At 41.2% G+C, this 131,717-nt stretch overlaps 2 protein-coding genes across 5 annotated transcripts; one reads left to right on the top strand and one right to left on the bottom strand.

Moving 5' to 3' along the window:
• Positions 1 to 20,633: 20,633 nt before the first annotated feature.
• On the bottom strand, positions 20,634 to 121,330 carry LOC135488165 (unconventional myosin-XV-like). Of its 4 annotated transcripts, XM_064772645.1 has the most exons (51): positions 121,302 to 121,330; positions 115,084 to 115,173; positions 90,560 to 90,670; positions 85,644 to 85,732; positions 81,930 to 81,993; positions 72,642 to 72,826; positions 71,803 to 72,003; positions 71,052 to 71,115; positions 70,210 to 70,485; positions 69,291 to 69,404; positions 68,488 to 68,670; positions 67,362 to 67,589; positions 66,560 to 66,763; positions 65,407 to 65,561; positions 64,417 to 64,587; positions 63,592 to 63,973; positions 62,603 to 62,674; positions 60,334 to 60,415; positions 59,725 to 59,963; positions 59,195 to 59,430; positions 58,329 to 58,498; positions 57,824 to 57,899; positions 57,370 to 57,576; positions 56,111 to 57,029; positions 54,553 to 54,646; positions 54,008 to 54,171; positions 52,832 to 53,668; positions 50,296 to 50,584; positions 49,794 to 49,975; positions 49,129 to 49,264; positions 47,428 to 47,549; positions 46,643 to 46,849; positions 45,923 to 45,973; positions 44,192 to 44,306; positions 42,868 to 42,974; positions 42,385 to 42,432; positions 41,487 to 41,759; positions 40,829 to 40,901; positions 40,474 to 40,550; positions 39,708 to 39,921; positions 39,068 to 39,162; positions 38,463 to 38,637; positions 37,065 to 37,228; positions 36,648 to 36,716; positions 35,807 to 35,871; positions 34,616 to 34,639; positions 30,948 to 31,087; positions 28,364 to 28,413; positions 28,027 to 28,110; positions 26,962 to 27,096; positions 20,634 to 25,775 (listed from the first exon to the last, which is right to left on the bottom strand). In XM_064772645.1, the coding sequence occupies exons 2-51, from the start codon at positions 115,108 to 115,110 to the stop codon at positions 25,683 to 25,685; spliced, it is 8,538 nt and encodes a 2,845-aa protein (XP_064628715.1). In that variant the 5' UTR covers positions 115,111 to 115,173; positions 121,302 to 121,330; the 3' UTR covers positions 20,634 to 25,682. The 4 variants fall into 4 exon arrangements, with proteins under 4 accessions (XP_064628715.1, XP_064628723.1, XP_064628732.1 ...); XM_064772653.1 differs by lacking the exon at positions 34,616 to 34,639 and having other exon boundaries at positions 121,302 to 121,329; XM_064772662.1 differs by lacking the exons at positions 115,084 to 115,173; positions 121,302 to 121,330 and adding an exon at positions 107,159 to 107,220.
• A 6,068-nt stretch (positions 121,331 to 127,398) lies between these two features.
• LOC135497105 (uncharacterized) lies at positions 127,399 to 131,169 on the top strand. The gene has a single exon (XM_064786826.1). The coding sequence runs from the start codon at positions 127,399 to 127,401 to the stop codon at positions 131,167 to 131,169; it is 3,771 nt and encodes a 1,256-aa protein (XP_064642896.1).
• Positions 131,170 to 131,717: the final 548 nt, after the last annotated feature.

Raw genomic sequence — 131,717 nt, 5'->3', positions numbered from 1 at the left:
TGAGTTATATACAAAAATCTAAAAACACGACAATCTATATAATAATACTGGAAGGGGGACGAATAAAGTCACACTTAGAGGCGTTGGATTGCCTTGAAATTTTGCATGAATTGTGGTGACACCTTACCCTGATGCAACGTCTTGGTTTTGTTCAAAAATATACTTCAGCGGAGCAGTAATGAGGGATTTTTAATCGGACACTGTCAATTCTCCTTACCACTTACAGCTGCTGTTAAATTATGCAGGGGCTTAATCAATTATCTGCACTCCCTCTGGGGTGAATAACATTACCTTTTGAACAGCTGGCTGTAGGGGGATGATTGGAACAGCCGGTATACCTGCTGACCTGCTGCACTCCCTCTGGGGTGAATAACATTACCTTTTGAACAGCTGGCTGTAGGGGGATGATTGGAACAGCCGGTATACCTGCTGACCTGCTGAACCCAGGTTAATGTTATTTTCAATCCACGATTTCGCGGGAAATGAAATTGTAAACAAACGCATGTGTGCAGTTCAAATGTAAACAAAAATGTATTTTTGGTACTTTGGTTGCTGGACTTGGGTTTTCCCGCAGTTAGGAGCTGGGTCAAATTGATGGTCTATTGTTTATGGGTGCTGTTTTAATTGGAGCTAGCCCTTGATTATGAAGGAATTTTCAAATGAAGGTGACCATGGTCTGTTTATGTGCTCACCACAGCTTTCAATACTTGATGTATCTGAAGAGGCACTCTGAACTTGGCATGGCCTTATCAAGGAGCTGCTCACGATGCTGAACTTCTAGCTTGCCTTTCGACTAAGTGCCTTGCCCGAGACATTTGGAAGCCGACGCATGTGAAGGCCTATCTGAGTTCTCCTTCTTCTCCGTATAAAAAGGGGCATATTGCTGACTGAGGAACGAGGCATATTGACATTGCCTCATCTATCGGACCAATTGATACACTTTTTATGCACACATACAGCACGCCACAGCTAGGTCCGAGTCTGTGGACAAATGGTTGGTTTAATTTGCCTCTTCAATATTGCTCCTTTGATATTGCATTAGATTTTCATTGCAATTCAATCTAATCAAGATATAGCCCATTTGAACCTGCCTGCGCCACGGGTATAATGCTAGTAGAGAAATAATTGTCATTCATCAGATAAATTTTATCAGATAATCATTGAGTTGCATGTGGAATAATCATGGAATACAGTGGAACCTCCCTTAGCGGACACCTCTGTAAGTGGGACATTCTCCCTGTCAAGAACAGTGAGTTTGGTCCCAAATACATCATTGACTATACAATTGGACCTCTGTAATGATGTCACCTCCCTTTTATGGACAGCACTTGTCAGTCCCAATTGTTTCCTTAATAGAGAGGTTCTGCCTGGGTAGTTGTTATTCAGAAATCACACAACAAAAAGACAATTGAAAATAAAGAGATTACAATTTAGTTTCTCAGGCAAGAAGTGTTTTGTGCTTGGTGTAGCAGGGAGCAGGCGTTTCACTTTCATTGATGTCTGTGGATGATTGACTTTAATAATTCCTGTACTACACTGTTTGTGTATCGACCTCATACACAATAGTCAACTCCTCAGAACAATTGGGTTTACAACAGATTATGTATTCGTGTCAATAAAACTGACCGGTTATTGTGAGCTTGCCATCAAGCCTGCACACTGCTCTAGGCTTGATTGGGACGCTATGAGATATAAAGCAACTATGTTAATTGTGGGCTATTTTTGGAGCACTTTTTCGACGGGAAATAAAACTGTCTGGCTTAATATGCACTATAAGAGGCAGCTGAATATCATGTCTGGGGTTGTTTAGGGTATTGTCAAATCATGTTAGAGTCAATACCATAGCAAGGACTTGACATAGAAACGCAAGGTCTTTGAGACTCTCTCTCAAACACTCCTCCATAACAAGTGCACTTACAGCATTGTGTCTTACCAGTTATCTCAGCCACCAGTCAATACCATGAACGTTAGTCACAGCAAACCCCTTTAAGGAGGGTGGGAGTTGCAATCATCATATTTTCTTGTATATGTTTATTTGAGATACGAGCGCCACCAAACGTCTATTTGAGTGTATGTCTATTTGAAAAGCGCCACCAAACGTCTATTTGAGTCATTACACGACATAAAATGTCTATTTGAGACAACCTCTATTTATGCGGAAATAACCGCCCATAGATCTACGTTCGTCATCAGAGTTTTGATCAAAAATAGACACGTCAAGGACTATTAAGAGAACCATAATGCCAGTGTTCGCAAGTTTTTTGTGATCTGGATGTCCGTCGAAAATAGAGTAGGCTTTAGCCTTTACTCACTATAATCTAATGCATATGACACATTTAAGATACTGTGCTTTCTTTTTCGTCGGCAAGATGTAACAACCAATGAACATGCGAATTTTGGCTATCGTTAAGGAATGAAATCAGCCACCTCTAGTGTCAAGATCAAGTTTGGCTGCAGCGTTGATGAAATTTAAAAAAATCAGATGCAGCTGACGCTCTGACCATTGGCGCTATTGCCTTAATTGCGCTAGAACTTCAGCATATGCGGGGGAATGCCGAAGGGGTTTGTATACAAGGCCGAAGAAGTGTCTCAAGTTTTATGCTATATACATTGTATAGTGACAAATTTGGTGAAATTCTACGAAAAAAGTCTACGGGCACAAAAGGGAGGCTTGTCCGCAAGATAATCAGACCACCTTATACTGCAATATTTCTGTAACTTTCAGAAGAGTGTGCTCCGGTATGCCTGGAAGGAATTCTAGAAGTTGTTATATTTGCTCTTTCCCGAAAACTATAACACCAGAGAAAGTCACTAGTCCCACCTTAACGGTGAATATTCATGACCCCAGCAAAAGCCTCGTATAGAGCATGGCTTATCAGTCATACCTGGTCAAACAGTAAAAGTTGAGGTCTACGACGACTGCGGATGGTAAGTGTTGATTACGACAGCCTTCTTACGTTTTATTTCATGCATCTGCCAACAAGAAATAAGCAGGCATGGTGAATATGAATTGACTGGTTCTGGGTGGAGTTATCTAGTGTTATAGTTCCGGAGAATATACAAATATTGGTCCGAAATTCATGTACATTTCTATAAAATCAATCTAAAGATTAATGACCACCTGCATGTTAGTAATGACCACCATTGGAAATGTACAATTCTAGTAGCCAATGGAACATAGAATTGGGCTGTGTTACCTGTCAATCATGTTTTCTAAACACTCTTGGGACTGATATCTTTTATGTGTAAAAGAGAGTATATCAAGTTAGAAAGCCAAATACTTACACACGACCTGTTTTTGGTCATACTTCAATTTCCGTTCATAAATAATGCGAGGTTTTGTTTCATTTTTAGCTCACCTCTTAGCAGAGGTGAGCTTATCCCATACCGTGGCGTCCGTCGTCCGTCGTCGTCGTCCGTCGTCCGTCGTCCGTTAGCAGGGCACGTTTCGTAACTGTTAGAGCTATTGAGTTGAAACTTGGTACACATGTACCCTTATGTAATGACACCTTGGAGACCAAGTTTCGGTCCGATTCGTTTCATGGTTTGGCCACCAGGGGGCCAAACGTTAAAAATGAAAATATGCAATATCTCCCTTAATAGTAGTCGGGAAATTTTGAAAAAAATATGGTAGGTACTTCTAGCAAAGGTGCATCATATATCCTCCGGGTTTTTGATTTGACCTCCTTTTCAAGGTCACAGAGGTCAAATGGTGTAAATTGGCCGTTAGGATGTAACGATGGCACGTTTCTAAACTGCAATGACTATTGATACCAAATTTGGTACACATTTACCCCTTAGTCAGGTGATCTCAGGGACCGAAGTTTGGTCCAATATGATTCACCACTTGACCACCAGGGGGAAAAATCCAAAAACCTTAAAAATGTGATTATTCCTTAACTTCTTGCCCGATTGCCACCAATTTGATATCATGGGTACATCTAACCACCATACAGTATATGTCACACAGGTTTTTAATTTGACCTTCTTGTCAAGGTCACAGAGGTCAAATGGCGTAAATTCGCCGTCAGGCCGTAACTATGGCACGTTTCTTAACTGCAATGACTATTGATCACAAATTAAGTACACATGTACCCCTTGGTCAGGTGATCTCAGGTACCGAAGTTTGGTGCGATCTGATTTGCCGTTTGGCCTCCAGGGAGGGGGCCAAATCCTAAATTCTTCAAAATGCCATTATTCCTAATAATGACTTGCCCGATTGGCACCAATTTTATATCATAGGTACATCTAATTCTAACAACCATTCAATGTGTCACCCGGGTCTTCTTTGATTTGACCTACTTTTCAAGGTCACAGAGGTCGAATGTACTGTAAATTGGCCATTTTGGGGAAATTGTAATTGGTTGGACCTACATCAAACCTAACACTACATGACACAATACCATGCTCTTTATCCATCTTTCCTCCACATGAGGTGAGCACAATGGCCCTGGCCACTTCATTATTCATAATGGCATCTATATGCCTCAAAATCTCAACTGGAAGTACGAGCTTCAGTGTAATATTTGCACCACTTTCAAATAACGCTGAGATCGGATTTGTATACAAACATAACGATGTTTTGTTAGACTTAAGGTCCCGGTTGCACTGCTCTATTAGCTGTTCACATCACGATTTAGTTGTCGGGTTCAGGTTTAAGATCCAAGGCGAAACTAAAATTTGCTACTTTCTGGGTCAGTCTTGTCAGTTTAAACGAACGAATAAATCAATGGATACAATCATGAGGAAAAAGGTAAGTTTTTTTCTTCATTTTTCAGCTACATTTATTACATTTACTGATCCCGAAACGTTAGAGCTAACTACATATAGGCAGAAACATTGAACTCCATTTTGAAGAAAAAACCCGAACACAAAGTATTTTGGGGATATCCCAACATAGAATTCGTGTTTGCGCTACACATAATTTACGTCCGCCCAACATACATTTTACGCTGAACATCTAACAAAAAATCTATGTTTGGAGCAATAACATAAAATCAACATTGCACTCAAGATAAAAAAAATCTATGTTGTTCATGACATGAATGTACGGTGGCTGGGAAAGGACATCGAAAAAAAAAAATTCTCGGCGGGACGACTTATTATCTCGGGGGGACGACTTACTAAGTCGGGGGACGACTTGGTAAGTCGGGGGGACGACTTATTATCTCGGGGGGGACGACTTACTAAGTCGGGGGGACGACTTAGTAAGTCGGGGGGACGACTTAGTAAGTCGGGGGGGACGACTTAGTAAGTCGGGGGGACGACTTATTATCTCGGGGGGACGACTTATTAAGTCGGGGGGACGACTTATTATGTCGGGGGGACGACTTATTATCTCGGGGGGACGACTTAGTAAGTCGGGGGGACGACTTATTATCTCGGGGGGACGACTTAGTAAGTCGGGGGGACGACTTTAGTAAGTCGGGGGAACGACTTATTAAGTCGGGGGGACGACTTATGAAAGCGAGGGCGAGGCCTGGCTGTGACTGTCTCATCTCTCTCGCCATATCAATAACTAGGCAGTGCGGCGAAGACTGATGCGGCCTGGCTGTGACTGTCTCATCACTCTCATCATGTTGTCAACACGGTGGAGCAGCCAGGACTGATTCGGCCTGGCTGTGACTGTGAGAGATGAGACAGTCACAGCCAGGCCGAATCAGTCCTGGCTTCTCCACCGTGTTGACAACATGATGAGAGAGATGAGACAGTCACAGCCAGGCCAAATCAGTCTTGGCTGCTCTGCCAAGTTGTCAACATGGTGAGAGAGATGAGGAAGTCACAGCCAGGCCGAATCGGCCCTGGCTGCTCCACCGTGTTGACAACATGGTGAGAGAGATGAGACAGTCACAGCCAGGCCTCGCCCTCGTTTTCATAAGTCGTCCCCCCGACTTTATAAGTCGTCCCCCCGAGATAATAAGTCGTCCCCCCGACTTACTAAGTCGTCCCCCCGAGATAATAAGTCGTCCCCCCGACATAATAAGTCGTCCCCCCGACTTAATAAGTCGTTCCCCCGAGATAATAAGTCGTCCCCCCCGACTTACTAAGTCGTCCCCCCGACTTACTAAGTCGTCCCCCCGACTTACTAAGTCGTCCCCCCGAGATAATAAGTCGTCCCCCCCGACTTACTAAGTCGTCGTCCCGACTTACTAAGTCGTCCCCCCGACTTACTAAGTCGTCCCCCCGACTTAGTAAGTCGTCCCCCCGAGATAATAAGTCGTCCCGCCGAGAATTTTTTTTTTTCGATGTCCATTCCCAGCCACCGTATGAATGTCATGGTTAGGAGACAATGTCACCAATGAATATTTAAATGACGTGGCAATGACGTATACTTACCTTGGGAACATGAAATCCACAGGTGTGGGTGCACTGATGAAAGCTTCATGGAGCTGAAGCTCATTAATAATGCACTCTGAAGTGAGTGCGGGGGCCTAGGCCCAAATGGTTGCGACAAAAATCGACCACTTACGAAGATGGGAGAGTGTGAGACTTCGTCATCACAGGCACTACAGATGTGCAGTGCCAAAGCCAGAACGCCCTGGGGTGTTCCCAGACAGTGGACACCAAGGAAATAATAACAAATGATGTTGACGTGGCAATTTGGTGTCCACTGCGCCTGCATGACCGCAACTGAATGAAGAGATCATTCAGGGACTGTCTGACAGCTGTGATTGTTGACCCGACGTCATGACATCATTATGACGACATGGCACCCTTGTGACGTCATCAGTGACATCATAGCCTGAGCCTGCATGCTCTGTTGCTCATGGCAACAAGAGAGGACCAAAATGAAGGATTTTGGCTACTGGGCACCGTGCTCTGATGGTATGAAGCAACCATGTGTGCCTGATAGGTCATGACGGTGCAGGAAATGCGGTTTCGTCAAGAGAGACTCATCAGATGCGTGTGGCGACAAAGAAATACGGTTGGATATACAGAGGTATCCTGATAGCGGGACCGCAAGGTGTCAATTTCTCCCCTTGATTGACCTAGAGTAGATCTTGGTCAGTCCATCCAGGCAGTATGGCCTGCTGAAGGGCGGTCTGAGCCAAGCAGTTGGCAAAAGGTGGGTCTAGATGGTTAAAAGTTTAACCTGTGTGCCTAAAGAAGCCACGCGAAACCGAAGAGGTTGAAACAGCTGGACAGTAAAGGAAATAAGTATACGGAGGGAAAATAGTATTTAAATGACGTGGCAATGTACGTATACTTACCTTGGGAACATGAAATCCATAGGGGCTGGGTGCACTGATGAAAGCTTCATGGAGCTGAAGCTCATTAATAATGCACTCTGAAGTGAGTGCGGGGCCCTAGGCCCAAATGGTTGCGACAAAAATCGACCACTTACGAAGATGGGAGAGTGTGACACTTCCTCATCACAGGCACTACAGATGTGCAGTGCCGAAGCCAGAGCGCCCTGGGGTGTTGTCAGACATTGGACACCAAGGAAATAATAACAAATGATGTTGACGTGGCAATTTGTCACCAATGAATATTCAGATCTGTCAATTAGACGCTGGTACATGTATGTTTTTAACTGTCAAGTCCATATTTGGAGAAGTATTCAAAAGATATTTGGTGGCAAGCCTACGGATATAAAGACATTTTCTCATGAAAAAAATTGATTTAGATGCTTGCTAATGAGGAACCGGCGTTAAGATAAATGCCAGTGGCGGCGCCACAATCGATCGTACCTTCTGACGCCATGACGTCATTTTCTGGTCTGTTGACGTCGCATGAGGTCAATCACGGGAAACCATTGCGTACATTTTTGCACAGGATTTCAACAACAGAAAACGTGCCCAATAACTGGCATCACGCATATTTTCCGCAAAATTATCTTAAGAAACTGATAGCTCAATAGATTTAAAACAGGAAGATGCAAACGTCGCCGAAATCGGTCGAAAACAAGCGATCGTTTTCGGGCTCAGAAATAACATGATAATGCATTGGAAATGGAGAGTTTTGGTATGATCGATTGCAGCGCCACGCGGCGGATAAATCGCGCCGGTTCCTCATTGGCAACAGTATTTTAAGATGTAAAAATAGTATTTAAAGATCTGCCCGTTGCCTGAAACGGGTCAAAATATCAATGTCTCTCCAACATGTCCCGTCACCTAAAGTATCTCCGTGGATAACTACCAGTTTAAATTTCACATGTTACTTTCCCGACTGTTCTGAATATCATATCCAAATTTCAGATTCATAGCTGCAAGCAGTAATTGATGCGACGCGATCAAACATTAACCATTTAACTGCTAAACGGTCTTGCCTCTAAACACAATTGTCTGTGCACCCAGTCATATAAAAGCCCATTCGCGGGTCCAAATTTTAAAGAAATTAGCAAAAATGATCCCCAAAAACTTCAGACCAACCAGACTGAGGTTATCATGGTCTGTAGTGTTCATTGTTGATAAAGATGTGTTTAAACCTCCCAAAAAAGTTTGAATTTTATTTCTTTTTGAATTTTCTCAAAAATGTCAATATTTCAATGTTTAATAAAAAAAAAACACGAAATACAATGTACAGGATAGTTCTGATATATAATTTTTCGAACAATTTTTCAGAAAATAACTATAAAAGAAGGACATGCAGGTGAACATGATTCTTTTGTTGTGTATTGAATATTTTCGTTAAAGTTTTGTTGGTTATATTTGCCCGAACAGATTTCGCCTGATTAACTGGTCAATTCCATTAACAGACATTGTGACAATTGTGTTTAAAGAGGACGACACTGACAATATAGTGATATCCAGTTTAACGAATCAGTTTTCTGGCTGCAAACTGTTTCATCAGCCACGGATACCATGGTCGTGTTGGAATTCTGCTAAAAGGTGCCATAATGTTCAAAAGCAAATCCTTGATCAATGAATTCATTCAGGAGTTCGCATAACTGCTGGAACATGTTGTGTCCACTACCGAGTACCTACTGATAGCGGGAGACTTCAGCATTCACATGGAATCGTTTGACATCATCCAACACATCAAGGAGCCAACGCATCAAGGGGCATGTCCTTGATCTAGTTATCACTCGCAGTGCTTTGATGGACTCGTTAAGGATGTCTTGGTGGATCCTTCACTTCCAACGGATCATTTCGCATTGCATGGTGGCATTCGGATCGCAAAACGACCGCAACCTCGGAAATTGGACACCTCAAGGAGGATAAAGGACATGGCTGTGAAGCGTTCTCTGCTGATATTGTGAACTCTGGTCTGGTCTTGAATCCTGAGGATGACTGGGATGCACTAGTCAACCAATATGACCCTGTTCTCAGAGACATCCTCAACAAACATACGCCTGAGATCACACGTTCGGTGGTAGTGAAACCAAATATTCCGTGGTTCACAGAGGAATTTCGCGAGGCATGAGCAACTCGGCGCAAGCTTGAGCGTAGATGGAGGAAAGAACGTACCAAGATAAATCGTCAACTGTTTCGTACTCAGGTTGTCTGCGATCTTGTTGACAAAGCAAAATTGCCTTTCTACAAGTCAATGTATGCCGCTGTATGGTTACCAGTTGCTAGATTGTTCAAAACCATACATGGAAGAATTGTATATTGCATGGCGTAAATGTATTCGTCAGATTTTGTGTTTGCCATATCGCACTCATAATGACCTGTTACCAGCCATTATAAAGGACTGTAGCGTTCAAACTCAATTGGAGAAAAGGTTCGTAAAATTCATCAAAGGACTGCGGAAATCAGGAAATACACTCGTAAAGGTTACAGTTGGATTATTATTTGCCGGGAGCGTCTCATCAGTGGGGAAAAGTCTAACTATGGTGTTACAAAAGTACAACTGGAATAGGGATCAGCTGCCTGATGAATGTATAATGCTAAGGGACATCAATAGGGAATTTTGGGGATTGGGGCATAATAGGGTTGCCATCCAAGTTAGGGAATTGCTTGAAATGCGGGAGGCAGGGAATCATATTCTCACAAAAGAGGAAATAGACATGATAATTAACTTTTTGTGTACAGGTTGATTTGATGGAGTATTGTTTTTGGTGTTAGTTTTATTGTGATAGTTCAAGATACTAATGTAACTTATTCAGGATCATCTCCAAGAATGAGAGGTTTTCGGGTTCGACTCTCAGTCTTACCTTTTACTTTGTTTGCCTTATCGTAAACTTGTATTTGCACCCAACTCTGTATTGTCTTATTGCACCTTATTTTTTGTTATCTGTACAACGGAAAGTAGTACGAATAAACATATATATAAAGGTCGAGAACAGTAGCAGCAAAGACACTGTTTATAATAATGTGGGGATTCGGACAGTGTCAGCAAGTCACTATCCACTATGGTTACAACAGACGACAGTAAATTTTAAAACTCGGGCAGATTCAACAGCGAATAATTCCTGTTCTATGGCACTCGACGAGGCTTTGCTGGTGGACATTTCTAGATGATAACTTAAAGACCCCTGTTAGTAGGTTTATAATAGGAAGGTTAACAACTCGGACGATAAGCGACAACGACAATGACAATGACGTCATCCTCAAAATCGTCTACCGTTTCAATGATGAACAAATGTCGTTCGGTTCAGTTACAGGCCTATGATACACCTTCTGTGAGCGCAGTGCATTATTATGATAATGAATTGTGCTTTCACACACATTGATGATGTAATCCATAGAATAACACAAGTTTTTACTCCATGTGAGGTAATCGTAGCGAAGGTGAAACCCTGTAGACCCGGGCCGATTGATCATTCACTTCTGTACAGTCACTCAAGTGGAACATGCCGCCAAAGTTTCGTTTCTCTCAAGAGCAGGATGTGCTGCTGCTGAGAGAAGTTGTCGCTGTGAACCCTTTTCAATACGACCCGAACAATCACCGGAATCAGTGAGAAGTAATCGCGAAAAATCTAAATGATGCAAAAAAGGATTTAGAGTGAATCACCAACATTAATTGTATCTTAAAGTGTCATGCACATCTACACGTCTTAAGTTGATGAGGTAATTCATTGAATAGCCGTGTACAGCAGGCTTTGGAGGGCCAAGAAATGCTCGCGCAGGGATTCGATTGGCATTACAAGTCACATTAAAACATTATATAAGTTAGTTAAAAGGCCTATAGTACTGGTCTTTCCTGACTCGGATCAGTGTTTTACGTTTACCGGAAATTCAATGTGTGCTTCTTAATCCAACCAACGTTATTTCTTCACGTTAAACGTAATGACGCCATTGTCGTTACCGTTGTCGTTTCGAGTTCGAGTTCTTAACCTCCCTGTTAACAGATGTGTTGAAGTTATCAACTAGAAATATCTCCCAAATAGTCCACGTCGAGTGCCATAGAAAAGGAAATATTCGCCGTTAAACCAGCCTGAGTTTTCGAATTAGTTATGGTCGTCTGCTAGCGCTGTGGTAACCATAGTAGTGAACAGTGACTTGCGGACACTGTCCGAATCCCCACATCGGATAAGCTTCTTGGTAAAGTGTCTTCGTCATCATTTCCAGTTCACGAGAATCCCAAGGAATTGGCAGATAATTTCTTAGTTTCTTCATGAATAAGATATCCAGAATTCGGGAGAGATTGGACTTAGGCAACCCTCCTGAATGAATGCCTTAGTTCAATTCTACCTGTCCAGTTCTCGTTACCAGTATTAACAAGTCTCTCAAGCAAGGCCATCTGCCTGCTTCTCTTAAATTTGCCCTTATGAAGTCGCTACTGAAGAAACTAGTACAGGGACGAGCTCGGGAATTACAGGTCGTTTTCTAACCTCTCTTACTTGTCCAAGCTTGTTGAGAGGATCAGTGCGCCTACGGGATCACATGTTATCAAACCAGTTGTTTGATCCAAATCAGTCCGCATACCGGCAAGGAAACTGTCCTACTGAAAGAACGAATGACATTCTTACATCACTGGATGTCGGGCGCTCGGTGCTTTTGGTACTCCTTGATCTTTCTGCCACATTTGATACGGTGGGCCACGCTCTACTTTTGAATCAACTGCAGACCTGAATCGGATTATCTGCATCTAAATTAGAGAAAGCAGGAGTGCGTTGCACTGGTTGTTGGCACGGAGGAAAGTATTTCGAATATTCAGTCATGGCTGACCAATAATATGCTTGCCGTGAATGCACCTAAGACCAGACATGGCAATCTTTGTTACTACCAGGAGCTCTGGATCTATAAATGGGCTCACCATTGATGGGGTCAGTATTCAAATTCGAGTTGTGTTAAGGATTTGGGAGTAATGATTGGACGAGAACTTGAACATGAACATGCATATCAAAATGACCTGCAAGGTTGCTTTTGGATGCCTTTATAAGATCGGACACATCAGAAAGATCCTGGACAAACATAGTAAAGAGAGATTAGGCCATGCTTTGTAATGTCGAGGCTTGACTCAAATAATGGAGTTCTATATGGTTTAATTGCCAGATAAGACCCTGGTACATTTGCAAAGAGTGCAGAATATGTCGAGCAAGTTAGCAGAATATGTCGAGCAAGTTAGCGTGTCGTCGTGGCAAATTTGATCACGTTACACCGTTACAAAGGGAGCTTCATTCAAAGCCATGATAGAATTCAAGATTCTGTAAATGGTTCATCAGTCAGTTAGTGGTGTTGGACCAGGGTACCTGCGTTGCCTTCTTAAGAAAACTGAAGGTCGTACTCGGTCAGTGGCGAACAAGAACCTCAGCAGCACTTTGGGGAGGTGGCGCTTTGGGTTCTATAAGTATTACATGGATTGATTGATTGATTGATACTACGCGATATATGTCGTTCTTGAATGAATTAAGGAACTGATACCGAACTGTAAGTAGGCTCTATTAGTTGTCTCACCTAAACCCCGAGGGTGGAGCTAAAATGAAGACCAAAACCGAGTCGTAGCCGAGGTTTTGGCTAATATTTTATTTCCATCCGAGTGGTTTGGTGAGACAATCAATACTGACAGTCAGGTATCAATTTCTATTCTAAAACATTTCAAATTAGGTAACGAATAATTTGGTTGGAAATGCTTTTGAAATGCTTCCACATTTTGCACCAACCCAAGCGGTTATGGTTGCCTGACCGTAACCGCTGAATTCAAAACGAGGCTTCATTGGCGCATAGTGCATTTACACTGTAATGTGTGGTTCATTCTAAACCAAGATTTAGAATAACCAGAGTCTTTCAAATAAATTTATTTGAAAGACTCTGGAATAAATTTATTTGAAAGACTGTGGAATAACTAACTAATCGAAGTTGTCCTTTTCGCAGTTAATCGCGTTAATAGAAGTTTTGACGGGTGATTACATAATAAACTGTCACACCTTCTATTTTCCTAAATGACTGCAAAAGTAGTCAAACTTATTGATGAGGCACGTCGAGTAAATTCGCCGCAAAAATCATTCAAGGTTTTAACTGAGAACCGCGATATTAAGCATCTGCAAATGTGTGCTCTTGTTTGCGGTATATACCACAAATCCACGTCTCAATGCTTTTCAGCAGTTCATCAGAGGATTTATGGAACTGGCCAAACTCCTTTCTGGTAGCTTTCAGACGCCTCAATTTCTTGTTTAAATAATATAATCGAAAAGAAAAAAACACGATATCTTGAAATCAACGACTTAAATTTAAAAATATTACTTAGTTTTAAGAAATATTATTGATCCAAACAAAAATATAAAGCGAGTGAAAATATGTCATCGAACAAAAAAAGACAGCGAACAAAAAAGAGTAATCGAACATTCAAAAAATGTCATCCAACAAAAAAAGACATCGAACAAAAAAAGTAATCAAACATTTAAAACATGAGTCTTGCCATGATAGAGCTTAGGCTAATCCAGTGGGTGGGTGGAAATAAGGAAATTAGTAATAATAGCTTACAGCGTTTTAAAATAGAATCTACTTTGATTAGTTTCCTTTTGTACTTCTCAACAACAATGTTACAAGTAACACATGTGAAAACTTTCTAGTGTGTGCATGAGTTTATAATTGATCATGACCGTGATCTATCTGTCATGTAATCATTCCAGGCCAGGTAACCACTGAAGTGTGATGTTGGTTGGAACAGTGACAGAACATTTCCTTCTAGTGAATTGGTAGAACTGTCCAAAGTCTATCGGCACAGTTCAACAGTTCTAGAACTGTTCCATTCCACAACAACCCCAATGGCTGGGAGGGATGATCGAATGACGTTCGAAGGGATCACGGGGTCCTTCTTGATGAGATTGATGCCCTTATCCCGCACGCATGGCGAATTTACGCGGGGGAATTAACACCAAATAACACCCGACTTAAAGGCGTCGGACGCCATATTGCCCTGGTCGGGATGTGATTGAAGGGCAGATGATTCATCCACTCTAAATGTCCCAAACTGAACGTCCCAAACAATGAGAGCAGCAGTTACAATTATCACGTCGGATGACTGCGCAGCCCGTGGCCAACAAAATTGAGATATTCATTTTGCCAAACTGCAGACAAACTCGACCAAAATTTATATTTTTCCTACAATATTAGTAATAATTGTTTTCCTCGGCAATGTTTAAATTGCCCTGTTCGGCTGTAAGGGGAGAGCATTAGCCTCATTTTGATACCCTAACCATTACAATCCTCCAAAAACTGCGACCGCCAAGTAGGGGTTGAAAAATAGCAATTTCATTAAAAAATTGGGGAAATCCAAGTTCGAGATTTTTTGAACTAATCTGTTTTTGCTACAGTTCATATGATCATGTTCAATCGTAGAATCATTTATTATCTCTTCAATGGATAATGTTTGAAGGGAAAGCGACAGAGAAATCACTAATACAAAAACATTTCCCTTTCATCGCGTTTCTGGATGTCGTCGCCCGGGAAAGGTACCTCCAATGGCTTCGTGGCCTGTTTTGATGCATTCTCAAATTTGTACGTAGTAGAGTGCAGACCAAGCAGAAGTCTGGTTTATATTTTCCGCAGAAGATGGCATCATTATGAGAGGAAGCTGCTGTTCACCACAGAACAGTTGGGGCACGATAAGGTTAAATTTATTCAGGGAAATTTAGTGCTATTTAAATTCAGATCAAAAAAGGGCCACATCATAAATATTAAAAATGGGCATTACGCTGGCTCATATACCTTAGAATTGCAACGTAAAGATGACGAGTTGCTCTCTTTAAATGAGATAACAGTCGAGGGCAATAAAAAAAGAAGCATTCGTATTGTGCCACATACAGCGAAATGGGAGGCAGCTTTTGATAATCGTTATAATAAAACACAAACATGACAATGTGAATTCATCTGACCATTTGCTGAAAAACGGAACAGAGTTGAAAGTCATCAATGCTGATAACAAAATACAGAGAAGAGAATTTGTAAACTTTTATTTCACTATTCACAGAACCAGTAATAGTGATATTATTGTTAGGAATGCGAAATGTATATTTCTGTTTACAATGAGGAGCAATTACGAAGAAAGTTCGGTAGTTCGAGGGATGATATGGCTACAAGAGCTGAAATCACAAGTTTTATGTTTTGCTCGTGACAATGCGTGGGATGGGAAAAGCATGTTATCTATTTGTAGACGGAGGAAGAAAACACACCTGGTCATATCTATTCGAATACCAAGATTACATAACACTTGGCACGATGAGGAAATGTCCGTTAGTGTTCTGAGGGAAGTTTATCAAAGTCGTGGTTCGATTGCCGCTGGGCGTAATGGTGCATTTGTGATATATAACTGGTATGGGCAAAGTCCCTTCATAATTTATAGACCGAGCTGGCACAGGTGAATTTGTTCTTCATTTCACAGCCATAAGACATCACTGCCAATGAGACCAACACACAATAGGCCTGATTTTTTATCACGTATAATAAACAAAGTGATAAGAGCATATGGGAGAGGCTAGATCATCAACGATCCGAGTCGATGTAAAGGCGGGAATTCTAGAAGCACTTGTATTAGTCCTACGTCATTGGTGGGTAAAATACATGGCGTTGTCGAAGTCTGAGCCATATCGTAAATGATCTATTGGCTGTTGAGAATATAATATCCCGCTATGAGATAGATACCCCTACAAAGTATGTTGAGTACGCAAAGTATAAAGACTATGAAAAGTCTTAAGAAGCTAGATAAAGTCAAAATTCCCGGGAACGCGCGTCTTTCGAAACAAGCGGTGGCTTTGATGTTGAAACCATACGTTCCCCAGTTTCCTGACTCTTTATTTGAAAGACTCTGGTAGGACCAGTGTCATTCAAACCCACAATCCCACCAGACAGCGATAGTCTTACTGGATATAGTGTTGCTATTCTCGCTGGCCTTTCTCGTGGTTCTCACAACAATCTTACCAGTCAGTGACAGCCTTAATTATTGATATAGTGTTGCTATTCTCGCCCGCCTTATCATGGTTCTCACAACAATCCTACCAGTCAGTGATAGTCTTAATTGATATAGAGTTGCCAAGTTTTTGAATTATTCTTTTCGAAAAATTCTCAAATTCATGATAATAATGTAGATGTGCGGATATGCATCAGTAAGGAATCCTCCATTATTACAGCGTATACAGGGATTGTCACCAGTGTGTAATAATGGCACTGGCACGCAAATTGTGTGTCTCTTTTCTCCTATTTATGTCAATCATCATGTTATAAGAAATACCACGTAGAAACTGCTGCCAGCTCTCAGTTTGTCACCCCCGGCACGTACGTTTGACTTTAGTAATTGACTCGCCACTGAAATTCCATCATGTATTACAGTGCGCAGATACTCTACTTCAAGATGGCGACACCGACGACACTCACTGCGTGCGGCGCCCGGCGTGAATAAACTACTTCGGCTGCGTACATGCGCTTTAGGATAGACCCCCTCCCCTGGCTCTATGCTCTGGCACCCCCCCCCCCCCTCGCTATGTACAGCTCATATTAATATCAACAACTTCTTCAAACGATATCTCCCACACTAATGCACGAAATGCAGTGCGGTTTTTAGCATATTGTTAGAAATTTTGTTTTCTGATAATCCATTTATGACAGAAATGTAATGACGTACAGGTTTTTCATTAATGTAGTCGGTCATTTTAAAAACCCTCACAAAAACTTTTTTTTGAAAAAATCTCCTTAAAATGACAGCGCACACATTTCTAAGATATTTAGTTTTTATTTCATTAAAATCGAACAAGCAATGTTGTAGCTATAACAATAAATGCTTTTGTCATTCCAACAATAGAACACACTTATTCACACTTACTGTTTTGATCTAAGTGCGCTTCTGATTGGTCGATTTTAATGAACTGAAGACCAAAAACTTTGTGTTTCATCATTCAAAAGAAAAATACTTTAAAATGAAACGGTCAGGGGCCATTGTGCTCACCCTATAGATATTTGATGCTTTGGAATTCATCCTGATTAAGAAACATTGTACATGTATAGTACTTTTGTGTATATAGGTCAAACCAAAGTCGGTATGACATGTTATGTATCCTTGCTTGGAGTAAGTACCATAAGAATATCATCAGAAACAAGTCGCTAATAAACGAGATATTGCACTTTTTACCTATTTTTAGCTTTGGCCTCCTGGTGGCAAAGTTGAGAACCAGATCAGATCGAAATTCGGTGTCCAAGGTAACATGACGTAGGGAGTCATGTGTACCAAATTTCAAGTTCATAGCTTTAGTGGTTAAGAAACGTGCCATAGTTACACTCAAACGACCAATATGCCCCATTTGACCTCTGTGACCTTGAAAAGCAGGTCAAATAAAAAAGTCATGATATGTAATGTATCCTTGCTAGAGAAAGCTACCATAAAATGTTATTGAAAACAAATCACTAGTAAGCGAGATATCACACTTTCTAGGTTTTCACTTTTGGCCCCCTGGTTGCAAAGTCGAGAATCAGACCGGACTGAAACTCAGGTCTCATTAGGGAGTTTTTTTTTTATTCATGCGCCCCCCCCCCCCCCACTCACCGTAGTTCCTAAAATCATTGATTTCTCGGTCCTTACAGTATGTCAGTGTTGATTCAGCAGTTGTTTTGGCAAAGACATGTTTTTTTTGGAGTTTCTGAAACTCAATAGGCGGCTAACAAGAAACTACGCATTTATACTGTTGTTGCCGACGTATGTGGTATGTGTACACTGAACTTGGGATGTGCGTCGGCCCCGTGTTGAAATGCCGTCCAGTGCCAGTTGGTGCGTTTTTCGCTGATTTGTGCAAAATTCAACATCTCAAAAGTTCAATGGTTGACCCTCGATTTTTTTTTGATTTTTGTGTAGCGTAAGCAACTGTCTTTCATGGGAGAATGGTCTCTGTAAGAATTATTCAGGAAGAAATGTATAATATTTGGGGTTTTTCGTGATTGTCCGGCCCAATTGGTAATATTGCCATTTGGGATGGTGAACAGAGCTAGGAGCAAATGTGACGCTTATGATTTATTTAAAGAAATAAAATGCCCGATTTAACATCCTGCAGAATCAGGGGAATCGGGCGTTTCCAGTGACATACGACACAAATGGGTTGTCCTCATGCATTCACTTTGGAAACGCATTTTAAAATAGATGTTACGTCCTGTTAATGGGGCACGTCATCATCGCGTACATTTGGGAAAAATTCCCTGACGAGACCTCAGGGTCAGAGGTCACCTGACTTTGTACAAAGTCTCAAGTTCATAGCCTTAGGGGTTGAGAAACGTGCCACAGTTACGCTCTAATGGCCAATTTACGCCATTTGACCTCTGTGACCTTGACAAGTAGGCTACGTCAAATCAAAAACCCGTATCATATTTGATGCATCCTTGCTAAGAGTAGGCCTACCTACCATAAAATGTTTACCAAAAACGAATCAGTTATAAGCGAGATACGGCACTATTAAAATTTTTGGCTTTGGCCCCCTCGTGGCCAAGTTAAAAATCAGACCGGGCCGATAATCAGTGTCACAGGTCATCTGACCTAGGGGGTCATGTGTACCAAGTTTAAGTTCATAGCTTTAGTGGTGAAGAAACGTGCCTTAGTTACACACAAACAGCCAATTCACACCATTTGACCTCTGTGACCTTAAAAATCAGGTCAAATCAAAAACCTGCAGGATATGTGATGTATCCTTGCTCTGAGTACCTACCATAAAAATAAAATTGAAAACAAGTCATTATTAAGCGAGATATTGCACTTTTTACCTTTTTTAGTTTTGGCCCCCTGGTGGCCAAGTCGAGAATCAGATCAGACCGAAATTAGGTGTCAGAGGTTATATGATGTAGGGAGTCATGAGTACTACATTTCAAGTTCATAGCTTTATCGGGTAAGAAACGTGCCATAGTTACACTCAGAAGGACAATTTCACCATTTGACCTCTGTGACCTTGAAAATTAGGTCAAATCAAAAACCCATATGATATGTGATGTAGCCTGAATAGGAAAACCTACCATAAAAATTTTATCGAAAACGAGTCACTCATAAGAAGAATATAACACTTCTTAGGTTTCCACTTCTGGCCCCCTGGTGACCAAGTCAAGCATCAGATTGGACCGAAATTTATTGTCAGAGGTCACCTGATTGGGGGGGGGGGGGGGGGGGGTCCTGTGTTCAAAGTTTCAAGTTCATAGCCCCAGTGGTTAAGAAACGTGCCATTGTTTTTGAAACAGGATACGATGACGGACAGAGCGGTGTTGTATAGACTCCCCTACGGTGAGCCAAAAAATTTGAAATAAAAAAGTTTTTTGTAAGGGTTTTTTAAATGGCTGATTTCATAATGAAAATCTTATGCAATCACATACCTGCTATAAGGTATGATAAGAAACAACATTTCTGAAAATAAGCTAAAAACCGCATTGAATTTGGTCCATTAAGGCCTGTGTACACTAGTAAAATATTAGCAACATTTTTACATCATATCCAGTTGCAACAAATGTTGCAAAAATGTTGCGTAGTGTGTACAGAGCAAAACGCGTCTTACAACATGTTGTAAAATTGTTGTAAAATCGTTGCAAATTAAATGCAATGTTATTCTTTGTTGCATGTTGTAAAAATGTTGCAAACTCTTCAGCCAATCAGAAATAGGATTTGCGTCATGTGATCTACCTGAGGTCAAGTGACTTGAACAAGAAGCAGGTATAGCAACTCTCAAGTGAGTGTCTTGCTTCGTAGGGTGATGAAACCTTTTCTAGAAGTTTCATCCATTCGCAGGAAGTTTTTGTATGACGGCTTGTCAGTCAGCCGCAACTCCTTTAACAGGCAGTGATATGCCCCATGATCCATCCTCATTTTGATCCAGGGCCTGGTCCATATTCTCTTTGGTTATTTCGCCGCCTCTTCCGTCTCTCAACAATGACAGCTAAAATTGCTGCAGAAGCACTCAAAACACATCTTCTCTCCTTGGAATCATCCATTTTCCCTCCAAAATACCTATTTCCCTTTGTTCCCAGTAAAAAGTTTGCAACAATTTATCAACATGTTGTAAAAATGTTGCTAATTTGTTGCAATTTTGTTGCTAGTGTACACAGGGCCTTGAAGCGTTTGTTGCAAAATTGTTGTAAAAATGTTGGTTAAATAAATGTTGGTAAAATGTTGCCAATATTTTACTAGTGTACACCCTGCTTTAGTTGGCGAAATATCGTATCAAGTAGGTATTGATATTAATATGAGCTAGACTGTACCTGAATGGATGGCTCCTGCTACAAATGTACCTTAGTTAATCTTCATAATTCAGCGATGAAATTGTTTCTGACAAAGGAATAGGACACATGATGTTTGTTATAAATCATTTATTCAAGTTTTCCCAATAAGAAAATAATAGACATGTCTGTCTCACATGCCGCTGATTGTAACAGTTGCACCCTTCAGATATTGTTACACAAATGTTTCCTAATAAATGTGAAAAGAATGATGTTTAGAATACAATCACTGATGAATGGGAATTGCCTTGTCTTCCAAAATACTTTGCACAGTGCAGAGATGGGAGAACATGAACTACATGTACATACTATTTATGGTGGCTGGATCTACTTTTTTGCAGAACTAAAATAGAGCAACATTTTCCGTGGGGAGAATCTTCAGAATCTTGCTGTCAAAAATATGATACGTACGTACATACATACATACGCACACACATACATACCACATATAATCTCATCCCTACATGTACTGTATGTAGATTTCACCAATTTAATCAGGACACCTAACTTTCATTAAGGCAGCTTTTGTCAGTAACAAGGATGTCCATAATAGGGAGGTTCTACTGTATTATCAAAGTATCCATTGAGAATTCAGGTGGATATGAAGTGTACATTGCAACATGAAATTAAAAACATCTGTAAGAACTACTCCCCACTGAAATCACAAATTATTAAAATATATTATCAGAAAATGTGCTGCATTAAACTATCTGTAAGATGTTGGTAACTTCTCTATATCTGATCACATAGTTATCTGGTCTCATCCAGGACGGCTTATAAATTTTAATCAGCAAACAAATTCAGTTGGAATGCATGAAAATCTGTCAAATGGAAAATTACTTGATATGGAAAGTTAGAGAGAACAACTACTTTTCTACAGTTCATACAAGAGGCAGTTAGATAAATGTTATCTATATTGAATTATATTATGTGACAGATCACACCTATCTCATCTCATGACTCTCCCTGGTGAAAATAGATACTCCATATAAAATTATGGCTATAAACTTGACTCAGAGGCAAGACAAAACTTAAAATCCCTATTTTCAATTTCCAACTATCCGTTAGGCAGATGTCATTAGAGGAGACTAGCTAGACTGACTAACAAGAATAATTTATAAACAGATCATATAAATTATTAACATATGACATCACAGCCTGTTGTTAGCCTATAGATACAAAATTATTAACATTTATACACGAGAGCACAAGTTTTTTGCCAGAGGGCAAGAAAAACCCATGCTTACGCAGGAGGGACCAACTTATGGAATGTTTTGAAATATGTAGATATCACAACAGCAAAAACAGCAAACCAAATTTCATTATCCCATTCAAACCCGTCCAAAAAAGGAAAAGAAAAGAGAAGTCAACATCAAGAATGAGCATGGTTAATCATAGTTCTCAAACAAAGAGAACGGTTCATTCTTATAGTATCCCAAGAAAGAGCAGGTTTCATTACAATAGTTTTCTGAGAAAGATCATGGTTCATTGATAAAGTTTTCTCAGAAAGATCATGTTTCATTATCCTAGTTCTCCAGGAAAGAGCATGGTTAATTGTTACATTACTCTAAGAAAGAGCATGGTTCATAGTTCTCCAATAATACTTTCTAGATGTGAGATTCGGCTTCTAAAATAAATTACTGTTTTTCCAAAAAGATTAAAAAATTAGATTAATTACTTTTTGGAATACAATAAACTCATTTATCATGGGCAAAAGTATGCTTTCATACTAGAACATTGAAAATGTCAATACAAAACAGACTTCATATATCAATTTTAAGAGCATTAATTGATATAATTGATATTTGTCCTCCCAAGTAGGGCAATAGCCTGATCTACATCACAACTTTTGGTGAACCCGCCGCCTGGCTCTAACAAGCCAGTTGCTAGCCTGATTAGGTAATCTAGTTGTCAAACAAATAAATGGCTAATCTTCAAAATGGATGTAGCAAATTGCATGGGGTTTTCTGTATTGTATAGATTGTTAGGTGCAATTTTGCAATCGTCTTACAGCAGGAAATGGCAAAATACCTGGAGTCATGGCCTTTAAAAGGTGATCAATATTGCCAAGATAGTCTCAACTTTTTCGTAACATGCCCATAACACAAAGATCAGCTGATTGATTTATTCAGTAATGTTGGAAATAAGGAATGCACCTACAAGCTGAAACAAGAAATCAGGCTATATTCCCCAACAAAAAACATGTCAGGGTGAACAGTCTCAAGATATCATCAGAGAAAGTTTCAGTAAAAGCCGCAGCAGTCAGGAAATGTGCATGCTCCGCTAACGGTCGATGACAGAAGTCTCAACCCATGAAAAAGAAGAAAAAACACCTTTTACACAACCAACTTCATCAAGTCCTATAGAAAACGTTGAGCTGAGCCCAAAAAAGTGCAAAGCGATTTTAGGAGAAATGTATATAAGACAAATCAATGCAGCATTTAAATTCGAATTTCGATGGGAAAATCATAGCGATGCTTCTTCACTTCCCAGAAATGTTATTTTGAAGACCCCCCCCATGGGTTTTGAATATTTTCACCTTCCTCAATAAAAACAAATCAGCATTAACAATGTAGTAATCAAGTATTAACATGTTAAGAAATTCTACTTTGATAATTAACAGCCAAATTATATACACATACACGCCTATAAGTTTTCATACACACATAATCATGATTAAGTCACATCCCAATGTGTATTGTTATTACTCATTTTTTTACTTTTATATAAAGATATATAGTTAATATTTTGGCATAAATACCCCCCTGCATTGGTATACTTTCCCAGGGATCTAGCAGTGCCCAGAGCAAAACACTTTTCATGCAAAAATGCTGTCCTTGAAACAGCACTTACTTGCAAAAGATGCCTATAAATTCTTATTTTTTGTCTACTCTACAGTAGGCTGAGGTACACAAAAACTGCTGTCAAAGTACATGCAAGCCCTTTTGAGGAGGAAGAAACTGAAAATCTGCCAAATACATTATCCCTGCTTCTCAAACGTCACATACTCCCTTACCAACTTTGTTCATTTAAAGTCATCAACACTGAGCCTGGTACTCCCTGGTTCAGTTTTAGTAAACAAACAATGACATAGGCAAAGAGATCAACATTTGCAGTTGATCATATAAAAGTGAAAAGGACGCTTTATATTGGAGTTAGTCAGGAAAATATATCCCGTCCTTTAAATTCTTTATTGAAGAGATGATCAAACAGAAAGTATCCAAAATTCATAGATGTCTGGGATAAAAACACCACTTTTGATGCAGACGTTTTTGACAAATCTTACAAGTTTCTCCGAAAAGTCAAAGTCCAAAACCATTGAGCTGTAGTTTACACGAAACATTCATATATTTGCCCTTGATGTGCATCAGTTTCTTAGAATTACAACTTTAAAAACAGGATGGTTTTTCTCCCAGTATGTGCTAAATACATGTGAGCGCTATTGCAATTCTACAGGAAATACATGTACAGTAGAACCTCTCTTAACAGACACCTCTCTATCAAGGACACCCTCTCTATTAAGGACACTAGTTTTGGTCCCAAATTGGGTGTTTCCATCCAATTTGACCTCTTTAATCAGGACACCTCTGTAATATGGCATACTTGTCAGTCCCAAGGGTGTCATTAATAGAGAGGTTCTTCTGTACCTATAAAACCTCATTCACTGATATATTTTGAGTAAGTCACCTGAGAATATTTCCTCAATTCACACAATTAAAGCTGGGGCCCACATCATCATGAACAATCATGGTACCCACTCATTCAAGGAAAAGGATGCTGGTATAATGGTAGTGTTCACATGGCAATGTAAAACCACCCTCATGGCCAGATTTCATTAAAGTATTTCATAATTTTGCTTCAATTGTTTCTGCAATATGCCCATATACTCTGGGGAGGGGGTCACCACAATGAAATGTGTAGAGCATCCTTGTACCAAAAATGTGTGACAGTTTGTTTGTTTTTGGTTGGCAAAGGTTGACCCATGCTAGGCCAATGGACCCCCATTTTTCAGTCAAGCCCTGCAATAAACCTAGAAGCACATTTCAAAAGATACCTGCCATCTGCTCTTTATTTTCAACTCTTTTACTCAGATACTAAGCTTCTGTAAAAATTCCCGAAATCGAGAGTTGGAGGAAGCACTTGAATAACAATGTAAGGGGTTGTGTTTGCAAATGTATACCAGCAATAAGGGTTGGGGATGAAAAACATGCCAGTAAATGAAGGGGTCTACCAAAAACGCTAGGTACAGGGATGCTTAACACATGTATCTGAGAGTGACTGCCCATGGTCTGTATTGCCCATAAATCTTCTCATGAACTCTGCTCAAACAGCAAAGGCACCACAAAAAGGTGCAATCCCATGGCAAGCCCAAGTTGTCCCTCAAAACTTAATGCTTGGGTGACACATCTAAGGGGTAGGTAAAGACGTACTTATTTGATGATGCATATTCCAAGCACAAAGCCCCAATCTCATTGTGAGTGTCGGGTGTTCAGCTGTTTAAAGCCAGGTCAGATCTAAGAAGAGTAACAGCGTAATAACAATAATGTGCAATGTACAAAGCAACACTCTAATAATCACCCTGAGATATACTAAAGAAGGTCTGTGCATTGAAATAATGTTCTGAAATCGACACAATATCATGCACCCATTGCATCAGAAATTGTCACTATCACACCCTAATTCTCAATATGACCATGCAGACTTGGCCAATTTTCAGAATATTGAGATGTAAATATATCTTGGATAACTTGATCAACATCACCATCCTTAATCACAACAACTGCTATAAAATCCTGGAACCATGTTCCCCTAAAAGCTTCCAAATAATGTCATACTGTAAACCCATTTATTTTCGCGCCCTATGTGTTAGCGAAATTATCATTTTTAGATTTGCAACCATTTATTTCTGCTAATAGGCTAATTTTCCAATTATAAAACATTAAGTTAAACATTTTCGTGCCATAAAATTTTGTGACAGTACTTCTGCTGAAGTCTTGTAAATACTAGGCTTGCAAAAATAAAGGAGTTTACAGTGACCTCATCGGTCCATGTCTCATGAGTCCTGAGCGGAATGCACTTGAAAAAGCCCCATAACAATATTTCTCTCAAGCTTCAAGTCACTCATTATCGAGCTGGACTCCAGATCTGATTTCCTATTTGCTTGTCCTTGTTCAAGACCTGAATGTACAGTCCAATAATCCGGGATATGTCAGCCCCCTGTAAATTGAAAAAAGAAAGTTATTTTTGCTTTGGATTATACGGTTTACACAGACAAGGTTTCCGTCAAAGAGTCTGTGATCAACGTGGTTAATCATCATGGATTCTATGTTGGCCGGGTATCTGGTACTGAATCCCCCTTTGGAAGTACTTAGGTGTTCATCAGAATAAACGAATACCTCTTTAAAGGTCCTGCCAACCATGGCCCAAGAAATCACCTACGAGATGAAAAGCTACAGCAATAGTGAGAAAACAACATCAATCGCTTTTCACTGCCTTTTTTTTCAACACTGAACATATTATACGTCTTAATTAGGGTTTGAGTTTTTTATATGTTTTAGTTATCACCAACTAGATTTTGGGCCTTATTATGATGAAAATCAAGGATTTTAATTTTATCAATGCAAAACATGTCAAGTGACACTGACCCCCCTCCCAGTAAGAATTATTCACTTTTTTCCCACCCAACTATTCATATTCAGACACTGACCTACAGATATGCTCCCAAGAGTTTCTCGTCAAACAAGCCAAAACAAAATACCCACACCAAAAATGATTGTCCCTCTAACAATCATGAAATATCCAAATAATGGTGTTATCTCATAAGCCGCACGTACACCACCTGAAAATGGACCACCAATCTTGGTTCGCGAACCAATGCCGCACCATCGAAAATCCACCAAGCGCGTACACCAGCGCTGCAGCTAGTTATAAAATCCGGCAACAGATGGCGCGCAAACAATAAGCAGAAAGCGCCATTTCGAAAACGCCGCCTGGAGCCGAACCATCTAACTAGCCAATTGCCGATCCATTTGCGCGTACACAACGACAAAGCCGAGCTTTTAACAAGCCGGGCGAATTTGGACCATCAATCTTGGTGGGACAAATTCGCCCCGCAATTTGTATCGGCAATGGATTGCCGAACCAATTTGTCGCGGCAATGTGGTGGTGTACGTGCAATTGGTCCACCAATATTTCGTGGTGTAAGCGCAGCTATAGAGACAAAGCGGCAGGGCCTCGATAATTACAGAAACTAACTAAGGTCAGATCTGAACTTCCCCCAACTGTTACAGCAGTATCGAAACTGGCCTATCACATCATGTTAGGCATCACAACCCAGACTTGGGTCATTGCCAGGTACTGAATAAAACATTCAAAGAGTTGAAACAGCCATCCCGATTCCTACCTGATCCGTTTCAATCCTCGTGATCTTCTGTAGCAGTAGATTTCCACATTTGAGATCCAAGTAATTGACCTTGTTGTCGGCACGGTAACGCCTCGTACTTATAATCTCACTGAAGGGCCATGATACCAAAGTATTCTGAAAAAAAACATATTAGGTGAATAAAGAATAAAAGAGCACTGCTGCATTCCAGTATGAAATGCGTCAATGCATGATTTGCACTCTTCCCTCCGAACACTGATGACACAATGATGTCTTAAAGCTGTTAGGGGTAATTTGTTAGCCACTGGTGTCACGCGTGACATGCCTTCGGTGTCACAAGTGATATGCCTTGTGTCATGATACAAGTGATGATTGTTTTACACAACTGAGAGGGTTAAAGTCATCATCTGTATTCTTGCATTGTCATTGCATCAGAATCGTCATCATCATTATGTTATTACATTGTTTCTGCATCAAGAAAACTTCCTAAATTAAAGTTTCAATTAAGTTTTCAATTGACATTCCTGACAGGTTACATAACACCTTTGGATGATTTTATAACTTTGAGATGTGTTCAATTATCATGAAATGATCATTCGAGATTCAGATGAGGGTTGGCTGTTATCGTGAGAGATTCAATAAAAGTTTGTGTCTGGAAAAACACGTTGTCTCTTGTCCTGACTGAAGGTGTCTATAAAGTCCTGCCAGAAGATCCCTAAAAGTGATGTCGGGTCCATCACACCTGTCAAGGTGATACAGACTCGACGCAGACATCCATGTCTTGGTTATATTGTGAGATATAACAAGAGGTGATGTATAACTTCGGATGTCTAATAACCTTTCCAAAAGATTAAGAGGTCTTTTAATTCTCAACTATTGAGAGCTTACCCCTGAATAAGTTCACTGAATAAATTCTCAACTATCAAGAACTTAAGTTACTCATAAGTTTTTATTTGGAAGACAATTTGGGAGATCAGGATCTGTCACTGAATGATGACCTCGGTTATTGATTCAATTCTTTCTGTGTTTTTTCTTTAAAATGTACACGTATGACTGTTTCAATTGACAATATTCTTTCCTACTCACATGAGACGTCTCATCTAACAACATGACACCACGCACATTGATAGCCATCAAGCAGCTACCCTTTATTCGTGGATCTGCAATGCTCTGAAAACAAACATGGGCATGTATTAACAAATTATCACAGTATTCGGTATTAATGTTGAACTGAATCTTATCGCATGATATCATTGTGTTTAAAATCATGGTTTATCCACTAACATGCATACATCATAAATGCTTAAGTCGTTCCTTCTAATACTTGGTACCTAGTACCTAGTTTTGAAATATCCATTAAGTATCTTGGGCACCATCTTTGAGTCTGAGCCACAAGACGACATCGAATATATACGAGACTTACCTTAATCCTGAAGAACTTTGATCCAAATAATGGCCAAGTTATCAACATTTCTGAAAGAAATGAGACGACGTTCAAGATATTGACTGACTATACCCCACCGAACTAGACGCAAAATCACATTAATAAGTGTTAAACAAGGATGATAATAACAATGGAACAGCCAGGGGCTATTGTGTTCACCATCTATATATTTAGTGGATAATTTGTACTGGTTAAGAAACATTCTACAGTATATGTGACCCGTCACAGCAAAACCAGGTACATGTCGCACAGAAGATGAGCCTAAATGACACCAGGAGATAATGGAAGAAATTGACGTGCTCATATTTCACAAAAGGCAGACAACAGAGAAATGAACAAACAGTCCGTCTCAACCTGCCAAGCTCAGAGCAACATGCGTCTGCTTTTGCTGTGATGGGTCAAATATAGCCAAATGGAAATTTTATGCCATTTAACCTCTGTGACCTTGAAAAGTAGGTCAAATAAAATAAAAATAGCTTCGCAAAGCGAGCATAACCCCTCAGCTGATGAAGGTCGAGGGGAGGAGAATGGTGAAGTGGGCTTAAGGGCCAACCCGGGAATAAGTGCATGTAGTGTTATGAGTGCTGTCTGTCCTCAGTAAAAAAATCATGATTTTAGCTAGCATAATTCCTGAGATATAGCCAAAAGTAGTTTTTCGCATGAAGCGCCCCCTGGGGCCAAGTGTAGGTCGAAAACCGTCGAAACTGCCAAAAGGCACAATGGTACCATAAGACCTTCAAACCACCCAGAGATGAAATGCCTAGCATTTATGGTTACGGATATATGCTCCGGAAACCACTGATGGTCAATTTACGCTATTTGACCGCTGTGACCTTGAAAAGTAGGTCAAATCAAAAATCCGGGTATTATGTGATGTAGTCTCATGAGTACTGTCCTCAGTAAAAATATCATGATTCTAGCTAGCATAATTCATGAGATATAGCCAAAAGTAGGTTTTTGGCATGAAGCGCCCCCTGGGGCCAAGTGTAGGTCGAAAACCGTCAAAACTGCCAAAAGGCACAATGGTACCATAAGACCTTCAAACCACCCAGAGATGAAATGCCCAGCATTTATGGTTACGGATATATGTTCCGGAAACCACTGATGGTCAATTTACACTACTTGACCCCTGTGACCTTGAAAAGTAGGTCAAATGAAAAACCTGGGTATTATGTGATGTAGTCTCATGAGTACTGTCCTCAGTAAAAATATCATGATTCTAGCTAGCATAATTCATGAGATATAGCCAAAAGTAGTTTTTTGCATGAAGCGCCCCCCTGGGGCCAAGTGTAGGTCGAAAACCGTCAAAACTACCAAAAGGCACAATGGTACCATAAGACCTTCAAACCACCCAGTACTGTCCTCAGTAAAAATATCATGATTCTAGCTAGCATAATTCATGAGATATAGCCAAAAATAGTTTTTCGCATAAAGCGCCCCCTGGGGCCAAGTGTAGGTCGAAAACCGTCAAAACTGCCAAAAGGCACAATGGTACCATAAGACCTTCAAACCACCCAGAGATGAAATGCCCAGCATTTATGGTTACAGATATATGTTCCGGAAACCACTGATGGTCAATTTACGCTACTTGACCCCTGTGACCTTGAAAAGTAGGTTAAATGAAAAACCTGGGTATTATGTGATGTAGTCTCATGAGTACTGTCCTCAGTAAAAATATCATGATTCTAGCTAGCATAATTCATGAGATATAGCCAAAAGTAGTTTTTTGCATGAAGCGCCCCCCTTGGGCCAAGTGTAGGTCGAAAACCGTCAAAACTACCAAGAGGCACAATGGTACCATAAGACCTTCAAACCACCCAGAGATGAAATGCCCAGCATTTATGGTTACGGATATATGCTCCGGAAACGAGATCAACGGACAGACGGACAGACCCTCAGACAGACGGCGAACGCCTCGACAATACCCCTCTAGCCTTTATGGGCTGAGGGGTAAAAACCATCTGACATATACCATACGGTGGTTAGATGTACCCATGATATCAGATTGGTGGCAATCGGGCAAGTAGTTAAGTAATAATCGCATTATTAAGGTTTTTGAATTTGGACCCTTGGTGGCCAAGTGGTGAATCAGATCTACTGAACTGTGGTGAGATCCATGCTTTCTAACAATACCTTTCCTCTTGTCACGGGGTGTGTTTATTATGCCCTCATATACAATGTACCTTTCTCCTTTGCGGGTCACATATATCTCCTCTCGGAAATCGGACGAGAAGTTTAATTAACATTGTACTGTACCGATAAGCCAGAACAACTGTTGAAACAGGTGTCTATTCTAGTCACCTTAATGATCATTCTGCTGGCCTATTCATCATAACCATGATATTACTATTTTTTGGAATTGAAAGCAACTGGGTGCCCCTCTAATTAAGGCCTACAAAAAGGGACCATTTCCAATTTCTGAGATAGAGGCCTTGTCCTAGTCCAAGGAGAGTCCAGGTAGTCAGTCTCGGATGGGTGGGTGAAAGCTAGGCTAGTTCAGGAGGGTTTGTGTGTAAAACAAAGCGGCAAGAGGCTAAAAATGCTATGAAATACGGACACTCACCCAAGAACATAACCTTGCATTCCACTGGCGTCATCTGGTTGATTTCTTTGAGTCTCTCATGAACAGCGTTGACCCATGCCTGGGATGAGAGTTCGGTGATTTTATCTATGCCCCGTGGGAGAAGATCCTGCACTTCTTGCCTGCAAAATGATTGAGAAAATGAAAATCCAACCTCCAGCAGAGCTGTTCAACAACACTGGGACTAAAAGGATTTGAAGTGTGGTCCTAGCATATATAGGAGGGCTTTTGTGCTTGTCTGCTGCTGGACGTATAAGCTAGCACCCCACATTGGCTTGTGACACAAAACTAACGATCATATGTGACCCACCACGACAAAACGAGTCACATGTCGCACAGAAGATGAGCCTAAAATGACACCAGGATATAATAGAAGAAATTGATGTTCTCAACACACATATGTGGTCATTGTCAATCCAAAAGTTGAAAGGGGAGGGGGCAGGTGATAATCATGCAGCTTGATGATTTTTGGATCATACATACAGATTGCCATCAGACATCTTTGTCTGATCAAGAAAGAAGTTTGTACTTCCAAGTTTTGGGTAACTCACAGTGAGGTAGCCAACCCAAAGCATCAAGTAGGCTATTTTCGGTGACCCCACCTCAAGCAGCCATATTAGACACATGGATTTGGACAAATTTTGTTTTATGGGTTCTTCTAATGCTGATTCACCACAAAGCAATTTTTAGCACCTGCACTATTCATTTATTCATGAGAATGGAGTCGCGGTTTTCATTTTACATTTGTTGCGATTTCTTTTTCGCCACCTGACAATCTTGCTGGATGACTCATGTTCGATTACTTATTAACCTGTGATTGCTGGAAGCAAACGGATCTTATACAACTTTATATTTAGCTCCACATCAGATCCACCACCAATACTCCATGAGGACATTCAATCAACACCACGGAGGCAGAGAATTTCCATATTTTTTATCTGGTTATATACACATGCACATTGATGAGGTAACCAAGCAGTAAAGGTATAATTCGTGCACAGTCATAACCAGATATAAATCTGGATTTTGTTCAAACTCCTGCCAACTGTGCTGCTGAATCCTGCCAACTGTGCTGCTAAGTCCTCAAAGCAGTATTATAGCAGTTATTTCAGTTACAACATTCATCATATCCCTGAACAGAGACCGAGGGTAAATCTTTTGAAGAACGCTCTGAGATAGGGACACCTGAGCTTTAACAAGACAACATGATACCACAGGTAGAGAAATTGAAAATGTTATTGTTGAGCTTTTTTTGAGAAGTGAAAAGTATAATAACTGTTTGAAGGGTACAGCAAACATAGTAAAAATGCTACCGAAATAGTGTGGTCCAATTTCATCCACAAGTAGAAAGAGCACTTGTGCAGTTCGAGTTAACCAGCACGGCACAGGTCCATCAAAGGGTACGGCAAAATTGAGCAAGTATATTTGCAGAGTATATGCATGATGTCAGAATGAACCTTGCAAAATAGGTCGAATTACACACCCGTGTATTCTGGTGCGTATCTTCATGAGATCTACTAGTGATATAAATAATGGAACAAACCAAAAGTTAGGGTGCAAACTTTCATATTTTTCAGGCTTGGTCCTTCTGTGACCAAAACAGAAACTCCATAGTCAAGGATGAGCCGCAGAGCAATAACTTTTATGCACTTTGACAACACCCTGTGCTGGGGTGAGGGACGATGTGATTACGTCATTGACTTGTTCCTGATTACCCGGAGACTTTGACCCAACAGCAATGACGAAGCACCATGCTATCAGGGTGATGTAAAGCCTAAGCCGAATGCACTCAGGGGGCGCAAATTGTTTACCGTGCCAGGAGCAAGACTTTACATACATAGCATCCCCCTACTCCTTTACTAAAAACCGGAAAGAGTTAGTATGGAAATGAATATGAGTATTTGTTAGAAATGTTAGAAACACACTCAACTCATGTTAAAGCCCTACTAAAAAAGATTTACTCTTGGCTAAGGTACTATAAGGTATTGTAGGGTAAATGAGGGGGTAATTTGGCCTGGGCAAGATACACTCCCTCATTTACCCTACAATTACAACTACAACTACAAATTCCTTACAGTGCCTTAGCCAAGGGTTAATTTTTTAGTAGGGAGTTAAAGCAGCAATACTGGTGGATGAGCCACAAAGCTATATTACCTGTCAATTGGGGTTATTTCAAAATCAGCCATAGAGCTGACATTATACAACTGGGATGCACTTGAATTAGATCCTGTGTCACGCCTGGGAGGTTTCGAAAGAGCAAACAGTAGATGAAGCAAAAGCACAGCAAGGGTGACTAGTGTTATAAGCACTCAATATTGCACAGAAATTGTGCCGGAATTAGAAAACACACAAAAGGGGACAAAATGTGAAGCACGGTTCAATCAAACCTATATCTTCCCCAAACAATTCCTGCTCTGTCATTTTTGTCTCAAACATTCATAGTCCAACAACGGTTTGGATTTAATAACAGCCGGTGTTATAATAAAACATTTTTATAGCACATTCCCATGGTTGAATACCTTGCCTAAAGCGCTTTAGGATTATCATCATCATCCAAGTCTCCACAGGAAGAATTCTGGGGTTCAAAGAGCAGTTAAACCCAGGACGCCTTCATCATAAGCCTGACGCGCTTCCACTTCCCCTAAACTTGCACTTTATAAAACAGCAGCAACTGATCATTCGTTTTTGTTCACATGGTATGCATTAGCATCTTCTCCCAAATACATCAATTGACAATCGGCCCATATTATTTACACAGCTTATAATTTTGTAGTTGACACTCAGCTCTCAACTCAATATCTTACACCAATCGGCCCCAGTAAATTGGATGCATTGGTCATTCTCTGCCAATGGCTGATTTGAAAGTAAGCTAGCTTCTTGGGTCATGATCATAGTTCTTCTTTTACATAAAAAATCCAACTGTTATCCCTATCATCAAAAACACATTAAATTGAAGGAATGTGCTTTTGCTGTTATATTTAAAAGGGAACAATAGGACTTGGTGAGGTGCAACTAAGAATGCATGCAGGTATAAAGTGCATTGGTGACTTAAAATATGCTCTATAATTGTCCACTGAACATCCTGAGTTCCCCAGCTGCATTTCAGCAGAAGTGTGTTTCTCAATATATTATTCATCAGTGTTGGGCAAGGCGTGAAACATTGTATGAGCACGAATAGCATGGTGATATCCCACGTACCATGAGCATGATGAGGAGGAAAAAGGGGGAACCAGTCCTGTCCTCCTTTTATGGCAATATGTAGTTCCCCAAAAACAATTTTGACCAAATCCAGAATCACGCTAAAATGCACTTGCTGATGAACTCTTCTTAAAATGTGCCTATAATTTTAAACTCCATCCTGAATCCCGGCAAATAGTCAGATTTAGGCAATCCCGCTGAACTGACAAAGACCACCCCCTCTGCTATAGATTTACAATGTAGTGCTGACTAAATTTTTTAAATGAAACTTGAAAATTTTTCGTAAATTAAACTTGAATTTTGGAAAGGGGAATAAAAGTCTGTGAGGGAAAAAGTCAATGAAACCATATTTAGAAAAATTTGTTCTGGGCTTTTTGCACTGGGGTTATAAATCAAATGTGCATTATAAAATGTCAAACTTAAATATCACTGCAACCAATGCTAAAATGTACCTGGTCATAACACTCATGTGTCGCCTATGAATAAGAAAATATCATATCTAACATGTTATGTACACATTTTCAGAAATCTTGTTATCATATAACTTAATGAATATGATGATTTGAATGATATCACCAAACACAGTCATGCAATTTTGGTAACATTAGGTCAGCTTTCTCAGCTTTGGTACCATCATTTCACATAAGAATTACAGCATCAGGGAGCTTTTCTCCAAAGGCTCACTCTTAATTAATTTTAGGCCTGGAGTATGTGTAAAGGCAATGACTAAAGGGAGCATAAAGAAAAAACTGAATTGTCTCAAGGAGTATTTGATTTTGCATAGAACTCAGGTGGTGCTACACCAGTTTTTGACGTTACAGGACTTCATTACAGCACCAATTTTTACTCTGTACAAGTTTTCTCGGGTGATTTAAACCCTTTCTTCTGAGGACAAAGGCATGAAATTTTCATGGCTGAATAAATGTTACATAAACTATAATTGGGACCAACGATTCCTTTTGTCTTCATTAAATGAGCGGTCCTGTAATACAATGTAGATTGTGTACATTCAAGCACAGCGTGTAGCCAACTATCACCACATGAACTGAAACCTCTCACAGGTTCACAATAGGCCCTTTGCAGATACACTGGTACCACCTAGGGTCAGCCCAACAAACCATCTTTACAATAGATCTTCACGGTAAAAGACGTCAGACAATGGCTCGAGAGGAATAGTCTGGCGTCATTGACCGTAAAAACCTATTGTGAAGGTAGTTTGTTGGGCCGACCCTAGGTGGTACTGGTGTATCTGGCAAAGGGCGTATGACAACACTTTAAACTCAAAACTGAAAATTTGTTCCAAACCCTAGCTTACCAGAGGTGAGTTATGCTCCCTTTAGGTTGACTAGCTCAGCAAAAAGCAAGTGACAACTGTAAACCTCTTTATTTTTGCTCACCTAATAATATTTTTGCGAGGGGGTAAAATTGTAAAAGTTTAGGGGCAAAAAAATGTTTCACATCATGGTTTTATCATTGGTAACTGTATCCATTTGCAGAAATAACTGGAAACAAAATTTGTTTGAATGGATGCAAAAATAAAGTTGTTTACAGTACATGTTCAGTCTGATTTCAAGCAAGGTAAAGCCAAAGTGAAACAAGACAGACAGATGTCAAACTGACTGACATGATTTAAGAACACTTACATTGTTGGCATATTGACATTGTCCTTGGCCTTATGTTGTAAGGCAGCGAGCTTGGCTATCTCAATCTGAAAAACAAACAAGTTAAAATCGGGTATAAATACCAAAACATTTGCCATTACATTTTAAAAAAATGTTCAGTTATAACTATAATGTGCAAGACACCTCACAGGAGGATTAGCTTTTACTGAGGAAAATATAATTTTAAGCTACGTACATACACAGCTTAAAGTTATATTTTTCTCAATAAAAGCTAAACATTTTTGTAAATTCTTTGCTGAGTAACACACTCAGCAAAGAATTTACAAAAATTTAATTGCCAACTGATACACCAATGGAGAAGATTGAGTGGCAGTATAAAATATGCTCCTTCAAGGGACTGAGAAGAGCATGAAAGACCGGCATGCTGTGAAAGGGATACATCTCAAAGTGTACGCCTTCACAGAAGGTAGAATGTTAGTGCACATTTTCCTGTGCATCCTAGACTATCCCTTAACAAAATATATCAAACACATGTACTGTGAGTACTTTGTTAAACGATTGTTGGTCAAAACGTTGGTGATAGCCACTTTCATGGTAAAGTAATGAAGCATATTGTCAACGCCACTCATGAATCACATAATTGCCCCTCAAGGAGAGCATGCATGACTGGCACCTACAGATTCTTCATTTGTATATGGTAACGGACCCATACATGCCTTCACATAAGTTAGAATGTTACTGCACATTTTCTTCTGCATCCAAGACCATCCTCTCGACAAAATATTTCAAACAAATATATATTTACATATTTCAAAATAAGGCACTATAAGCCACTAAATATACATGTATGTAGCCCACTTACTGTTTGTTGATTTGAGAGTGAGGATCCCTTACAAACAATCAAGTTTCCATTGAGATAGCTGGGTAAGCTCTGGAAAGTAATACATCAATATCATGTGAAACTCAAATAGCCAAAATACAACACTCATGAAACAGTCAGTTTACAGCACTCGGGCATCAGTATTTTATTGTCCTTTAGTTTTCAGAGTGAGGATCTAATTTTACAATGAATTTTTACAATTCAATGACAAAATCCAATTTTTTTTAATGAACAGCGCAAGCCTTAAAGTGTTTAAAGCCCCCTTAAGCTGTCTAAACAAAATGCTTAACCTCTAATGGTAACACAATGATATCTGTGTCACAAGACTTGGAAAGCAATTTCACTAGCAGTCTTTACTGAAAATGTGAATGAAACAAGTAAAGTATACAACTTAGTTACCTGATGGTAGATTACATCAATGAACATTTCACCATACTCAAACTTGATGTCAAAGAACCACGTTGTCCTCTGGAACAGTAGATGGAAATCCTTCTTTTGATTTGACAGCTCAGTTGTCACATCAAATATGTATTCTGTAGGTTTGAGCGGTGCGTGGAATTGTTCTGAAAAAACAGCAAAGAGTGTTTTAATCTATGAAAAACAACTGCACGAAAAAACAGCTCTCAAGAGTACACTGACAGACCAGTGCTGTTCTAAGTCCTAAATCCTGACAAACAATTGGTTTGCTATCATATTTGTGTTTTCTACAGAATGATGGCTTGCAATATTTGGGGCCAGACTCAGTGACTGAAAATAAATTAAGTTTTCGGGAAAAGAGAGATAGGAACAGTAGGGGGCAATGTGGTGTAGTCAGGTTCCAAAACACTTTGGGTTCAAATCCATTGAGCCCTGCAAAAGAGGTTGATCACAGAACTGGACTGGATCTATCGATTATGCACACCAGCTCCTTTTGGTCTAAATTTACTGGACTAATTAGTCACCTGGTTTGTGATACCTATAACCTCGTCCCAATACACTTCAAATCCATTGAGAGTCACTGAGTCCTTTCATGTTGGTGGATTAAATAAGCAAATAGCAGCAGCTCCTTAACATCCCTTGATAGATTTTCGGTTGACAATGCACGTAAAACAAGGATCTGTTATTAGAAAGCACTATTTAAGGCGAACTTTAACTTTTTAAAGGGATCCAATCATAGTAAATCTCATTTGGACAAGTTGACCATACACGTGGTAACAATAATGATCAGTTTGGGGATTATCTTAATTTATTGCCCTGTAGTCCATGTTGTTATGAAATGTTAGCCCAATTGTCATCTGCAAGTTGCACGCCTAGTTGTGCGCCAGTGACGTGATTACCTCTCCATATTCCGCATATATTACGCTCGATCTACGCGCGATGCGTCAATGATGTGCCATTGACCTGATTTACGGGATGTCATTTGTGATGAGGATTGTACACGTGGGGTACTGCATGGTCACTTAGACGGCTAAAATTAATCAACAAAGGTTTTTCCAACTGTCGTCCATTTTCACCAGCACTTCTTGACAGGTTTCTTTTAAAGGGCTACGCCACTGGTAATTTATACTGGTGGGCCAGGAAAATAGAAATGCAGTTTCCACATTGCCGTCGTGCAGTCACTATACAAATTTGCTGAAACTTGTTATTTATAGTAGCTGTATATCTGTCTACAAAACATTAATACTGATATTCTTATTTAGTATGTACTTACACAATTGGATATTTTCAAAATCAATTACAAATTTCCAATTTTTAACGACCAGTGTAGGCCTTTAACTTAATTCTATCTGGCAGTTAGAGAGATTAAACGGGGCCCACCTTTTTCCACAACATAGTAGAGTGTGTACTCATTCCTCTCGAGGGGGTTGGTGATGTTGAGGTGGTTACAGATTTCCTCTATTACATCCTCGGCCACAGAACACGACTTGAGATTCAACATCAGGGGCAGACCACCAGGGAGGAGGAACATCTGCCGCTTGGTCAACCGCCCTTTCTGAAATGAACAATCAAAGAAAGTGTCAGCCATCAAATATTCCTGCTCCTGGCCACAACAATCGAATCCAGCCAGTCCCTGCTGTTCAAATATTTTTTATTTCTTTCCCGTAGTTCTGTCATGAAGCACTTTGAAAACTTCCGTTTCTCTAGAGATATGTCTTTGATAAAAACGATAGGACTGATATCAAATACTGTTTTTGTTCCCGACAATATATTCAGCGGATGTCACTAAAATACCAGAAGCCATAATACTGCTATACCGTGCCTTAGCGATTGACAACAGGGATAACATCATATACTGCAATATGACATCAATTCCAATAATTCATAAAATAACATATAAATTCCCCTCCCCACAAAATTTTCTTGAAAATGCAAGAAATGAAAAACCTTTTGATAATTTCATATGGAATTAACACTATACTCACCGAAAGAGCCTCAAGTTCTGTCCAACTTGGCACATTTTTCCTACCACCATATTTCAGTGTCTTCCTAAAGTTTTGTAATGCAACTGAAGCAATCGCTGGAATTGAGAAAAAAAAGTCACATACAGTCCTTCAATATACTATACAAGTAGGCCTCTTAAGCATCAATGGCTTTAAGGAGCTGCATGTCATACAGTGCTCATTTGAACCTGTGAATGACAAAGCAGCTCAAAGGCCGGGGGGAGGGGTCCAATCCAAAATCCACAGATTGCGAGTTGGACACCTCAACTAAAGCCACCTTACTGCACATAAAAGCCCTTCATGTCCAGTGTTGAAGTGTCAAACATCATCTTCTTTGAATGGAAAAAGAAATCGTTTAATGAGATTTATTCAAAGCATTGATATTTCGACTGAAGTACGTTGAGAAGTTTGTCTTTGAACATGCCGAAGGAAAACCTCTTTGGATAGTCTGGCTACTCACTCTCTGAGAAATCTGACCGCTGCAACAAAATATTAACAAAATAAGAAAACCTTTTTTTAAAGATATCATCTTTCCTGTGAAGGATCAAACTGTCTGCTGAGACCGAGATGCAAAAATTCAACCCTTCACATCCATAAAAGAAAGCATGTAAGTATTACAAACCATGATTGACCCTGTTGGTGTCAAAAGCTGCTTGCTGAAGGAACTTGAGGATGTAAGGTCGGAGGATCTCGCTGGTGTCAAAGTAGGCCGCAACAATCGTGAACAGACGCCATCCCTTGACTGAGCTGTCTGCTTTGGTGCTCTTGTTACTGGTGCTTTGCTTACATAACTGGCAGTAGACTTCGTCGCGAAGTGGAGGGTTGTTGTGGCAGGCCTGTAAAAGAAGATACACTTTCACCAGTTGAATCAAAGATGGTCCGTGCCATCACAAATGTGACTGGTCACAGCCAAACCAGGCACATGTTGCTCTTGGCTTGGCAAGTTCAGACGAACTGGTTGTTCATTTCAATGTTGTCTACCTTTTGTCAAATCTGATTACATCAATTTCTCCCATTATCTCCTGGTGTCATTTAGGCTCATCTTCTGTGTGACATGTGCCTGGTTTTGCTGTGACAAGTCACAAATGGTTTCCTTCTGTGTGCCGATGAAAAAGTAACCAGTACTGGGTAGCTGGCCCAGTCAGATGAACAGACATAAGGAGTCCTGACAAGAGGGCTCCCAAGTCGCTTTTATTACAGAATAAGCTCTGGCCTGGTGTACTGTTAAAGTTGTGTGATAAGCGTAGCAAACTTTTTTTTAGCCAAAACATAATTACACTGCAGTAGTTTACATACCCACTGAGCAGTACAATACATAATTGCAAAGCGATAGTTCGCATACCCACTGACGAGTGGTATAACATAACTAGCAATTCAAGGCTACTCACCATCAATATGACGTAGATACAGTCAATTTCCTTCTGGTTTTTAGCCACAGGGTAGTCTCCCATATACTTCATAATGGCTGGAAAAACAAAGTAGACATTTGATACATTTATAACCCATAGCATAAAACTTACTGATGTTCATGATTACAACTTTACATGAACTTCATATGCAAATTGTAAGAACCGATTTGGCTTATAGAACTGTTGTGTGAACATCAGTACAGTTCCACCCAAGATTGCCAGTCTTTGCAATGTTTGCCATCTGCTGTCAGGAACAATTAGATCATTGAGAAGCCATAATCATCTGATCTTACAGATTGAAAAGGATGAATGGAGTGATCTTTTGTCAACTTACCGATGAATGACTCCAGCGCTAGTTTATTCATAGCAGACGACTGCCACTTGAGCAAAGATGCTTGGATTGGTGACTGAAAACAACAATATTTCATTTCAAACGTAAATGTTTTTGAAACAGTATATCTGAGTGGATTTACAGACAACAGCAGTCAGATTAGACTGACATAAGAAGATTTTTTATTGCCTGCCTTTTGACCTGACATACCAAAACTACGTCACCATCGAACCATTGCACTAGTAAACAGTCTTCTTTTCAGCATTTCCTCCTTGCTATTAGTGCGTATTACTGCAGTCTTGAGTATGGCACTATAATAGCGAAGTAATTCTTTTGCTGGCTTAGAATCCTTGGTAAAATATACTGGTACAATTTATACCTAATGGCAACAGTGCAACCAGTCAACGTTGTCTTTAACCATGTTGCTAGAATCACAAGCGACATACTGGTACAATTTATATCTAATGGCAACAGTGCAACCAGTCAAAGTTGTCTTTAACCATGTTGCTAGAATCACAAGCGACATACTGGTACAATTTATATCTAATGGCAACAGTGCAACCAGTCAAAGTTGGGGGTGATTAGGGTGATTGTGGGTGTATGATATATCAGCAAGATCCCAGTATTCAGGTGCTTAGGCTGGTCACAACCCCCTGCCTACCTTGCTCCACTTGACCATCTCAGCCTGTTCTTTCCAAGTCCAATTCTGAGCCTTCTTGCCCTTCTTCTTGTTCAAACTACTGATCTTAATCCTCTCCAGCAGTTTAAACGTGCCCCGTATGGACCCGTCTTCCTTCCTCAACATCTCGTACTTGCTGAGTGACTCCCTGAAGTGGAGGATGGCAAACTCCATCATGGAGTATTTACCGTCTGGAGGAATACTGCTGGTGTTGCTGCGAATACTCATGTCGTCGCGTACGCTGCCATCTAACGACTAGAAAAGAAGAAGTAGAAGAACCTGAACATGAATCTGCTAGCAAGTGAACAATTTGTTAAATATTCTAACAAACCTTGACTTAAGCATGTTGCTCTGATTTGCATGTATTACAAACATCTTCAGCCTCATTTCGCATTAGGAGGGTGCAATCAAGTTGCATGTGCTCTGTTGGGTTTGACAGATTGGAACTAGGCTAAGGCCAAAGATACTTTTCAGTATGTTTTGTACGTACAACTCATTAAATCATAGGTGTGATAGAATTGAAACTGGTATCTGAACTAAAATCGAGACCTTCAGGTGGAGCTGAAACTCTGTCTCAAACCTTCAGCCAAAGAAAGTATTACAGGTTTTGGCTTGAATCCTAAATTTTAGCGCCACCCCCTGGTCTCGATTTTAGTACAGACCCGCCAGTGCAGTGTTATCATCAAACTAGCTGCTGAATATTGAATAGATCCCTGATCTTTGTTTTTTCATTTGCTGCATGGTGACCGGGCAGACAGATTAGGGACTTGCATTTCACTGGTTTCATTCTGAGTTGGTACATAATGTACTCAGAATCAACATTGCTTCTGAAAGTCACTCCTCGATCCCATGTTTTTTTTGAATAAACTGTTCAACTTACTCTTGCTTTTGTAAGCACCTGTGTTGGTATATTTGGAGTAGAAATGGCCTGAAATATACAAGTTTAAAGTCAGATGCCAAATATTAGATGACTGATACATCATGTCAGAGCATCAACTCGCAAATTTGGGCACTCAGAAATATAGTAGAACCTCTTTATTAAGGACACTATCGGGACTGACAAGTTCTGTCCGTAATAGAGAGGAATCCTGATAAAAGTGGTCAAATTGAATGGAAACAACCAATTTGGGACCAAACTTTGTGTCCTTACTTGAGAGGTTGTCCTTTATAGAGAGGTATCCGCTAAGGGAGATGCCACTCTGGGAGCAGAACATACTGACCCTTTTTTGTACAGGTGCTCCTTTTGTAAAAGCTAATAACCAGCTCTTTTTGAAGAGTCAATAAATTTTGGCATGTCTGGTGGCTTTAGATGACACGAAACTATATAAGTGCCTCTCACAGTTGCTTATCACCATTTTCTTACCTTGCTCAAGAAGCTGTTTGACCTTGACACTTCATGGCGGGCCATATTCACGACATATTCAGTGGGGAACATGCCCGCACGGCCATTGTGAGAACCAAACAGCCAACCTAGGAAAAGCACAACACACGTGAGAGTAACACGAAAGTGAAGAACACACGCAGAAAATTATTTTTCCAAACAAAGAATATTTTTGAAGAAGCCGCTATCTTCTGTTTAATTTAAGAACCTCACATTCTTTTCTTATGGATGCAGCCAGAACAATCAGGGACTTGTTAAAATTGAGTTGAGAGCTGAGCGTCATAGCTCTATAAACAATATTTGGGATTGTACTGTAAGTAGGATGAAACCGGAGACCCCGGAGAAAACCTATGCTGCCCGGGAGAGTCACCCACTGTCACATTAGTGTACTGGGAGTCATGATTGACATCCCTTCTGCTTCGCCTCAGTATCGTGCAACATACGCGCCATAGTGACGAGATGTCAATTGTGATTTTGACTGTACCAGAGGCCTATCAAGCATAAGGTAATGTAATTTTAAGAATATCTTTTGGAAGTTTTCAGGCTAGATTTAAGTTAAAGCTCTGTTTGATAACCTATGTATCCTGATTGGCAATATGCCAATGTTGAGGCTCTCGTGCACCAGGGTTTTGGCCATTTTGGGGCAATAATCATAATACAGTTTTTTGTTGGCCTTGACAAGACTATCACATTTTTCTTTTTACATAAAAAATTCTTCCGAAGAAAAAGGACATAGTAGAAAATTCAGAGACTTGGTGTGGTAGCATAACTGACTATCATGGTGTGGCATAAGTTAGAAACCGTTGTCCTGCACATTGTTCGGGTACTATTATTAACCATGGTTTTAGGAACAAAAATCAATATTTTTCTGCTCAAATATGAAACCAATGCAATTCATGAAATAACAAAAACTCCATTAAGTGAGTTGAGAAACTTAGGGCTGGTGAATGAAGAATCTTCAAAAGAATCTTCAAATCATGTTCAAATACTGTAACCCTCAAAATATACACGCCTAGTTATTTTTGCGAGTTGCAAAAATTCCTAAATTTTCATTATTTTGATTAAGGCTTTTCCGGATTTTTTTTCAGTTTTTTTTATAAAAAAATAATTTTGTAGTAATGTTTATTTGTTTTCATGAACTGATGTAATTCGCAAAATCTGCGAAACTTGGTGGGTTAAGAGTCGACCATACGTTTGGCCAACCTCTTATTTTGAAATCATAGAATGGAATGAATAAAACGTAAGCAAACAGATCTTTGTGGGACTGAATCTGGACTAAGGCACAATATTTTCATAACATACTCACCTCTATCTAAATGCATATCCTTGTTGGTCACTTTGATGATGTCACCCCTCTTGAAGCTCAGCAGAGTTGATTCTCGTGTAACGTAATCCTTTATTGCTCGAACATACACGGTTCCCTGCGGAGGAAAGGTATAGTTTATAGGCCACGTATGAGGCATGGTCACAAGCTTTCGAAGTGTCAGTTGAAGGTAAGACTATTTCATGGTCACACAGAATCAGTCTTTCTGTTTTATGAATTATGATTTGGACATATCTTTCAACAGACATAACAACTTTGCACCAACACAATGTCCTGAAGCTTTAACTTAACAGATTTTGGCTGTCCATCAATATGAACATTTCACAACCATGCAATTACCCTCACAGGTATACAAGTGTAGTTGAAATAGAGAGACTCAGTACACACTCTTTCATTGACAATGCTTTTCATCATAGAGCTTAGCACCATACAAGTGATAGCCTTTGGGTATCATTTGTTTTGAACAGAAGTCTAAACAAGTATGGGATTATGTAGATCACCAGATTTATCAGTGCCTTCCAGACGAAATGAAAAATAGATGCGACTGCATGAATTCATCTACATCCCAAATAAATTCCTCATAAGTCTCATAAATCATTAGACTCTGGGCAGCGATATATTTGAGATGAAACGCATGACTGCATGGTCAAATCAAGTAATATGTATGCTAGTTCTGTTGGGACATTCAATAAACAAATTCCTTTCAACCTCAGAGGTCAAGGCCATTGCGAAACTGACATATCATAGCACCTTAGATTGATGATTGCAAATATCTAAACTTGTGGGAGAGGTAGAAACATATGAAACCAAATGACATGCATGTTTGTACTGTTGGGTCATTCAATGAACAAATCAATTTCAAGGTCAGAGATCAAGGTCATTGTGAAACGGATTTATCACTCATACCCTGGACAGCAAATACATTGTCAGCCCATGCTTTTTCATGTTCAGGTCAATCAATATACCTGTATTACCTGCTTATTACAACCCGAATTTCTGAGCCAATGATGATATGGTGTCAGTGAAACCAACACAGGCCATTTCATGTCAACTACGAGTTGTCCGAGTACACACAGTATATTCCTTAGAGTTGACCATAGGTACCGCCATTTTGGCTAGACCTCCAAATCCTAAAGCAATTAGAACTCCTTCAAAACGTAGTGAATGCTCATTTCAAGGGCTGGAGTCTGTTCTTTGTTTTCCAGAGTATAGCCTCCCGGTTTTTAAATGAGCAATCAATTCATTTTGAATGAGTTTTAATTACTTGAGATTTTGAGGACTGGCCAAAATGGCGGTAGCTATGGTCAACCCTTAAATCCTCGACTCATATAGCAGGACCATGAACCTGACAAAGATTCAGGGATACACTGTGAAAGCGCACTTCCCATACTCATGGATACAGGGACGGGTTGGGCCTAAGCTAGTTTTGGTGATATGTGACCCGTCACAGCAAAACCAGGCGCATGTCGCTCTGAGCTTGGCAGCTTGAGACGGACTGTTTGATCAATTCTCTATTGTCTGCCTTTTGTGAAATATGAGCACATCAATTTCTTCCATTATCTCCTGGTGTCACTTTGGCTCATCTTCTGTGCGACATGCGCCTGGTTTTGCTGTGACGGGTCACATATCATATATTCACAAGGGAACCATAAGACATTCAAAATATTTTCTTGCATTTCATCCGATTTCAGAACGCCAATTTTCTCAACCTACCTTTTCCATGTCAATACAGAATGCATCCACCATACGTTTGATTTGGTTAGCCTGAAAAATATGGGGGCAAAGATATCACAGACCATGCTAAGCATGAAGTTTGGTTTCTCACTTAGCACTTTTACAGTGACAGGTCTTTCCTGAAAGTCCTCAGCATCCCAGGCTGTGCCAGGGATGAAAAAGAGCTTGGCTACTGTAAAGTGCATCACTTCACCTTCAAATCTGAAAAGGATAAAATGGCTTGGAAGGGATTCTTAATCCAACCCATGATGTCTCAAATGGCTATGATTTTTGTCTGGGAGGTTGTATCACGTCTCAACAAGCATCATTATTAAGCAACATCTATATTCCACCTTTGCTTCTTAATATCATTCCCTGTTTAGGTGTTGGCCTTTAAATTTGGGCTTTTTAAAAGGACTAAAAAACCAGTGGTTTTTTTTTGTAAAATTGAAGTACTTTATCTCCCTTGCACCGAGAAGTGTCATTTTAGATGGCAGTAACTGCATGCACACTACAGGTGCAGGTGAATTTTGAAATGTGTCCCTGGCTATTTTGGACAACTTCGTGTCTGGCGACAGCATTTCTATGGAAACGACGTAGTAATCTAGATGCAAATTAATTAAATCTGCACTTTCACACAGCTGCACATCCAAATGCTCTGCAATATTGGCAATCTTGAGTACAAATGAGAAATAGAAATTTATATTAAACAGAACCTACCCTATGTGAATATAATGTATATGACTTCCACTTCGACTGAAGAATAAGTGTGCTTGCCCTTGGCACAGCAACATCCATAATTTCTTCAAATCTGATGTGTTCGAGGACTTGGATGTTCTCATCGATGTAATCCTTCTGCCGAGTCACAAATCTCACTCCAGTGTGACTGATACCCAGCATCTGTGCTTCAGGTACCTGGTTACCGCCCTGTAAATAAGCCAATGAGACATAGCTCTAAATCTATGTTGGCTCTCAAATGGTGTTCCCTCGCAGTACATAAAGTCGTGGAACCTCGATAGCTGAATTGGTAGTGCAGTGGACTGCATGGCAATCCAAAAATCTGTGGTTCGAATCCCAGACAAGGCAACTCAATTTTCCTGTACTTTTTTCATTCTTTCTTTATATTAGCCGGGCTTAGCAACCTGAAACTATGGTCACTGACACATTGGTAGTAAAATGACACAAAATGTGAAATGGAACTTGATCGCATCATGCAATATCTTACAGTTATCTCAATCATACTCCATTTCTGGCAAAACTGGCACTGCATGCAAAAACAAGCCTACAATGAATGGGTGGGAAAATTTGTCAATAATTAACTTCAAATGACTTGTTTTTGGTCATACTTTGTAAAATTCTAGTAAATAAAAAAGTCAATATTTTTGAATAGGATTTTGAACTTTCAGATGAAATAAAACATTTTGTTCAAATGCCTTATTTTCTGTGTGAAATCACCAGAAAAAAACAGAGTACCATTTTTTTGGTGAAAGCATCTTTTTACTTACGTCAAGTGGGTAAAATCGAGAGAAATAGTTTGGCCAATCCCTGGCAAGTTCTATGACCATCTTCTTCACTTGATTCTTGTGCACGGAGGACGTGTAATTGAGGGGTGTCACACCATGACTCTCTGCAAGAAGAAAACCATACAGCATTAACACTTTGCCTACCTCCATGTATCCCGTACCCCATATAAAATAAATCTCTACCCCGAGACAGATATACAATGTATGGAACAAAATTTGTCACCAAAACTGTGTGCTGAAGAGTATGGAGGTCAAACGCTGTCAGCCGAAGAAATAAATTCAGCACTTTTTCATGTCCTAAAAGTGTGCGTGCAGTGGACCTATGACTTCAAGAAAAGTACAAAATGCAAGTATTCTTTATATTTAAACAGAGAATCCATCCTTGATCTTTATCTGGTACCTTCGTTGGTTGACATTCAAAGGAAGGAAACTAGCTGCAACCTGCACGAGGGCTCATTTGGCATGTTTGGATGGCCTACTAATGCATAATACTACAATGTAAACGGTAGATGCACTATGATAACCAGTCACCTGTGGTCATGGTGCAAATCTTGGAGTGAATGTCAGGCTAACTATCCCTACTAAAAAAAATTACCCTTGGCTAGGTTATTGTAAGGTATTTGTTGGGTATTCTAAGGCAAATGAGGGGGTAATTAGGCCCAGACCAAATTATCCCATCATTTCCCCTACAATACCCTACATTATAAATACTCTACAGTACATGTACCTTAGCCAAGGGTAAATTTTTCTAGTAAGGATAGTTGAACCTGGAGTCTTATGGTGTGTTCACACTGGATGCGAATTGAAACCGAATTCCGTAGAGCGCTCTCCGGAATACGAATTGATTAATCCAGTTTCAGAACATCGCGTCACACTGGCCCGAATACCCATTCAAATTGGTTTAAAACGCGCCACACTCAATGCATACTAATGACGCACCATCTATTATTATTATTATTATTATTTATTAACCTCCCATATGGGAGAATAAAATTTACGAGTACAAAACATATAAGTATATAATATCACAGTATCACACAGTCATTATTAACAAGTTAAAATCGCGTAAGGTGCTTGACCATTTCCATCCCCCGGCCATGCCTATTGCCAAAGTTCGGGTCAAAGAGGAGTGTCCTCAGCGAGTCAACACCACCGTCGCTATTAGCGGAGAATCCCGGCCTCGCCCTCGAAAACGAGGCCAAAACCGGGGAAAACCCCGCCGCGACGATGTTGCTGACCAGCGTACCTTTGACCAACGAACCGGCGGCAACATACCTTGCCAGGAAATGGAAATGCAAGTCACGTGCAAGGGAGTTGATTTTTCCCTATTCTATGGCATAACGAAAAACGATTTGAGTTAATGAGATCATTTAAATACATCAGTTAACTAGTTCGGAGCACTAGTTCCCGCGGTCAAAGGTCACTTTCCATGCGCCGGGCGCATGCGCAGTGCGATCGAAAACCTTAATTCGTATCAAGCCCGTCACACTTGAAATCTCAATACGGTTTCGTTGATTCGGATTAGCTGATTCGCATTCAATTCGGTTTAAGAACCGTGTTGGTTAAAGCGGATTGAGATCGGTATGAACCGAATTGAGTGTGACGCCCCAATACGTATCAACGTTTTAATTCGAATTCAATTCGTGTTAAAACCCCAGTGTGACCACGGCATTAGTGACTCACCGAGTAAGCTTTTCATCCGTACTCTCTCATCCTTGCTGATCCGAACACAAGGATGAACAAAGATATCTTGGACAATTTGGCAGAAGACAAGAGTCAAGGCAACAGGGTTGTCAAGCCTCTCAGCAGGAGAGAAAAACTGAAAAAAGTTGAAGAACTGCTTTGAAAAACAAGTAAAAAAATGCATTATACCATTCATAACCTTTTACTTTCAGTTCATTCAGCATCATTTGAACATGTTTAAAACAACCCTTTCAGTGCAAGGGTGTTTAGATACTTTAAAGGGGTACGTCGTTCGTAATTACTCGTGGTCCAGTTAAATAGAAATCCACTAATACACAATGCCGTAGTGCAGTTATCATGAATACAAATTTGTTCAAACTTGGTATTCATAGTATTTGTATATCAGTCTACACAACGGCAGTGTTGAAATTTATATTTAGTATGTATTTTTGAAATTGGACATTTTTAAATTCAATTACAAATTCAAAATTTTTAACGAATTGCGATTTCACTTTCCTTTCTGTATGCAGGTGACAGCCAGGACCATAATTTGGGACCGTCGCCAACCATTTTTGTCGAGAATAAAATCTGAGTTTGATTTATAACCATCCTCTTTTAGACTGATTTTACCGTTTAGTACTGTAGGATCCCCAAGAGACACTTACCTCTTTTCGAATATACAGCTGCCATGGTACTCTTGTGTACATGAAGTAAGGGGCAGCATTGGGCGCATGGAGCTCAGTTTTGATTCTTTCAATAACTTCCAGACTCTCAAAGTGGGGACCAGGGGGTGTCGGTGACAATGGGCTGGCTAACTTTGGATACGGTGCATCAACCTCATCAAGCTCTGAAGAACATAATTCAAAAATTCAACAAATTCAATTGATTTAAACAAGCATTACAAATGGTAGACCTACATGTGTATGCTCTACCCAAGGAAATAATCAAATGGGCACCCCATTCTCCAGTAAAGTTTCAGTACTTCTTCTTTGATGACTTTGAATCAGTACAACTTTGAATCCTTTTACAATTGGCTGAAGACGGAACAGTTCCAGATTTTGTATCATGTTACGCATATACACATACCACACACTACTCACGGTACTCGATCACTCGACTTTATTGTCCAAGGCATGATTATGAAAATATACAAAATGACAATCTCACCTTTTTTGATGGCGCTGATCTTGAGCTTGCCAGGTAACGGAGCTGGAGCAGGAGGTGGGAGGGCTGGTGGCGCTGAGAAAGCATGCTTTTTCTGCGGTGGCGACATTGGTAGTGGGGTTAATTTCTTCGGTTCTGATACCGCAGGTTGACCGGGTAAACTGATCGAAGAAAGCTGCTTTGCCAGTATTGCTTTCCGTTTTGACATGTCAATCTTCGTGCCGACGTCAACTTTTTTCTCAGGTGAGCTCGCACGTACAACTTTGGGTGACTTGACCCCATCAATTGAATCCTATAAAAACCAATTCATCATAATTTCCTATGATTCACATAACAATCAATGGCATACAGGCCAATCAAATCTGTCAGGAGGCGCAGTGAGTCATGTAACCTTTCAGGTGTCATACTAAGGCATGTTTTTACACCAGAAAAACAACAAACGCAAGATTTATTCTGATGTCGTGAAGTCATTTCGTCATGTGACGGGACATTATCTCTGTGATTAGCTTTTGGCACAGAAATGGCACATGACTCATTGTGCCATTTACAAGGGTTTATGAAAAGTCAACCTCTGCATCAGCCAAAAATCTTTGTAAGGAGTAAGGAGTGCTACAGAATACATCTTATGAAACGGCCAGGGGCCATTGTGCTCACCGTATAGATATTTGGTGCTTTGGAATTCATCCAGGTTAAGAAACATTGTACATGTAAAGTATATAGGTCAAACCAAAGTCGATATGACATGTGATGTATCGTTGCTTGGAGTAAGTACCATAAGAATATCATCAATAAACGAGATATTGCCCTTTTTACCTATTTTAGTTTTGGCCTCCTGGTGGCCAAGTTGAGTACAAGATCAGATCGAAATTCGGTGTTCGAGGTTACATGACGTAGGGAGTCATGTGTACCAAATTTCAAGTTCATAGCTTTAGTGGTTAAGAAACGTGCCATAGTTACAATCAAATGACCAATTTACGCCATTTGACCTCTGTGACCTTGAAAAGCAGGTCAGATCAAAAACTCATATGATATGTGATGTATCCTTGCTAGGAGAACCTACCATAAAAATGTTATTGAAAACGAATCACTAATAAGCGAGATATCACACTTTCTAGGTTTTAACTTTTGGCCCCCTGGTGGCCCAGTCGAGAATCAGACCGGACTGAAATTCAGGGTCACAGGTCAGCTGACCTAGGGGGTCCTTTGTACAAAGTCTCAAGTTCATAGCCTTAGGGGTTAACAAACGTTCCACAGTAACGCTCAAATGGCCAATTTACGCCATTTGACCTCTGTGACCTTGACAAGTACGCCAAATCAAAAACCCTATAATATGTGATGTATCCTTGCTAAGAGTATCTACCATGAAATTTTTACCAAAAAATAATCAGTAATAAGCGAGATATGGCACTCTTCAAGTTTTTGGTTTTGGCCCCCTGGTGGCCAAGTTAAGAATCAGACCAGACCGAAAATCAGTGTCACAGGTCATCTGACCTAGTTGTACCCAAGTTAAGAATCAGACCGGACCGAAAATCAGTGTCACAGGTCATCTGACCTAGGTGTACCAAGTTTAAAGTTCATAGCTTTAGCGGTTAAGAAACGTGCCATATTTACACACAAACGGCCAATTCACACCATTTGACCTCTGTGACCTTGAAAAGTACGCCACATCGACCTGATTTTTTGTCAACATGTATTGCTACGTATCAGGTGTCTACATACCAAATTTAAGGACTATAGGACGAATAAAGACAAAACGTGCCACTATCGGTGAAATTTTAGAGTTTGACCTCTTTGACCTTGACAAGTACGTCAAATCAAAAACCCGTATGATATGTGATGTATCCTTGCTAGGGGTACCCACCATAAAAATTTTAGCAAAAACAAATCAGTAATAAACGATTTATCACACTTTTTAAGTTTTGGGTTTTAGCCCCCTGGTGGCCAGGTGAAGAATCAGACCGGACCGAAATTCGCTGCCAGAGGTCATTTGACCTAGGTCATAATGTGTACAAAGTTTCAAGTTCATAGCACAAGCAGTTAAGAAACGTGCCACACAGGATACGGACGACGACGGACACAGGGCTATCGTATAGACTCCCCTGACGGTAAGCCAAAAAGTGCAACGAAAAGATTGGTCAGATGAGTGTCATCCGTGCGTGGGAGGGTGATATCCAAAGGTGAAATCCACTTTTTCTACAAATGAATTTGGACGTCATTGACATCGCCGCATCGCAATGGCACACTCTCTGTTCGACTCATCATCGCAACGTCACTGATGTCACTGATGTCGTCATGATGGTCTGTAAATGTTCAGTCAATGGCCAAAAACGCCAATCGATAAAAGTTTTTGGCATAATATTAAACGTCAAACCATCCTCGTAGGATTTCTGAGTAAGCAGGTCACGTGATTGGTCTTTGGCCAAAGAAACCCCCTGGTCCTGCAGACTCTTAGGCTTCCAGACCAAAGACAAATTACTTGTGTGATTTGCAAGCTCGGAAATCATACTCTTTACAATATATCAGAGTCTGTGTAACCTACCTCTTCTTTCATCACCGGTCTCTTGACCTCCTTATTTCCTTTCAAGTCCTTGATTTGGTTTAACAGCATATCGTGAAGCTGCGGCCGAGATTTCACTGCCACCCCCAACGGCTTTTTATGAGCCTCATTAATCATCAGTTTCCCGACTACAGGCTCTTCCCTTGCCTCCATCCGGAGCGGTGGTGGCCACTGGATTTTGCCAACTCGCACCGTGTTATCTCGTCCATCCATAGTAGATGCATACGAAACTTTGAAATCAGATCTATCTTCAGATTCAGCGCTACTAGGTGCTACGTGCTTGACTGAAATATGATCATCGCCGAGATCCAGTGACATGTCATCAGCATGAACAACGCCATTCTCAACATGACCGTTACTGATCGGCGACAGCTCCACACTGTTAAACTGTGGTGAAGTGGGTGCACTTGCTGGATCAGGAGACAGGCCTGCCTCCTCATTTCGTGGTATCGTAGTCACCTCCTCCACGAATGAAACTCGCGATGATAAATTGACTTGTTTCTTCTTCAGGCTGCTCAAGGCTGGTTTTTGATCCGGTTCTTTTGGAAGAGGAATGGGCGGTGGCCTGTCCGAGCCATACTTCCTAGTCGGGGAGGTCTGCTGTTGGGAGAAACTCCTCACAGGCGTAGACGTGGTAGGTAAAGGCTCAGGGACAATGCCACGAACTTGTTTCCCAGTTTGAAGCTGTTGCAGTTGGGCTTTCAGCATTTCTGTTTGCAGCGTCTCCTGCAATAGCCTATTTTGGAGCGCCTGCTGTTGAACAGCCTGCATTGTCTGCTGCAAACTGGCTTGTTCCTGTTGTTGCTGCTGTTGGCGGCTCTGCAAAGGAATATTTTGCAATTGTTGAAATATTCAAAGCAAGGAATTTTCAGTCATATATTATGCACGACATTCTCAATTACTTGGTTTAAAGCACAAGCTATGAATCGTACCTCGAAATCATAGTCTTAGACGGCATCTTATCGGCGCTATAAGTACTAAATTCTGACAATAGGGGACTTTTAAAGATAAGTTGACTCCAATCCAATGGCGATTGCTTTTTTAAAGAAATTTTGTAATCCGCCAACAGGTAAAATCAGAAAATTATCTTTTTTAGAAATTTGTGAATTGCAATAATAAATAGGCACAGAAATTATGCGGTCCACAGTGGCAGCTTACCGCTTGTGTATATAGAGCTTGTTGAGCTTGCTGTTGGGCAGCAAGTTGTTGAGCAGCCAGTTGCTGAGCCTGCTGTTGAGCAGCAAACTGCTGGGCTTGCTGTTGGGCTATCAGCTGTTGTAATGCCAGAGGATCGATACTGGTTGAAGGCATCATCGGCGTAACTGAAATGACAATTGATTTGGAAGTTTATGAATTGGCTTTGGAGGCATTTCTGGTCTATGCTGTTTGCCCACATCCTGTTGGACACACCACCAATTTAATCACACACTTAAATATTTAAGACATGAACTGCTGGGTGCAACCGAGGTATTGATTATAAGAACTATCACTAATGCTAATTGATCTTCACACTGCTTTTGTTGTGATGGGCTAAGAAAATGTTTCTAAGTAAGTGACGCTTCTAATTTTTTAATGAAGGGAGTTTTTCACGATAAAATTTAGCTCTACTGTTAATTGCATTTGATGAGAGCGACGATTCCATTTGAGTGATTTACATGAATATGCATCCCATTATTTTCACAAGAAAACAAGATGAAACTTACCATAAGGAAGCCCAGTAAGGTTTGGAGCGACGGGGAAGGATGGATTATACCCCAAGGCACCAAAACCAGTCACCCCAGTAGAATTTTGAGCATTCTGAAAAAAAGACGGATGACAAAGCGTAATTCACTGGGGTTGGTGAATAGGAACTTGGATGCAAGTGTATGTACATGCCAAATTGCCAGCACTGGTGATCTGTCGCTAAGTCTCTGCTCCCACTGCATCCGGACACATGACTACCATTTCTATGTGAGATCCTGCCACTATAACGAGGCAGCCAATCGGATTGGTCACAGTGGTTCAACTGGTCACTGACCATACCGAACTATCACTCAAGCCCGGGACCCCCACTCCCCAGATTTAGGGTAGGCGACTGCTTGTTCCTACATTTTCGAAAAGACCCACCTAAGCTAGGGGAAACTTGAAGCTCAAGAACCCCCTAAGCTAGGGGAAATCAATGCTCAATACCCCCTAAGCTAGGGGAAACCAAAGTTTGTGACACCAAAGCTAGGGGAGAAAACATAACGAATTGAGCAAGAATAAATTCTGAGAATGATTGCGCCCATGATTGTGGTGCAGTTATCCCTCGAAGCATGTGGAGAGCATGCCGGCCACGCGCTTATCTGTCTCGGGAATTTCTTGATCCTCCCTCGGGGGAATTAGGACAATTTTTTCTCTGGAATTTCTCTCAGAATTCTCAAAAAAACAACCCCTAAGCTAGTATTTCTCGGGGGATTTTCCCCGAGTTTTCCCCGAGTCGGCAGACCAAAAAGGACCCCTTTCCCCGAGGAAAGTTGAACCTCCCAACCCAGAGAGTGGGGGGTCTCGAACACTCAAGCATCGCCTCAGATTATTATTTGGGGAATGCTATCTACTGCTGCACCACTGGACCTTCAACCATGAACCATGTTACTCGGCCCTTTGAGTTGTTTATTACCAATTGTCCAATCAAGATTTAGGCACTTCCTTTATATGGAAATGAACAGGTATGCTCAGGGCACTTGCCATGAGCACTGATTCACACAAACACTTCGTCGATGTTTCCTTTGTCCATGGTCCTGGCCATGTTTGCGGTATGCCTGATATTCAGTCAAACTGTAGTGTATGTCAGCATAGTTAGATTTGATCATGGGCAATCATAATTGCACTCATGATAACTGAACCTCTGGTCCGGGCTACACCTCTAAAATAAACTTGCTATCACATGTGGCGTACCAGTTGTACAGTAGAATCTCTCTATTAAGGACACCCTCGGGACAGACAAGTGATGTCCTTAATAGAGAGGTGTCCTGACAAGAGAGGTCAAATTGAATGGAAACAACCAATTTGGGACCAAAACTAGTGTCCTTAATAGAGAGGGTGTCCCTAATAAAGAGGTGTCCGCTAAGGGAGGTTCCACTGTACTACTAAAGGCTGCCTCAACCTGGGGGCGACGTCAGAACGGCTGGTTAAAATTGAGTTGAACCTTTAAAACTTTGGCTTAATGTGCGGCACATTCCCATTTGCCCCAAAACTGTTGTAACAAATGACCAGCCTCTAACTGGTTCAGAAATTACTCACCTGCATAGGACCATCGCCACCACCCTGAATGCTAGGCACCAGTTTAGATGTTGACGTTAAGGTATCCACATTTTCATCCACTAGAATGTCTTTGAATACACCATCTACAAATTTCGACAGCTCACTTTCTGAACTCACAGACGGCACCCTGTCACCCTTGCCCTTAATGACAGGCACCATGGACGAATGATCTGTCAACTCGTCAAAGTCATCATTGAGAACATTGTCGAAAACATCGTCCACAAATTTACTCAGTTCTGATGCCGTCGACCGAATGGATGAATCCGAATCACGTCTCCGTCTCTCTTTTGTGAATTTGCGCAGGATCTTATCCTTAGCTGTGTTATCAGTCGGCCGATTGTATAATCCAGAGTTGTACCTTTCGAACTTTGGCTTCATGTGCGGCACATTCCCATTCGGTATTCCATTTGTTTTTGGCGTTGGTGATGATGGTGACGTCGGCGACTTAGGACCATTCTGGTAACGTTGGTTCAGTTTCGAATTGGACAAGTCTCCATGACTACCGTACCGTTTATTTAGTTGCGATTTGGACAGACCAATGTCGCCGTTAACTAGGAGACTCTGAGGTCTCTCTGGCCGTGTAGGAGACTCGGACGAAGGTACCGTACGTTTACTGTATCGAGCATTTAACTTTGAATCAGCAAGACCAACGTCTCGCTTCGTATTCATCACAGATTTGGGTCTCTGATTGAGCCGGCTCATTTGGGAGAGCACCAGTCCTTCATTTTCCAAGCTCCCTGTCCGTCTCCGTGGTACATAGACTGCGTTCGAGTGCTGTGATTTCTGCACGTGTGATCTTTGGTTGTCTTCAGAACGTCTGTTGGGTTTTTGGCGGGGCGGAGACATCAATCTCTCGTCTTTGTACTTGAACACTCTTGCTAATTCGGGATTGTGCGGCCTGGAATGGATTGCATGAATTGTTAAATCACCTTAGGGTGCCTAAATGAATGATCTAAATCAAGTTTTGCCCAAACCAGTATCATGAACATGTTAATGGGCTTGTGTCAACATTGCTATGCCTTCACTTTCTCACTCCAGCAATCTTAGAAAGTGCGTCAGAGCAACATGAGACAGAAAGTGTTTGATCGAATTTGAGACTTCACCTGAATATCAAGGTAACATAAATCTGAAAATCTTTTCAGCCTAAATGTGGTAAGTCCAACTTGCAGTGGAGTCTGTTCTACTTTATTCAGAGACCCCAGTTTATAAAAACTTCACTATGATTATCTGCGACTTACGTGTTTGCATAGACTGCCATCTTTCCTTGCGACCTATCCCTGCCTCCCCCTCTGGAGACAAGTAGGTAGCATTGTCCAGCCGGGAAGTGGGTCATAATCTCCATTTCACTCATAAGGTCAAGCACGTAGTCGTGACCACCAAGCTCATATACATTATTCTCCTCGATTAACGCCACTGTCCAACCATTGGTTCCCTCTGACATATTCCTAGAAAGCGATTAAAAAAAAATTACAAATAATGAGTCAATTTTATCACTAAAATTGAAAATTTAAAGAGCTACTACAAAATCTTTATTTGGACTCGACCTTATTGCAACTTATCTTACATTTTGACAACCCTCTTTTTAAAAAAAAAATTGCTCATCACAAAAAAATTATTCAAAACTCAAACAAAAATTCCCGGTTTAATTACAATGATCTGTGTTAAGTTTTGAAGAATACTAAGAACACTTACTTATGCTGTGAAAGGATGTTCGACGTGAATTCTTCACCAGTTGTCCACGAGTCAACAGCACTGCTGGTTTGTGAGCCTGTTGAGATAAAAAGTGACGTGGTTTAAAATATATCCGATATTTTAAGGAGCAACTACTGCTCATATGAACCCAACCTGTAGGGGAACCATGCAGTGACTTGTCCAGTTGAGGATACTGCACCCCACGAATATAATCAAGGGAATTCAGGTAAATCTGATGTAGGGCCTACTGGAAAGCTGCTGAAATTCTAAAACATGCTTGACATCCTCGGTTTGGGATTTCGTAAAACACGGCCGACACTAAAAGGGTAAGATGAGGACATGCTACTTGTTACAGAACACTATCCTGTGGATTTGAAAGACTCGCCACAAAACTCATGGACTCTGTGCTGGAAACTCTGTAGGACAGCCTACTTCATTATCGAAAACAAAGTGACTGTCTAGCGTGCATCTAAAAAAATTCAAACGCAGAAGAAGAAAGACTCACCATCTGCAAATTTGACTTCGACAGCCATATGTGCCCGGCGCTTGTTTGCCCTCCATTCCAGCATACTTGGTGGATACGTGCGAGAAAGGAGAGGCTCAATGCCCATCGACTGGAGTAGCTTGTGCTGACACAGTGACTTGTACCCATTGAACGCACAATCTGAGGCATACCTGAAGAATCACAAGATTTATCACAATATTGAGGGTCTAAAAGGCCTAAAGGTGAGCGCCTTGAAAAATTTCGGAGCTCAAAAAAGTGAGCACCTTCATTTTCTGAAAAAGAAAGCCTGCTCAGCAGACATAAATGAAACCAACTGCAAATAATATATTTACAACGTGATTAATTGTAAAAAGCACTTTTTCATTTCGCTTCTCTAACCGGTTTCACAACTTTGCCCACTTAGTTTTGTAAATCTAAGCGCTTGCGCCGCAAGCACTCTGCTTTCAAAGTATGCTCATGCAGATTTGTGTGGTTTTGATCATGTAGAGTCAGTTCAGTTCGCATTCAAGGCAAATTCGCAATGAATCACACAACAGTGTATACAGTTCTCAGATGACTTCAGTCTCTTTTTCTCTCTTCCCACCATAAAGGAAGTGGGCAGGAGTATTGCAATCCACCATTCTTGTCTCAAGTAACTCTAAACCCTCACACCACATATCACCAAAAACTTGTAACTTGAAAAGTTCACCCATAGACCAGGTAAAGAATCAGCACACGGTGTAATAGTTTCGGCACTTTTTACAAATAGTGACTCTGATTTCTGTGATTTTGTTTCCAAAAAGGTAGATAATTGCAGGCTCTAGTCAACTGGTAAAAAATCCCGAAGAGGACAGATTAAAATTAGAATCAGAATATAATTGTCTTACTTGAGCAAGTATCTGTGAAGTCTTGGGCTGGGTTGGAAACAACTAAGGCAGTTAGAGATGAGGAGCCAGCCTCGCTCTAAGTTGGATTCACTTGGATTGTGCCACGTCTGGTTCATCAGTTGGCAGAAAATCTCATCTCGCAGCTTTACATTTGTGAGCCCCTTCTGAACGATGTAATCCCCAAGCAGGGCTTCTCGCTTGCCAGCAAGGTTGGGATCATTCATGAAACGTAATATCTAGAACGAATGTAGAAGATACACTAGAGAGTTCTTTCTCAGAAACATCATCAAATTTGATAATTTTCAAAAGGTATGGATATGCTCTTGTTTCACCGATCTAAGATCGCTTCATTAATTACTATAAAATCGGCAAAAAGGCCAAGACAAACAAATTTTGTGGCAAATAATATCAACTATTTCCAATGCGTTTTCAGATAAAATCCAAACTTTGAAGCAACTCTTTTCAAAATGGATCTCGTTTTTTGGTTAAACTCTTCATATATAATCTATACACAACAAAGCGTCACATACCAGTTTGAATATTGTGACGGCCTCCACAGTATCCTCCTCCCTCTCCATGGGGATGGTCAGGGGGCGCTTAATCGGTTCGCTCTTCATACCCCAATCCTGCGGCGCTTTGAGGAAAACGTTTCGGAATTTGGACAGAGAATGTGCATTGATGTCATCTGGTAGGATGTAGTCATCATTTCTCATCTGGACATGTCCGACAACGTTGACAATGTTACGATCATTGTAGAGTGGCTGCCATTCTGAAATTGCAAACATGAAGGAGTGCTGAATGTGAAACGAGAAACCACAAAAAAACACCCAACCAATATTGGGCTGATTTGCCAAACTAGTTTTCAGATTTTGCCAAATAGAAATAAACCAATTCTTTCAGTACACCTCTCCCTAATATATCAAGGGTTTCATCGCAAAACATACTTTCAAAATCCAGTATTACGAAGTTAACCCATGGTATTTCCAGAATAGACTTGTATAGCAATTCTGATGACCATGACCATTTTGTTAACAGATTAGAACATTTTTAATTTGTTGAGACTCGCGTATAAATAAATACCCCCCCCCCCCCAGGTTGAACAACAAGGCCCACGCCAGTGATGAAGTGGATCAACTCACCTTCAAGTTTACTGTACAGCATCGCAAGCTCTGCTGTTATCTCCAAGTGAGCAACTCCAGGCATGACTCTTGATGCCCGCTCCTGAAAAGAAAACATCAAGTAAATAACTTTCTTCCATAAAATGACCATCAAGTGTAAGAACACTTTTGTCCAATCAACTGCAGCTCAGTTCGACAGCCATAGTTTCGATTGAGTGTCCCAGTGATATCATGATCACATGTGACAACAAAAGACAGTGACGAATGGACGATTTTCAAACTCTCGTGTCTCAAGTTTTCCGAATGATTTTTAAAGATGAGGCAATCTGAATGCACTTTTGGCCACTGTGACCATGAAAAGTAGGTCTAGCTCCATGTTTTTTATGACAGTGAAAATCCTACGAAACTGAATCTATGTCATACATACCGATATTTGCTGATAAAAAGAAATAAATAGATATTTGCTGAGATTGTGAAAGGAACGGTCATTGCTGACAATGAGAATGAGAAAGGAATTGATATTTTGCTGACGGAGAGAGAGATTTGCTGGCTAAGAGAGAGGAATGGATATTTTGCTGACTGAGAGAGAGATTTGCTGGCTGAGAGAGAGGAATGGATATTTTGCTGACAGAAAGAGATAGATTTGCTGGCTAAGAGAGAGGAATGGATATTTGATGAAAACCGAAGATTAATGGCAAAGTGGTTAGAGTGCCACGCTCTTTAATCAGGAGGTCATGGGTTGGACCCTCAGGGGGAAAATCTCTGTTAATCTCTGTGTAATTCGAGCAAGAACTAGCTTCTTTTTACCCTGGAGTAAATTGGTACTTAGTTGGCAGAGAAGGCAAATGGGAATGTCGAGAGCTTTGATTTTTAGCTGCAGCAAGGGCCTGAAGTACTGCCCAAGTGGAGCTTGAATCATGAATGGATTGGCCAATAGCTAGGGGGTAATAATGTGAAGTTCTTGACTGTAACAAGTAGGATTTAGTGCTGTTTTAGTCTAAGCATCATTATTGCTATAAAAAAGTTTCCCATGCGATGGATGGGATAATTGACGTTCATAGTTCTTTTGCAGTAGATAATTTGCTGACCAAGAGAAAGGAATGAATATTTTGCAGACAGGAGAGTTAAAAATTAAATGGGTATTTTCCTAACAAAGAGAAAGGAAAGGTTGTGGTGCTGAGGGAAAGGAATGAGTGCTTTGCTTACAAAGAGAAAGGAATGAACATTTTGCTGATAAAGCGAAAGTAATGTCCATGGGTGTTTTGCTGACAAAGAGAAAGGAATGAATATTTCACTGATAAAGAGAAAGTAATGGTTGTTTTGCTGACAAAGAGAAAGGAATGGGTAATGTATTTTCCAGACAAAGAGAAAGCAATGGTTCAGACTGCTGGTGGGAAGGAATGTATCATTTGCTGACAAAAACAAAATAAAGGTATGGATATTTTGCTGACAGAATAATCATTCGACAACAAAGGAATGAATATTTACAGATTATAACATGAATAAGATAATAATCAATATTTGGCTGAAGAGTGGATATTTTGCTTGCGTATAACTAAAAATAAGCTCATGTATTATGTAAGACACACAGATGAAAAAGATCACCTTTACAAATTGTCTCTGTTCTTCAAGCAAAGACACTATTCGCCGGACCTTTGTATTTTTGACAGGTCGTGATCGTGGGTCCTCCGAAGCAAGCAGCTAATAGACATGTTTAGACTTAGATGAATTCACAAAAGGTGATTTTGCTACTATAAAAGTACCCTGAATGATCAGCAATGGCAGCTCAACTTTTTGTTCCTCAAAATCCCTCCACTTTTTCTCGAAGTGGTACGTTTTTTTCCAAATTGCGACGAAAAAGTGGTTGAGGACACTGCTTCAATAAATGTTCTGGAGAGAGTAACCACTGCATCCCTTCTCCAAACATTAAAGCGCCATTGAGGCTTCAGGTCTGCCTACCACATGACTGATATAAGGACAAACCTGAAGTAGGCTGACCACCATAACTGTTTTCAATGATGTACACCTGCACATCTCCTTGCCTACACATAGTGATACTCAAATTACATCATAAAAACATCGCAATAATAACTTCTTTTAATGTTTTTGAAGACTCAAAGGTTTCTTCCGAACGCCATCAAGAAAACCGACCTAAAAGATATTTCGAATCGAGCCGGATATTTCTACTACCATCAAAAGTTAACACATATCTAAAAGTATCGCAATCATCTGTAATCACAGAAAACGATTCTTGTGATAGCTAAATGTTTTTTCCAAAATTGCTACTAACCTGAGCCTGTTTTGTGATCAGATCTCGATGCCTCTGCTCCTCTGTTCGGCGTCTTCGCATATCATCCCGCATCTGGAAACAAATAAATACTATAGATCCTCCCCACAAGGAGCACTGTTTGGATATCTCAATTGTTGGAAGTATTGTTGAATCTTCCACCCAGCAAACTGCACATGCAGATTACCCCAATCAACAGATCAAAAGGAGGCTAGTGAAAAGAATCTATAGATTTGCCAAAGCAGCATGGCCACGTCACTTTTGACCTCTGCTGAAATGGTGTGTCAGGAAATGTTACAGACTCATGTCGCTTTTAACGTCTGGTGGAATATTGCATCAGGAAACACAATAGAGCAATGTCACTTGTGACATCTAGCAGTGTGAGAGAGCCATGCTGCTTGTGACACCTTGGGAATGCCACCCAATGCCACAAGTGAGCCATGGTGGAGTTATCACAATAGACGAATTTGAAGAAGTTTGTTTTGGCACTGGCCAGTCATGCGTTTCACCTAGAACAAAATATCACCATGTCTCAAGCCATTGTCCGAAGTCGGCTTAGGCCTTCTGACGTGTTCTGAGTGTCCGCCATTTGATTTGTTTTGGCGCAGATTCGTCTTCTTCAAATTTGTCTATTACTTGATTCCAGAGGCTTGGGTTTGAAATCGACTCGCAGGTCAGTCTGCGATGACCACCACAAATGAACAATTATCTTTGCATGCAATTTTATTTGCAGGTCGTGGAGATTTGTAACATCGCTCATTTCTTGTGCGCTTGAGATATTGGCTCAGAAAGAGACGCAATCAACCGAAACACCTTCTTGATGTAACAGAGGAAAAACACCAAGGCCCTGCTGGAGATTGAACCCAGGACCTCTGGCATATGAGGTCATCACTCCACCGACTGAGCTAAAGGGAATTTCCCTCTAGCCTGGGCTGGTCAGGGAATGATGCCACCACCACATGACATATCACTTAACCACAAAAGCAACTTACATGAATGTATTTTGCCCTCTGCCTTCTCATCCTAAACAAGGCCTTGACTGCAGTGACAGCCCTCCTCGCCTTGATGTACCTCAGCCTCTGCCGATAAGCCATAAAGTTCTTCTGAATGACAATAACGGCCCGTCTCTTGCGGAGAAACTGCTGACGCACAAGGTGACCTTTAAGCGACTTCTGTATCATCACAGCGGCCCTGTTCATCACCTGGCGGGCTTGCAGTTCAAGCCATTGGTTGAATGACTCTTTCATGAAGACCTTCGTCAAGCCGATTTGGTACTGTTCAGTCAACCTTCCGCCAATCTTGGACAAGATAAGGTCACAGTAGCTCTTGTCTGAAAGGCCCTTGGCCTTGTACTTGCGCAATAAGTAGTGGAATCTGAAGAATGAAAATATTCAGAAAAATTGTACATAGCTTGGCAGGTTGAGACAGACTAGTGACAACTTCAATGCTGTCTGCCTTTTGTGAAATCTGAGCGCATCAATTTCTTCCATTTACCTCAATTGTCATTAAGGCTCATCTTCTGCACGACATGTGCCTTGTTTCACTGTGACGAGTCAGATATGACCTACTTGAGTGTAGACATCTGATACCTCGCTGATTTCTGCAGATATCTGGTTCTCAAGTGGCCCAATGGATAGAGGGACAGACAGACGGAGGGTACGTTCATGCCCACCTTTCGTTCTGCAGAGCGACAGGGATTTTGTTGTCATTTGAAGTTTGGTAGTGATGGTTCATGAAAAATCTGGTGAGTTTTCGTTCTGCAACAATTTTGGTACCTTAAGCGCTTGCAAAATTGAGACAAAAGGATTAATGCTCACCTCTCAATGAATGTACTAAACCTCAGTCGTATTGGGAAACCCATCTTACGAATCTTGATTGTCTCCAACATGCCTGTGTACCGCAGCTGCTCCAGGACTACCTTCATCTCAAACAACATCGGGGCTTTCTGGTTGTTTGGTTTGATACACCGCACAAAGTATGGGTTGCACCTAGAAAAGAGTGTTCAGTTTTATAACAAGCCTTCACCTTGACACTAGACACTGGTGTACAAAGTGATGGCACCTTCAGTGTGGTAAACCACAGAAAAGTTGCCGTAGACACCATAGAAATAATATGTGTACAATTTTTTTCATGGAATTCACCTGCGTAACACCACTTCATTTTGCCTTCTTTGATTTCTCTAAGGCATACAAAACAGTCAGGGTTGTCATCAAACAGAAACTTGTCATGTGACCCCCTTTGTGGCCAGTGTGAATTGTTGCGAGTTGAACACACAGGGAGTAAAAGTATAGAAATAGTCTCCCTAAATACAGTCCAAATCAGGACATCTCTTCTTCAATGTGTGAGTTATGTGCAACTTACACATCACCTGCGCATTGCAAGTTGTGCGCCATGCTTGCGGTAGTGACCAGCTGGAGATGTAAGTTTAAGCGCCGCATATGCGAAAACGGGTCATTGGAGATTATTTGATGTAACCTACCCTCAGGAAGTACCATTTAAACAGCTCAGCGAAAGCAATGACTACATTTCAATCAATCTGGCTTAGGTTATTCGTAATCAGCTCTACTTTCAAACCTTTTCCCTACAGAATTTGGGTATAATATATGAGCCATATGGTGATGTGATCTCAAGACTCATTATCAGGAATACGCCAAACGGGTGAAAATTCACACAAAGTCACATTGCACACAACTTACACCCTGGGTAGCGATAAGTTGCACCATCTGACGCAAATTCAGGAATGACACTTGTGATTAGGACTGCACTACAGCCTGATATTCTTCCATAAGAAATACCCTCAAACCTACTTGGACATCTGTTCAATGAGGCTGGACAAGGACTCCTGGAAGTGTGACACTACAGTCAATGCCCTCGGTTTAACCATCACGAATGTGCCTGTCCTCTTGTTGACAGTCTTCCTTAGGGCTTTGTCCCTCATTTCTTCAAACATCGACGAGATCATCTGAATACATACAAATGAAACAGGGAGTTTAACACTTCCAGCAAATGATATCGGTCAATACAAGCAATAAAACACTCATCTTTTTGCTCACATACAAGAAGGACTTTTGGGTTTTATCAATGGTAGAGAAGATAATATATTGAAAGAAATCGATAACATGAAATGATCACAAAAAGTGTCAAATTTTGCTAATCTGGAATTAAGGAACTGATGCTGAACTAGATCTGTGTATTGGTTTTCTCCCCAAACACTGCTAGGGTGGAATTTAAAAGTGGGTGAAAACAAATGTGGCAGTTGAGGTATCAGGCGAAATGACAGCTCCATCCACAATTTCTATTCTAAAACACCTCAAATGAAACATCAAAATGTAATTTGACTGTTATCATATTTTGCGCCAAAACAAGTGGTTATGGTTATTATGGAACCACAGCACCTTTTACTCTCTCGGTACATTGCAACTAAAGTCTTTGAGAATGCCAAACCAAAGTTCTAAGCCAACAAAAACAAACTATAAGCCCGTGAGTAGACATGAGCACAATCAGACACACATGATAATTTAGTTAGATTTTCCATTTTCTGTGCAATTTGGTGAGGTAAACTACACTACTGTACGTTGGAAAGTGACTGGGCAGCCTACAACTTGGTTATAATGCCCCTAATTATGCTGTACATCTTAATCCTTTAGCTGTAACTTGAAAACGATTAAGCCTGCTGGCTTGCGTTATCAGACTGGCATGAACCAGCATGAGGGCCTGATTGGTCAAAAACATTTTCACTAGCTTGGTGTTCTCTCCTTACAAGTTTAGGTAACACAGTAACACAGTGTTACTACACAGTAACACAGTGTTACTACAAAGTAACTCAGTGTTACTACACAGTAACACAGTGTTACTACACAGTAACTCAGTGTTACTACACAGTAACACAGTGTTACTGAAAAAAAATTGTTTTAAATAACCAGTCCCATTTGCGGCTGGGCTGTGTATTGTTGTACTTACAGTATTCTTGCTCTGTGACAGAAGGTCCAGTACATCTGCTCTCAATGTATCCTTATTCTTCTCCAGGAAGTCTGAGACGGTGTAGGTCAGCTTGCCAGCGTAATGTCGTATCATGAACGTAGGAGCTGACATCCTTGGTTTACCGTAGAGTGGGCTGTTGGCATGGTTGTAGTGACACTTATCCAGGAACGTGAAGTCTGTACCCTGGAAAAGAAGTTCATTATTTAAAGAAAATGAGAACTGAACAGACAATATAGGCTTATCTGGATAGGTAAATTGGGTTTGTATGGAGTAGGAGGCTGTAAAAATTCGATCAAAATCTGTCGAAAAATAAAGAGTGCAAGCCAGTAAATATATAACAAATCAGACTGGTCTCATACAACAGGGTAGCCCAGGAAGGTTTTCCCTTGCACAATAGATTTCTACTGTTCCACTGTGTGAGGGAAAATAATTCTTGGCCACCCTGCAGAACTACCTTATTTCAAGAAAAAAACTTAAAAAAGTAAAATTATGTTTAATAGTTTGCGCTCAGGAGCCCAAAAAACTATGTGAATATTTACCTCTGAAGCAACTATAGATTTATTTCACATGACGTCATCACCAGCCATGTTGGAGGGACGGAAAAAAGGAGGCAAGCCCAAAAGACCACGACAGCATTTGATTCAGTAAAGTCAGGCACGACAATTCATTATTCTGCCCTCCAACATGGCTGACGGTGAAAACACTCTGTACAAAAGTAGTCTAGTCTAAATAGAATGTAACAATTAAAACAAAGCCAAAAAGAAGCTGGTAGTTAAAATACCTGAGGGAAGTTGCTCTCATCGTCCAAGAGATGGATGATGCCGATGGGCTTCCTCGAGATAAGGTCAATCACAGGCTGATTATCCGAATACGAGATGAACGACCAGGCAATCTTCTCTTTGCTGTACTCCTGCTGCTCAAGCTTGAAGATGTGCTTGTTGAAGTAGAACTGCAACGTCTCGTTAGCATAGTTGATGCACAACTGCTCGAAGCCGTTCACTTTGAAGTCCTATAATGAAATAGATAACAATTTAATCAACTTTTTATTTGTTCCTGTTTAAAACATGTGATTGCATTTTTATTTCATGTCCATTGCTTTTAACTGATCGAACCCCAGCCTTTCTTTTGTTAAACATTTCAAATCATCGTATTCCATCTCTTCCATTCCCCCTTTCCAATAGTTCTGTTTGGATCATTCTAATGAGCACGCCGGGATGTAGAATTCAGTATTTTTGACAGGACAATCCACTGGCATTAAGCCCACCTTTTACAGGAAATCCCTGAATACTGGTTCCTGTCTTATCGCTTCTCTGTACAACTTTATCGAGATTTGTTGCCCATTATGTTGTTGCTTATTTTACAAACATGGTTTTCCTTCTGAGCAAGTTACCACCAAATCCTCTTGAAAAGAACAACTAAGTCATTCTTTTAATTTCCATATGTACTCTTTTCATTGTTCTTGACAAACACATCTTCCTCTTCTACAGAATCCAAAGACCTGTGGTTCAAATCCCCAGTCAAGGCAATTTTTTTTCTGTACTCAATGTTCTTCATTCTATATATACACAAGAATCTTTTTGTCTCCCCTGTCTTTTTGTTTCCTTATCCATACAGGTACCCTTCTTGTTGCTCATCGGCTATCGTTTTCCTGCTCAACACTAGAGCAAATATCCTAGGGTCATCACTAGAGCAAATTATTCCAGGCTCACCATAAGAGCAAATCATCCAGTCATCCATTTGGATCTTTACTTCTCTCTCATTTACAAATTCAGGTACAGATATCATCTTGATAAATTGTCAGACAAGCATACTTAACATAACCATTTCAAAGAGAATGACTGAAGAAAATAAAGTTAATTTTTTTATCTTTCAACAAAAAATGCACCTTATGAAGTAGAAAGACTTACCTCAAATCCAAATATATCCAGAATGGCAATGGAGTTGACCTTCTCGCCTTTACATACGATGGTATTGATGCGAGACACAAGCCATGAGAACAGCTGAGAGTATAAACTTTTTGATATTGCATCCCTTGCATCCATGGCTTGGTCTAATGTGAAGGGCGAGAGAACACGCTCTTGCCGGGCTTCCTGGAATCGACAGAAAAATGGATGAAGAGGCTGTATTTAAAGGTTAACTGACAATTTCAAAGTTTTGTAATTTGATATCATCCTGATGATAAACAGCACGATAAAAAATGTCACTGTGGAAAACACGTAATTCTTGGAAGCCGCCCAACATGATGTCATCACCGAGAATTTTTTTGCGGCATTTCTCCTAGATAAATATTTGTAGTTTGTTACAAAGGAGCCTTTCCGAGGAAATACTTTGAATTTCTTCCACAAGACTGATCTGTCAGTGTTTGATATGTTGCTAATCATTACATCTCTCACTGCGACATACCGGGCGGCTTGCATGAATTATGAATTCTGCGTTTTCTGTACCAACATTTTTTTACTGAACAGTGTATTATTATCATTATGACATCAAATCTCAACATTCATTTTCATTATCTAGGAGTTTTTATACTGTAAACAAGGAAAAATAAATAAACTGATTGCACTTTTTTAATGAAAAGCACCCCTTTTGTTTCCTCAGGATTTGCTACCCTAGTCATTTTTAACCCAATATAATGCCCCTTCCCTTAAGAAATTGGAAAGCCTATGCTTCCCCTAAGCTATCTGACTGGGGGGCCGGGGAGTTGACTCACCGTGACTTTCATTGTGACTGCCCTATGAAGCCAATGCTCATCTAACTCGAGCAAGTGCGACACCCACTTGATTTCAGCATCATTTCCAATGTCGACATAATGATCATCAGGGGGCTGCAAGGTAATGCCAAGTCATCAGTTCATAATATGGTTATGTGAACTATTCAAGCAATACTGTTTCTACTACAAGTACCGGCATGACAATAAAGAAATATACAGTTGATTCTTCTGTTTCCAAATACTGATTCTTCTGTTTCAAAATATTACACTGTGATCTAATGCAAATGGTTGATTGTCCTGCAAAGTCGTGAGTAACTCATTGAATATCATCTGAGCATACATGTTAAGCTACTATGGCAATAGATTCATGAATTTTGCTGCTACATGTATCGCTCTTGATGTTTGAAATACACAACTATACAGGTGATAGCTTCACCTGAGTACACTGTTTAGGTCAATTCCATTGACTTGTTATCTAATTCTAGACCAAAATGTGTGTCAGAATACTGTGTTGCACATCAAACACTTCAAGGGTGACCATCATGATATTGGTTTTACAAAACAAACATCTTGAATTATGACATGAGCCTAAAAAACTCATAGTTCACTCAAGTGAAATAAAATATACTCCTGTCGTTCAGTCCTGCAAACTGAGTGGACCACTATCGATAGGCCTTATTCAAGCTAATCCCTTTTATTCATGCTGATCCCATTGATATTACGCTTGGCGGTGCACATATTTCAAAATAGAGTCAAGCGGTCTCTTGTTGCCAATAACACACAAATAAAACTTGGCCAGTTGTGGATAATACTGAGTGGAAGTTGTGCCATTTTGCGCTTACCAAAAGATGAGTGTCGACCTTAAACACGTTGACACAATACATCATAACCCGAATGCCTGTAAATCATCACTGTTTACCTTTTTCTTCACGAAGAAGACATTACCCATGTGGAGAACTGCAGCCAGAATCTTGAATATCGTGTCCTGCTCGCCCCGCGTGAAACTGAGTATCTCCATCGATGACACCAACGCATGGAAGTCCTCTGTATCCATCTTGGACCCGATCTGTGAATTGCCGCCTCGGTTCATGTAATAGTAGTTACTAGCTGCCTGCAGCCCATATTTCTTCTTTTGCTCCGGATCCATCCCTGCGAGCATTTCATAGAACACGTGATATGTACGCTCGTCTTGAGCCTGCAAGCAAGACGCCATGCATTGTTTATAAAGGGATACCATTCTGAGGCATCATGACTTTGCATTTTCGTACAGGCTTAGGCAATCTTATATCAATAAAAAAGATGTTTTTTAATTTAAGACCTCAGTAATTAATTATAGCTAGGTTTGTTCAGTGGATTTGCGTCATATACTAAACCGATGAAAATGATTTCTGACACTGGTTACCAGCGTCATCTGCAGGTGGTGACGTATGAGAATGTGCCAACCTTGTAGCGCCCTGAAGCATGCATGTATGGCAGTTTGATATAACGGAGATGTTATTCAAAAGATCTCGCAATATTGAGCTTGCAACAGAAAAAATGGTTGAAATCATTAGTAACTGCACCAGAATAACAGGAATAACCATGAATCGTACCCCCTAGCATCAAGGAGTGGTGTAATCAAACAGGCCATTTACCTACTCATTCCAAAAGAGGTGCCCTGAAAAAAGTGATGTCTCCAACAACAAGGGGAGGGGGGCAAAGCCTCATGCACTCCCCTAAAATCTGCCTCGATTGCTTGTGATACAAGATCAGGTTACTTACATGTGTCACCACTCTTGACTTTTCCAGCAGGTATTCTGAAATTTTGGCACCAGATATTGCACCCCTGGAATCAAGACAATATAAATGGTGATTACTTGCTCACTGCCATAAGAAAAACAACTACTGCTAGTATCAATGTGCGTCTTGCACTTTCCCTCCTCAAGTTGCAACATCATTATGGCAAAAAAGTGGAAGCTTTAAGGGTAATTTCTCAGTCACTTGGTGAAATCTTGTCTAAGCACACATAACAGAGTGGCTGCAATAAGACTTCAGAGCCCCATTACTTGTAGTACAGCTTGTCTTGTGACACAATCTTGTTACGTACACAGTGAAATGGGGTGGTACGCTTTGACATGTCTTTGGTAAGGGGTGATAACTTGCTGATTCTATTACTGACTGACTTGATTGGATGTTGTAGCTTCATTTCATGATTTAGAGGTTTTGTTATACATCGTACATCGAACAGTACCAGAGTGGAACTCCTGCAATGTATTGCTCTCTTGTTCTGGACTTTGTGAACCCAAACCAGAGACGAAGACTGAATGTCAACTACCGACAATCTCACCTGATTCTTTACTTCATTCTACATTCTTTACTTCTTTACTTACTTCAGCCACTGATGTCTCAACATTCAGATTAAAACGGCCCAGCCGAGACTTATGTGCCGAGACACATATGTATAAAATATACTCAACAAGCATACAACACATTCAAACCCTCTTAGAATTGTTTTGACCTAATTGACACTTACTTATTGAAATGAACTTCCACATATTTTCCAAACCTACTGGAGTTATCGTTTCGTATCGTTTTGGCATTCCCAAATGATTCGAGGAGTGGGCTCGCCTCCAAGATCTGTTCGGTGATGATGTTGTTGTTGGTCTTGTTCACAGCAGCCAAGTACCGCAGTAGCAGTTTCGTACTCTCAGTTTTACCAGCACCACTTTCTCCACTGAAAAATAATACAATTATTTTAAGTGGTCATTCTTGTGATGTTATAGCCTACATGTTATTGGATGAGATTCGTTGGTACCCGTTTATGTTTTACCGTACAACTGACAAAGTCAAGCAACTTCGTCAACCTTCAAAACCATCATCGGATTAATATGAGATGAATTAATGAGGGTCTGTCAAATGAGGCCAAAATTTCTCATCATGAGAAAATCAGGGCTATAATGTTCGCTTCTCCGGTCCTGCAAACAAACCCCTGCCACATTTCCCCTCATTGGCTGAAGTACAGGCGTACATCACCTTTAAGTCAACATCCGAGATTAAACTGTAAGCCTCGGTTCCAGTACTCCTGATTATTTTCATTATGGAAGTTAAGTAATTACGAGTTGTAGTGTGGACGTCGGACTCTGAGAAAACAGTGATTTCTTTTTCGTTGGTATGATAACAACCAATGGAAATACGAGTTAGGATATCGCTGCCACAGTGTAAATAAAATTCCTAGAATCCGATGCTGGGGACGCTAATGTACCAACCAATAAATCTTGGCAACAAACCCAGATTTTAGCCTACTGCCAAATGAAATAGACCATACACGCCAACTTTAAGCTTTATAAAGCTTTCACCATTGATACTACTCACCTGATGACCACCACCTGATTCTCTCCATTCCTCTGCATCTGAGTGAAGCTCTCATTTCCAATTGCAAACAAATGCGGAGGTAGGTTCCCGAGGATTGATCCTTCATATTTCTTGACCATATCCAACCCATAGATCTTGAAGAATGTGTATGGGTTGACAGCCACCAATATACTGCCCGTGTATGTCTAAAATTAAAAGAACAAGAGAAGCTGTTAAAACGTATTCTATGTCCAATTCCCTATCTCAAAGGTCATAGGTTCTAACCCCCACCACGAGTGCTTCACTTTCAGTGGCGTCCATAACTGACTAGGGAGGGGGTTCCAAAGCTGAGGGGCTAATAGCCTGAAGTTACAATTGCCATAAACTCCATTTGAACATGGAATGGCCAGTAGCCAGGTCGCAGGGGTCAACTGACAACAGTACTGACAGTACTGACAGTGCAGAGTGGGAACAACAATCTGGAAATCTGTGAATAAAATGAAATGGCCAGGGCCATTGTGCTCACCTCATGTGGAGGAAAGATGGATAAAGAGCATGGTATTGTGTCATGTAGTGTTAGGTTTGATGTAGGTCCAAGCAATTACAATTTCCCCAAAATGGCCAATTTACAGTACATTGAACTCTGTGACCTTGAAAAGCAGGTCAAATCAAAGAAGTCCCGGGTGACACATTGAATGGTTGTTAGAATTAGATGTACCTATGATATAAAATTGGTGCCAATCGGGCAAGTCATTACTAGGAATAATGGCATTTTGAAGAATTTAGGATTTGGCCCCCTCCCTGGAGGCCAAACGGCAAATCAGATTGCACCAAACTTCGGTACCTGAGATCACCTGACCAAGGGGTACATGTGTACTTAATTTGTGATCAATAGTCATTGCAGTTAAGAAACGTGCCATAGTTACGGCCTGACGGCGAATTTACGCCATTTGACCTCTGTGACCTTGACAAGAAGGTCAAATTAAAAACCTGTGTGACAAATACTGTATGGTGGTTAGATGTACCCATGATATCAAAATGGTGGCAATCGGGCAAGAAGTTAAGGAATAATCACATTTTTAAGGTTTTTGGATTTTGCCCCCTGGTGGTCAAGTGGTGAATCATATTGGACCAAACGTCGGTCCCTGAGATCACCTGACTAAGGGGTAAATGTGTACCAAATTGGTATCAATAGTCATTGCAGTTTAGAAACGTGCCATCGTTACATCCTAACGGCCAATTTACACCATTTGACCTCTGTGACCTTGAAAAGGAGGTCAAATCAAAAACCCGGAGGATATATGATGCACCTTTGCTAGAAGTACCTACCATATTTTTTTCAAAATTTCCCGACTACTATTAAGGGAGATATTGCATATTTTCACTTTTAACGTTTGGCCCCCTGGTGGCCAAACCATGAAACGAATCGGACCGAAACTTGGTCTCCAAGGTGTCATTACATAAGGGTACATGTGTCCCAAGTTTCAACTCAATAGCTCTAACAGTTACGAAACGTGCCCTGCTAACGGACGACGGACGACGACGACGACGGACGACGGACGACGGACGCCACGGTATGGGATAAGCTCACCTCTGCTAAGAGGTGAGCTAATGAGCTATTATTCAGATCAGAGTACTCCACACAAGCACACAGCTTATGTGCTCATATTTCCTTTTGAGACAAAATCAGGCGCACTAAAGCTCGAACTTCACAGTGAGGGTGGTCGACAAACTATTTTGATTGTCTCTTTTATTTTTCCAAATTTTGCAATAAACTTCACTTGGTAAAAAGAAAAGTGCAAGAATATTTACAAGAAATGTAGTTGATTGCAATCCATAATCCGCAAAAATAAAAAATCAGAAATGTTCGTGAATCGCGAAAAACAAAGAGGCCCAAAAATTTAGTGGTTTACCGTACATGTCACTGAGCAATATTCATGGGCATATTATATGCAACCCATTTTCTAGCAACAATCCCACGGTACACTGAGAATGTACTTCAAAATGAAATATTGAAAATTTGAATCCGAGACAAATTACCCCAGGCTATTGCACTTGCCATCTAAATACGGAAGCAAACTTTTGTGTGTACACAATGTAAATCAGGTTAAGTTTTTTTTTCAGCTCTAAGTTTTTTCGGCCAATACAAATATGCATCCCATAGAGGTTTTTCAAACCCTCAGGGGTTTTTCACAATCTCATAAACCATCTGGAGGTTTTTATTTTACCAAAAAACCTCTACTGGGCGGGGGGGGGGGGGGGATATTTGTGTTGGCTGAAAAACCTTCAATGGTGTTTTAGAAGCTCAAAATCCTTTAAGTTTATGAGTGTGCTGATGGATTTGGGAGGTTTTGTGCAAGACAACATCTGCACTTTTTGGGTCACCCAATGACAGGACACCATATCTCAAACTCAGGGAACTGTATAATGTGACCTATCTATAGATGCTAGAACTGCTAAAGCATGACATGATAAGAATTGACACAATAAACAAAGCAAATATAAGTACAAAGTTGCGTTTACTGTACTGAGATCATGTTTCATCAATTTATGATGGACAACATGTCCTCAGCGGGACACATTCAATCCACTGATACACACCCACAGTGCTTCAGCAGAATTACATCCAGAAGTATTAAGGTAGCAGGAAGGGTTGGGCGTTTGTGGTTTCTGAGTCTGAGGGGGTTGGTGTCTGTTGACTGTGCTTTAAGAGACACTAGGCATGGCGCCAGTCTCTCTTAAAGCACAGTCAACAGGCATGGTCTCAGTATTTGGGTAAGTACAGAATCAAGGCAGCTCAGAGAGCAATGATTGAACGATGCTGTGGACTAGTCCAAGGATACTGCATCAGTCACGACCAACTTCTCATCAGAAAGCGTCACCACGAGCATATTCAATGTTCAGTTCCAACCTGTACCAGTCCAATGCACGCCTGTCATGGTCAGCAGTGGTCAGCTTAGCGCGATATGGAACATTCTTCCGAAACTCAAGCGAGGGAAGTCTGCTCATTAGTATCTCGCGCACTGCTCCTTCTTGTCAAACATCGTAGTGAAATCGTAATGGAAAACGTCTGGCTTTGCGCCAGACATTGAGACTAATAAGTGAAGAACTAATAGGTAAAGAACTTCTACTTGCGCGAGACTGCTGTGATAAAATTATCATTGCAGAGACTCCGGTGACGTACACATATATTTTTTACAATCAAAAATGCCCTCAAAAGACGACATGGAATGATTATTTTATTGATATTTCCTACTCTATACCTTCCAATTATCACTTTATACAAATAGATAGGCGTTAGGTCGCATGCTTTTCTTTCCTGGTGACACTATAAAGCAAAATAGTTGCAACCCCGTAAATGCGCTATAAGTCCAATAATAAGTGACGGTGACCCGTTATAAATGTTTCGCCAGCTTCGCTTTTTTGCCGCTACGCGGCGCATAGGGCCCTTGCGTCTAGGCCAAAACCATAAAGGAATAAGCATAAAGGTATTACTTTAGACAATGAATGCAATTTGCAATCTTTTAGGAAAACTGCAAAGCAATTGAAAAACAGCCACTGATCATTGCTGTTTTTGCCTCCAAAGAAATACACAGAGTTTCTCTTTAGAATGATATATCTTTTGTTTCTGTTTCTCTCCTACTTCTCAAGAAATTCGATCTTTTAATCCTTTAGTTCCTGCGGGTCTACAAATTTTTTTCCCGCATCTCCCTGACGATTTCCAGGTATTCCTATAGTGTATAGACTTTTGGCAAAAGAGATACAAAAAGTTGAAAACGAAGTACTACAAGTGATATTCATTTTGACGCTAACAATCATACCTACAATATGATGTCATTAATTTTTTCATTTTAACCCCCTGGTATCGACAGCATTAACCCTCTCAGCAATTTAGTGAAAATTTATAAAAATGCCCTGTAGTAAATAACAGAATCATAAGAAGTTCCTACTAATCAAACATCCATAAAGAAACCCTAATGTACGATAATCCAACCTAATATCGATCGAAAAACACAACCCGACAGTCTCCTGTACATGAATACATGAATGGGGTCAGGAGGCTGACTCACCAACTCGCTATAGCCCTGTATTACTCAGTAAAATGTACAGCAACTCACCTAGGAACAAGTTTTATTATGAAGATTACACTCCAAGCGTCGCCCTGTGGTGTTACTTTACTTCTCGGCCGCTTACGATATCGTAGGGCGGGAGTTTTAAACACGGGCGGCAACTGGCAGTATAATGAGATCCGGCTCGGGCAGCTATGGGCGGTACAGGAGCTGAAGGGTTAAAGGAGGTGTGCCTCCAAAAAATGCCTGGCCAGCACTTATTATATTCACCAAATTCATGCATAGAGGGTGCTAAACACATACATCGGTAAATGGCACAATGAGTTAGCATGGTCAGTGAACATTAACGCTTATCTTCAGATGCAACCCAGAATTTCGTAAGTCTGTGCCGGCTTAGCATTACCTAGAGACACTCTTTCCTGTAAAAAGTCGAGACGATGCTACTAGTAACAGCCATAAATTTCCTAAATGTCTGGATGTCACAATCATGCAATTATATGTAACATCGACATTATGTGCAAAAAGCTTTGACAATCAGTTAGCTATCAAAGTGTACATTATGAAATTTGAATAAGTTTGATTTATAACAAAATGTACACAATAAGATGAGCATTTGGTCATAACATGGATTACTTCAACTTTCTGAAAGTAATTTTTTAGGTTAGGAGTGTGTCATCAAAAGAAGCCTACTTCATGGAATTCAGATTTTTTCCAAGTCACATCGAGGTCTAGCATCCGTTTCTGCTCAAATTCTAAATGTTTTGGCCAAAATTTTATTCATAATGTTAAAAACTCGAAATCAAGATTCAAACTGTCAAAAGAGTTTATTGGCGCCAGTGATGTTAAAAAGGTGCTTTCCACTATGTAGACACAAGGGCAACACTGATATGACTTGTGCTACAATAACAACATGACAAAGGCATTGCCAAGCAGTCCCATATACACGCCACCGGCCAAGCAGTTTGGAGAAAGCTGAGGAGCCTGGGGTGACAGGGAAACCTGGGGGTCATACTCTCCAGTGACCACATGAGGCTGTGAGTCTACTAATTGACATTCATTTTTGAGAAAAATGGGTTAGGTCTGGATAATCAACTTCTGATTTTTCATGGAAAATGAAAGTGGAGTGCGGCCAACTCTGAGTTAAAGGATTAAGCTACATCATTTAGCCTCGCCCTCTGTCAGAAAATAATATTCAGTGTCCAAGGTTGCTAAAATTAAAGTGAAGCCAATTGAAACGAAATATTTTAGTTTCTCCTCCCCCTCAGAAACTAAAAAATATTTGGCTTCACTTTCCATAGCCTTGTGCTGCACCTCCTTTGACCTTTGCCACTTAGGGATATACTTCAAGGCGGGATCCTTATCTGCTTGAGGGCAAGTGATTAAACAGGGGATTTGAAAGTTCTGATAGTAACAGGCTACCAGGGAAAAGTAGGAGGCTACAAGGCATTTAGGAGCAGATTTGGGCATTTTGAAGGCCAGGAAATGCTTCAGGAAGGGTTATAAATATATACCCCTAAAAAAAGTTGGGGGGAATTTTTTTTGTTGAGGCTTTTTTTGGGGAAAAAAATGTAATGACTGCCTGACCTCTCTCCAAATGAAAATTTTTCGTTTCTGTTGGCTTCACTTTAATTTTGCTACAGCCCCTAAATGCACTTACTAGACGCAAGGGCCCTATGCGCCGCGTAGCGGCAAAAAAGCGAAGCTGGCGAAACATTTATAACGGGTCACCGTCACTTATTATTGGACTTATAGCGCATTTACGGGGTTGCAACTATTTTGCTTTATAGTGTCACCAGGAAAGAAAAGCATGCGACCTAACGCTGATCTATTTGTATAAAGTGATAATTGGAAGGTATATAGTAGGAAATATCAATAAAATAATCATTCCATGTCGTCTTTTGAGGGCATTTTTTATTGTAAAAAATATATGTGTACGTCACCGGAGTCTCTGCAATGATCATTTTATCACAGCAGTCTCGCGCAAGTAGAAGTTCTTTACCTATTAGTTCTTCACTTATTAGTCTGGTGTCAAGCCAGACGTTTTCCATTACGATTTCACTACGATGTTTGACCAGAAGGAGCAGTGTGCGAGATATGCTAATGAGCAGACTTCCCTCGCTTGAGTTTCGGAAGAATGTTCCATATCGCGCTAAGCTGACCACTGCCATGACTGCTGACCATGACAGGCGTGCATTGGACTGGTACAGGTTGGAACTGAACATTGAATATGCTGGTGGTGACGCTTTCTGATGAGAAGTTGGTCGTGACTGATGCAGTATCCTTGGACTTGTCCACAGCATCGTTCAATCATTGCTCTCTGAGCTGCCTTGATTCTGTACTTACCCAAATACTGACACCAAATGCCTGTTGACTGTGCTTTAAGAGAGACTGGCACCATGCCTAGTCTCTCTTAAAGCACAGTCAACAGACACCAACCCCCTCAGACTCAGAAACCACAAACGCCCAACCCTTCCTGCAACCTTAATACTTCTGGGTAACCTTGCATTATAATTACATCGTGAAGCTATCACTTCTAAAATGATACTGCAGTTTTGTGGAGCAGATAACTTTGGGGGAGTTTGTACGGTTCATGCCCATTTCGCCTTGTCTTTTTTCGCCTTTTCCCATTTTGCCTTTAAAAAATATACATTTCGCCTTCTCCTATTTCGCCTTTTCCAATTTTGCCTCTTCCCAATCCGCATTATTCTATCTCGCCTTTGTCTTTTTTCGCCTTTTCATTTTTCACCTTATGCTATTTTGCCTCTGTTTTATCTTGCCTTATCACAAGTTGCCTTATCCATTCTTGCCTTCGTCTCAGTTTGCCATTGTCTTATCTGCCTTCTCCTATTTCACCTTGTCCTAATTTACCTTTGTCCTAATTCGCCTTCATCCTATCTCGCCTTTACCTGCCCCGCCTTTGTATTATTTCGCCTTCTTCCCATTTCGCCTTCTTCCTACTTTGCAACAAACTTGGTGTCTTTACCCATGTTTGTTGAGTCAATCTTTCATATGAAAGTGTCTTCAACAGTGTTGAAGGGCTTCTAGGGTCCATTCGGGGGTACCCGCAACCAAAACCCGGTGGACATTGCCAAAATTACAAGTGTAGATAACTTCTCAGCCATTATAGTCATATTACATTACATACCATATTACAAAAGACTTTTGTCTCTTTTACCCATGTTTTACCCATGTTTGTGGGGCCAATCTTATATATATAAGAGTGTTTCCACGAATTATGTTTTGGTACCTTACCCAAGGCTGTTGCTTAATTACCAATATTTTCAAATCTTCATAACTTCTGAACCATCTACATGTAAGCTTACATGTATCTCCAAAACCAACTTTTGGATTGATAAAAGGCGAGGTGAGATATGGCGAAACGGGAGAAAGCAAAATGGGAAGAAGGCGAATTGACATAAAGGTCAATCAAGAAAAGGCAAGATGAGATAAGGCAGGATGGAACCAAGGCAGAATAGGACAAAGGCGAAATAAGAAAAGGCAAACTAGGATGAGGCAAGATGAGAGGAAGGCGAGTTAGGAAGAAGGCCAATTGGAACAAAGGCGAGATAAGACGATGGCGAAATCGTAGAAGGCGAATTGAGAAAAGGCAAGTTAGGTCTGGTCAGGAGGCAGCTGACAGTTGATGCCACCAATAATCTTGCTCAAGCCCTCGTGCTGTCCAGACTTGATTATTGCAACAGCAGCCTGGCTGGAATTTCGGAACAATCGCTACGCATGCTCCAGCTAGTGCAAAACCGTGCAGCACGCCTTGTTACTAGAACCAATCGTCGGGCACACATCACTCCAGTTCTTGCCGAGCTGCACTGGCTGCCTGTGCGCGAGCGCATACAGTTCAAGTTAATTCTTCTCACTTATAAAGTATACCATCATTTGGCACCCAATTACCTCAACGATCTCCTCGAACATTACACACCCCCTCGCTCCCTTCGCTCTGGATCTATGGACCTTCTAAAGGAAAACAAATACAGACTAAAAACTTTCGGAGGACGATCCTTTTCCATTCTTGCGCCTCAGGTGTGGAACTCACTACCGTCCACCCTGAGAGCTGCACAGGACGTCAATACTTTCCGCAGAGACTTAAAAACATATTTGTTTGTGCAAGCTTATGAGCGCCTGTGAACATTGTTCCAGTGATACGGGCGCTATATAAATGACAATTTCATTCATTCATTCAAGTTAGGAGAAGGCTAAATGGGAGAAGGCAAAATTGGATCAGGCGAATAAGGTTAAGGCGGAATGGGCAGATACCGTTCGTACTGACAAAGCTTCTTTTATTTTATGTGTTAATTATTGATAAAGTTATTGTTACATTCTAAAAGATGACTTCCCAGTGCAGAGCATATAAAATACACACATTTAGCAATGCGATGATCAAAGCCAATGTTCAAACCAGGCCAATGTCAAGATGGAATGTCAGATTAAGGACATCTCCACAAGTTGTGGTAGGCTTGTTGCTATATCCACATGTTTCACATAATCAAATGTTTTTGTATCAGACACAACAAAAGCACAATATCTCTCGGTTATTTTTCTACATAGGGTGGCATCAAAATATCAACAGACAATGCATACATTCATCTACAAGGAAGGAACACCCCAGGCATGATCGAGACATACAATATCAAATTGGGCCATTTTTCTCAATGGCAATCACCAGATTTCAATCAAGCATCATAAACAGTTATTGAAGAGGACAAATTCAATCAAAGTCAATTGAACACAGCTAAACAATGCTTTCATACACTTTTATAATGGGACCATCCTACCACACCCATCTTTTTTGGAAAATCAGTCGAGTCAACGACAGAATGTCGACCTTGATTGCCACTGTGTTATCTATTTTCAAATATCATTCAACCATTATAAAACCAAATGCTAGTTTGTTTTAGATGAACTTCAACCTGGCTCCAGGATAACGGAGTGACGCAGTTGGAACATCAGCACCTGTCACCTCCGATGTCACAGGTTTGATTCCCTGTATACTCATGTCAGACAGTGTTTCCTCGGACAGCACAAACCGCTTAAACATTACCTAAAGTCACATTAGACCTCAATCAAAAGTGCTCTTGACTCAATATTTTATAGAAAACATGCCTCTTTCATAATTATATTTTGGCAATTTTCTAGTTTCTTGATTGAAATCGCTTCTAATGATTCGCACGCTGTCATTATGGGATGCCCTGTATATCGGACAACACAGCTCATGATATATACTTACATAGATGTTTTCCTTTTCATATCTTGTTCTGAGATTCCATAGTAATGATGCTTCATTCAGGTCACTGGAAGTATAAAGATGTCCATGTGTCAATAAATCAGTAACATAAGACGCAAAACCTCCCATGTGTTGGGTTATTCAGAAAAGCCTCTCACAGAGTCTCACAGAAAGTATTAAAATTTGTCCACTTCTAAGTTTTTCAAGATTCACACTTTTCCTATAATTTTACCTGTTGTAGATATAGTTGTTGTCCAATCATTTTATTTTCTTTCCAGGTTCCAAATTTATCCCTTGCCTCAATTCCTACTTAAAGGGGAACTATAGGCAGGAGCAGAGAGGCAAATTTTGTCATCTTTAAGTGACTAGTATACATTCAGGGCCCTTGGTCATGTCAGACTCAGCACTAAATATAGTTGCACGTACAGCACGAAATATTGGTGGACCAATTGCAGGTACACCACCACATTGCCGCGACAAATTTGTTCGGCAATCCATTGCCGGTACAAATTGCCGGGCGAATTTGTCCCATCCGCCCGGCTTGTTAAAAGCTCTGCTTTGTCGTGGTGTACGCGCTAATGGATCGGCAATTAGCTAGTTAGATGATTTGGTGACAGGCGGCGCTTTCGAAATGGCGCTTTCTGCGCATGCTCAGAAAATGTAAACGAACTAAAGTTGCCGCGGAAATCTCGACATAAATTTTGACATTCAACTGCGTTCGGAAACAATCGAAAATGGGTCCCAAAACTTTTTTTTGTCGAAATAACATTTTATCAATGAGTGTGCAGTGTTGTGGGAGCTATTAAAATAGCGCAAGTGCACGATATTTCTACCTCCAATGCAGGGAGCGTGGAGAGCAATTTATTGTTTGCGCGCCATCTGTTGCCGGATTTTATAACTAGCTGCAGCGGTGGTGTACGCGCTTGGTGGATTTTCGATGGTGCGGCATTGGTTCATGAACCAAGATTGGTGGTCCATTTTCAGGTGGTGTACGCGCGGCTTATATTCCTCGTACAAACGTGAATCATTTTGACGTACTCTGAGATATGAGAGACCCCTATTGGCAACTTTGTGTAACTTTATCTTGCCTATCAGCTGCTGCCTATATTGTCCCTTTAAAACCCATCAGGCGCTGATTTGTGGTCTTCCTGGGAACACATTAATTGCAGGTTGCTTTTGCATACAATGCATGGTCATGTGAAATTATTTCACAAATTTCACGATAAAATTTCATGGCTGAGGTGCTTGCAGAATAACACTTTATAATTTCCACTTAGATGGCAGAGAATCTAGTTTGTTGTGTTTAATGGAAGAATTATGGACCTGGCTTAATGTTTCAATTAAGTTTGGGGTCATAGGTCCTGTTTACAACTGGCATGGCCGAGGGGACAGGGATGAAATTGGGGGGGGGGGGGGGGGTTAGGGGTTAGGGGTTAGGGGTTAGGCTTCGAGGGGTTGATTTGCTTCCCCTATGCAACGTTTTGCTGTTTTTATCACTGTATCATGTAGAGGACATAAGGAAGCATTGATGTAAATATGACTTCTAATACACTTTCTTAACTTTTTCTATCTCTTTGTAAGAACATATGAAATTCCAGGAAAATACTAAGACAGAGGAGATAAAAGCTGGACTGATTATAATATGTTTTGCGCCTAAAGGGTTTTAGGCTCAATATACCTTTTTGATGCTGCTGCTAGGACATTTCAGATGATGTCATATTTATCAGAAGCCAATAAGGTATCCGCACCAATTACTTCCCAAATCAGTCCTTCATTAAGCAACAATCAGACAGCCATAAGCTGCCATCATTGAGGTAAATTCTCAATATACTTCATTTCTGGTAATAAATCAAAGGCATTGAATATAATATTTTTAGTCACTTTAGAAAGAAAACAGAAATTTCTGAGTGACAATTTTAGTTCAAAGGCAGATCTTTACCATGTGAAACAAGAATCACCTCAAGACATATAAAAGCTTTCTCATGTTTAAGCAGAGGATTTCACCTGTTCTAATTTGTTTTAAGGAATAGTCATTGAAGATATTTTTACTTTTGGGTGTCATAAGCACTGCCCTTGCATGCAAAGCCTCACATTCTTCCTCATTGTATGTACATACATACTTGACAGGCCTAGAACTTGGCGGATTTGTATTATTGGCACATTTCTAAATAAGCAGATCAGTTCCAATTCAGTGAAAGAATTGAAAGCAGGAGATGATTTCAAAGATAGAATAATTTGATCAAATGAATTTGTCTGACAGGTTTTGTGGCCAGACAAGTATTTTGTGTGTTGTTGACCTGTTCTTCATTTTGGGTGACTTCTGCGATTTTTAGTAATTGTATGTTTCTTTAGTACTGAATCCTTGACACAGTATGACAACGCCATTGGGGCTCATGACCTGCTCCATAGTGTGAAAGTAGTGGTTTAAAGCTGAACTGTACACACCTGCAGCCAAGTTAGAGAGTAAAGTTGACACAGAAGGTTCTTTGTTTTGGATGACTTTTCTGTGATTTTTAATAATTGTATACTTATTTCCTTGAGACAGAGGGATAACTCCATTTGGGGCTATGCCCTCCTCTCAAGTATGAAAGATCCAAGAGATGTGCCTTAAAGCTGAACTGTACACACGAAACCCCATGTGTGCAAGTTAGGCAGTACAGCCGACACAGACCTCACACCACCAACATGACAAACCCAGGATGCGCAGCAACACCAGGTCTAGCTAAAAAAAACGTTTTTCCTTTTCAAACTCTTTGGTGAAGTTTAAAGGGGGACTATAGGCAGGAGAAAAGGGGCTATTTTGGCCATCTTCAAGTGACTAGTATTACACAGTAAGGGCCCTTATGTCAGAGTAGCACTATATATATCCCTCGTACAAGCGGGAATCATTTCGACCTACTGTGCGAAGTGAGAGACCCCTATTGGCAGCTTTCTGTAACTTTATCTTGCCTGCCTAGCGGCTGCCTATATTGACCCTTTAAACTTCGTCAGCTTTCCCAAAATCGGAAGATATTTGTAATGGCTGAAAACATCAGGCCTGTCATTTTATGAAGATCTACACATCCTGTATGTTTTTACCTGCTGTTTTGCACCAATCTAGCAGGGAAACGCGAAATTGGACTCGCTGACGACCGAAAAACTATTTGTTTGGTTTTTTTTAAAATGATAAGTGGATTTCTTTTGTGAAGTCTGTATTATTGTTGTAAACATTCTTACGTTTTTTTCTACAACTGAATGTATTATTGGCACCAAAATCTAATTTGGGCACACTTTTTTTAGTGCCATGTTTGGGCACATGCCCATTTCTATACAGGGTTAACACATATTGCGGGGAGGAATTACCTGCTGTCTCATAAATCTGGAGTGTGATTTGCAGGATTGGGGGTCTGGGACTATGGGCCCAGTGTAAATCATACTCACTAAGCCTTTCGCTGCAGCAGCTGTTTTTGGCCGGCGCCACCATGTGCCGACAGTTGACACCAAAAATTAACAGTGGAGCTCACTTTTATCGGAAGGGTCAAATTTATTCAAAAGCATCGCCATCTATACCCTTAGGTAAAACTAATTATCCCTGTGGGGGTTTGGTGTGTTTAGAGAGGGTGTGACCAGGTGCTCCTGGATTGATATTTAAGAATAGACGAGTTAAGCACGTCACCCACACGATATGGGACCATGTACATGTCACTCGCAGCGAAAGGGTTAATATGAGGCACTTACCTGAGGTTGACCATATCCTCAATGCCATCCTTGCCCAAACTCTCCCTTTGCTTGATGTTCGTCATGTTGTCAAGACGGTAGATCTCAAACTAAAAAAGAATATGATGGAAAAAAGATTTGAGCAGATGTATTTCTAAAGGCATTAAGGTTTATGGCAAATTTAACATAAACATCTGTGTGCTGACCAAAAGAGTCTGCTATTTAGGGAACATTTCTGTATCCTCTTATCATTTATTACTTTATCAGAACAATTTCCAGGAAATAGAATATTCCATCAATAATGTGCTCCATCTCAAATCACACTATTCCTCCTGATGATGTCATAGGCTACTCTCTGTATGATACAGAGGTCAGAGGCAAAACAAGTTTACCGGAAAGTTGAAACCCAATAGTTCTTGACCAGACTGCTGAGACATTTCAAACTAATTCATTAAATTTCAACAACCATTGCTAAACTTTTATTGATAATATTTGTCACTCTGCCAAAGCTTCCAACAAAGGGAATGATAATGACCTTATTCCCTTGAAAGCGACCTTTCACGTACTTTTCATATGAACGACTTCACATTCAGAACTCTAATTGATATGGTGGCCGTAGCAGAGTAAAAGATTACTACATCAAATGCCAGTCCTAATAAAAAGAACTCTGGTCCAGTAACTCGATCTATCCCAATTATTTCATCATGCATAAAAATATAAACTCTAGTTTCATTAATCTAAGACCGATTCTGATACAGGACACTGGTGAAATTATGCACATGGTCGTTCGATCCCATCCAACATGTTAAATTTGGATGGATATTCTGAAATGGTAGTTGATAAAGCTTGGAATCAGTGAAACCATGTAACCAGTGATAAACCTTGGAATAGTCAGTACTAATCCGTGGAATCACTATGCAAGTACCGCGTGAAATCGGGCGCGTTCCTTCCACGATTTATACACTCCCAACTGCCAATCTCGTCCCAGCTGACTTTATTGATAGCAATTTGCCAGTAGTTCCAGAATCAACCTTTTTGTGGAGGATGACGTCATCATTGAATGCATTGGAAATGTGTTGTTGTCGTTAAAAAATAAACTTATATTCATGACGGGCCGCCGATGAAAGCAAAAGTAAGCTTTTGTGATTGTTTTGTATTCCATATACTAAAATAAAACGTTTTTATTAGAAGAATCATTTGTATATATAATGCTCTGATAAAGCTCAGTAGATATGACAAACATGCACACGGGAATCACTAAATGAAATGGCCAGGGCCATTGTGCTCACCTCATGTGGAGGAAAGATGGATAAAGAGCATGGTATTGTGTCATGTAGTGTTAGGTTTGATGTAGGTCCAAGCAATTACAATTTCCCCAAAATGGCCAATTTACAGTACATTCGACTTTTGTGACCTTGAAAAGTAGGTCAAATCAAAGAAGACCCGGGTGACACATTGAATGGTTGTTAGAATTAGATGTACCTATGATATAAAATTGGTGCCAATCGGGCAAGTCATTACTAGGAATAATGGCATTTTGAAGAATTTAGGATTTGGCCCCCTCCCTGGAGGCCAAACGGCAAATCAGATCGCACCAAACTTCGGTACCTGAGATCACCTGACCAAGGGGTACATGTGTACTTAATTTGTGATCAATAGTCATTGCAGTTAAGAAATGTGCCCTAGTTACGGCCTGACGGCGAATTTACGCCATTTGACCTCTGTGACCTTGACAAGAAGGTCAAATTAAAAACCTGTGTGACATATACTGTATGAAGGTTAGATGTACCCATGATATCAAATTGGTGGCAATCGGGCAAGAAGTTAAGGAATAATCACATTTTTAAGGTTTTTGGATTTTGCCCCCTGGTGGTCAAGTGGTGAATCATATTGGACCAAACTTCGGTCCCTGAGATCACCTGACTAAGGGGTAAATGTGTACCAAATTTGGTATCAATAGTCATTGCAGTTTAGAAACGTGCCATCGTTACATCCTAACGGCCAATTTACACCATTCGACCTCTGTGACCTTGAAAAGGAGGTCAAATCAAAAACCCGGAGGATATATGATGCACCTTTGCTAGAAGTACCTACCATATTTTTTTCAAAATTTCCCGACTACTATTAAGGGAGATATTGCATATTTTCACTTTTAACGTTTGGCCCCCTGGTGGCCAAACCATGAAACGAATCGGACCGAAACTTGGTCTCCAAGGTGTCATTACATAAGGGTACATGTGTACCAAGTTTCAACTCAATAGCTCTAACAGTTACGAAACGTGCCCTGCTAACGGACGAGGGACGACGACGACGACGACGACGACGACGACAACGGACGACGGACGCCACGGTATGGGATAAGCTCACCTCTGCTAAGAGGTGAGCTAAAAATGTGTCCGCTTAGAACTGGTTACATCACGAAAATATCTCTACATCCCTCGATGTGTACATGAATATGTACGAAATCGCTGCGAAGGAATTTATTCACATTTTTCATCTCCAAACCCGGCTAAAACCTTCGGTAATAAACCTTCATCTACGTTTCTACGGATAAGTGCCAGCCGGTACTGCATGATGTAGTCAATTTTCTCTGTATCACCCTGTATGATCACACCGCTCCGTAGTTCAAATAGGCCCCGTGTGGTGGCGTGGTAAGCGGAGCGCTGATTGGTCCATATTATGGGTGTGTGGTGGGCGTGTCGTGACGTGCATGCCTATATTTGGGAGATCAGTAATGTACACTGAAGGCGAGGTATGACTGGGTTGTTCTAAAATATAGATTATTGAATCGGATATGCGACTGATTTCTAAACTATCGTCAAATTCCGATCTGATCATGTAAAAATAAGCTCCAAATATTGATTCGTAACCACCTTAGGTTCAAATGGCATTATTTCATGTTTTTATGCATTTTTAGGACTGATTCCAAGGTTTATCACTGGTTTCAAGGTTTCACTGGTTCCAAGCTTTATCACCTACCATTCTGAAATACCTAGATTTAGAATGAATTGCACTTTACAGTGTAAATGCACTATGCGCAAATGAAGCCTCATTTTTAATTCAGCGGTTATGGTTAGGCAACCATAACCGCTTGGGTTGGTGCGAAATATAGAAGCTGTCAAAGAGCATTTAAACCACATTTTTCCTTGATTAATTTGAGATGTTTTAGAATAGAAATTGATACCTCATTGTCGGTATTGAATGTCTCACCAAAACCGCTCAGGTGGATCTGATGGCCAAAACCTCGGCTATGCCTAGGTTTTGGTCTACAGTTTAGCTCCACCCGAGCTGTTTTGATGAGACAATTCCTCAATTCCTTTAAAATGGATTGGGGACACCAGGTTGTCTGATGGTCATGATGTCATGTTCCAGCTTAGCTTTTGTGTCGCTTTTTTTGGAAATAAAGAAACAGTCTTAGAGCAGTAAAACTTGAGTAATTTCAATGTGATTGAAAACATGATTTACAATGGTTATAAAAGACTGCCATGATTCTGGCAGTCTGCTTGTAAAAGGTTAATATCATGGAAACCGTTTTATAGATTTTAATAAACAGCCTTGATTAATAATAGCACAATAAAAAATATGCAAATAAGGTAAAAGAATTTAAGTGTAATGAAATGGCCAGGGCCATTGTGCTCACCTCATGTGGAGGAAAGATGGATAAAGAGCATGGTATTGTGTCATGTAGTGTCAGGTTTGATGTAGGTCCAAGCAATTACAATTTCCCCAAAATGGCCAGTTTACAGTACATTCGCCCTCTGTGACCTTGAAAAGTAGGTCAAATCAAAGAAGACCCGGGTGACACATTGAATGGTTGTTAGAATTAGATGTACCTATGATATAAAATTGGTGCCAATCGGGCAAGTAATACTAGGAATAATGGCATTTTGAAGAATTTAGGATTTGGCAAATCAGCACGGCAAATCAGATCGCACCAAACTTCGGTACCTGAGACCACCTGACCAAGGGGTACATGTGTACTTAATTTGTGATCAATAGTCATTGCAGTTAAGAAACGTGCCATAGTTACGGCCTGACGGCCAATTTACGCCACTTGACCTCTGTGACCTTGACAAGAAGGTCAAATTAAAAACCTGTGTGACATATACTGTATGGTGGTAAGATGTACCCATGATATCAAATTGGTGGCAATCGGGCAAGAAGTTAAGGAATAATCACATTTTTAAGGTTTTTGGATTTTGCCCCCTGGTGGTCAAGTGGTGAATCATATTGGACCAAACTTCGGTCCCTGAGATTACCTGACTAAGGGGTAAATGTGTACCAAATTTGGGATCAATAGTCATTGCAGTTTAGAAACAAGCCATCGTTACATCCTAACGGCCAATTTACACTATTTGACCTCTGTGACCTTGAAAAGGAGGGCAAATCAAAACCCCGGAGGATATATGATGCACCTTTGCTAGAAGTACCTACCATATTTTTTTCAAAATTTCCCGACTATTATTAAGGGAGATATTGCATATTTTCACTTTTAACGTTTGGCCCCCTGGTGGCCAAACCATGACACGAATCGGACCGAAACTTGGTCTCCAAGGTGTCATTACATAAGGGTACATGTGTACCAAGTTTCAACTCAATAGCTCTAACAGTTACGAAACGTGCCCTGCTAACGGACGACGGACGACGACGGACGACGACGACGACGGACGACGGACGCCACGGTATGGGATAAGCTCACCTCTGCTAAGAGGTGAGCTAAAAAGGAATTAAATTTTTTTTTTATCATTTGATCACACTCTAAGGTTGCATTTAAGCTCACAACTTTGTCTCATGCAAACAAATTCTACTTTAATCCTTTTTATTGAAGAAAAGTGCTTCTCAACAATTTCTGAGACAGCGCATCTAGGTACCAGCACAACGTCTGAATTTCGCACAAAAAATCCTGGCTAAAACCCTGCATACATGTATATACTTACGCTATCTTCCAGGTCAGTTTTGATACTGATGTAATTGTGGTAGCGGGAGAAATCAACCACCTCTCCCGGTACAGGGTACCCTACCCCTGTGTCAAACCATACCAGCTGGCCCTGAAAGACACAAGGGAAGACCTCAATAAAAATGTGAACAATTATGACAAAGACATAAGGTGTACGCTGTTCGTAAATAACTGGTGGTCCAGGAAAATAGAAATGCAGTTAATACACAATGTAGTGCAAATCACTGATGCATTTTTGCTGAAACTTAGTATTTATAGTATTAGTACATGTAGGCCTATATATCTGTCTACACAATAGCAATACTGAAATTTATATCTGGGCCGTGTTTACGAAATAGATGGATATCTGCTGACGTCACCGCTAATTTGTAAACATCATGCGCGCAAACTCTCGTATCTCTTCAACATGGTTTTCATGAAGAAAAGTTGCGACAAACCGTCATCCTGTTGTGGTTTCCCTTGATAACATGACGATGCTTAACCGATGATGTACGGCTGTAATTGTAACAAAATCGCATCTGCAAGTTTTATTCTAAAATATAATGCAAGTCAGAAAATCTCCTTGTATCCAAGTGGAACCAACAACGATCATGGACGTTGATATTGTTACGTCACGCAATCCCCTCTGTTGAGATACGAGTACCGTATTTTGCTGCGTATAAAACGCACCGGGGTATAAAGCGCACCCATTGAGTCCGTAGACAAAATCCAGACATAAGGCGCACCTACGTATAACACGCAGTACATTTTACATACTACAGGTATACACAATGTAACTTCTGAGATGTCCCCTGCCTATCTTTCCTTCGTAAAAGCCTCGCTTTGATGTTAAATCATGGCGGCACTCGATCAGCTGATTTATCGATTTGGATTTATCTCGCATCTATGCTCTGAATATTGCCGCTAAGGACCCTCAAAAACATTTATAGAAGTAACTGAAATGATAATGAGGATACTATTAATATGTATTGCGTACAGAACAGGCGAGTTAGCATCGGTGAACTATGCAAAGTGCATCGATATTCCCGATTTTTCTTTCGTGCAAAAATATAAAATGCGCGGACTTGGTTGCGAGCTAAATGAAATGGCCAGGGCCATTGTGCTCACCTCATGTGGAGGAAAGATGGATAAAGAGCATGGTATTGTGTCATGTAGTGTTAGGTTTGATGTAGGTCCAAGCAATTACAATTTCCCCAAAATGGCCAATTTACAGTACATTCGACCTCTGTGACCTTGAAAAGTAGGTCAAATCAAAGAAGACCCGGGTGACACATTGAATGGTTGTTAGAATTAGATGTACCTATGATATAAAATTAGTGCCAATCGGGCAAGTCATTACTAGGAATAATGGGTTTTTTGAAGAATTTAGGATTTGGCCCCCTCCCTGGAGGCCAAACGGCAAATCAGATCGCACCAAACTTCGGTACCTGAGATCACCTGACCAAGGGGTACATGTGTACTTAATTTGTGATCAATAGTCATTGCAGTTAAGAAACGTGCCATAGTTACGGCCTGACGGCGAATTTACGCCATTTGACCTCTGTGACCTTGACAAGAAGGTGAAATTAAAAACCTGTGTGACATATACTGTATGGTGGTTAGATGTACCCATGATATCAAATTGGTGGCAATCGGGCAAGAAGTTAAGGAATGATCCCATTTTTAAGGTTTTTGGACTTTGCCCCCTGGTGGTCAAGTGGTGAATCATATTGGACCAAACTTCGGTCCCTGAGATCACCTGACTAAGGGGTAAATGTGTACCAAATTTGGTATCAATAGTCATTGCAGTTTAGAAACGTGCCATCGTTACATCCTAACGACCAATTTACACCATTTGACCTCTGTGACCTTGAAAAGGAGGTCAAATCAAAAACCCGGACGATATATGATGCACCTTTGCTAGAAGTACCTACCATATTTTTTTCAAAATTTCCCGACTACTATTAAGGGAGATATTGCATATTTTCACTTTTAACGTTTGGCCCCCTGGTGGCCAAACCATGAAACGAATCGGACCGAAACTTGGTCTCCAAGGTGTCATTACATAAGGGTACATGTGTACCAAGTTTCAACTCAATAGCTCCAACAGTTACGAAACGTGCCCTGCTAACGGACGACGGACGACGACGGACGACGACGACGACGACGACGACGACGACGACGACGACGACGACGACGACGGACGACGGACGCCACGGTATGGGATAAGCTCACCTCTGCTAAGAGGTGAGCTAAAAAGCTGTCAAAAGAAATGAGTTGATGGAAAAAATCTTGTGATCATTCGGTGGCTTCCTAGGGCTAGGCCATAGATAACACGCACCTTCGTATAACACGCAACCCCGATTTTAGGGCTTTCTTGGGTCCTTATACGCAGCAAAATACGGTAAGCGCGCAGCCAACAGCAATGACCTCAGAATGACGTCCTTTTGTAAACAAAGACATCAATCTATTGGACATTTTCGCATTCAATTACAAATTTCAATATTTTTACAAACGGTACTTTGATAATTCTAAGGTGTAAGGTCAACCAGCAGTTAAACTGAATTAAAGGGAGACAAAGTATACAACCTCCCATCAGTGGCAAGATGTTTGGGCAAATAAACAAGCTAAATGACCATATATCAATATGACTGTGACCTGCTCATCAGGTTAAAGACGGACATTGAAAATTGAGCTATTTGCATGAGCTGGTTGTGTACAAAATTAATTTCTTCTTCTTCTTCTGCTTCTGTGTTCGGAATTTTTGAAGATTAACTTGTCAAAATGATTGATGTCCACCACTGACAGTCATTATTTTTAGCACCACAACTAATGGCATTAAAATATTTTGCGCCACGTATTAAAGGGGAACTATATAGGCAGGAGCAGAGGGGCTAATTTGGCCGGGTCATATCAGATTCAGCACTAAACGTATTCTTTGTACAAGCATGAATCATTTTGACGTACTGTGAGATGTGAGAGATACCTATTGGCGACTTCGTGTAACTTTTATCTTTCCTGCCTAGCTGCTGCCTGTAGAGTCCCTTTAAAGAGCAGGCTGACTTCGTTCTTTATGTCTTGATGCTTTTCAAAATCACAGTAAGTATTGATATCATGCCACAACATTGAAAATACGGTGGAATATGACAGCAGATGCATATTGAATAACTGAAAACAATGAAGGGTGTGGCTAAATAAAGCAGCCCATAGTGTGGTTTACATAAGTCAAATACAAAACTTGATGTTTAATGTTGTGGCTGACCCAGACACTTGGGACAGTCCTGTATATTGCTGACAATGCAAAATCATTGTTTTACTGCCTCCAACAACAACAGAGTTGCAGATGCACCAATTATTAACACAACTTTCAGTTAATATCCCCTCTGACATATGTCTGACCTATTTATCTCAACAGCAAATATTCGAAGCGAATGAAACTTGCTGGAAAACTGAGAACAAATTGTCATGCCTTTTGGCTTGTGCATAGTGACCACTTCTAATGATAATAATATTCATCCCGTGACCAAAATGACCAAATTCTCTGAATTCTCAGACAGTCAATCCAATTGGTCGATTGACCATACTGGTAAGTCAAGATGATCAAGCTAATTGGTCAAGTTGACCAATTTGCTCGTCAAAACAAAGAAAAGTTGGATCAAGATAGACCAAGACGAGACAAGACCACAATTGATTTTTTAAGCCTTTTAGCAGTTAAATTGTCAATGTTTGACCGCGACGCATCAAATACTGCGTGGGGTTGTGAATCTGAAATTTTGATATGATATTCCGGACAGTCGGGCAAGTAAATGGTGAAAAATAAACTGGTAGTTGGCGACGGAAATTTTTTGATAATCGACAAATTAGACAGACATTGATATTTCCACTCTTTTCAGCCAACTGGCAGAAAAATCTCAAAACACGCCCCCTATTTAATACCCAATTAGCAAAATTCGAAATTAATTTTTTCATCAAATAATTTCTTTATATCTGTAGACTTGCCACAACAAATATTTTTTCAATACCTCTCCAAATATGTACTTGAGAGTTAAAAACATGCACTCGTCTAATTGATAGGCCTCGACCCTCCAACCTATGAATATTCATTAGTGGTCTTGTCTCAATGAAGGTAGATTTCAGGGTTAGCATTTTGAGAATTTTTTCAAACTAATGTAGATGACATCCCACAACTCTCCAACAAAGGAAAGGGATATCTGGACATTTTTGGAGAAATGAGAGACATTTCCAAGAGTGGTACAACTGTGCCAAAAGCGATGAAAGAGGACAAAATCGACAAAAAGTCATGATTTTGCAGCCAACAACACCAAATTCAAAGACCAGCCCTGGCCAGAAAGAGGAAGCTATGGAGCTGAAAATTTAGGATGTGATTTAGAAATATCTTTGCTGCTTAGGGCACAACTTTCAGAATCAAGGCCTAAGTAGTTTCAAAGAAATTACAAAATGAATGGCAAAACAACAAGACTTGTAAAAATGAAACCGAACTTAGACCGGGGCTAGGTTGGCTCATATTGGGGTCAAATTAAGTTTTTTTCTCATTATTTTAGCTTGTTTTGACCTTAAATCATCAGCAATACAATATTCTAAATGAATTAGAGTGATTTGAGCACATTCAAATTTTTCACTAAATTGACCCAAAATGTAGTGTAAAATGGAGACAAGACCACAATTGATTTTTTAAGCCTTTTAGCAGTTCAATTGTCAATGTTTGACCGCGACGCATCAAATACTGCGTGGGGTTGTGAATCTGAAATTTTGATATGATATTCCGGACAGTCGGGCAAGTAAATGGTGAAAAATAAACTGGTGGTTGACCACGGAAATTTTTTGATAATCGACAAATTAGACAGACATTGATATTTCCACTCTTTTCAGCCAACTGGCAGAAAAATCTCAAAACACGCCCCCTATTTAATACCCAATTAGCAAAATTCGAAATTAATTTTTTCATCAAATAATTTCTTTATATCTGTAAACTTGCCACAACAAATATTTTTTCAATACCTCTCCAAATATGCACTTGAGAGTTAAAAACATGCACTCGTCTAATTGATAGGCCTCAACCCTCCAACCTATGAATATTCATTAGTCCGCTAAATTAGTGGTCTTGTCTCAGACTAGACATTACGCGATCGTGACCATCTTGGATTTTGCTCATGGGAACCTTTGACACACTACGCATTCTTGTCACAATCGCAAGTCCATCAGATGAGCAGCTCTTGAATTTTTGAGGGGAATGGGACGCAGAATAGGAGGCAGATGTGAAAATGTGCTCAGAACATAATGGAGCATCCATTAAGTATGTACGCGCTGAGGGGGAGGAGGTCTATGAAGAACCGTACACTATAGCTGCGCTTACACCACGAAATATTGGTGGACCAATTGCACTTACATCACCACATTGCCGCGACAAATTGGTTCGGCAATCCATTGCCGATACAAATTGCCGAGCGAATTTGTCCCACCAAGCTTGATGGTTCAAATTCGCCCGGCTTGTTAAAAGCTCAGCTTTGTCGTGGTGTACGCGCAAATGGATCGGCAATTAGCTAGTTAGATGGTTCGAAATGGCGCTCTCTGCGCATGCAATTTATTGTTTGCGCGCCATCTGTAGCCGGATTTTATAACTAGCTGCAGCGCTGGTGTAAGCGCTTGGTGGATTTTCGATGGTGCGGCATTGGTTCCCGAACCAAGATTGGTGGTCCATTTTCAGGTGGTGTAAGTGTGGCTTATTTGTACAGGGGGGGGGGTATATAGTCTTATGTACATACGCAACCCAAGATGCCCCTGTTCGTTGAGCAGCTGGGCATAATAAGTTGGTCAAATTGACCACAGTGAATATAGTCACAGTAATTGCCCTAAATACATTGAGACAGATGTTAGTTTCAAATGCGCAAACAGAAAAACTGGTCTAAAAGGTTATCATTATTTAAGCATTGTATCTTCTCTCACAATAATATACCACCTTCATTAACCATGTCCAACAAGTAAAACCAGGCTGACAACTTTAATTTTTAATTTTCAGAAGTCACCAGAAATGTTGGCAATTACCTCCAGGCCATTCATTGCAATCACAGGATTCAACTCAACCGTGTGTTGGTGCACCTTGTTAAACTTTTAGCTGGCAAGATTATTGATAGACATTGGACATGCATCGATGATTCTCTGCGCTAGATATTTGTAATGGTTTTCAACTTGGCCCGATAATATTACCAGTTCAAAATAGGATAGGTTCACTGAATGGACTCTCAACTAGTTTAAAGCTGAACTGTCTCCATAAGATAGGAAAGAATGAAATTAGTTCAGAAAAATCAAGTTGCCTTGACTGGGACTCGAAACACAGATCTTTGGATTGCCGGTCCACTGCTCTACCAATTGAGCTACATGTATCAAGGTTCCCTGAATTTCTGTACAGTGTGACACCATTTTAGACCCAACTGAGATTTTGACATCCATTTAACTCATCATAGTTGGGCCAAAAGGGTCATTGTCGTCCTGGGTGATGCACAATATCACCCAGCCTCTATCTGGGTGATGCATAACATCACCCTGGGTGACATTGTGCATGCACAACATCACCCAGGGTGATGTTATGCATTCGTTTCGCTATTGGTGACGGGGTTGTCGAATCGGCGGACGTGGAAATGTTCAAGGCCAAAAAAAAAATGGCGGCCGTTCATCTGGTTCACCAGCATGACTTGAAACATCATTTGGCAGCCTCCCGAGTCGAAAGGGCATCTTTAGTTGCCAAAGGATGGGAAATCAAACAAAAATATGTGCGTTTAACAAATAAACATGAGAAAGGTGCCGAGGATTTATTCGCCGTGCGCGGTCGTCTACGGTATATAGCAGAAGTACCATGCTACGATTTGACAACCTCGTCACCAATCGCGAAACGAATGCACAATATCACCGAGGGTGATGTTATGCATCGCCAGATAGAGCCTGGGTGATATTGTGCATCACCCAGGACGACAATAACCCCTTCAGCCATAGTTGGCCACAGACAATTTTAATGTGTGAGTTGGACGAGTATCAATTGGCATTTTGTGGAGCCTGATACACCATTGCCAGGTTTTATAAAATCTTGGCGGTCATCAGCCATGTTTTAAAGGACCATCAGCCATGTTTTAAACACCCACAATAGACTAGCAGCCTCATTTTACAGTAAACTGTTACTCTAGATCTTTTACATTAGGCGTTTTTACACGGTGCGGGTTCAAGCCGGATCGAGACTAGTTCAGGTACCAGCCGGTTCATTTTCCCTCGTGTAAAAGCGAACCTACCGTCCTGAACCCTCCTGGTCCGAGGCGGGTTCCGATCGCCGGTCTCGGGTCGGTGCAGGCCGGTGTAGGCCGGTGGAGGAGGGTTTATTTATGCGTGTAAAAGCGAACCGGCTCCGAGCCGGTTTGCACACGGTACTCGCGTGACGTCATTCGCGGGAATAGCTGCCGTGTTCCTGGCATGAAATTTTCCGCGGAAAGAAACTGCTGTGAAATCTTCAATTTATCGAGAGCAAGAGCTTTCTTTCCATACAAATGCTGTGTACCAAAGCAAAAACTCTGCATCTCACCGGCGCCATCGTGAACCATTTTGTATTATTTGTTGAAGGTTGTGATATTTTCGTTCAGGGACCTCTTGACTGCCCATCAGAGATCTGAGCCACTACACCACCGCAACTCCACAGGGCATGCCTTTTTGCTGTTGTCCTTTTCACCCAGATTCAATGGCAGTGGTGTTGGTAGGTGGGTGTAGCCAAATAAAACTATGTACTCTCCCTTGTCTAAAGGAAATATGTTACATTAACATGCATATTACATGTACATGCTCAGAGTAAGAATATCAATATATTCTTCATGTTTGACCTGTTATTGATTCCACTGCCTTTGATTGTTTAGTAATTCTTGTTATTCTTATTTGATTTAGGTACCAGCTTGTCTGAAGTAATCTTATTCTTTATTGATACACTGCCCAAACAATATAGGTTATTGTCATAAATAAGTGCTTACAGTATTGAGAGGATTTGTATTTTGTGTTTCAGCAGCGATTGCCATTAATAATAGCTGCGCTCACACCACGAACTATTGGTGGACCAATTGCACGTACACCACCACATTGCCGCGACAAATTGGTTCGGCAATCCATTGCCGATACAAATTGCCGGGCGAATTTGTCCCACCAAGCTTGATGGTCCAAATTCGCCCGGCTTGTTAAAAGCTCGGCTTTGTCGTGGTGTACGCGCAAATGGATCGGCAATTAGCTAGTTAGATGGTTCGGCTCCAGGCGGCGTTTTCGAAATGGCGCTTTCTGCTTATTGTTTGTGCGCCATTTGTAGCCGGATTTTATAACTAGCTGCAGCGCTGGTGTACGCGCTTGGTGGATTTTCATTGGTTCGCGAACCAAGATTGGTGGTCCATTTTCAGGTGGTGTACATGCGGCTATTGATTAGGCCTACCTTTATTCTCATCAGCAGCCGGGTTGATTTTTGGTGGCGGTCGAATGTTAGTTTGATATAAAAGATATGTACATTCCAAAGTTAGATTCAGTAAATGAGATTTTAAAGTATAAAACAGTTTCAATCAAAAAGTTTGGACTATTCAAAAGGTTTGAACTCACTTCTCAAGGTTTGCATGGAATTTACTTGTAAAATTATGAGCAAATCTTGCACATTCTGTGATAATGGTGGCCAATTCAAGCAGAGACAGAACCACATAAGATACAAATAGAGTTCTGGTCATGCGGAAGGAGGATGAAATTATGACCTACGCAGCTACAGTACTGCCCAGGACGATAACTTAAAATCGGACATGAAAAAAACCCGACCAGCATCCGCAGATCATCCACTGGGCTCTAGGAAAATTCGTCCCCGGATAATTCGTCCCCGGAAAACTCGTCCCCGGAAAATTCGTCCCCGAGGAAAATTCGTCCCTGGAAAATTCGTCCCCAGATAATTCGTCCCCGCGGATAATTCGTCCCTGGAAAATTCGTCCCTGAGGAAAATTCGTCCCCGAGGATAATTCGTCCCGGAAAATTTAACAAAAGTTGAAAGTTTCTGACATTACTTTCTAGTAATAACTACTACCTACTCCTTTCGACTTTTCTCATTCAGTGTTATATCTCTATTTACTACCCTACTAGCTAGTTACCTACTCCACTTTTTTCAGTTGGTAGGCAGGCGAAATAATTTTTTTTTCTTCAAATAAGTATTTTTACTGGTCAGAATGAAAGAAAAGCTCTAAATTCTTCAATAAAATATTTTGCCTGCCTACCTTTACCTACTATAAAAATAGTGGGGTAGGTAACTAGCTAGTATGGTAGTAAAGAGAGATACACTGAATGAGAAAAATCGAAAGTAGTAGTTACCACAGTCCATTCGACAAGACTTAAGGGTCTTAGAAAGTAAAGTCAGAAACTTTCAACTTTGTAAAATTTTCTGGGGACGAATTATTCTCGGGGACAAATTTTCCTAGGGGACGAATTATCCTCGGGGACGAATTATCCGGGGACGAATTTTCCTTAGGGACGAATTATCCGGGGACGAATTTGCGGGGACGAATTTTCCGGGGACGAATTATCCGGGGACGAATTTTCCTGTAACCATCCACTGACCTCAGCAGTGTGAACAGACCTGGAGGCTATTATTGTAAGGCTATATTGTTTCAGTAAATACAGTAATGTTGATCATGTTGATTAGTTATCGCTATGCATGAGATTTCTCTCACCTGTTGATAACATTTTTGATTGTGGGATATTAGCAGAATGGTTCTGGTACAATGCTAAAATAAGAAAATCTATCACTGATTCAATCGGAGTAGATATAAGCCTACTCAACCACGTCAACCAGTACCTTAACAATGCATCAGCTTATTTTTTCCGTCATTGGCGCGTCATTAGCGTGTCATTCACGCGCTACCCAGCATGTAGGTAACACGTAACTCGCACGTAGGTCGCGCATAATTTACGCGAACAGAGAGATTAGCGCGTCACTGGTGTGTCATTGACACACAACTTGGCCCACACCTCACGAGTCAATAACGCGAACCAGGATGGATGTCATTTGTGAATTGGACTGTACCACATTCACATAATTTCATATTAACCATTAGCACATTGAAATGGGTATTTACAGTATTGGGTAGTTTAAGTGCCTCACAACCAGCAATTTTTGTCACTGCAACCTGTGACGTGTTGATCGTTTTTAGAATGCAGCTGCCAACTGGGTAAATTGCAATCACTTCTCATGCTGTCATGTCATGGCAGATCGCATCAACTAAAAGCGTCAATCATTTCGACATACTGTGAGATGTGAGAGACCACTATTGGTGACTTTGTGTAACTTTATCTTGCCTGTCTAGCTGCTGCCTATATTGTCCCTTTAAATTATATTGTAATAAAAAAGTAATAACCAGAAATAAAAAGAGAAAAAGTTTCAGCTGCACATCAAGGCCTTTGACCATTTTTCAGAAATAACTTTTACAGTGTTAAAACAAAAGTTGCTTCTATTCATTTCAGATAATATTTTCCTGAACATAACAGTCAAAATATAGAGAGGTATAAAGGGGTTCATCTAGCAAATAATATTTTTGTCATAATCTACAAAATAACCAAACCCGAAATACTTTTAAATTGTTAATATTATGTGAGGAGTCCTTGTGATTGAGGATACCAGATGGCAAAAGGAGACATGCAAACCACGCCAGTCGCTGAATGGCACTAAGCAAGACTTGTATTTAGTACGAGTTAGGGTAATTATTGCAGAGAATGATCACACAAGCTGACACTAGTCAGTCATGGCACTAATCAATAATATGAATATGTTATGAAAATTCCACCTGTTAGTAACACAGGCATTACATAACAGACGGCAAACATGGTCAGTTTAATCGATATTCGTTTATGGCAATTTTCAAACAAATTTCGAGTTTTCGAATTCGATGACCTGTGATTTCATTCTCCTGAGGGAAAATGCCAGTGATATATCAGAACATGGTTTCCATCCATAAGGGCATCATTTTTTGTCACTGAAATAGCTTGTCAATGGCTACAGAATAGATGGAATGTGAAAATGCCATTTTCGTTACCATCCTTTTCACAGGCAACTTGAGTTTACCATGAAATAAAATTGTTCAAACGTTCTACTGGTAGTTGCTCATGTCTTCCAAAATGAGTGTTGGTCAGTAGGTAAAAACAAATGCGCAATACAATACGCATGCTCGCCATGATTCAATGTCAAGATCAAAATGTTTCTTGACTTTCAAATATGGCCTATGTCCATGATATGTACGACACTTCGGAAGTTCTGTCGCGGATATGAGGATGGTACGGTTTGAGAAGACTCGCGCGTACTGGATGTGACCATAAAAGCCAATATCCATCAAAGAAATCACTGTGTTGCGCTCAACTGCAAATCATACATAATCAGGTGGACACGAGGAAGGCAGTTGAGTGTTAAGCAGTATTTCTTTGAGGGAGATGCGTTATAGGTCATATATCCATTACGCCTAAGACTTTTCAAACCGTACCATCGTCATATCCGGGACTGAAATTCCAAAGTGACAAATTGAATGATTTTGTTGGAATACAATATATTGATCATTTCATAATAGTTTTATGTCATAGTAAACTTCAGTTGCCGGTGGAATTGGTATATATTAGATTTCAAAATTAGGCTGTGTGTATTTTGGCAAACCAGGGATTGGCTAAAATCGCATCTCAGACCACCTACAGTCCAAATCACAATTGACATCCCTAAACTAATGCGTCAGTTGAGTGCAATTGATGCACCACTCATTGCGTAAGTGACACGTCACGTGAGGGACACTCCACTTCATGTGCAGTGCTTTGACGTCACCGCATTAGCGCCCAGTATTGCACCTGACTTTTGTGAATTTTCACTCATTTGGCATATTCTCAAACATGAATCTTGAGAATAGATCATAATAGAGGGCTCATATTTTATCAAAATTCCAGGAGAGAAAGGTTTTTAAGTTCTATTACAACAGAGTCTTTCAAATGAAGAGTCAGGCAACTAGGGAACATATGGTTTCAACATCAAAGCCACGGTCCGTTCCGTAAGACGTCCGGTGGGACAGAGCTCTCTCGGGTCACACATTGACCCAAGCCAATCCTGCACAACTGGAACTTGAACAATTCTCGATCAGCTGAACATGGCCATTACAAATGGATCCGTTTTAAAGCAAACGCCTGCTTCAAATTCACTGAGTCATCTCATTAGATACAATTTCAGAATATGAGCCTGTCACAACTTTGCCATTGATTATACAACCTGATTATGGATTGCAAACCGATAATTGCGGTTTGATTGTTGTTTTGTTTGGCAATTAGCATCCAATCAAAAATTTACTACCACATCTGCCTAAATTGCTAGATCGTTTGTTTGTATTTGTTACCCGATAAATTTTAGGAATACCACATGTGCAGAGTATATTTTTGGAGGAATTATTGGTCGTTCTATTTTTGTTTTGCATCTCATCTCAGTAGCTGAATCAAAATGGGCTTCATCATGGCTTCTAGTTAACTGCCCGAGAGAGCTGTGAGATCAAAGGAAACTTGCTGTGATCTGAATCTTTATTCAAATGACTCTGATTACAACAAATAACCTAGCTGAGGAGATTAAAATATAGTGGTTTCACATGACGTCGAAACCTGCCATGTTGGAGGGAAAGACAAAAGAAAAGCAAATCATTGTTTTGCTCGCCAGGCTCACATGGCTGACCGTGAAAACACACTATAGTCATTGCTTTCACTGAACTGTATAATGGTCTGTTAAATAATCTCGATTGACCTGTTTTGTGCATCCAGCGCGTAACTTGCAAGACACCTGCGCGCCACTGACGTGACACTTGCGTGCAACTGACGCGATGCGGATGGGATGTCAATTATGATTTGGACTGTAGATTAACAAAATCCTAGGGAGGGCCCCAAACCACCATATAAAATAGCACCCATGGAGCCCTGAACAAATTCCTGGACCTTCCCCTCTGAGCAATTCAAGATATGGCCCCCTTTATGGGCCTACACAGTACCCTAGCCAACCTCAACCTGCCTGCACATCCCACTTCAACCTACCCACATAACAGGCAATTTGCAAGTATCGAATGATAAAAATTAAAAGAACTTGGAAAGTGTGGGCTTACCTCCTGACTCCATGTCTATACCACAGTGAGCAGTACAAAAAGCTCATGAGCTACATGGAGCTGTCACTGTCAAAGATCTTGATAAGCGATCAAGTATCGAATGATAAAAATTAAAAGAACTTGGAAAGTGTTGGCTTACCTCCTGACTCCATGTCTATACCACAGAGTGAGCAGTACAAAAAGCTCATGAGCTACATGCATGGAGCTGTCACTGTCAAAGATCTTGATAAGCGATCAATAAAAAGATAGTCCCATTTCATCCGAATCAATACGAAAAGTGACTCATACAGTGAGCTTGACAGAAACCAAAATATCCGGGAAAGATCTTGTATATGTGGGAATGTGTGTCCCACCCTCCTGAATTAACTGCCGTACTCCGTCCTTTACACACATCCGAGTGTATAACGAGTTCAAAACCGGCAATGGGACTCCCACAATGCTACCACAATGTATTGGACTCGTTGAAAAAGGATTTACATTACATGGGTTGAATACCTAAAGTCAACAGTTAAACTGCGCTGACCTCTGGCGTTGTCAAAGGAACCACTAAGTGTGGACTTCCGTCTTTACGGAGTCATTCACATTGGCGACCCAATTAGCAATCAATTATAAAACAATTGTTGTAGACTATACCAGGTACATTGTACCCACCCGGGTATCCAACGCGAGAAACTGCGGGGAGTATAATTTATATATACTGAAAGGCCAAAAAGGCAGGCAGTATCTAAAATCACAAATTACAAATTACAAATTACAAATTACAAAAGTTTATTGAATCCGTATAAAATTTACATTTTACATGGGACGAAAATACAATAAACAGTGCAGTGTAGATAGAGAGTCAGAAGAAAAGAGAGCAATAAGTAATAAAAGTAATCAAATAATACAGAAAGATACCACATACCACATACCCACACACCCACATGTCAATATTTTCCAGGTGGGGCAATCCAATGACGGTTGAAGCTTTTTCTTCACAACTATTGTTAAAGGAAAATCTGTCGATCTTTCGACCTTAGAGGGCACCACCGCCAGTAACTTATGATAAAGGGGAAGTCAGTTGTTAAAGGGGAAATTTGTCGATATTTCCACCGGATGTGGTACTCTGCCAAATGGGAATATCTGTCGATATAAAGGGGGATATGGTGATATTTGAATCCTAGAGGGCGCCACCGTCACTTTCTAGCGTTAAAGGGAAATCTGTCGATATTTAAATCTTAAATCATGCCATTGAAGTTTCTATTGGTGACACATCATCCAGCGGAATTATTATTCTTGGCTGAGAGTGTCGTTATTGCCCCACCTGGAAAAAAAATGTCATGTGGGTATGTGGGTATGTGGTATGTGGTATGTGGTTTTAGACACTGCCCAAAAGGCAATGGGACACAGATACATGTACATGTACATTCATTTATACAATGATTTGAGTACATTTTTACATCGCACAGAAACGGTATACGTATAAGGCGTACTTTTGATTTTATATTTAAACTTAATCCATTTGAAATAGCCGCATTCTTTCCTCTTTGACGTTTTTTCACATAAGTTTATTGACCTATTTAAACAATCCCACCAGCGTGAAATCCACTGAGAAGGAAAAAAAGGGGAAAAGATATATGAAAAAGAAATTCCTGTCAGATGGTATGCATGCTTAATATTGAGTTACTGGAAACCCCAAGATGTTCGCACCTTATCATTTTGTGTGTTTACTATGGATTCTTTTTTCTACAGTTTGCCAATAAAAACAAACAAAAACATTTTCGCGATTTTTATCAGCAAAAATAGAATGCCCAAGCCATCAGTAGCTATCGGACTTATGAACAATTTCCAAAGATATTCGTGGAACAGACATTCAACAGTTACATGTATCACTGACGTGTAATGCAAAAGAGTCGGACGATGTCACTTTTTGAAACCAAAGGCAAAGGTACACGTGGGATTAAAATGTAAACATACATTGTACTTGTTGTTATTCAAATTAAAAATCCACTTGTACTCATTATCCCCGGTCATTATCTTTTCTGTTGCTCGTGGGTTCTCTATTACATCGTATCGCACACTTCCTTTTCTTTATAAGATATTCTTCAGGTGTTTGGAGTCTGGGACAAAACGGCCCTGTTGATAAAAATGGCCTTGACCATGTTTTGACAGCCCATGAGCAGAGACTGGTATGGTATTTGGCCAGGCTCATGATATAAATATATACATGTACATGTACATTTCATAAAGTATGACCTAATCACATACATGTAACCCCAAAATCATAAAATCATAGAACCAATAACGGATAAAATCTTCTCATTGAGCATCCCTCCAGGCTGGTAACATTTGGGTCAAGGGCATTCTCAGTGCATGCCCCTCGAATGTGGAACTCAGTCACTGAGTCACGACCTTAGAAGAGAAATTGACTCTATCAACAATTTCCGAAAAAACTTGAAAACTCTTCTCTTCCGGGAGCAATTTGGAGTGTGAGCGCTTTTGAACACTGTATTCAGTGGGAAAGGCGCTATATAAAAGATAATTTCATTCATTCAATAAATAATGACCTTGTCATTTTACACAGATATCATAGACCTAACGACCAAGCTGATGAATGTTTTGATCAAACAGAACTCAGTCTGCATGGTCGATAAGAATTTTCCGTCGTCGCAGCAAATCAGTTTGCAGTGATGCTTACTTGCCGAACATGTATTTTGATACATATTCGTATCAAGTATAAGTTCGTACATTAGTATATACTAAGACTGATGGATAGTTTAAAAACTGACCCACCAGTCTTAGTGCTATTGTAAGTATCAACTTTCACTGTTAGGGTCAACCAAACTGTCTTTCAATGAGCATCTCCTCGAAAAATATAGTCAGTCGTATCCTCCTCCCCTCGCACACGTTCGGTCGTTCGTGCCAAATGTGTTGGCCTAAGTCTAATTTCAAAATTAAAATCGTAAAAACTCTTTCCTGCTTACGTACGCAATATATACATGTAATCAACAGGGTGTGTCATTCCTTAAAAAAATGCCATCTTAACCACAACTGTTCCGTTATACGCTGTCTCACATTCAAAAACAATAAAAATTACTCGGACTTGTTAGAGGCATAGTTCTGTGTTTTTTTAGAAATCGGCTAAAGAAAGGCCAACATGTAGCATATCCAGCATTTCAAAATAGTTTGTCCACTCAAGGTGTGCGCGATTTGGATTTGCACAAATGGTGTTTACCAACTATAGAAAGAATGGCACTGAGACACCACGCCCATTCAACGCTGATTTTGGCCCCAGACTCAGTAAATTCAACCATTTAATTTTTCTACGGCCTGGCGACCAGATAATTTAAGCTCCCCAGATAATTTTACTTTCTATCAGTATTGCTGTAAATATAAGGGGTTTGGAGAAGATGTATATAACTGGAAAATAGGGATAGTTAGATTATACATACCCACAACAGATAGTCCAAAATGTTAGTCTTAAAATCCACAGGGCCTATACACTAGCCTTTCAAATGAAGCTAACCTAGAAAATGTCAGCGTATACTTAACATGCCTTTGGTTTTCGTGTAAGCATACGCCTACTATAGGCTTAAGTCGATATTGGAGGTAACCGAACCAAGAAATTATGCATTTTGTTTGGCCAAGTCACAGTATTGTACATGCCAGGCTATTGTGGGGCATATGTATTTTTGTGAACAACCAAAATGTAAAGAGGTTTATAATGTCATGTAAAGGCACCTAAAGAGGTGCCTTGTCCACAAGAGGATTAGTCAAGTTAATGTCACAGAAGATTATAAATGGACGCTGTTTTTGTCTTCCGCGATTAGCCTCAATCAGGTAGATCCTGTCCCAATCATGCCAATCATATTTCTCCACGCGAAGGCCGTTACGAAAAATGAAATGGTCCATGGACCGCATGTTTACCGGTTTGCCATTGAAAAGTTCATGTCTTGGTCTGTGTAAAACGCCACCTACTGACATTTTGACATTTAACCTCTGCGATCTTAAAAACGTGTAATACATATATACGCCTACATTGCATGTGCATGTACATGCATGTGCCCTACGAGATAAAATATCATAAAGTTTTAGTGAGATTCTTGCCATTCGTTTCAGGAGCATGAGCATTTTTTGAGTTTCCACAGGTTGCCTCCTGGTGGCCAATCCTAAAATACCAGGATTTAGAACGAACCGCACTTTACAATGTAAATGCATTATGCGCAAACGAAGCCTCGTTTTGAATTCAGCGGTTATGGAACCGTTTGAGTTGGTGCAAAATGTAGAAGCTGTCAAAAAGCATTTAAAACCACATTTTTCGTTGTTTAATTTGAGGTATTTTAGAATATATAGAAATTAAAATCTCAGGTGGAGCTGAAATGTTGGTAAAAACCTCGGCTCTGCCTCGGTTTTGGTCTACATTTTAGCTCCACCCCCGCGGTTTTGGTAAGACAACCAATACTGACAGTGAGGCCATCAATTCCTAAAACCAAGAATCATATCGGACTGAAGAATTTGCTCTGAAAGAAGATTAGTAGGCCAACGTGGTGGTAGGGCCTACCTATTGTCAACTCCAGCAGGTACAAAATGCGCTCTGCTAATTTACTATGAACAGAAATTCGGTATGTATGTATGTATGTATGTATGTATGTTTGGACGACGAAAACAAACCTTGACCTCTTCGACCTTGAAAAGTAGGTCAAATCGAAAACCCGTATTACATGTATGTTATGTCGCCCACGGTACCATTACTTTTTTGGGTAGGGCCCACGGGCGGCACCCGATGATTTACCACTAGTCCCGGTGGTTAATTCTAGACGATTATTTATTTAAATCTGCGACAGGATTCTGTCGCCTCGCGTAATAAACTGATAACTTCTAAATATTCTATCTGACGAAAAAAAACCCTGCCAACTCAATTTTTTATATATCACATAACAGAAATGACACTTTGATCATTATGGTTCCCGATCCAGTAAGATCGGGAACCATATTGTTTCTGGTCATGGTGTCTGCGTGTGTGTGTGTGTGTGTGTCCGTCCGTCACACCTTCATATCTTATCTCCCTCAACAGCTACAGCTCTGGAAACATGTCGTACCCCCAGGTTTGTCAACCCTGCCAATCCAATGAGCTAATCATTTTCATCCTGGGATGCCTGGATCATGATGTAATTGACATATCAGACTTGATATTTTGTCCGTCACGCTTTTTTCCAGATGGCATAACTCGGCCATTTTGAGGTGTACAGCAATGGAAATGAGTTCTACCCCTAGGTTTTCCAACCTTGGGAATCGAATGGGCAACTCACATTTGATATAGGATGGTGGGGTCATGGTGATATTGATATCTCAAATTTGATATTTTGCAATATTTTGATGCTAGGATAGTTTGGCAACATGCAACAAAACCTAGGTCATCTGTGTTCATTGTAGGGTTTCAATGAAGTCAAAATGTTCAATTACAGGTGTCAGGTTGTCGAGATATCATGAGATTTTGATATATGAACTTTGATATTTTGAAATATCTTGGTCCATGGTATAGTGAGAGTCACGGAAACTTCACCTACATATGTTATTAAGGTTGCTCATTTCAATTATGCAATGACCTTGAAGGTTAAAGGTCAAGGTCAAGGTCAAACTCAAAATTTTTGTTACTGAATATAACTACGTGGAAACCATATGACATTCACAATGTCTTCTTGTTATTGTAGTGCTACTTATCAATTGTTTTATCGGGTGGCGTATAAACTTTTCTAAACTGCTTGTAGCTTTCGGAATTATGCTTTCATTTCCTGACTAAATAGCTGAACAAAAGATAGAGATATTTCTCAAAGTCCTGGCCAGAAGCGGTCAATGAATGATATTTGGCGCGAATAGGATTTCGCGCCCGCGCTATTTTTGTTAGCTTGTATCATCGGATTGTCTTTACATGTTGCTGCGTCGACCTTACCTCGCCTCCCTGCAGTTGATCGGGAATTTGCAAACAAATGGCCATCTTCAAGTTCCACGATGTGCATGAATGTATCATACAATCGTGACGATTTATACGATATTTCCCATGCGCGCCCATCCGGATAAGTGCCAATAAAGACAGAAACTCTCTAATGGTGCCCATACGGATATTTTGTTTTTTTTGCCATTTTAGGGACGTTAAAACCAGTTGAAACTTCGCCAATTTCTATTTTAATAGATATTGGCGAATAGATTAAAATTTATTTTATTCCTTTTTTTAATTGGACAATGGACGAAATATACCTGAAAAGATAATTTAAATACAATATAATACAAAACAGAGATTTTTCAAAATAGGCTGAGCGATTCACCTTTTGTTTTTAATTCCTATTTTTTTCCAAAGTCCCCCCCCCCATTTTGTTTTTAGCTGTTCATATCATATTCCATTGATAGTGTCATTTATCTGTATCTGTAAAGTATGTCATACAGGGGTAGAGGAGTAAACTGACCTCAGGAATAAATGTATTAACAGATATTACAGAGTAAGGCCGACCAGGGAAAAAATCGTTTTGCTGCTAAGGTCAACTGATAGGAAGAACATACGCAACTTAGAAAAATATATTGCTCCGGCAAATAAGGTCAGGGAAGCAGTCCCTGTTTAACCCAGTGTTGTACTTTCTAAAGTTTATAGGTTGTATTTTTCTAAATTACTGTAGTTTCATGAAAATAACACCACTTCATTAACAGATGGTGTCGCCGCCCCTAACTCATAGGGTGGCGAACAGAGCTGTAGAGAAGGCCGATCATTGGCTGGGATTCCAGAGAGGGTTGTCCAGGCCTCATATCCAATATGCTTCAGTTTTGAGTCCAATCCTTATTGTTTGGGTTGTTGAAACCGATTCGTAGGTCTCCTATGAATGGGATAATGGGATCGGGTCTTCATTTTCAACTAATCGTCATTGGTAGTGTAAAGGGTGTCCCAGTGCTAATGGCTGATAGTGTACAGGGTGTCCATGAAAAAAGTCCAACTGACATATTGGCTTCTGCTGGTTTTAGGGACTGACCTGCCCTTTCAAAGTGAGGCACTGCTCAGGGAGGTAATGGAGCATGTCTTCGGGTCTTATCATCCCTTACCAGCTTCGGGCTTTCAAAGATACTTTGCAGTGCGAAATTGGTAAGAATGATAAGTTGTCCGTCACATATCTTGAGACAAAACCGAACATCCCTCTAAATGTACAGTCTTGTCCGAAGTGATCAGTGAAGGAATAAAAAAGAACGATGCAAATCCCGATTCAATTTTTTTTCGAAGCTAAAGATACACATTATTAGATTGTCCAGCTTTCAGAATCATACCCACAATCATTCACAACACCCACAGTCAATTCAAGTCCATCACAATGTCCTCCTCGACTACATTCACGAACTCTGGTCCATCCACGGCAGTCTCCTCTTCTTCCTCCAAGATAGCATGTGGTCCAGCTTCGATTGGCCTTGGTTGAAACGATGCTTCAAATCAGTTGACGATAACGTCCTCATCAACACCATCCCAGGCATCTCTGATGATGTTGGTCACGTCTCTCTCAGGCCGGTGTGAGGGCAGTCTCCTCTTTCGTCCGTGTGGTCCTTCTTCCTCGATTTCCATTGTCGCCGTACGTGACATTTGAAGGACTTCATGACTGCAACGTCTAACGGTTGTACGAGGGATGTGCAACCAGCAGGTACGTAATCCAGGCTGCCTCTCATGTCGCGGACTCTCGTCCGGAAGTTCTCTGTCCGGTGGACCTGATAATGATCGACGATTAACAGGAACTGGTCGGTCTCGTTGTCGGTGATGTAGGGTGATAGGACTTCATCTAACCACTTGTGCGCTGTTTCCTCCCTCATCCAACCAGTTTCCGATAGGGTACTCTTTACATCTGCTGGTGGGTTGTCTTGGAGGGCTGCAAACACCCGGACGAAACCTCTTCTGGGGAAGGTGATGTGCGCCGGCAACTTTGCTCCAGAGGCTGCGATGCAGAGGGTGACGGTGCATCCCAACTTAGTATTGGACCTGGATGATCAGACGTCTATGGCCTTCTCCCCCGTGGTGTTGGCCGTGTACATGGTTCTCATATCAAACAGGACAAAGGTTTGGTCCATGTTAAAGAAGAACCGCATCTGTATTATCAAGACGATCGATGCTCCCAGTAACCGCATCTCGGAAGGTCTGGATCCTTGCAGCAGCATCAGCGGGGACGGTCGTTGTATTCTTGGTCACCTTCCGTAGGGACACGTGGCGTCTCTTCATCAAGCACTCCACCCAGCCTATGGATGCGTTGAAATCCCATAGCTGAGGGCGACAATGCTGAATCCCTTCTCTGACATCTTGGGCTAACTCATTCCACTAGCTTTGCCACACTACCAACGCCTTATCTTGAATGTCGAGAACGGAGACTGCGAGGCGATGCTCTCTCATCTGCTGCAGCCATTGGTAAAGCTGGTCCTCAACCTGTGGCCATAACGGATCACGGGGCTCCATCACCGTCTTCTTCCGGCCATGCCCTTCTTCTTGCTTCTGCTCGAGGTCCTCGAGATTCCACCTTCTAAACGTCTCCCAGGGGATGTTATAGTGGGCGGCGAACTCTCTCATACTGCGCACCGTACCGTTCACCAGTGCCTCCTTCTGGTCTCTCAGGTAGGCAAGTTTTTCTGTCACGGTGTAGCGCCGGCGTCGTTTTCTCAGCAGCTCTACAGCATCCATTGTCGCACAGGTTGTCTGCAATGTGGGTACCCTCAGTGGGGCTTCATTTATAGGCCTAAGAGGCCCTAGAATTCCTCAAGAAAACCACAAATCCTAGAAACTTCGATTCTGTTTTCTCCCACGTAGGCCTAGGGAGTCTAAATAAAAAAAGAGGGTTGGAGAAGAACAGAGGATGAGCTCCTCGTTTTTCTTCGGAATTTCGTGACTACTATCATTGCCTGAATATCACTTTGCTTTACTAATAAAGCATTTGTAGATTTTTCTTCAGAGTTTCAATAAGGACTTTTTTTGTTTTGGGGGGGGTTTAGGTCAATCTAAAAGGTGCTTCAGTTTTATGAGACAACCTGTATAAACGGTCGGCGAGTGGCCTTACCATTTACGTCATTCCACATGCGCACTCATCGATCAGTAGGCCCACAACACTTCGAATCAATAGGGCTGCGGTAATAAGTGGTTTAGCGTAACCGTGACAGCTCGGCTGAGCCATCACAAGGGCCAGCGAAGTCACTCATTGGTTACCTCTGGTGAATAGACTCGAGAGAAGAGGCCGGGCCTTGAATATCCCGAAGTGGTGTTATTTTCATGAAACTACAGTATATTATGTATTATTACTGACCACCGCATATAATCGTATTGTAATATGTTACTATAAGTGTTACCATTTGTTACCATAAATGCTACTTTGTTACCATCCTCCTACTTATGTATTACCCTGTGCAACAGGCCAGTTGGCCTTATTGTCAATAAATTCATTCATTCATCCTCGGAACCATATCGCAATGATACGGCAATTAGCAGCTATTCAATACGGCCGAGTGATAACCAAGTAAAAGTATTCGTTTTGTCTCCCAAGTCCCTTTCATGAATACATGTAGTTTGCTAATGGCCTATTGATGATCACAAACAAGCAAACAAAACGGGGTTACCTTATTTTCGTAGTCTTGCGCATGCTCGGAAATATTAATCAGGTCAGTGACAAATCACATCATCTACATGGGCATGATGGGAGACATCCGTCGGTATGGCCCATATTCGTATTGGCGCGGTAAAGGTTTAACAACGGACCTATGTAGATTTATGTCCATGGAATAACCATACAAGACATAAGTCAGCTTATGGGATGATTTGCAAGTTACGGCATTTTCAGGTATTTTTGCGATGTCATAAATGTTCATTTTATTCCCGGACCTTTGTGTTTTCGGCAATCGTACGTCACAGACTAACAAAACCAAGTTGAATAAGTTGCTTGTTTTGCCCATATCTTAGGAGAAAATACCAGAATAAAATATATACATCAATATAGTAGCGCATAATGTAGAATCCCAAGTCCTCATTACCCATTTGTCCAAGAACAGATTTTCCGACTGCACCGACTTATGTCAGTAATCTCTCTGCAGTCGATATTTTCCTTGAGAAACCGGAGAAACTTGGCCTCAAGAAAACATGTGGCAAGCTACTCTAATTGTTTTAAACGTCATTGTACCCATATAATTATGGGCACCATCCATGTTGGAGAGTTTCCATCCATATTTGCGTAAATCCCGATGGGCACGGTACAAACGGTCCTTTGTCTGCAGACTATAGGCGCAGATCTGTTCTCCTCACCATGCATTTTTTGTCAAGGGGGGGGGGACTTCCTTGCTTGGCAGTTTCCCACCCTAAATAGCCCCTTGCTTCATCGGGGCTGCAGTCACACCGTCATGAAGTTACACGTCACGAGCGCACTCCGAGGGCCACTAGCTACACAGTGACGCGACACTAACTACAGGTGATATACCGATGGCATTATTACCAAGCTGTCGGCTGCCCAGACACCTTCAAAACAGCGCTCCCTTTCTTCGAAACGATAATGTTATCTAGAGTGTGCATTCGGATCTGGGGATGATCATGGGGAACACGATAGTTCAAGTTTCACATTAAAGGTTCAATCTGATCGGCTGCAACAAGTGAAAAACATTTGTTGCCAATGCTTGCTTTGTGATCATTTGCTTCGTCATGCCGCACCTGTGCAGAGACAGTACTGAAATCAGTCCATAGTATGCCCAATATCTCTAGATCCGAATGTAAGCACAGTTAAATGCAAATAAATACATGAATTGTGGAGCACCATTCAATGTTACCATGAACTTTACTATGTAAACTACAGCTTATAAACCTAACCACCGTTCATGATCTAATACTTTCAGCTGTCTTGGTGTTTGGTGTTTAACAAAAATTTTCAAAGCTATATATATTATTCTGATCAGGAAAAGAGATTATTAGCAGTTATTTTATTCGGATATGTATGTTTCACCTATCAATGTTGAGAAGGGAGGGGGGGGGGGGGGTGATATATATTTGTAAGTTAATTTGATATTCATGACGATTACGTGCAGTTACATGTATGTCTAATGTTGTTCGATAGTCCAGGCGATAAGGGCCAAAAACAATGAACAAAATCGTGCAAAATGGTATAAAAGCACCATATTTGGTACACTTGTACTTTATTATGTACTAAACAACTTCCGAAGGGGTGAATCTGAAAAACGTCCCTGACGGCCGCCATCTTAAATTTCAAAATGGCCGCCACAGCAGGACCCCTGAAAGTTTTCCAATAATATCTTTTGTTCTAAATTAGATAGGGAGATAATCTTAACAGCAAAACCCATGTATAGGTATCGCCAATTAAATGGCAGCGGCACTTACCTTTCTTGTAATATCGATTGGAGTCATTTTGATAATCAGTGTTGACGACAGCACATCAGGAATTAATCATTGATTCAACGATGGAGCCGTCTGCAACGACAAAATAACATACCGCCGATGAAGAAACCACACATGAATTATTTCAGTCTGAAAGAAAGATGCAAATTTTTGTATCATAAAATAATCCTCGACCCTATTCGCCGCGCAGCGGAGGGTCGAGGAAGCTTCCTTGATTTACCCGAGGCGAGCCATACATTTTCAGTGGATGCACTATCCATACCGAGCGCTCTGGTATTCCTGCATCTTTGTGAAAAACATGTAACCGGACACCGGAAGCCGACACCCCCAAATCTAGTTCATGACGAGTGAAATGCCGCCAAGTAACAGTCCCTGTAATGAGTGAATGGAGGAGATTGGTGAAGAGTCTAACCATAAAATAGTGCTTTAAAAATGTTATATTACGTCACAAACGTTAGCATAACTAGAAGCCGTAAAAGTCTCATAAGTGAATGGGCCCAGTCGAGGCCATTCGTAGGCGTTTCGCAACCACCCGGTTAGGCCCTACGACGACGTTTATCTATTGTTCGTGTGAACTCACACAATAGATAAACGTCATCGTAGGGCCTAACCGGGTGGATGCGAAACCCACGACCTCTGATAGAGGTTATGGTCATGCGCAAGCTACACGGTGGATGACTAAGAGTTGAATAGAAATTCAGCGTTAATCAAGAAGGTGGGTTACCTGCGGCCCATACGCATCTTGGTCGTAGTATCGGGGTCCACTAAACAAATAAAACATAAGAGGTTGATACAACATTGGGATCGAAATGTCTGCTTTGTATGTCCTAGCACACACATCAGTGAGCTCGGTAGGTGCGGATTGAAAGGCCCTGTAGCTTCGGTCAGCATACAGATGTAAATTCAAATTCAAATTCAAAGCAGTTTATTGAGCCAGAGGTTTAGAAAATACAATAAACTGGTGCGGGATAGAGGGAAGAAGCAGAGGAAAGTAAAACAGGCAGGGATCTGTCTTAGGAAATGTACCCTGACGAGACAAGACCACAATAGATTTTTTAAGCCTTTTAGCAGTTAAATTGTCAATGTTTGACCGCGACGCATCAAAGAACGCGTGGTGTTGTGAATCTGAAATTTAGATTATGTTATTCCGGACAGTCGGGCAAGTAAATGGTGAAAAATAAAATGGCGATTGACCACGGAAATTTTTTGATAATCGACAAATTAGACAGACTTTGATATTTCCACTCTTTTCAGCCAACTGGCAGAAAAAACTCAAAACACGCCCCCTATTACCCAATTAGCAAAATTCGAAATTAATTTTTTCATCAAATAATTTCTTTATATCTGTAGACTTGCCACAACAAATATTTTTTCAATACCTCTCCAAATATGTACTTGAGAGTTAAAAACATGCACTCGTCTAATTGATAGGCCTCGACCCTCCAACCTATGAATATTCATTAGTGGTCTTGTCTCTGACCATCAGCGTGCGGGGGTGATGTGACTACAAATAATAATAAAAAAGCGTTAGAGTCTACAGAGAAATCATATAACAGCAAAATAAAATATGCATATTACAAAAGATGAAACAGTGGAATGGAAGCAGGCACGATGTGGAAAAGTAGTGACAACATCTATTAAGTTGAAGTTTTAGTTTTGATGGAAAGCTATGTGAGGCTTCATAAATAAAGTTGGCTGCTTGGGTTAATGTTTCACCACTAGAATTAAGGATATAGAAGACCTGTTTCTCTTTGTCCAGCCCAAGGACCCTGTCTGGAAGTGAAGACAACAGAGTGGTTCTTATAAGCTTAAATTTGGGACAGCTATGGACGAAACTGGACGGAAAGGTGTCAGGAAAGACCGAGGAATAAGATGTATAAGCGCTTTGAGAAGAATGTATTTTTAAAGCGTTATAGCATTAGAAATAATATTCATTTTTATTTTTTTGTACACCTGACGAAGGTATTTGTGTTGGAAGCTAAAATCTAGATAAAAATATGAATTCGTATTTCCTCTCAGCAACATGTCAGTGGTTAAATCACATTTGATACAATGTATGCAAGCAAGATTGCGCTGAATAACAGCGGAAACACGCCGACAAACTCCAAAAATCTGTCAATAAATGCAGCGCTGAAGAAGAACGGACGGCTGCCTGAAGTGGGGAAGGTTATCCTACGCTTCTATTCCTGAAAAACGATGTTTTATTGATGTCCATAATACAAATACCTCCGATGCTAAATTGCACAACATTCGTTTTGGTTTCTTTTGACCTGGTTTTGTGTGTGATTGGCAGATTTCGTCCGACTCATCTATATTTCAAACTGCGAACTGTTTTATGGTACATTCTCCTTCACGGAGTGACAAAACCAAATGCAGTATTTATTCAAGTACACAATTATCGGCACCAAGTTATCGCTCGCATTTGAGGAACTTCCCTCGCTATAAACAAATCGCTTATATATGCCATCATCCTGAACTTCAGGCCAACACTCGGCACCAACGACTAAACTCAGTAACGTGTGCGAGGGGAGGAGGACACGACTGACTCTGGTTTTTCGAGGATGAGATACAATTGGTTCAGTACACTAATGTATACAGGCTGCAGCCGCACTCGGTATGCGCATGCATAGCACAATCTACCCTATCGTCGATCCATCGTATCAGATCGTCCATCGGTATGCGTCTACATATCATAATAAAATATCCGATCGATTCTTCATAGAATATTTTTCGTTCGACATGCTTGCCGCTTTATAATATATTGTTTGTTGCAAAATTGATGAATTTTCATCCACATGTATATCGGGTGGTCAAAAATAAACCATTCGATTGTCGTGAAGTGTCCTATCACTATGGATATGCCTCTGCACAATGGCAACTCTTACAGTAACTCTTACAGTAACATTAACAGTACAACACGATGTTGGATACTGTTCATAGATCAAAAAAGGCTTACAACATGTAGATGTTGCGAGAATGTTGTAAAAGTAGGTTATCTGGCAGGTCAATTTTTGTTGCTAATTTTCAGATTTTAATGTTGCAAAAATGTTTAATACAATGTAGTGTATACCGAGGACACTTCCTTTTTGCATCATGTGATCTACCTGAGGTGATGTGAAATAGACCAAGTGGCGAAACTTTCGTAACTAGCTCCTCAGATGTCCATTCTTCCGTTCGAAGGAGTTCTTTTGAAAGGGTCCGTCCTTAGGGGTTTAATGTTCGATTCTCCGGCCCGGCACAAAGCGCACGGCTGGAGAAGCGAACTTTAACCCCTGATTCCTTCAGGATGATTGTCGTGAAGTGTCCTATCACTATGGATATGCCTCTGCACAATGGCAAACCAGGGTGCGCTTTTCATTCCGCCGCCACTTTCGCTTCACGACAATGACAGCCAAAATTGCTTGCTGGAGGGGTATTCAAAACCCTCTTCCCTCCTTTTGTTTCTTCTATTTTCCCAGCAAAATTCTCTCCTTCCCCCTCAATTTGCCCCAATATTCTGAAAATGATGTGAAAAGATTGCAGCTTTTTTGGCCTGTGTATATACAGAGTGGAAAAATGCGTGTTGTAGAAATGTTAAAAGGAGGTTGCACACATATGATAATGATGTTGTGAAAATGTTTCCAGTTTACACAGGCCTTTATGCAATACCTGCATTATTTGTTACTGTGAGACGATTCAGTATTCTGGATTGACACTATACTTTTCTTGTAGCGAGAAATATAATAATGGGAAAGAACGTCAGAAGCATGATGCATTACATGTGTGATGTATTTTTTCTTGAAAAGTTTTCGATGGATGGGCCAACAATGCCAAGTCCTTGTTTATCATTTTCTTGATGGATGGGGCCACAAGTCATTAAGTTCTTGCTTATCGTATTTCGATTGGTGAGGCTAAAATGATACGACCTTATTTATTGCTCTTTTATTGGTGGGGCTATAATGCTGGGTCCTTGTTTATCGTTTCTCTCGATGGAATCTACTCCGCCCAAACAAAACCGCTGTTACATTAGTCACTACTAAACACAATCACACTTTCATTGGCTGAAATTTCAAATAAATGGGACGTGCACGTGCGGGATTTCGTGTTCTCACAAGATTCAATACACGATCTTTTAAAGGGCAATCATCCTCCCCCGGTTCGCAATCGGAAAAAAACTTAGGTACCACAAAACAATATAAGTGTCAATTAAAGTACGGAATGAATGAAATATGACTTATTGAGTAACTAGAAAGCAGTTTGTATTCACTGTGTTCATTTGAAATGCGACTTGGAGACATGGATGGTACTCATTTATCATCGAACGGCGGGAGTGTTGTGATATCGGTATTAAGCAGCCAGCAATCCCGCTGGAAGCTTGTGGGTTTATTCAGGGCATAAGCTCGGTCGATAGTGCCGAGTGTTGGCTTCAGAATGGGGGCAATTAGTAATAACGCTGGGTCCTTGTTTATCGTTTCTCGCTATGGGTGGGGCTACAATACCAGGTAACTTGTTTACCCTTTCTCTCGATGGGTGGGGCTAAAATGCCAGGTCCTCGTTTATCCTTTCTCTCGATGGGTGGGGCTACAATACCAGGTCCTTGTTAATCGTTTCTCTCGGTGGGTGCGGCTACAAAACAAGATCCTTGTTTATCGTTCCCGCGATGGGTGGGGCTAGAATGCCTGGTCCTTGTTTATCATTTGATGGCTTGATGGGTGGGCTACACTGCAAAGTACTTGTTTATCGTTTGACATGTTTGATGGCAAAATGGTTGGGACCTACCATGTCAAATCCTTGTTTATTTCGTTTGAGATCTTGATGGCGGGCCTATTTCCTTTTCTACCGATGTCAGTTTAGGAGATCGATGGTGAGCCTAAATTAAGTGATAGCATTTCTTTTCATAAAAGTATCACTAAAATGACGATATTAACATAACAGATTTATCTAACAGACATTATTAATCAACTGTTTTACACCATGGACCCAAAAATATTAAATCAACATTGAATGCAATATTTCGACATACCGAAGGGAACCGTTCGCCTCCTTCTGAGTGCATAGTAACTCAACCAAGACCCATCCTGAACCTCATGGTCGTGTACTCCCTTTAAGGGTAGGGTATTTTGATATAATGCAAAGACCGTGGTGGAGATATAGGAGAAGAAGGAGAGGGCGACGACGGGCGAGGTGGATGGACGTGGTCGAACCCGAAGTATAGACAATCAGCAAAACGTAGGGATTCTCACTAGCAAAATTAAAAAACTCATCAAGCAAAGACACAAAACATGGGCTGACCTCAAAAGTACGATGTCATCGGGGAACGGCGGAGGAGATTAATAACAGAGAGATTAATTTCTGACTGCCGACTTCGACTCACTTTTGAGACTGAATTACTCAGACATGTATAGTATTCTTCTTCTTCTTCTTCTCGTTCGCTCTAGACAGTCAAGTCCGATCTTCTGATGTATTCTATGGTGTTTCGCAGCGGTTGGAGGTCTTCATAGAGCTGGTCTTGTAGGCTGGTACCTTCTGGCCAGATGTCTTTTCTCAGAGCTGCCAATCTCGCACATCTTGTCAGGATGTGTGCCACGGTCATCGGTTCCGTGGCACATGGGCACAAGTCGTTGTCTCCGATCCGTAACTTTGTAAACAGGTGATGGCGTAACCTGCTGTGGCCGGTTCGCAGTCGGAATATGATGACCTGGCCTCTTCTGGTGAGTTTGTTGTAATTCACATGTATAGTGATGTTGTCGATTTTACTGAATCGACGAACATTTTCACATCAATAAACCAGCTGTGAAAATGTCCACATGAATATTTGAGCTTACTATCCGGACCGTAGCATAGGGAGAAATTAATAAAGTCATATTCCAAGTCGGAGGCCCCGGCTCTCGACTTGCAATACGACTATTTGTGACAAGTAAAATTAGTTCATCTATGTGAAATCTTTCTTCAAATTAGTTGTATTGAAGGTGTCTCGAGATGCCAGTGTAATAATCTCAAAGCTGAGTGGGAGTCGCAGTCGGACATCTGAAACACTTTAAGGATTTGCGGATCATATTTTTTAGTGCCAAAATTATAAAAAACTTATTTCAATCACTCTCACATCTACGCTGCAATGCATATATGTGGTAGTGTACCACAAGCATAAGAGAATGGTCTGATTCTTCAGTACATAATGTAGATTTCTGGATGGAAGATAGGTGTCGAGTTTGTTAACTTACCTTTCTTAAACATCAAAGAATTAGCTCGCAAGCCGTTGTCACACTCAAATATTAGAAAGTGATAATTCCAAATTGTCCCTAGAGCGATATCCTCCATCCTCCCCTTGCAGAGTACGGCCCGACGAGAATGTACAGAACTCCACTAAGGTAAGGTAACTGGTTGTGTACCATTTCACCGACTACTCGTGTAGTTAATGCTAACTCCATAGCAACATAAATGAGTAGAAAATGCACCTAAATATCAAAATCAATAATGAAAAGCCAGTGTTGTGAAACGACAGGTACCCATTCTAACAACGCCCCATTCATGCAACTGTTAGTTAATCTTTCATTAAGTCAGAATGAAATGCACATGTGGTAATATCCAATCACTACAGCATTGCTAATGCAGTACATTGCAGTTCAAAGAATATTACTTAACCCTTCAGGTCTGACCTCCACAATTGTGGCGGTTTGCCCGACCTGTAACAGGGTCCCCATTCAAACTTATGGTCCCAGAAGTTCATTTGGCTCGCATGGGTCAACTGTACCAGACGGCATAGAAGTAGGTAAATGTCCACTGGAACAAGTATCGGGCTCTATTGTGTTCTCACAAACTGTGGTACTAGAATCAATCAATATGTGATACCTGACGTCAAACATGTACAATACACGTAATAATTGGTCGATTCGAAAATAAGACATTGCGTGCACAAGGGCACTGGTTGCGTCGATCCACTCATATATGTAAAACGCTCAGTGCTTTCAGCGCAGTATTTATTGAGGCTTACTAAGGTATATAAAAAATGGGCGGATGACGTTTTCTTCGAGCCTCCGATTCTTGAAGAACGGCAACATCGTCACAATCACCTTTAGTTCGTTAGATTGGCTGGAGCCATAAGCTTGATTTCCAATGAAGCTGTTTTTCGAAAAAAGCCAGGAATTCCAGTCCAAATGCATTTAAGCTTAAACCGTGATGAAAAACCGGCTGTTATAAAACGCGGATTCCGCGGAAATCCGCGGAAAAATCTAACTTGGCTACAGGGTGGCTACCTGAATGGCAGGTGAGAGTTTTTCATATTAATAGTGTGCATTGTTGTGCGCATGAAGTACTCCTGGTGACAAGGTCTTTGGGAATCCCCGTTATATGGTGCGCTGTATGCGCCGTAAATCACAAGCACCTTGTACAGTAGTTCGAAATAAACTTATACTCTAGGACGGGCCGCGAAGTAAGTTTTTGTGATTGCTAAAAATAGACTCCAATGTGCAGTCGCATATATGGTTGGTTAGGTTCGAGCTGCAAGGAGATTGTCCTAAAACATTTTCGTAGACCAGAATTCAGTTCGTCATCGACCCATATTTGAAGGAGGCATATCGTAACGTACATCAATCCGGGCATCAATCACACTTGAAAGCAGCCTCGTAATATGTTCCGTTAGGGAATCAGGAACCACGGTGGTGTCGAAGATAACATGCAAAGTTTATCAACACCAAGAAAAAAAGAGGGAAGAGTCGATCGGAATGGCATGAATGGCGCTCCAGAGGATTAAAATATGACCGATGAAATATGCAGATAACTGGTTGTTCTGGTTTTCTTCTTCTTTGTCGTTTACTAGGCCTGGGTGAGCTCTCGCCATCTATATTTTCAACCTTACATTATTCTGACTGTGGGCATGCGCACTCGCGCCCCGCAGCCATGGCCGCCTAATCCAAAAGGAGATCTTCCTCAACTTTATTCTATATTTCTGGGTCAAAGACTTTTGTGACCGTCGTCTGTTGGTTAATATAAATCTAATACGTCTTCTCTCATCGTAATTATCGATAGGAACAGACAAGACTACGCGTACCCTAGCCTGAGTTCACCCAGGATTCTAGTAGGACTTCACTTCTTCTCGGATTCCATGCTCGGATTCGATTCTAATACAAATATACTTTATATATGGAAACCACTTGTGTTGTGTGGAGTCAATGTTCTATCCCTTGTTCGGGTCCTAACCCGAACAAAAGTCACAAAAGTTCTTGCTAGAAGTTACACGTTTTGGCAAGTTACGAACTATATTCATTGGATTTGGATTGGATTTGGATTTCACGGAAATTTTACATTCACTTGGACATTGGTATGTACATTTAGTTTTTGATATCACCTCAATTATTATGCGAGCGAGTGCCACCCATATGACGTCACCGATCGAGCCATGGCTGCGGCTCAACCTTCACTCCAAGGTTGCCTACTATAGTTCATGAATTTTGGATGGAACCTATTGCCTTTTGTGTGAAGCAAAGGATCATTTTTAGCAGTATAGACTGTTTATGCGTTATATCGGAGCTTCTCGGAACCCAGAGATTTTGTCTTCGGATCAAGTGAACTTTCACCTTTCGACGTCACGCACGTCACGAACCAGTCGGCCAATCAGCACGCGGTACTTCGGTCATCTAACAGGTGCGAAGCCTGGATAAGCACCTTTTGGGAGTCAGCTGTTTTCGAAGATTTCTACAACATGCATGGATTCTACATACGGCCTATACGCGCAACGGTTTAGCACACGGACGCTCTGCTTTATTGATCGGAATGAATGCGGAATAAAACGTGGATTTAGCTGTCAAACTTGGATCGGCGAGTGAGTACAACTATAAACTGTTGCTTGTTTGAAAGGGCCTACTACCATTGGCGACACTTATCACCTTTATTGGCATTGTGGTTTGGAGAATGTCATTGTTTTGGTGAAGGTGACTTCTGAATGGGAATTTGGTAGTACTTTGAACATTGCCAAGTGAGTTTTAAGTTTGGTAATGGTACATATATGCATGGACTTCTTCGTGGACGGATAGATGGCGCTTCAGTCGTGATGATTATCTCTTTAGTGGTATTGAACTAAACTTAGTGCCTTACTTGTCAATAGGGAGCGTTAATTGCCTGTTGGATTTACTTTTCGGTATTGGACTCTACTTTATGGACCGAGGAGTTTCAACTACTAGGTGGCGCTGTTGCTGAGGCATTAAAGTTTACAATTTGCTGAGGCCAAAGGACAACGGACACATTACTTGGGCCTATACTACGGGAGGCACTGCTGTCGTTGGTCTTTTGGATCAGATATCATTTTCGAGATTATCACTAAGGACGCTTTTACGCTGATGGTACAGGCTGATGTTCCTTTGTTGGATAGGAGACGTTGCTGATAGATCGGTTCGGAGGTGAGATTTTATTTTTCTGAATTAAAGTCTCATAGTATCAGTCATGGATCGACCACGTAGAGAGCACCGACGTAGGCCAGCATACCTTGATGCCTATGAATGCGATGAAACTGGGAGTTACTTGCCGCCTTCTTCCACGGATAGATGTCTTCGATCTCAGGTGGAATTACAGGGCTTGAAGGAGAAATTGGTTAGGAATGCTCACAAGGCGGAACAGATTATTAGTCTCTGGGGAAGCAGAACATTGCTCAGGCAGATCGAGGAGCGGATAAAAGATACTGTCCTTAAAATGGATTCGATTGCGGACGATATTAAATTGGCAAAAGACTCTGAATTTTTCATGAAGATCCAGTCTTGGCAGAATCAGGTGCAGGGCTATGCTGAGGACATATTAGATAATATAACTCAACATTTGGATACTAGGTCAGGAGAGGATCCTTCCGAGAAAAGGACTAGTATTCAGTCTGATCTTCTGAGTTCGAGTCGGGTGCTGGATTGGATCGTTAGCACAGCCAGGAAGCCGGAGAAAAATGTTGGGGAGATCGAAGTCAAGGTGGAGAAGCCTGAATCAAGTCAGATAGATCAAAGTCGACGGTCAGAGGGATCTTGCAGCTATATTACCAGTGATTGTGATCGGAAGTTAGAGATTGAAGAGGAATCGGAAGATGATCTTGAATCTGAGGAGTCTGAAGCTGAATCTGGACTAACAGAAGAGGATTCCAAACTTCCTGAAGATGTCGATACAGAAAAGGGCGAGAAGCCGGATATACCGCCGGATGCTGGGAAAGTAGAAGATGCTACGGAGGGATGCGATGGTTCAGTGATCAAGTCTGAGCCTGATCGAACTCATACACCCGCTATGCTGCCATCGGTGTCCGGGGATCCTACACCTGGGACATCATCTACGGTATTGACCAGGATTGGAGATAGTAAGCCTGTTGTATCGTCATTCGTAGCCAAGACTGGAGATAGTCGTTCTGCTATGTCGTTGGTGGCAACCAAGTCGGGGAATGGAAAGCCGGCTGTAACATCGTTCGTCACCAAACCTGGAGATGGGGTGACACCTGCTACGTTCCCGCCCGGAGATGGTTTGACGTCGGGGATGCTACGGAAAACTGCCTTCTTGCCACGGAAAACTGCACAATTGGATCCTAAATTTTCTAACTTGTACTTGCAGCCAGCGCCTCCTCCACCAGATCTGTCACTTTCATCAGCCGGTCGTCGGTCCCCATTGAGGTTCCAGCCAGGGGATGGTGGGTTGTCACGGATGTCGCCATTGGTGAAGCCTGGAGATGGTATGAAGCCTAGAATGCCGCCGCCTGGATTGCAGTCGTCTGGAGATGGCATTACTCAGGATGTGAAGCCTGGGATGCCGCCACCTGGATTTATGCCGCACGGGGATGGTGCGACACAGGGTGTGAAACCTGGGGTGCCGCGTTATAGATGCCCGACGTCCGGAGATGGTGCAACCCAGCATGGTGTGAAGACTGCGATGCAACAGCCACCTGGATTTATGCCGCTTGGGGATGGTGTGAAACCTGGGGTGCCGCGGTATGGATGCCCGACGTCCGGAGATGGTGCGATGTACATGTATGGTGTGCCACCTGTGATGCAACCGCCGCCTGGATACCAGACTTCCGGAGATGGTGCGATGTACATGTATGGTGTGCCACCAGGATGGTTGCCGCCTGGAGTTGATTGGACCCAGGGTGTGTTGCCGACTGGAGTGACACCTACTGGAGATGGTGGGACCACCGGAATTACGTCATATGGAGATGGTGTACACAAGATATCTACCGGAATTACGCCGGCTTCCGGCTTCCAGTCGAAGGATGCAGTGGATGGATGGATTTCTGGCTTGGAGATAGGGAAAGAGACCAAGTTAGATGCCGGGGATGCTAGTGATGGTACAATGTCGTCACTGTTGCAGTCTATTGTCCGTCTGAATTCGGAAAAAGACCTTCCTCCTGTTTCGATTCCGAAATTTGACGGGAGTCCTATAAACTGGCCTAAGTTTATTGAACTTTTCTATGCGCAGGTACATACGAAACCAGGACTGTCGGACAATCGAAGGATGGACCTACTTATCAGCCATTTGGAGGGAGAGGCCAAGCGATTTATCCAAGGAATTTCTCACTCAGGGAGATACTACGCTTAGGCTTTGAAGGAACTCAAGGCACAGTTTGGGCATAGACACAAAGTTGCATCGGCTTATCTGGAGAAGATAACTAATGGTCCCGTCCTACAGTCTGCTAATGCGTCGTCACTGAGGAATCTCTACACGGGAGTACGTGATTGTATCAGCACTCTGACGTCACTAGGATATCTATCTGATATTACGGGTACAGATGTGCTGATGAGGGTAGCTAGACGGATTCCTGGAGATCGGATTACGCATTGGAACCGCTATATCACCAAAGTGTCCCAACAACGACAGCCGAATCTCATAGATTTTAAAGATTGGTTGGGACAATGCGTTGCCGCCGAATACAATCCGTATGCTATCCGACGGCGGGACAACAAAGACAAGACGAATACTCAAGTCTCAGGCAAGGAGAAAGTCGTGTTGAAGACAAGTACAACAGAATCAGCGGTGAGGACAACGTCTCAGCCGAAGAAGAGTGGTCAAGGTGATCAACGACTCGAGCCTGCAGGATCAAATTCGGGTACAACTTCTACACCTGCAGCTGGTGAGAGACGCTCTGACCCATCAGACAAGAAGACACAGAAGCTATGCTCTTTGTGTAAAGTCGAACAACATCCGCTTCACAAGTGTAACGTTTTAACCAAGAAATCTGTCGCGGACAGAAGGAAAGATGCAAAGCAGCTGAATGTATGTTACAACTGCCTTAAGCCACACAGAGTTAAGAACTGCAAGTCTACTGTTTGATGTCAGGTAGACGGCTGTGGTAGAAAACATCACACGATGCTTCATATCCCGCCTGAAGGAACAAATGATAGTCCCGCTGAAAAGACTGTAAACACTACCATATTGACTTCGTCAAAAGGAGATTGGAGGGATAGAGGAAGGGATTTGCAGACTTGTTTTCCTCTCGTGCCAGTTATCGTCTCCAAGAATGGAATTACCGTGAGAACTGTCGCTCTATTGGACTCCGCCAGCGAGATTACTGTCATCCAGAGCTCATTGGCGGAACAGCTGAATTTGAAAGGTCGCTCAGTTCCACTTACGCTCAAGACTCTCGGACCAGATGTTACCAAGACGTCACGTATCGTATCATTCCAAGTGAAGTCCGTGGATGATCCTGATGCAAAACCCTTGAGTGTAGTTGATGCCAGGATTTTAGACATTGCAAGCTTTGAGACGCCGCCACAGAAGATACAGCCCGAGTGGGAACATCTGTCACATCTGCCACTGAGAGATATTGATGCTTCAGATGTTAAACTACTCATCGGCGCGAATGTTCCAGAGGCACATATAACCAACGAAGTGGTGATTGGAAACAAGCACCAGCCGTACGGAACACGCTCTCAACTAGGCTGGTCCATCATTGGATTGACAGAAAAGTCAAAAGTAGATCGTGTCTCTAAAAAGATACTCTGCACTCTCAAGAAAGACGACCAGCTGCTCGAGAGTGTCGAGCGATTTTGGAATACAGAGTCGTTCGGCACTACATGCAGTGAATCGGAGCCGATGTCACTGCAGGATAGGGCGGCAGCTAAACAGTTAAAGGAGAAAACCAGTCTGTTGGAAAATGGTCACTATGAAGTTCCCATGCTGTGGAAGTCGGATGAATTGACATTACCCAACAACTTTGCTGTAGCTATGCGCCGGTACAACAGCCTAGAGAGACGTCTTCACAGAGATCCTGAGTGTAAGAGGATGTATATGAAAACCATGGAGGGTTACATCAGTAAAGGACACGCAGTGAAACTGACCCAAGAAGATAAGGCGAAATCTTTCGAGAGGACATGGTATATTCCACATCACGGCGTGACTAATCCAAACAAACCAGGAAAGGTTAGAGTTGTCTTCGACGCGGCTTCCGAGTTTCAAGGTCAATCGCTAAATGACAGCCTCCTCACCGGACCAGACTTGCTGAATAACCTTTTCGGAGTGTTGCAACGGTTTAGGCTATACCGGGTCGCTGTGGTTGGAGACATCGAGGGTATGTTTCACCAGGTATACGTGCCAAGGAGTGATGCTGACTCATTGCGGTTCCTTTGGAAAGAAGACCCTACCTCACCCGGACCACCGGACACCTCGATGATGGTTGTTCACATATTTGGCTCGAAGGACTCCCCAACCTGTTGTAACTACGCCTTACGTCGCACAGCTGAAGATAACATCAACGCTTTCTCCAAGATGGTTATACAAGCTTACCTGAAAGACTATTACATGGACGATCTCGTTTCGAGCATCCAGTCTGTTACAGTAGCGATGAGCTTTGTAGATGAGGTAATCGAGCTGGGGAAAAGGGGTGGATGGAGAGTTCACAAGTTCATCTCTAACTCCAAAGAGGTCATGCAACACATCCCAGAGACAGAGAGGGCCATCCAGCCCCCTGGACCTATTGAATTCGGTCGGGTGCAGCGAGCACTTGGTGTCGGATGGGACGTAGGAAAGGCCTTCCTACGCTATACTTTGGAGGGGGGAAGGATCGTGTGCTCATTCCTCGCAGCGAAGACGCGTGTAGCGCCCATAAAGCCTCAACTCTCGATTCCAAGGCTGGAACTACAGGGAGCAGTATTGGCAGTCAGGCTAGCTGAAACGTTGATGAGGGAGTTGCAACCAATCAATATCACGAGACGAATATTTTGGACGGACTCCACCACAGTACTCGCCTACATACGCAATGAAAGCAAGAGGTTCAAACCATTCATCGGAAATCGTGTGGCAGAGATAAGGGAGTTCACCCAATTTGAGGAATGGAGATACATCCCAACTGCCCAGAATCCAGCGGACTATTGCTCACGGGGGATGAAGGCTGATGACCTGACCATGGAACACGCTTGGTTTACAGGACCAACGTTCCTATCAAAAGATGAGCAAGATTGGCCTGAACAGGTCATCCCGAACAGCCAACTGAAACCTGATGACCCTGAAGTGAGGAAAGCCGCTACTGCCTCAGTCTTGCTGATCGGAGAGAAATCTGAGAAGTTCATCTATCGATACGAATTCGAAATCGCATCATTGGTGAAGGTGGATTATTTCAGCACATGGCGAGGTCTAGTCAGAAGAACAGCGTGGATCCTGAGGGCCTACCGGAACTTTGCGTCAAAATTGCCAAGACTTGGAGTAAAGGCCATTACATCATCAGAGATAACAGCAGAGGAGTGGGAGGACGCTGAGCATCTGTGGATACAGCACGCACAAAGGGAGGCCTATCCCGAGGCCTGGAGAGAGCTAAAGGAAGATGGTATGCTTAGCCCAAAGCATCCATTGTCGCCACTGCAGCCGTTTCATGATGGGATCCATCTACGCGTAGGTGGCCGGCTAAGGAAAGCAGATATCAATCAAGAAGCCAAGCATCAGTTGCTGCTACCGAGAAATCGTCTGACCAAGCTGTTACTACAAGACATCCACTCGTCACAAGCCCACTGTGGAAGGGAACAACTAATAGCTGAGACACGACAGAAGTACTGGCCTTTACAGGGAAGGACCACGGCTAGATCGGTCATTAAGGATTGTATTACATGTCGGAGGAAACGCCTGAAGCCCGTTCAGCCTATGATGGCCGATCTACCCACCTGCCGACTCAATGCTGCTGCTGGCGCCTTCTACCATACGGGGATTGACTACTTTGGCCCAATTGTAGTCACACAGCGGAGGTCTTCAGTGAAGCGCTGGGGGTGTCTTTTCACTTGTATGAGTGTCAGAGCCGTCCACCTCGAACTAGCGGATTCCCTGTCTACAGACGACTTTCTACTATGCCTGCGTCGATTTATTGGCATGAGATCACAACCAAGAAGAATCTTCAGCGATAACGGGACAAATTTCGTCGGGGCGAATACAGAATTGCGTCGATGTCTTCAACAGCTTGACCATGACAAGATACTACAGTACGTCACGCCACTGAAGATAGAATGGTACTTCAATCCGCCGACAGCGCCACACTTCGGTGGTGCCTGGGAGCGCCTCGTCAGATCCGTGAAGAAGGCCCTGTCAACTGTGATCGCTAATGTCCAAGTTAGCGAGGCTGTCCTGAGAACTGCTCTAGTGGAGGTCCAGGCCATAGTCAACAATAGGCCTTTGACCTACGCTAGCGAAGATGTCAACGACTTCGAGGCCCTGACGCCCAATCACTTCATCTTTGGGCGTGCCGCCGAGGGGCTGTCACCTTGCCGAGATGACGACCGTGATATCAACAGCCGCCAGAGATGGAAGCGTGTACAAGTGGTAGCCAACCGAGTCAACCAGAGATGGCTGAAGGAGTACCTCCCCACCTTGACGCTACGCTCCAAATGGCGTCGGGATGGTGAGATAGTTGCTGCTGGTGATCTTGTCACCCTAGTCGACGATAAGCTGCCCCGAGGATCCTGGACTCTTGCCAGAGTAATCCAAGTCTACCCTGGAGACGACGGAATCATTCGGACGGTGAAGGTCAAGACAGCTGATGGCACCTACGTACGACCGGCTAACAAGGTGTGCATACTGGAGGAGAGTGCGAGGACGGAAAGCAAATGGCCAGAAAACCTTGGTAAAAAAGCGCTCTATCTTAGAGCCAAATTCTGGTAACTTCATTGCGTTTCATTTTGCGCCATTATGCTTCGTCTGATCGCTTTCTTCCACCATGCGTCCCTTAGCCAAGATGGACTATATAATATGGACAATGCGGTCCTCACATATGAACTTTACCGGAAATACTGGTTTCCCTTGCGTATAACCAGTAAATATTCGCATGGACTTTCATACTGTTATACCGTTTACTTACCGTGTGATGCTTCACTACGCTGCGGTTGGACAATCCGGTCATTTATGAACTTTATCTAACATCACTTTATGGAATATCATCATGGATGATCTATATTTCAAGTTATGCAATTGCATAATTGCAAGTTCTCGTTCTTTGGGTTTAATGCACCTGTTTATCGGGGGGTTTGGCCTGACTTAGAATACTACTGTATGATTGACTCTGTCAGGGCGGGCGGGCATGTTCTGGTTTTCTTCTTCTTTGTCGTTTACTAGGCCTGGGTGAGCTCTCGCCATCTATATTTTCAACCTTACATTATTCTGACTGTGGGCATGCGCACTCGCGCCCCGCAGCCATGGCCGCCTAATCCAAA

This window comes from Lineus longissimus, chromosome 1 (genome assembly GCF_910592395.1).
Source record: "Lineus longissimus chromosome 1, tnLinLong1.2, whole genome shotgun sequence".
NCBI classification, from domain to species: Eukaryota; Metazoa; Nemertea; class Pilidiophora; order Heteronemertea; family Lineidae; genus Lineus; species Lineus longissimus.
Note: the sequence above shows the minus strand (reverse complement) of the source record. Positions and strands in the feature narration are given on the sequence as shown.

Coding starts and splice junctions, on each gene's coding strand:
- LOC135488165 (XM_064772645.1), bottom strand. CDS start 115,110: ATGACTCCAATCGATATTACAAGAAAG. Junction 64,588..65,406: donor CTCATTGAACAGATGTCCAA/GTAGGTTTGAGG, acceptor ACTCTTTTCTAG/GTGCAACCCATACTTTGTGC. Junction 40,551..40,828: donor AGCGCTGGAGTCATTCATCG/GTAAGTTGACAA, acceptor TTGTTTTTCCAG/CCATTATGAAGTATATGGGA.
- LOC135497105 (XM_064786826.1), top strand. CDS start 127,399: ATGCTTCATATCCCGCCTGAAGGAACAAATGATAGTCCCGCTGAAAAG.